Source organism: Trichogramma pretiosum, unplaced genomic scaffold, assembly GCF_000599845.2.
Source record: "Trichogramma pretiosum strain Unisexual culture from Peru unplaced genomic scaffold, Tpre_2.0 scaffold15, whole genome shotgun sequence".
Lineage (NCBI taxonomy): Eukaryota > Metazoa > Arthropoda > Insecta > Hymenoptera > Trichogrammatidae > Trichogramma > Trichogramma pretiosum.
The window spans coordinates 166,551-303,900 of record NW_019641686.1 but is presented as its reverse complement, the minus strand read 5'-3'; the positions used below and the strand labels follow the sequence as shown (position 1 = coordinate 303,900).

At 37.5% G+C, this 137,350-nt stretch overlaps 13 protein-coding genes across 20 annotated transcripts; 6 read left to right on the top strand and 7 right to left on the bottom strand.

The window, feature by feature from the left end:
* Positions 1-8,841: 8,841 nt before the first annotated feature.
* On the bottom strand, positions 8,842-9,688 carry LOC106650094 (putative protein TPRXL). 2 transcript variants are annotated; one of them, XM_014367882.2, is made up of 2 exons: positions 9,605-9,688; positions 8,842-9,511 (listed from the first exon to the last, which is right to left on the bottom strand). In XM_014367882.2, exons 1-2 carry the CDS (start codon positions 9,647-9,649, stop codon positions 9,002-9,004), a joined length of 555 nt encoding a protein of 184 aa, XP_014223368.1. In that variant the 5' UTR covers positions 9,650-9,688; the 3' UTR covers positions 8,842-9,001. The 2 variants fall into 2 exon arrangements, with proteins under 2 accessions (XP_014223368.1, XP_014223369.1); XM_014367883.1 differs by having other exon boundaries at positions 9,608-9,672.
* Positions 9,689-16,362: 6,674 nt separating this feature from the next.
* On the bottom strand, positions 16,363-26,470 carry LOC106650185 (hornerin-like). 5 transcript variants are annotated; one of them, XM_023461202.1, is made up of 11 exons: positions 26,346-26,470; positions 26,168-26,210; positions 25,086-25,232; positions 24,668-24,763; positions 22,202-24,412; positions 21,222-22,003; positions 21,021-21,152; positions 20,777-20,944; positions 20,502-20,697; positions 17,691-20,314; positions 16,363-16,754 (listed from the first exon to the last, which is right to left on the bottom strand). In XM_023461202.1, the coding sequence occupies exons 1-11, from the start codon at positions 26,442-26,444 to the stop codon at positions 16,743-16,745; spliced, it is 6,510 nt and encodes a 2,169-aa protein (XP_023316970.1). In that variant the 5' UTR covers positions 26,445-26,470; the 3' UTR covers positions 16,363-16,742. The 5 variants fall into 5 exon arrangements, with proteins under 5 accessions (XP_023316970.1, XP_023316971.1, XP_023316972.1 ...); XM_023461203.1 differs by having other exon boundaries at positions 21,222-22,831; positions 23,030-24,412; XM_023461204.1 differs by having other exon boundaries at positions 21,222-23,029; positions 23,240-24,412.
* Positions 26,471-44,337: 17,867 nt separating this feature from the next.
* Positions 44,338-48,010, bottom strand: LOC106649930 (proteoglycan 4-like). Its single transcript, XM_014367660.2, has 9 exons — positions 47,828-48,010; positions 47,505-47,615; positions 47,355-47,435; positions 46,470-47,108; positions 45,057-46,253; positions 44,946-44,981; positions 44,794-44,856; positions 44,410-44,626; positions 44,338-44,348 (listed from the first exon to the last, which is right to left on the bottom strand). Exons 1-9 carry the CDS (start codon positions 47,903-47,905, stop codon positions 44,338-44,340), a joined length of 2,433 nt encoding a protein of 810 aa, XP_014223146.2. The 5' UTR covers positions 47,906-48,010.
* A 1,124-nt stretch (positions 48,011-49,134) lies between these two features.
* LOC106650211 (14 kDa phosphohistidine phosphatase-like) lies at positions 49,135-107,671 on the bottom strand. Its single transcript, XM_014368122.2, has 4 exons — positions 107,552-107,671; positions 107,053-107,223; positions 50,337-50,467; positions 49,135-49,286 (listed from the first exon to the last, which is right to left on the bottom strand). The coding sequence occupies exons 1-4, from the start codon at positions 107,592-107,594 to the stop codon at positions 49,194-49,196; spliced, it is 438 nt and encodes a 145-aa protein (XP_014223608.1). The 5' UTR covers positions 107,595-107,671; the 3' UTR covers positions 49,135-49,193.
* LOC106650208 (beta-arrestin-1-like) lies at positions 59,513-106,962 on the top strand. Of its 2 annotated transcripts, none has more exons than XM_014368119.2 (11): positions 59,513-59,531; positions 72,317-72,674; positions 76,691-76,744; positions 77,281-77,416; positions 77,590-77,742; positions 85,710-85,857; positions 90,320-90,604; positions 92,008-92,174; positions 102,865-103,152; positions 104,057-104,421; positions 105,379-106,962. In XM_014368119.2, the coding sequence occupies exons 2-11, from the start codon at positions 72,466-72,468 to the stop codon at positions 105,632-105,634; spliced, it is 2,061 nt and encodes a 686-aa protein (XP_014223605.1). In that variant the 5' UTR covers positions 59,513-59,531; positions 72,317-72,465; the 3' UTR covers positions 105,635-106,962. The 2 variants fall into 2 exon arrangements, with proteins under 2 accessions (XP_014223605.1, XP_014223604.1); XM_014368118.2 differs by lacking the exon at positions 59,513-59,531 and adding an exon at positions 62,496-62,920.
* A 12-nt stretch (positions 107,672-107,683) lies between the features above and the next one.
* On the top strand, positions 107,684-109,230 carry LOC106650210 (mitochondrial mRNA pseudouridine synthase Trub2). The gene is made up of 4 exons (XM_014368121.2): positions 107,684-108,142; positions 108,232-108,640; positions 108,720-108,856; positions 108,922-109,230. Exons 1-4 carry the CDS (start codon positions 108,004-108,006, stop codon positions 109,203-109,205), a joined length of 969 nt encoding a protein of 322 aa, XP_014223607.1. The 5' UTR covers positions 107,684-108,003; the 3' UTR covers positions 109,206-109,230.
* Positions 109,231-109,327: 97 nt separating this feature from the next.
* LOC106650156 (ribonuclease 3) lies at positions 109,328-115,109 on the bottom strand. Its single transcript, XM_014368019.2, has 8 exons — positions 114,459-115,109; positions 113,356-114,341; positions 112,872-113,283; positions 112,438-112,795; positions 111,948-112,365; positions 110,707-111,868; positions 110,307-110,629; positions 109,328-110,226 (listed from the first exon to the last, which is right to left on the bottom strand). The coding sequence occupies exons 2-8, from the start codon at positions 114,315-114,317 to the stop codon at positions 109,572-109,574; spliced, it is 4,290 nt and encodes a 1,429-aa protein (XP_014223505.1). The 5' UTR covers positions 114,318-114,341; positions 114,459-115,109; the 3' UTR covers positions 109,328-109,571.
* A 141-nt stretch (positions 115,110-115,250) lies between these two features.
* On the top strand, positions 115,251-116,529 carry LOC106650159 (membrane magnesium transporter 1-B). The gene is made up of 3 exons (XM_014368024.2): positions 115,251-115,466; positions 115,611-115,663; positions 116,078-116,529. The coding sequence occupies exons 1-3, from the start codon at positions 115,385-115,387 to the stop codon at positions 116,285-116,287; spliced, it is 345 nt and encodes a 114-aa protein (XP_014223510.1). The 5' UTR covers positions 115,251-115,384; the 3' UTR covers positions 116,288-116,529.
* Positions 116,530-116,597: 68 nt separating this feature from the next.
* Positions 116,598-117,981, bottom strand: LOC106650158 (proteasome subunit alpha type-7-1). The gene is made up of 5 exons (XM_014368023.1): positions 117,883-117,981; positions 117,401-117,641; positions 117,181-117,314; positions 116,929-117,111; positions 116,598-116,853 (listed from the first exon to the last, which is right to left on the bottom strand). The coding sequence occupies exons 1-5, from the start codon at positions 117,979-117,981 to the stop codon at positions 116,764-116,766; spliced, it is 747 nt and encodes a 248-aa protein (XP_014223509.1). The 3' UTR covers positions 116,598-116,763.
* Positions 117,982-119,524: 1,543 nt separating this feature from the next.
* LOC106650157 (glutathione hydrolase 1 proenzyme-like) lies at positions 119,525-124,509 on the top strand. The gene is made up of 10 exons (XM_014368020.2): positions 119,525-119,752; positions 121,639-121,771; positions 121,855-121,979; positions 122,119-122,258; positions 122,339-122,571; positions 122,654-122,820; positions 122,919-123,142; positions 123,227-123,422; positions 123,487-123,799; positions 123,869-124,509. The coding sequence occupies exons 1-10, from the start codon at positions 119,745-119,747 to the stop codon at positions 124,055-124,057; spliced, it is 1,728 nt and encodes a 575-aa protein (XP_014223506.1). The 5' UTR covers positions 119,525-119,744; the 3' UTR covers positions 124,058-124,509.
* Positions 124,510-124,611: 102 nt separating this feature from the next.
* LOC106650042 (eukaryotic translation initiation factor 3 subunit H-like) lies at positions 124,612-126,528 on the top strand. The gene is made up of 2 exons (XM_014367822.2): positions 124,612-125,272; positions 125,398-126,528. Exons 1-2 carry the CDS (start codon positions 125,013-125,015, stop codon positions 126,146-126,148), a joined length of 1,011 nt encoding a protein of 336 aa, XP_014223308.2. The 5' UTR covers positions 124,612-125,012; the 3' UTR covers positions 126,149-126,528.
* Positions 126,529-127,062: 534 nt separating this feature from the next.
* LOC106650069 (60S ribosomal protein L37a) lies at positions 127,063-127,927 on the top strand. Its single transcript, XM_014367853.1, has 3 exons — positions 127,063-127,126; positions 127,542-127,670; positions 127,748-127,927. Exons 1-3 carry the CDS (start codon positions 127,124-127,126, stop codon positions 127,892-127,894), a joined length of 279 nt encoding a protein of 92 aa, XP_014223339.1. The 5' UTR covers positions 127,063-127,123; the 3' UTR covers positions 127,895-127,927.
* Positions 127,928-130,560: 2,633 nt separating this feature from the next.
* On the bottom strand, positions 130,561-135,376 carry LOC106649982 (DNA repair protein complementing XP-G cells-like). Of its 2 annotated transcripts, none has more exons than XM_014367729.2 (9): positions 135,168-135,376; positions 134,861-134,965; positions 134,613-134,788; positions 134,055-134,486; positions 133,766-133,982; positions 132,313-133,703; positions 131,926-132,238; positions 131,613-131,849; positions 130,561-131,550 (listed from the first exon to the last, which is right to left on the bottom strand). In XM_014367729.2, exons 2-9 carry the CDS (start codon positions 134,946-134,948, stop codon positions 130,679-130,681), a joined length of 3,726 nt encoding a protein of 1,241 aa, XP_014223215.1. In that variant the 5' UTR covers positions 134,949-134,965; positions 135,168-135,376; the 3' UTR covers positions 130,561-130,678. The 2 variants fall into 2 exon arrangements, with proteins under 2 accessions (XP_014223215.1, XP_014223216.1); XM_014367730.2 differs by having other exon boundaries at positions 135,257-135,376.
* Between the last annotated feature and the right edge of the window lie 1,974 nt (positions 135,377-137,350).

Genomic DNA, 137,350 nt, shown 5'->3' with positions numbered 1-137,350 from the left:
GAAAATGTCGTCCGAAGCCCGATCTTTTCTTCGTGCTCATCGAGCAGTAATGGCAAGGTTTCTCTCTCTCTCTCAGCTTGCGCGCGTTCTGCGTTTAAATACGCATCGCGTGCACACACATGCACACATCCATCATTCTAAATATATAGGTATATACATTTTGCATGCGTGTGTGAGTGTGCGTACGCGCTGCAAGGCCAATGGCGCCGCCGGGCAATTGTGCGCACTGCCGTGTGCGCAAAGTTGACTCTCCAAAGTCTGCCTTGCAAAATTAGAGTAAAGCGCGCTCGAGCCGAGTCGCATATTCCCGAAAAGAAATTAAATTAGGTCGAATATACGTGTACGCATAAAGGCGTGCGCGTGCTCACGAACACGAGAATTGGATGCGAATTTACGGAAATTAGGGCTGGCGACATCATTTAATTTGTAGTACCGTCTGCTAATGTAAAATACATATAAGGACGATCCGTTTGTATAGATACCGTGCGCAGCGGTGAATGCGGAAGGGAGGTGTGCTGAGTATGTATGTGCGCCCGTGTACTATTCATTGTACAGTGTGTGAGCATATGGTGTTGTATATGCGCTTGTGTGCGAAATAAAATAGACATTATGCTGCACTCGCGCATTATCATGAAAATGTATCTCTTTTAACACTTCTCAGTCCATTATACGAAGAACTCGAAGTAAACTCGAGACTGGATCGTTGTGGCTGATGGGCGCGCGCGCGCGTGCCATTCAAGAGAAATCAACCCGACGAATTTGATTAGTTAAAAAATTCAATCGAGGCTTTCACTTTTTTTACTTTTTCATTTCATAATTTCACACGTCAAAGAGTATCATATCTACTTAATTTGAATTTCATTTACACACTGAATGGTCACAGTACACGATAGTGGCAAAATATTAAAAATAATGTCTGTATGATAATTTAACACAAAACTAACATATTTTAATCAATTGAAAACTTTAATTTCAATTACTTTTATTTTTTGTTCAGTAATTACAAATAAAAGTACACAACTATGTGCTTGCGCCATACCTTGTCTGAAGATAGCATTATCGACACTCAATTAGGAGTTAGCTGCTGGGAGCCAAATTACGATAGAATACCGAAAATGTTCAAATCAAAAATGTGCACCAATCACGTGACGCAATCAGTAAGAAACAACCTAGAAACTAGAGAGTTTGACACGTGAAAAAATTTCTTTTTAACCAGAAATTTTTCATCGTTGATCTTATCCATGATACGAATTGCCATTTTTTACAGGTGTACTCTTTTCAACCTGTATTTATTAATTCATAAGTCTTATAATGCGTCGCGCTCAAGTGGGTTTCCTATGAAACGATTAATTAATACACAATATATAAATATATGTTAATCTGTCAAAACCACAAGGTAATATTCAGGCCTCTAAACGTATATTAACTACATTAAGATATCTGTCTTAGCGAGCTATTCATACAACCACAATTCAACTCGCTAATTAAATCGTTTACCGAGTTAATCGCTATTACACGGATTTGCGCAAATAATTTTCAGCATTTTGTTTGCCTTTTGCTCTCAAAATACGCATTATGTCTTGATTGCAATTTTTTACTCCAATCTTCATTACACGCAATGTTGACTCTTGGCGTGCATGCGAAAAACAACGGACCACGCGATTTGGCGGTATAAAAAAAAAAAACACTCATGCACACAAACACACACAAACAACGACCTCGAGCTTGACTAATAAATATAAAAGCTGTGCATAGCGTGCGCCGGACGCTTTGCTTTTTTTCCTTTAATGAAACTTATCTATGCGCGTTACGATACACGGCGCACTGCTACTAAGAGAAAAAAAAGTTCGCATTTAACGATTATGGCACTTTAAGCATTTATCAAGAATTAAGACTTAATTGTAGGAAGCAACTATATAGCTCGTCGAAGACGCCAAGGAGAATCTGCTCTGGCGCGAGCATATTGAAAAGAGAGAGCTATGCACTGAGCACTGAGAAAAATCGACGACTTAAAGTGTTACATAAATTTATAATACGAAAAAAATAACATACCCACATACACGGGCTCGTGTTATTATAAACTATTATTCGTTGCGTGTATACGATCTTCGTTTGTATAGGAGTTTGCTCGGGCGCGCGCGACCGAGCGCGAGTTTAAACGGGGGAAAAAAGGAAACGCCACGAGTTTCCACTTTCGTTGAATGCTAGCTCGAGCCCATTATATACACGGACCACTTCATGGGATTATCATTTTACGTAAGAGCCTCTAACTCTTTTCATGTTTATTCGCGACGCAATGATGATGAATGGGTTTTCTTTTCTCAATATCAATCCATTTTGCAGTATTTCGTGGCATTATGGAATTATGCGCGCCTTTATGTAATCATTTTAATAAATCTAGACGAGCAAATTATTTTTTAACTGCAGTTTCGGAATTCGTATCATGTTCCTCGTTAACACGCCAAAAGACAATTGCAAATGAATTCTAATTTGCGTATAAATTCCAAGGTTCAATTAGGATTAAGCTGAAGCGCGTCTATGCAATTGTAAGGTAAAAAATAAAACACTTAATTTTCTCATTGAATCCAGTCGAAGCAGCGTCGGTATGATATAAGCGTGCTCTCGATCTGCCGGAGACATTGCAGGAAAAACCTCGTTCTTAACTATTTTCTCATAAACGTATTTTTACGTACGTGTATATGAGTGCGCGATGCGAGTGAGTAACAGCAAAAGCACAGCTGAGCGTGTCGAATGCATATTCATATGCTTAAGGATACACGTATATACAGTGCACAGAGGTGAGCTCGAGTCGAGTCTGATCTTAGATTAAGGTAAACGCCGGTTAAGTTAACGGCTAAGAAGCTCGAGTGCAGCTCGGCGCTCTGTGTATGCACTTTACACACAAGCCTTTTTTGCCTCGTGCGAGCATTTAAGCAGCGCGCCTTATAAGCCGCGAGTGCATGCGGCCCTAGTTTACTATTACCACGCGCGTGACGCACTTTGACCGCGCGCGAGACCAATGTATAGAGAGCAGGTGAAAAGTAGCTCGTTCCAGCTCGATTGTGCGCTGTAAACGTGACATTAGTCACGTGCGCATATCATTTATCGGTATCGATCTTTTTGCATTAGATTTCGAGGCTCTGGATTGTATCAATTAAATGCATTAAATTAGCAATTAAATTCATGATATAATTGTTTCAATACGATAAGAGATGTTCATTAATTGATAATCTTCAAAAAATCTCCCCCTCAAACATATATTAATGGTTTTCATTGAATTTTCTTTGTAATTAGCTTACAGTATTACAGTATTGCTGGTATTAGTATTTAAAGTATTACTAAATCAAATGAGACAAAAACTGATACAAATATTATCATGATTAAGTTGATGTTTTTATTTTCCAAGACGTGCGCAATTCCAGCTTGATGCTGCTACCCATTGAGCATTTTCGCATTGTCTTGTTTTTTTTTCGCGCAAAATACTCATAATCTTGCACAACTCATGCTTCGGCGCGTCGCTCCCGCGTGCAAGCCTAATTAAAAATATAACACGGCAACTTAATTGCTTATCTAGCTTGAAACGAATGCGTTAAATACATACAATATAAGCGCAGAAGAGCAGTTACGAAATGACAAAAACTTTTCATTCTTCCGGCTTATAGCGTACTGCGCGATGACAATCGTGCATGTCAAATGATTATACACTTCTTATTGTACTCGTGGCATGAAATTCGTAGAAATCGATTTCTTTGAAAAAAAGCTGGAAAATCTTATCCATGTTGGGTTTGTTTTGATAAAAAATTTGATATTTAATAGATCGATTAATTTTATGAAATCGATTAAATTATTTCAACAACTTCCAGTTGTCGTTAGAGTTTGATAGAGTGGACAGAAATGAAATTTTTGCGACTACAGCAATCATTAATTGAAACCAATTTTTTGAAATATTTTATTATTATCATTTACCTTATCTTCAGTTTACATTGTTGGGTGAATTATTACATTCAGGCTCAACGCAATCATCTTTCTATGACTTTAATTTGAAATTCTGCGTTTAATTCGTCACTGCCTTCGGAAACTATTCAGACACACCGCTTAGCTTAGCAAAACACCATTTAAAAATGAAAAAATATTTTAAAAGTCAAAAAATAAAGTTGCAGATAGAACATTTCTTCATCCAGCGCTGGCATTGATTGGAGGTGGATGAGCTCTAAACAATTACAATCACCAATTAGAAAATAAGTAGGTGGCACGAGTACTCTAATTTTTTTTTATAATAAAGTTTTGATGTCAAAAGTTCTTGAACGCTTCATTTATCTTACTTACTCTTGAGATTTAACAATTACATCAATTTAAATTTTAAAATACTCGATGCATTAAATCGTAATGTAAATTAGTGGTGCTCCTCGAGTTTCCCTGAAATAATTTAAAGAATTAGAGAAAACAGTTAAGGCGCTTTTATTTGCACTCTTGCACACGCGTATGTACAATAGTTTGAGCACACATACATAGAAACATTACGCATCGAACGCACTCTCACACAAGCTGACTTACTGCCTCGTGCATTTATACACTCATTTTGTTCCCGAGAATTATTCAAGTAGATAAGTGCTGCCGGTTAAACTGCAGCTTGCGTGTATTTTTTTCTCCTCTCTCCTTAATCCACCTTATAGGCTTGTAGCAAGGTGCTTCGCGCGCGTGCACGCACTAGCCCTCGAAATTTATGCGCGCAAAGAAATTTTCTACTACACAGACACGCAGACGCACACAAGCACGAGAGCCGCGCGTAAAGTATAAGTAACCGCAGCTCCGGAGATCAGCACCTCGATCTTTTGGCGCGCAAGTCGACGGCTATGCTAATCGCGTGCTTATGCTAACTGCTCATTAGGATTGAAATGCATTACATTTTTCGTTGCTACACACGCTCGTGAAAATTGGGCAAGGAATCACCTTGCCCCACATAATATCGCTTGACTATATCGCACCGGATGCGACATTATGTGCCTCTGACTCGGAGATCTACTTTAAGGATCTCGTTGCGATTACTTTTTTCCTGGTTTCGAGTAATTTTTCATTTCATAGATTTATAATACGACTTTTCTGGGGTGAGGGGTGAATTTATTCAAAATATATTTCATAATCATACGAGCGAGGTGTTACTAGGAGATATTATAGCTATATTTTCTTTTCATTATAAGACTACAAGGGTAAAGCGCACACACGAAGCAGTTTGCAATGGTCTATTAACTTTCGTTTCGTTATAAATTTTATAGTCACTTTAGGCGTTCGTTAAAGATTATTGTATTTTTTATATTACGTATAATATATATTATGCAGTTTCGTACATAATAGCTTGAAAGAAACTCATTTCCTACGAGTTCCGTAAATTGCGTTATTATAACAAGAAGATATAATAATGTGATGCGAGTTAAAAAAAATAATCAAACTTACAAGTATTTAAAAAACCTTATCGAAACTTATGAAATTTAAAATTCAATGAAATGTATGAACAGATTGCTTTAAAAAATTTTCTGAATCACAACATTGTCATCATGACATGCATTTGATAAGTTTACTTAAGAATGAGTTTCATTTTGTATATAATTATTTTATAATTTTTCAAAGCATTGCTATCTATTGACCTACTTTCTATCAAATCTTGCATAATGGCCAACTAAATGTTATTAAACAATCCAAAAAATCAACTCTAAAACATGCTAGAAATATAGATAAATATCGATTAAAGTTACATATTATGTGGATTTAATAGGCTTCACGAGTAGCTTGAATCGACTGTTCTTATACAATGATACCCTAGTCGTATACTTTTTAAGGTGTTTGTGTGATCATAATTATCACAGTAGTCTGATATACGCGGATACGATCTAAAATGTTATGATTATTACACTTCATTTCTAAATTTTTTCTTAAAAAGTCTGTTATCATGTATTTTTTAACACATTAATTAAATGATGAAAACTTTAGTTTTCTCATCAACAGTATTTTTATTACTTTCCTAACACAATTGAAAAAATTATAGCAATTTATCGTTCAACTTTCGACAAATTTTTATATGATTCTGTTTTAAAATATAAATTTTCAAATTAATTTTTTCCGAAATTAATTCGAAAACTCAACGTTAAAATTTTTAGGGTATACATAAGGCAATTCATTCAGAATATCCACCCGAAGTTTCACACCAGTACTACAACACGTTCGATACATTACCCAACAACCTTCAGATGACATTTTTTTGTTGGTTACTTGGCCAGAATTAGCTTTATTTTTTGAATTGTATGATGTTATTAACCTACTTATGTAAATCTACATATTGACATACACACAGACAATAAAGTTAATGGCTTGTTTTGGCTGCTGAATGGACGCTTTCTTCAAATAATTGAATGGGATATGAGGGAAAGTTTTGTTGTTTACTTCTATTGAATGTTTGACAAGAAGCGTGCATAAATTATTATCCAAAGATTAAACAAAAATTATTTTCTCTAATTTTGTTAAGGCATTTTAATTGATCAAAAAACCAGCTCAATTTTGAGACATTGGGCATGCTTCTAAGTTGAAATATCAAAATTTTTTCGTATTTTTTACATGATCTCTACTATAAATAATTGTTTATGATTAAATTACCAACCTTGAAAAGTTTATTTCGTTGGTTATTACTTATGGAAATGTATCAAATGTTCAAATGTATCACCTTTATTTTCATCTATTTTTGAAATGGCTTCGACATTTGTATAGTAAATGAATCAGTAATACATAAATCAGCGGTACAATATATTTTTGATTAAGGTAAGTCTGCTCTTAAATCGTAAATGTGCGCTAAACGCTAAATTTCACCCTCAGGGTATATTTACTGGAACCTTGAGATCTTTTTTACTTTAAAAAGTATGAGCGTTTCAAAAAGGCATACTCGCTTCGGTTTCGAACTGCGGAAATTCACGCGATAAGCGGCCGCGTGAGTACAGAGCAAGGGAAAGGTCGGCCGTATCTACATAATATAACGACAACGCACGCTCGGCGCGCGTCTGTACGGGTGTGTGTGGGTGTAGGAGTAGTAGATGAAAATTATTAGCAAATTCTCCTTGGGATCGCGTTCCAGCTAAGAGCCTCCATTACCGGCAATTTGCATTGATATAAGTGAGGCACCTCGGCAGAAAAGCGATCCAGGTAACACTTTGTTATTTGGCACCCTGTAATATTCAGCACGATTCTTGTACTTGAGCTGCGGTTCATTTACGTATCGACGTTCTTGAAAATAGTGTCAAAAATTAACTTGAGTTATTCTGCTCAATTTATATTATGAATATTTAAATACTCAATTTTGTCGTCTTATCAAGTCGTTGTTCAGAAAAATTCTCACATTCATTTATCGTCCATTTATAATTCTTGATCCCAATTAAGGCTAATTAGAATAATACCAATATGTGGCAGCTCAATTTTCTTAGAGAGATTTAAAGTACAGGTATGTCCTTTTTAGTAAAAAAAAAACGCTTTAATAAATTCACAATTTCGATTTTGTATAAACTAGTCGTAATAAGAAATTAATATAAGCGATCAATTACAACTTTATGGGCGATAAAAGCGTGCTTTTATCTGGATTTACGGTTGTATCTTAATATATATGATATTAATTAAAAATGCAGTAGATTTATAAAAGGTCTATTATAGATTTTCTTGATTCAGTTGATTCTTTTTAAAAAAGGACTCTTCGCTTTTCTAAACTTTTAAGCTATGAGCTAATGTTAGGCCTTTGATAAACTCATTATTTTGAAATTAGTAGTTATTGTTTATCACAGAAATTCTGATGAAATTTAAGCTTACTGTAATTGTAAGCAGGTGTTTTTTTCATTCCCGAGCAATGCCAAAAATCCCCCTCCTTTCGGACCACTTTACGCTCGGCTCTTTAGTTGCCTATATGAAAGCTGTTGGTCTAGAGTTTATGTAAAATAGACGAGTCCAAGTTGAAAGTGAGAGAGTGAGAGCGCCCCATGACACATGGAGCAATACCCTCGGACAAGGGAATTAGCAGAATATTATTATACGCGGGAAAATATCGGATCGACGCGCGTATAAGCATACACACACACATTATATCTCATAATACACAGACATATTAGATCTTACTTAGCGCGATAAGCGAAACTTGCATAATGCGACTTAATCGCTTTTCTCGTTGGACTCGCGCGCGATACATATTTTTCGAGTTGCGTTAAGGGGTCTGTCCTGATCTGACCAGTATATAAGCTTGGTCTTTGGCGGATAGGTACATATACTCGCGTACACATGAAAACCTTATCTATGTGACGAATCTTGCACCATTAGCTCGACGACGGTACGACCCCCTCGGTTCGCGCGCCCGCTCCATTTCCTTCTTTTTCACCCGTTACTGCATTCGCTCTCTCTCTCTCTCTCTCTTTTCTCGCTCGCTCTATCTCACTCTCTCTTGTGTATGCGTATGCTCGCGCTAAGCGGATTTCGTGCGTTGTGAATTGGTACGCGGCCTCGTATATGTGTGTGTGTGTACGTTTGCCATACGTCCGTGTAACGAGCAATATGCACCGTACACTCACTCTCACACACAGACACAGACATTGTTATCATAAATGTGATCTATCCGCTGAGCGCTTTAGATCGTTTGTGCGATTCCAATCGTTTACAGTGTCTACGTGTGTGTACGTGCAGTTTGGCTTGCTTAAAAGCTACGTAGTGCTAAATGCAGGGGGAAAACTCGAAGATCTATGCGCCTTGCATACTCGCCATATTGTACGCCGCTACTCGCCGCTGCTTATAATTTGCTTGGATTGAGATGATTAAACGCCTATGTAAGATGTATTATTTATTCATGTCCCTGAATTAATAAGGATTCGAGATTTATATTGCATACCGACTATAAAATACATGTCTTCAAAAAGAGAGAAATAAACAATATTGTGATCGTCAACAAACAAACTATATTGATCGCATTTGATTTTTCGAGCAAACACTACCACAATTTTTGAACAAACGCGGAAAATCTCTCAAATGCTCTGAACGGTGCTAGTATGTATATGACTAAGCAGTTCGACTCGACGCCAAAAGACGACCACGTACAGTTCTCGTTGATAATTGGCGTGCGTCTTTTCGCACCTAGTTCTTGAAACGAACCGCTGGGCGATCCATTCGACGATCCACTTGATGATTTACTGGACGAGCTATTGGACGATTTACTCGGAGCTTTGGTCGAGGAGCTGGGACCACTTGATTGGCTCATTTGCTGTCTACTCGGAGAACTATTTGTTGAGGGGCTGGATTGGCTTTCTTGCGGGCGTCTTGAAAAACCAACGGGCTCAATTACTTTTGTAGTAGAGCTCGATGACGGAGTTACGCTGGATAGCTGACTGATGGGCGCCGTCGAAGTCGTTTCGATGGGAATTACAGTCACGGGAATCACTTGCGGCCTCTCAATTTGAGTGGATGGCCCAGACGTCGATTGAGCCTTGACCGATTCGGTAATCTTCCGATATGAAAACAATAGATAAATCAAAATAACATCAATTAGAATTTAAATAGTTAGAGAAAGCTTTGTGGAGTTTCGTAAAATTATTACCACGATCAAAATTAGGCCAAATGTTATGACAATCCAACTATTCATTTTGAAAAAATTAATGTTATACAAAGTTGCTAACACAACTAGAACTGAGTATGGGTAAATAGTCTTTTTTGACTTTGACAGCGACTTATTAGCGTTCACCTTGAATGATAAACAAGCTCAATTAACCCGACGCAATTAAAAAAGTCGTGAAAGTGTTTTCCTTGTCAAATATTTATATATATAGAGTATTATATATTTTTTTTACTTCAAGTTACAACTTGTTCTGCTATTGATTAAGGGAAATTAATTCTAATGAATTAGTCGATGAAAGCTAGAAATAATTAGCCAAAAAAATTTGAACAATCCTCAAGTTCATTCAAGTTTGGATAATTGGTTCATGAACAATGTTACTTGAGCCATTAGGTGAAATAATTTGAATGCTCGGAATATTCGCAGGTGTCAACAAATTAGTGTATACTAGAGAGTAAATCGTTTACAAGAGCTAGTTGCAAAGCGATAAGTTTAACACTGGATAAAGCCAGCGCGCATATAAGTCGCGTGGCCTCGAGAAAGTTAGACCATATATAGCCGGTAATATAAGATGTCGTCTCGAGACTAAGAGTTTCTCTCTTCTCTTCTTGAAGTAGCTCTTGAAAGTCAAAGCTTCTCTGCTACTGCTTCTGTTCCACTGCTGCTGCTGCATGCTGCTTATAGTTGCGCTGCTGTTGTTGCTGCAGTGTCTCGGTCATTAGCATAGAAGCAGCGGTAAACTCGGCTAGCTTACCGAGCTAACAGCGTGTAAAATAACCGCTAAGTTGCCAAGACAATACTCCGCGACACTCCAAGGCTCGCTCGCTCCTCCGAGCTTCTAGACTTCCTTGCGCGCGTCTCGTATTCGCGTATAAACACACGCGCACGCACATCCACACAGCCATATATACATACGTGTATGTGTAAAGCTAGGTTTATAAGGCCAAGAAATGTACCGGGTATAACCCTTGTGCCTTAGTGCATTGCATTGTCTTCTTCGCGACTTCCGCTTTTTCGAGCGTCGCATATATATAGGCATAAAGCCCAGGCAGAACAACTCGGCTTCTTACGTCAGCGGACGCGCGATGACAAAGATACTCTTTATATACGTCAGGAGACCGTATAAACCCTCCGCGTGGCGAGTAATTTTCGGCCTTTTTTGTCACTTTCATGCAGCAATATAATTAGCAGTAGCGAGCGCTACAAGAGCGCTCGAGAGTAATCTTTATTGCAACATTTTACACCGGCACACGCAAAAAAAAAAGAAAAAGAAAACGCTCGCCGATTTCGTTTTAATTGCGTCGTTTATATACGCGACAGTTGCTCGCGAGGGCGTGCGTATGTAATGTATGTAAGCGTCTTGCAGCATTATACCCAAGCTTCGCTGAGCAAAGACAATTGCCCCCGGGTGGCTATATACAGCGGCAGGTGTGAAAAAAAGTCGTAGATAAGCTGCTCGGGTGTTTTTCAGGAGCATAATAAATAGACACGACTGCATTAACCGGGCAGGCATTTACTTGTAAAAGGAGAACGGGTCTCGAGTCGTAATTGCGTTTGCCAGCGCGAGCCAGACTCGAACTGTTTCAAGAACTGCGAAATTGTACAACGAGGACGGGAGAGGGTCCGCAGTCAACAACTTGCAACCATTGACACAGTGAAAGAGAAAATCGTCGTATCGAGAAAAATTATCGCGGCAAAAAATGTCGAGAAACCTCGCGAGCTGTAGGCCAGGGCAGCATTGCAAAATCAGACTGCACTTACTGTACAATACTTGTTCGTAGCGGCGAGTGTAATTTACCATGTCATTTTCGTCAAAAAACGTACCCTCGCGCTACGTGGAACGAGGCAAAAATATACAATAAATGAGAGTCATTTAGTCAAGAGCGGAAAAGCGCGGTAAAAACGAGGCGACTTATAAGCAATTGGTCTGCGTATATGTTATATATTTGTGGGTGTATGCGTCGGTTCGTGAGCGAGCAAGCGAGCAGCAGCAATCATCAAACGAACTCTGACTTTATATCCTTGCGTGGATGTATGCACGTGTGTTAGTGTTGGTGTGTGTTGTGCACGTCTGTGTGCGTACAAACATACGACCCCCTTCAGAATTACACACGCGATCCTCTTGTTAAGTGCGTTATACTCCGTTAAAACCGACGTAATGTTACGCCGCAACGACACAGGCACACACGGTACACACACACTCACACACACACACACGTTCGCACGCAGAAAAAAATAGGCGACTCATTACGCCTGCACATACGTCGCAAAAGCCCGATCAAGATAACGAACAAACGTGCCATTGCACGACAAAGACGACGTGGTCGATCACGACGATTGCCATTTCACGTATATTACCTGTACCCTACACGTATTATACGAATGTGTGTAACACACGTGCGGTATTTGCTTTGGATTGCTCCGGCCGCGCGGCAGATTGGTCGGCAACCGACGTATATGTTAAAGGAAAATCAGCTGTACATAACTAGCCGCTACGAATAACAAATTCGACGAAGACGGCCGACGCAGATAGCTACGCACTCGCCGCTGCCCTATTATTTTATTGCGTACGCGTACTCCAGTTAACTCCATATACATCTAATTTATTTGCGTATGTATAAGTTACGCACCCAAACGACGTTATTACGAATGCATGTATAAAAGTATTAAAAAGAAATCATCATAATTTCTTTTCTTTTTTTTGCATGTGGCGCATTGTTATACGTCGGTTTGCATGCAGTAACGAGGCTGTAACTGCGCGTGTATACAAGTACCTGTGACACTGTTCCACTGGACACATTGTGAGCTCTTCTTTCTCTCTCTCTCTCTCTCTCTCTTTTGCACAGAAATATTTCGATATGGACATGTAGTGCGCACGTAAAAGCGCGCGCTTATACAATGATGGCAATAATAAACAAGAAAATAATAATAAACGCAGCGAGAGCTCGTCGACGCATCAACATAAACTACATATAGGTACATGTGTATATACATAAAATATAATGAGGTGGATTGCGTAAATTCGTTGGTGAATCGGCGTCACGAAACGCCGCGCTGCAGCTATTTATGCGAGAGACAAGAGGAGACCCATCTGTTAAGCTCGTTATACTTTGTATTATTAAAACGCTGTGATTCTCCAGGCTGTGTATATGTATGCCCGAATTTGTGCGTGTATGTGTGTATTTGCTCATTTATAAATTGTACATAATAATAGGGCCCGAAGAGGAAGCAGCGTGCGGTTACCTAAAAAGCGTTAAACGCGCTCGCGCAGCTCGACGAGAACTCGCACACATACACACGCGCCTCTACGGCTTTTTCTCCGTACGTAAAAAATCGAAATGAGCTTATGTGTATCTTACCGTTACAGGTGCCCTTTCGTAATCGTTTCCGGACTAACGTCGAATGAAATTCGACTTGCACGGAGACGATTTTTCAAAAGGCTCGCTTGACATTTTTTACCTTGTGGCGCAAGTCGTCTTGAATTCTATAGGGTTGCACGCCGGGTGATTCCTTTTTTTTTGTTTTAATCTAACAAATTAATATAGTTTTCACGCCGCAAAGCAACGAGTATTGTCAATTTTATTCGAAAAATTTTCTATGCGAACGGTAAAGTATTCGTCTTTTCATAAAAAGAAGTACATCCAAAGAAAGGTATTTGTTTCTTTTATTTATAATGTCTTATATAGGTGCCTGCAACGAGCTAACTGTGTGCACATGCGGTACTCTCGTCACCTCCAAGCGTTACCTTATTTATCCTAAAAAAAAGTTCTAATTCTTCACATCATCTCATTCAAGAGGCTCTTTGTTGCAGGTTGTATATAATAATAGCTGCGCAGTACCTTTCACGCCACCGGTAGACAGCCTCACGCTTCTCCTCTCTCCTTTTTTTAGCGCGCGGCGCGTAAAGAAGAGCGCAATTAAACCAATTATGTGCCGCGCGCAGCGTGGGGGAAAATGCCTTAAAAACTTCGGAGCGGCGCGGCTACGTTACGTAAGGTAATTGGTTATAGAAACCGAAGAAGCGCGAGGATTTCCTAAAACGATAATTAACGAGTTATTAAGCGCGCTCTTGTGGTTCGACGCCCGCGCGAGAGCCTTCGTTATATTGTATTATTATAATGCGTATAATACGACGATACGATGACGATGATGACGCTTTCTCACACGCTTATACGTGTGTGCGATAGTCCTGCAATGAAGGATGTCGAGTGAAATTTTATGCAAGCACACACGGGCGCGCGCCAACGAGCTCCAGTATAATATGAAACGCTCTTAAAGGCGATTTTTTGCCCGGGAGATTGTGCAAGTGTCATAATATTAAGAACGAATGTGCATTTCTTGCCTCATATTTTCGTGCTCGCTCGCTTGCAAAGTCACACACAGGCCATATAGAGCTCGTTATGAGAAAGCAGCGTGTATAGTCTTCACTTTGCAAGATATATAGACGAGCGATGCTCGCGCTTCTTTCCTGGCAACGCGTGCATTCGAACAAGTGGTGATTTCATATGAAAATTTCATTTACACGCAGTGCTGCGTACGCCTTAAATAAAAGAAGAAACAAGAAGAAGAGGTAGATCGGCTGCGTTGCAATAAAAGCAGATAACATTCAATTTTTTTCTTTTCGTTGAGTATGAGTGATAGCGTTATAATGTTACAGGTGGTTCTCACCCTGCACGCCAGCCAACAACAATGATGAAGACGTTCACCATCATCTGGATTTGTGCGCAATGCTTATCTAAGCCAACACAATATAGATCGCATCGTTCTAATTTGATGAATTCCATATCTATCACATTTTGAATTCCATGAATATATTTTTCGTACCAACACTGCAATCTCGGCGCGTAATTGCATTGGGTTTGGATCCAGTCCAAAAGCGACTCGTCTATTTCGGTCCAGTCGTAGATATTTTTAACGTTCGATCCCAGCTGGAAAAATTCTCAGTTCCAATCCGCGTCTATATATGCGTACGCCCGATGAATATTCGTGCGTTGCTTCGCTCGCGCGCGCGATCGCATTATATGAGTGAATATATGCGTTGCGTGAGATATCTCGCGCATTATAAGCCAGCAGACATAAAGTGTAAGTACAAGAGCAGGATGCAATTACACATACACGTGCGCAGCAGACGCACGCACGAGCGTTAGCTTTACTTACATAGCTTATCGCGCGCGGGCGAAAGGCGCCGCTTCTACAACGACGGAAGTGCACGTGCGAAATTTTCCTTACGTTATACACACACACACACACGTATATACCTGTATATATAAATATCAGAAGCATCTCTTCATTCCCCTTCCTTTTAGATATAACATAACGCTCGCTCGCGCGGATTTTAGTCGAACAAATGGATTTCAGCGCGCGCGCCTCATGCGCCTTGCACGGTGCGCCATGAGCCTCGAGGAGATCGATATCGAAGATACAAAAGTGTGCATGCAACTATCTCGAGTGTCAGTTCTACTTAATGCTTAAAATTTATGAGGATAGGAAAGAAGGCAGAAAAAGGGCTCGTCTCTTGTTCTTACCTTGTGAAGTGTTTATGCTCGCAAGGACGCACGAGTTTTGTATTTATCATGTACGCTGTGGGAGACGATTCTCATTATATGGTCGAATGTGCAGCAGCTTCTGCCTAGACATTATCGCAAATTCGAATTAAATGAGAGAGGTGAGATTGGCTGCGAGCTCTTATCGCGAATGCGCGCCACTATTTAAACTTTGTTATTTATAGAACCTTTATTTTTAATTCTTGGGAAAAAAGCTTATATTTATACTGTTCGTTGCGGCATCGTACACTTTCTTCCTGCAATCACTTTTCATTCGAACTAATTATTATATAAACTACTTTGTTGCATTTATTTTTTCAATAACACGCTATTCACTTGGGAGATTTATGAGCATTGAAATGTAAGATATTTTTGAGTACAGAGATTCATATAGAGATTAATACTTTGTTCTTGGACCCAATTAATAGTATATTTTTTGATGGGTGCAGTTATTGCTTTTTAACAAAACCGGAATTTAAAACGAGTAATGAGTTTTGTTGATTATTTTTTCTCACGAAGGCCTTTAGCCTTTAGAATTAGCACGAAAGTTGCGTATTTTAAGTTGGAGTACAATAATCGCATTAATGCTTAGGTTTTCGTAAAAGGCACGCTGCGGAAAAAAGATGTGTTTTCACCTTATGTATGAATTATTTTTCATTTCGGTCGACAATGCGAAAATGATTCAATTGAGATAGATACGAACGCAAGCGTATATGAACGTTGAAATTTAAAGCGTGTGCAGAATCTCGTAACGCGCAGAAGGTAAAAATAATCGCTTACAGCTGCTGATAAAAAGAAACTAATGTACTTTCAGCGCTGGCGCGAGCAAAGCTTTATTATGAATTGCATAGAGAACGAGCGAGCGAGCAAGAAAGAGAGTGAGAGAGCATCGAGCGGCGGAGGCGCTAAAAGGTTGCAAGAGCTCTTTTATAATAACAATAACGATCGCGCGCGCGCAGTCACGGTAATTAGCGTTATGAATCGGAAGAAGCCGTGCGCACGATTACCAGTTTGGATAAGCGTGGATATACCGTGAAAGCGGCTATTATCCAAGTTTTTCAATCTTGCCCAACGCTTCATTTAAAACTTTCGTGTGTGAATCGTGCAAAAGTACTTCCCGGCAGTAATCGTTGTAAATTGTTAATTTTTAAAAATGATCCGTGTGACCAATCAATAAAACGCAAAAAAAGAGTCGACAAGATTATGAACTTCATGGTTTATTTAATATTACAATCGTGGTTTGCAACATCTTGGCCAGAAGTATCATTGCGAGTGCATATACATTGCCTTGGTATGTGTGTGATATATCTTGAGGCTCGACCATTGCTAGCAATACACGACGATCTCGAGAATCGTGATTGTCAGTTTGCAGCGAGATCGAAGAAGAGGGAGAGAGAAGGAGGAAAGCATGGCTGTCTCGTGTCTTTCCATTGGTCGACGTATAAATGATAATCACAGGTTTTCTCGATTCCCATGCACCACGTTTTATAGGTTTCACCATCCCAATGCCATGCAGTTATTTATCAATTCGTTTTCTTAGATCCTATTTATGACTTATGACTGAGTGTTTTTTTTTTAAATCATCCAACGATCTACAAAGATAAAAAGGTTAATGAGAGTATATTTTTATAAATATTATGCGTGAGATATTATTTTTCAAAATTTTATTTTCCGAATAACGATGGGTACATATTTTATGTTTTAATTGAAAAACATCGACTCAAACTTTATGTCTACACAGGATCAGCTTAAGCAATATATTTAAATTTAACGGCGATTCGTTTGAAACCGGCTTGTAGTTGCTTCCCCACTCCTTTCAAAGTTTCCACTGCTCCTTCAGATTTTTTTACAAATGTTTTACCACCCTTGGTTGCTAATTTACCAGTACCCTCTACTCCCTTTACGCTCTCCTTTATTATATTTTCGGGTATTTGGTAGCTTAATTTTATTACTCTCAAGGGTAATTTCACAGGTTGGATGAATGGGAATAAAGATGCTTTAATCGGTAATGTGATGGATTCTTTAACAAATTTCAATGAATACTTGAAAGGCAATTGAACCGCTTTATAAGCGTAATAATACACACAATTATTGGTTATTCTGAGATCAAACCATTTACATCCAGTTACTACTTTCTTAATTGTTGCAGCAGTTCCCTTTTCCACCTCGTTAAAAGTTTTTACTTTGGCAGCATTGCTAAATAATTGAAAGTAATTAGTGAATGTATGTTTTATTACACCAAACATTCTACTCGTAGCGTTTGTGAAAATTTTGATAAATCCAGTCGATACATTGATCATAGCGTGAAAACTTTCCGAAAAGCTGCGCTGGACCACGCCAGCTATTCCTTGCATTTGCTCACCATTCTCACCTTGTACAGCAGCGGACGATCCTTTTATGATATGAACAGCACGATTTATTTGAAATTTTGCGTTTTTAAAGGCCAATTTCGTATCATTTACAGCGCCAATTATCACATCGCTTTCTTCGGAGGCCGAATTAATAAAAGTTTCAGTGGCATTACTTACCAATGAATGTGAATGCCCTCCAACTCTTGAGCCACCGACTGTTCCACCTGAGCTTGCTCCGCCGCTGGAAGCTCCTGCCGTCAAACCACTTTTGCCTCCGACACCCTGACTAGAGCTCGTTTTAGCGGAACCTGCTGATTTTCCTGAAGCAGCGCTGCTGCTGCCGCCGCCGCCACTGCTATTGCTAGATCTTCTTACAATAGAACTGCCTTGTGCTTTGCCTCTTGCAGAACCGTTGCTACCAGGTGATCCAGAACCACCTCCAGACGCGCCTCCACTGCTCGCACCTTTCACTGCAGAACCACTTTGAGATTTTTCATTCGCAGAGCTTCTGTTGCTGGATGAACCTGCACTTCCGGATGCACTTCCACCACTACTCGATGACGACCCACCATGATTCGATCTCCTTCCAATTTTTAAAGAAGCTGAAGCTTGAACATTTACACCACTAGCCTCTGCAAGTTTATGTTCTGTTTTTACAGCTAATTTGGCACCTTTTTCTGTTGCACCATACACCGTATCATTTACAGCATTTTTTATGTGCTTTGATCCTCGCGACACAATATGTTTAGTTTCAGAAACCGATTGTTTAACTGCATCTCGTGTATCCACCAAAATCTTTTTTGTTACTGCTCCCGTTCGTCTGAACAAATCAACAGTAACTTTGTATGAATTTTTCACGCTGCGTTTAATTAAACGAGAGAATATCAGTAATCTAGATTTTGATATTAATTTATGGGATACGTTCACGTTGCCGTCGATTTCTACCTCAACAGATACATCAATTTTCCCGGAGAACAAACTGCGGATATCAGCATACATGTCTGTGAAAATTTTCCAAAACTCTGAATTTACTTGTACGACAGCATGTCTGGTTTGAGACAAAGAGTCAGAAAATACAAAGTATATTCTCTCTGTAATATGCTTCATTAATTTATAATATGCTACAATAACTGCGCTGGTTGAAGATGTTGTTTCGATGGTAGCCTCGTTGACTACTCCAGTTACTTCAGAACCAACTTTGTTCACCGATTTAGTGGTTGCAACCGTTGTTTTAAACACTACTTTGTTGACATAATTGACAATTTTTCCTACTACTTCAACAGGCCAACTCGTGATTTTAACTGATGCGTCAACTAATTTACGAACAGAATATCTCGTTTCCTTGAACGATTGTTCAGCGTCTGTTACTCTGTGACCCGTCAACCGCCCATAAAATTCTTTCCACATTTCTGTAGTAGTAGCAAGAATGGTAGTAGTCTCAAATTTAAATTGTTCTACAGTACTCTTATAATTTGATCTAAAATGTATCATTACTAATTCTGCTTCGGCTGTTAATGTTTCGTAAGTTGATTTTATATTTGATTTCATGTTCGTAAAGACTTTTTTATATCTTCGCAGCGAATGTGGAACACTATTCGCTGAAAGCGATGTAACATACTCAAAAAGCCTAAAAATCTTTCCTATTGTTGATTTAGACGAGTATAAGTGTCTTCCTACTCCACCATTCAATTCAAGCTCTAAAGATGCATCTACACTTGATCCTGTAATTATGCTACTTGAAGTAACGGTAGCCACCTTGATGATATGATTCATTTCTGATATACTTTCGACCACCGCATCTCTGGTATCAACAAGAGCTTTGGTTAATACTTTTACATTTAAAGTTGCTGAATGCCAAAAAACTTTAGTCCATCCGACTGTTACTTCGTTAATAGTATACAATGCCTTATCTCCAATACTTATAGTTCCCTTCATCAATTTTAAAGTTGCTTGCCAATAATCAGATGTATACTCAATAGTTTTATGGTAAGACAGTTTTATTACTTCAGTCGTCTCTTTTATTGGCCAAAAAAATAGTCTTATAATTTTTCCAACAGCTGTTTCAGTTTCGGCGGCATTTTCTGTAGACACGCCTATAGATTCGGCTGCAGCAGTTTTAATTTCTGAAACTATAGAAGAAGTTTTACTAACCAATTGGTTTGTTCCACTTGCAACTCCGTTCACTGCCTGTGCGGCAGCACCTTCGGTTGTAGCTGATCCTTTATGGAATATTCTCGATACGACCCGCTTAGTTCTCACACTGATTTCTTCTATCATTTCAACCGTTTCGCGAATCGATTGACTCACAGTAATTTTAGTTTCTAGGTATGAATCGTATACAAATTTATTCGAGCCAGAAATGGAATCTGAAATCAAATTATAAATCCTATTTCGCCAATCAAGCAAAGCAATCTTAATTTTATAAGTTGCTGAAGCAGCATTTTCTTCAATTTCAGCCACTTGAGTTTTTGTAGAAATATCTTCAACTAAACGCCTTGTAAAAAGTTTAGTATCGTCCCATAAAACCACAAAGATTTGCAATGAATTATGAATGACATGTTTAAACATAGCTACTGTCTCTAAAGTTGCATCTTTTATAATGCTTTCCGATTCGTGTAGTGCAGATTTGGTTTCAGTAATCGAATTTTTAACTGCTTCGTTCACAGCAGAAACTGATTTTGACGTTAACTCTCCTGTTTTGGATAATGCTTTTTTTGTTTCCGATTTGGTTTGCTCTACTATTTGTTGTGTTCCTTGAATTGCATTTTTAACAGTCTCTTTGGTTTCAGGAACAAGACCTCCTAAGCAATAGAATAATGAGTTACCCTAAATATGCCAGCCTCAAAATAAGATAAATTTAATTTATTTCAAAAGAAGTAATTAAAAAAATCAATTATACTTGAAAATTAACGAAAAAATTAATCAACAATTAAATTATCCAATAATTTAAATAAAAGTTAGTAAGAAAAAATAAATGTTTATAAGTACCCTTTTCAAGATTGTTTGTTGGATTATTACATCTAGATTTCTTATCCATATTTACTTTTAGAGAGATTGATAAAAATGTTCTAGTGGCATTCACGTTTCCAATTTCTTGAATAAATGTCCAGTCTTCGCATGGCACATTGAGTTCTTTGAAATCAAAACCAACTTTTAATAACATTGGCGCAATTAAAGATGAACCCTTACATGGAACAACATATGATAAAATTATATTTAATTTAAGTTAGTAAAAATAAATAAAAATGTATGCTGATACGTACAGGTTTCAGATGACAATTTTCTTGACCAGTTAGCAATATTTTTCTTAAAACTATAGAGTCCAAATTATTATTTTTTGATGTGGATTTGTCTTTTCCAAAAGTATCGCATATTGAGTGCTTTGATATGAATCGTTTACTACCATGATTATCTATCCAATAATTTCTCACCTATGTAAAACATTCACAAATAAATTTATTTTTATTTCTGTAAAAAATAAATTTAGATAAAAATTCTAATATTTACCCAAAGTTTAGTGCTTGATTCTAATATTTCTACTCTCGCTTTAGGCACTTGCCCCTTGACAATAATTAGTTCGTTTTCTGTTCCACTAATTTTCAAGGCAACAATATTTGCCTGATAACTATAATTTTTCTTCTACAAAAAAAACAAAAATTGAATGAAGTTACAGCAACAATGTAGATAATAGAAAACATCAACTCTTACGGAAATTTTTACAGAAGTGGAATGAGATGTGTGGCCTTGATGACGATTATGGCTAGTATGTACCGAATGACTAGTTGAACTACTTCCTTGGTGATGAGAACGGGACTCCCCTGATTTATGTCTATGCTGCTGTTTGCCGGCGTGTAAGTGATGCTCACTAGATTCGTGGCCCGAATGACTACCGGAATGATGTAAACCACTGTGGTGTAGGCTAGAGTGTCCAGATTTATGCCCGTGTTGTCCAATATGTGAATTATGTCCCCTTGATTGATGGCCCGAGTGACTACTGCTTTTATGATGCCTACTATGGTGAGCACCCGAATGTCCAAAATGATGACTAGATTTACTTTCATGATGGCTAGAACTAGATTCACTCGATGCATGACCATGGTGTCGTTTACCCGAATGCTGTCCGCTGGATTCATGCTTAGATTCGTGACTGGAACGATGTTTTCCACTATTTCCTTGATGTGATCCACCTAGATGGATACCAGAATGTCCTGTAAGTCCGATCGAACTGCTACCTTGATGACTAGAGCTAGATTCTCCAGATCTGTGACCATGGTGTCCTATGCCAACATGTGAGTGGTGTTTGCTCGATTTGTGTCCCGAATGGCTACTGGATTTATGGTGACTGTTGTGATGAGAACCAGAGTGTCCAGAATGGCTTCCATGACCACTTGAACTGCTTCCCCCCAGATGTAAACCACCTAAATTTATACCCGACTCTCCACTCGAACTGCCAGCGTGATGACTGGAGCTAGATTCTCCAGATCTGTGACCATGGTGTTTGCTCGATTTGTGTCCCGAATGGCTACTGGATTTATGGTGACTGCTTTGGTGAGTACCAGAGTGTCCGGATTGGCTACCATGACCACTTGAACTGCTTCCCCCCAGATGTAAACCTCCTAAATTTATACCCGACTCTCCACTCGAACTGCCAGCCTGATGACTGGAGCTAGATTCTCCAGATCTGTGACCATGGTGTCCTATGCCGACATGTGAATGGTGTTTGCTCGATTTGTGTCCCGAATGGCTACTTGATTTATGGTGACTGTTGTGGTGAGAACCAGAGTGTCCGGAGTGGCTACCATGACCATTTGAACTGCTTCCTCCCAGATGTAAACCTCCTACATTAATACCAGAATTTTTACTGGAACTGCCACCGTGTTGACTAGAGCTAGATTCTCCAGATCTGTGACCATGGTGTCCTATGCCAACATGTGAATGGTGTTTGCTCGATTTGTGTCCCGAATGGCTACTGGATTTATGATGACTGCTGTGATGCGAACCAGAGTGTCCAGAATGGCTTCCATGACCACTTGAACTACTTCCTCCCAGATGTAAACCTCCTACATTAATACCAGAATTTTTACTGGAACTGCCACCGTGTTGACTAGAGCTAGATTCTCCAGATCTGTGACCATGGTGTCCTATGCCAACATGTGAATGGTGTTTGCTCGATTTGTGTCCCGAATGGCTACTGGATTTATGGTGACTGCTTTGGTGAGTACCAGAGTGTCCGGAGTGGCTACCATGACCATTTGAAGTGCTTCCTCCCAGATGTAAACCTCCTATATTGATACCAGAATGTTCACTGGAACTGCCACCATGATGACTAGAGCTAGATTCTCCAGATTTGTGACCATGGTGTTTGCTCGATTTGTGGCCTGAATGGCTACTTGATTTATGGTGACTGTTGTGGTGAGAACCAGAGTGTCCGGAGTGGCTACCATGACCACTTGAACTGCTACCTCCCAAATTTAAACCTCCTATATTGATACCAGAATGTTCACTGGAACTGCCACCATGATGACTAGAGCTAGATTCTCCAGATCTGTGGCCATGGTGTCCTATGCCAACATGTGAATGGTGGTGTCCCGAATGGCTACTGGATTTATGATGACTGCTGTGGTGAGAACCAGAGTGTCCGGAGTGGCTACCATGACCATTTGAAGTGCTTCCTCCCAGATGTAAACCTCCTATATTGATACCAGAATGTTCACTGGAACTGCCACCATGATGACTAGAGCTAGATTCTCCAGATTTGTGACCATGGTGTTTGCTCGATTTGTGGCCGGAATGACTACCTGATTTATGATGACTGTGGTGGTGAGAACCAGAGTGTCCGGAGTGGCTACCATGACCATTTGAACTGCTCCCTTCCAGATGTAAACCTCCTAAATGGATACCAGACTTTCCATTCGAACTGCCATCATGATGACTGGAGCTAGATTCTCCAGATCTGTGGCCATGGTGTCGTATACCAACATGTGTATGGTGTCCGCTTGATTTGTGTCCCGAATGGCTACGAAATTTGTGATTACTACTATGATGAGTACTGGAGTGGCTGCTGTGTTGATTTGAACTATTTTCTTGATGTTGTGAACTTGATCCACCCGTTTTATGCCCCGATTTACTACCTGAATGATGGTTATTGCTACCTCCCAAATGTAAACCTCCTATACTGATACCAGATTGTCCACCTGAACTACTACTATGATGATTAGAGCTAGATTCTCCAGATCTGTGACCATGATGTTCTATGCCAATACTAGTGTGGTGACGACTCGATTCATGTCCGGAATGCTCGTTAGAACTCGTTCGGTGGTTAGTATTCTCACTTGCATTTGCTTCTCCTTTTTGTGCTTCATGTTTATGCAGTTTTGTGGATTTATGATGCTTTGTTATTTTGTATTTGTGGTGTTTCGTTACATGAACTTTATGGTCATGATGTTTATGTTTGCGATACTTATGCTTGTGGTATTTTCCAACGCGATACTTGTGTTTGTGTATTTTTTTAACGTGTACCTTATGCTTATGATTTTTTTTCGAATGACCTTCATGTTTTTGTTTGTTACTCATTCCATGTTTTACGGATCTAGATCCTTTGTTTTGATTTGAGCCACTGGCAGCTTCTGAACCAGTAGAGCCTCCAGACTCACTAGCTTCTAAAGAACTACCAGATCCTCTTGCGCCACCAACATTTTCAGAACCACTTCTTGCACTACCTTCACCTTCTGACCATCGGACACCTCCAGATCTTCTAGCAGATCCTGTTTTCCTACGACCACCACGTCCTCTATATCCATAACGGTAATTATAATGTTTGTTGCCACTACCGTTCCATCCATTGTATCGATATCTGTATCCAGGATATTTGTATCCATAGCGATATGATCTCGATCCTCCTGAAAAAATGTAAATGTTCTGTACTTCATTTTTTAGCTCCATATACACTTGAAGTATGCATTTTTAGTACATAAGTATTGCATCATAATAGAGCGACGGGCCAATCTTTAAAATTAACCTAGCATCAACTGCTTGTTAGATAGCTATTGTGCATAATAATAAATATCAATGAATGAGTAAGAGTTTAAAAATAATTAAATTACATAAATAGAGAAATTCGTCCAAAGCCAATTTTTGTACCAAACTATACGTACCCTTTCTAGATTGTTGTCTTGCAGCCCCATTAGATCTTGAGTTAGAGTATCTATACTCAGGTGATCCGTAGCGATAGTGGTACGATTTGGCAACTCCTAAGCATTAATTCAAAAGTATTCATGTTACGTTTGATAGAGTATGAAAAGCTAAGTATATATCAATTCATTTTTTATTATTAAAACAAAACAATTAAAATGATCAAATTCACAATTAATATTTTACTTGCAAAGGTGGAATTTAACAAAATAAATATCATTAAGGTTGTATACTTTCGTTGTATTTTCATTAGCCGGATATGTGCTACCGCACCTCTTGATAATCATCATTATTAAAAAAACCTTATTTACTTTAAATTTATCGAAAATTGTCTTAACAAGTCTCTAAAACAATCGAAGTTAGATTTGTCGAATAAAATACCTTTTCTAGATTGCTTTGATCCACTTGCGCCTCTGGATCCTTCACTTACGACACCACTGGATCCAGAGTTTGAATTCGAAATTCCATAAGAATCCTGCTGACCAAATCCAGGCGATCCGTAGTGATAATGGTACGTTTTTCCATCACCTTAAAATGTATTTTAAATTTCATAGCTTTCAATAAATGATATTAAGAAATTCGATAATGTATTAAGTTTTTATCATAAAAAATAACATTTATTAAATAATACGGCAATGGACGCGGTACCTCCTTGCATCAACCTGTGTTGATACAAGTTGTTTTTTAAATCGCGAAAGCTAGATGCTACTTTGGCATCCTCTTGGAAAACTCACGATTTTATATATATTTTTATCTTAATCAAGAGTCAAACACATCAAACGATGATAATTCAACCCTTTACTTAACTCAAATTTTATTAAATAAATTGTACACAAACGAAAAAGTTAGGAATCGGACTGGACTCGAACCAGTGCCACACGCCTATAGCCGGCGCGTACTCTACCATCTGAGCTACCGAGTCCTCTTTCCAAACTCATCGTTATTTGTGTACAAGAGCAGATGTTATTATTTTTGACTCTAATTATTTAATTTTTATATTTTTTTTATTTTTTTTTTTTTTTTTTTTTTTTTTTTTTTTTTATTTTTTTTTGATATTATCGTTTGATGTGTTTAACTCTTGATTAAGATAAAAATATATATAAAATCGTGAGTTTTCCAAGAAGATGCCAAAGTAGCATCTAGCTTTCGCGATTTAAAAAACAACTTGTATCAACACAGGTTGATGCAAGGAGGTACCGCGTCCATTGCCGTATTATTTAATAAATAAAACTGGGGCGCGAAAATAAACTAGCAATTTACGGGTAAGGATTGCTTAGAATACAAAAAATAACATTGTTTGGAATTATTTTAATCAATTTTTCTTTGATTTTGCAATCATAAAATATATTTGAATGGCATGAATAAAATTCATGGACATCTGGAACTATTATCAGACTCGTTATTTTTTTTTTTTTTCATAAAAAGCTTTTTCAAAATTAAAATTAATGTATGTGTATACTTACCTAAGTTTCCCTTCCCATTGGATGAAGTTGAATAGCTTACCTCCTGTACATTGAGTAATCACAATATGGCATACCGAGCGCATCAGTATGATCAACGTTTAACAAATTCATGAAGATTAAGTAAATTTAGAAAAAAAATATTTTCGATAATTAGCACGAAGAAATGCAAAAAAATTACCTGCTTATAAGCATATGTGTGTCCTGTAAATAAGTACAAAATCATGCACAAATTTAGCACTAACAAAGGCGTCCGCACAGTCGCCATGGTGTTTAGCATACTGAACAATTCGCCGAACTAATGAACTTATTGAAATGTACACATATACTGTACATTTTTAATACAAGCAAGAACTTATCATTTTTATGATTCTCGTGTCCTCGTAGGAATAATTATTAGATCATTCGTTTTTATTCTAATGTTAAAACATTTCAGATAAAATAATTTTCATTTTTTTTTGTAAGCAAACGACAATGATAATTTGTTGCACGATCATTACAAGTTTTTCATCGAGAACTTCCTTCAGCAATTTTTAATCAAACGAAAAACTGTGCAATTTTCAAAAGACATCATGCACCCCCAAAATTATACACCTCAGGTACATGTTTAGAAATTTCGTTCATTGACGTACTGTATTCGTAGAAAGGATCGAAAAATGTTTTGATGTGTGTAATTTTGTTCGATTCTTTCCCACTATACATAAATATATACGTAGATCTCTCCATTCAAGTTTGATCTGCTGCATCTCAAAAGCAAAAAGAGCAATGAAGACCCAAGTGGTCCTAAGAACTATACGACGATACACGCGAAATAACCCCACCCGCCGGTTGCATTGCCTTGCAAAAGGACCTTTGCGCGCTCGATATAGCTTTTATAAGCAAGTCCTCGTGTCAGGCACTTTTTTTGAGCGCTCCTCGAATAAAAATTAGGCTTTTTACAAACGACGGCGAATGACATATAATTTTAATAATCAATCGTATGAACGTCGTTTAATTTTATATATAATGACTGATGCTAAGCACAAAAATCCCTCCTCCGCCTATATCTGTACGTGCCTGGCGAACCAAGCCATGAGAACCGATGGAGCGAAACGAGCATTGAATGCATAGTTGTGGTTTTCTTCATTACAGTGTTTGACGTTAAAGGCAATACGCCACAAGAATTTAAACATTGCAGTTTTAATTCAAGTCTTTCACACATCTATATTTTACTATATTTTATCTATATTTTATCTATATTTTAATCGCTATTGAAAAGCATAGCTTGGCATTACCCAGATTTTTCAGATGATAGAAACGTTTTCATCGTATTTAATTACCAGTTCACAAATCAGAAACTGAAATTTACCCTAAATTAAAATGTTTGAATGAAATATAAAAAATCTACACATTTTTTAAGGATAAACAATAAAAACCCTTTATTCGTCGCATGAATCTTACACTTGTTTTTGAACATTTGAACAACTTTAAGTCATTTTTAATAACCTTTGACTCGTAATAGGCTCACGCATAAGTTCAAGTTCTAAAAATTTGTATATATTTTTAGATTAAAATTCTTCGTTCGCATTACGTAATCACAATTTAAAAAATATCAGTATTTTAGTCAAGCAATAACTTTTTTTCATTTTCCCTGTTTCCATTATTCAACTACATAAAAATTTGAATTTAAAAAAGTATTTACTTTCGATTGAATGTAGAAGGAAATAGGCTCTAAAAGTATTTTTTCTCTAATTTGTTACGATAATTATCAAAATTAGTAAACATTATAAAATGTGTATCTATATAGCTTTGAACTTAAAACTTATTAGCTTATTACTCAAATTGCTTCTACTAGCTTTTTTCTAAGTGTAAGCATCCTACGGACGATTTTAACTTTTTACAAATTTAATTAAATATATTAGAAGAAGGGTACAGAATAAGAATTACTCTGAACGTTATGAAGCACCCCATACAAAATATAACTTGAATTGAACAATATATACTATCATTAATCTTAATTATTTGTAACATTTAAACAAATGGATTTCATGAATAATTAAATAAACATTACAATGATTGCATTCCCCAGTTTAATGCAAGGGTAATTTGCATTGAAAATTCTTTGTCTATCGCGACAATGTCCTGCTTTAACAATCCAGTCCTTATTCGTATTTTCCGCATTCGAGAGTAAAAAAAATGTTTTTCAACGCTCAACTTCCTGCGAACCCCCCGCAATATATAATAAAAATAAATGCATTGTCATCCCAGCGTCGAGCGGTCACCATGCTGCTGCTCAAGGTATAAATGGCAAAACAATTACGGCAGCGATTTTATCATAATACACAAGTCCTACCAGGTTTTTTCACCCACACATACACGCGCACGTACGTATGCGCACGCGAAAATACATAAGTCCACAATGTGGTACCTAATAGATAATTCTGCCTCCCCTACGCGAAATACACCGGAAGAACAACCGGCACGTCCGGTGAGGCTCATTAACGCCTGCGTATGGATTTTTCCCGACACACTGACGTCGGCGCTTAATTTCATTTGACGCGCTTACGCGTGCATATTATACACGTAAGTTTTTTATCGTTATAATTTTTTTTTTATAAGTAGACAAACGAATGACAGAACTAATGTTGATTTTTCCCGTCTTTGTGAATGTATTGTACGTGACAACCAGATTAAATGTTATAACTAATAGAGAGTTAAATTTACTCACGTTTGTCAAGGTGTCAACAATTTTTTTTACTTCTACATGAAACTGAATTTCAAGAATTTATGGTAAAAAAAATTTTGCCATAAAGAACGTTAGTTGGTGAAATGGTTGAATTTTAGCTCATCAATGTGGTAAAATAATTGACAAATAAACTTTTTGTGACTTACAATATCGTATAAGACAGTGATAATAATTACTAGCATTAAAAAGTTTTGTCTGGTTGATAAAAAACTTGAACTAGTATAAAAATGTTTTACTCTTGCCAATCTTAATTCATTGTGATAAATCTCGAATTTCTCTCTTGAGTAAAAAGAGCTGTGAACTGCTTTTATTTCAGACATTCGATAACCAACTTAATCGTTCGTTTTAGCGCGTGAAACAGCATTTTTTACGTTCCCAATAAATTAAATTTACTTAAATAGATAAATACAGCCAGATAGAATTACGCATTGAAAGCCGTATACTAAGTAACATAATAGCGTGAATGTTAATCGCTCGGCCGATGAAAACTTTTTTGATTTGTCATCGAGCATTTATTCACATCCTACAGGAGTTGATATAATAAAAAAACAAAAGAATCCGACAATTAGCGATAGTGTTCAGGCTTACATTATGCTAAAAAAATAGATTAGTTTATAATAGTTTCTGTATTGTAGCCGCTTTCTGAAAAAGGCAGTCTCGGTAATTGTCATCAAATCGACCTTTGTGTGTCGTCGTATATAGCCCTCGAAGAACCGGATACGACAACATCCCATAAGTGGTAATTTTTTTCTTGAGAATCACGCTAAAATCGAAATATTCCCCTTTTGCGGAATAAAAGAGGCGAATATATCTATTATAAAACGATTTCTGGTTTTGAACGCGGCATTTAAGTAAAAAGAACTATAGATCGAGGTTGTCCCGCTGGTTTCGGCGCAAGAGTCCTTATACCGCGTCTTTGTAACAATTTCTCCTCGTAATTCTGTCCAATTTTCAAAGAGTTCAATTTTTATCAGCATCCTTGGCATAATTATCATTTTCGAAATAAAAGACAAAGTGGCAAGAAGACGTTTTGAGGCTGAGCTGTCGCGGCAACATAAGCGCGGTTTATGAATGGATTCCTAAGGATCTTTAAAATGTTGACCGAAGTCAATCGGCCTGTAAGAAACTCGTACAATTCCTGGTACATTTTCAGAAATTAGCGCTCGACACAGCTCCTGCAGTGAAATAGCCGTGTAGCGTCGAAAAGACCACGCGGCTATGCACGTATACACTACGACAGATGGTCAGGTGCTGCTGCTCTCTGGGCGCTGCGCTTTTTTGTTGTTGCGTTCGAGCGCTAATTGATGCTCCACGCTCTGTTATATAGCTACCAACTCGCGAGTGTATATGTACGTATATATATGATATATAATGCAATGCTTCCTGAATGCAATCGTGTGTGGATGGTTGGGCAGGCGCACGTCGAGCGCTCTTATATGGATTTTGCCCGCTGCACGATTCTATCTCTCCTTGATCTGCGTTTGTGCGTGCGCTGCGATCGCGTCAGGCACCGAAGCATTGTTATATGCGTATCATGAAGTAGCCGGCGAACGAGTCAATGGACTTTTGCCGTGCGCAAAATAGCGCGTTTACTGATGTGTGCGTCGCGCGCTCCACTGCAACTTTATTGAATGTTTTCTTTTTTCGCATTAATGTACTCGAATGAACGTGTCGGTGTAGAAGGTTTTATTATCCTCTCTCGATATTGATTTTATTTAAAATTTCGATTTGCATGTATTCCATTGTCGAGTGCGCACGTTTCGTATGCAATTATTGCGACGATGCTTTTATCGATTTGTTTCTCATACTACAGCAAATATTGTGTTGCACAACATATAGTTACAAAAGTTAATGACGATCGGATATAAAAATCGAGCGATTTTCGTAATGTCGGATAAATAGTCCAACAAGAGTGTATCAAGCAGGATAATTGAATTTCTGAAAGGCCCGCGTATCGAGTATAATGCGGCCGTGTATGAAATATATAAAGACAAGACATCGCCACAGCACACAGTCCTTATTCCTACATTACTCGGATATTAATGGTTCGATCAATCGAATACCGCAATGATGGCTCGTCTATTGTTCGATTCGTTATACCACGTCTCTTTTTTTTTGCTTCCTTTATATGCCTCGTAACGGCGATCGCGGCATATACCATGTCATTCTAGCCATTAATACACGAGTACGGAAGATTGCGTTTTGTCGTAATTCTATTGATAATTAGCGTCACGATTCGAATCAATATCGTTTTCTCGATACACAATATTACTCGTGAAAATAAAATAATTGCACGATGTACATGTAAGTGTATGTGCGAGGCTAAATTAACGATGGGAAAAATCTTTCCTAAAATAAACACGATATTGTATTATGCGAGGCCTAGTAATTATATATCTTAGTCATGTGCATATTATAATACAGTTCACACAATGCGTACCGCCGCACAAATAATGTCCCCCCTCGAGAGCGATGTCGTGTACTCTTGCGGTGGTGGTTAATATACATTTTTTCACTCGAAAAGCATAATGTGCGACCTTTTCTCCGGCTTTCTGCGGCTGCATAAACCAACAAAGTTTTTAAATGCCGTCGACCTATCGCATCAATCAGCTCGCATATATATAATACGATATTTCGCAAAAAGTCATACCTAATTGTTATTTAATTATCCATCGTAATGCCGTTCAGTGGACACATCTTGCGGTTTTACACGCATTTGCCACGAATCAATATTAAATTTTCCTCTATTTATGCCGCGTATATACGTTGATACAATAATGCATGGCTAGCCGACCGTGACCGTGAAGCGCGCGCTCGCTTATTTACGCACAACAGAGCTCTCGAGCCGCGCGAGCGCACCGCACATTAGCCTTTTTATTTTGCTTCGTCCATTTTTTTCAACCCAACACTTTATGAGCGTATTCATTTGAAGCATATGAAAGGTATAGCTTAAAGATTCTGATCTCATTAAGTCCAATGCTTTAATTTATTTCGTAGGTTGCTTTTTTTTGCTCGAAAGAGTCTTTGAAATACTTTGCGCTCGAATGTGCATACGCTACGCAGGGTACGCGCGTGACGTGATTAATGCTTAGGAATTTGTTTTACCAGAAGCCAGCTCCTTTTCTCGATCATACGTGGATAACGATTACTTAATTGTTCCGGTGTACGGTTCATTAAATAAAATGTTTTGAAAAAGTGACAGATACTTACTACCTGAAAATTTGAGGGTTTAAAATGTGTATATTTTTGTTTGTTTCAGGTCGCAGGCAGCGCTTCGGCTTTCATCTCGAGGATACGCGCACTCGCGATGATGAATTTATCCAGCGTAATACTTTAATAGCTGCGCATATGCGTATAGATACGCACGCATAAATCCAGCTTGTACTGCATTCCGTTTAAGAAAAAAAAGGATCGAGCGAGAGAGAAAGAGAAATTCATATCAGCTACGAGGAGCACCTTAATAAAGTAGTATAGAAGCGGTCAAGTTAACGAAAAATTAGCATAATTCGCGAGCATTTCGCACACTTTCGAACGTATATGTGAAAGAGACAAACGCGAAGCGCGATAATAATAAATAAATCGACGTAAGACCCTTGCAGAGAAAGAAAGAAAGAGAGAGAGAGAGAGACATATAATACACACATAATTCTGAGCTGCTGTTGCCATACGCCACAAACACATAGTATATTATCACTGAGCGATGATAAAAATTTAATTGACTTTCGGTGTTCCTCTCTCCGGTCGCTAAATGCTGCCGCGTGCGCGCTCGCTCTTATTATCCTCCGGGATGCAGTCCGTGATGTATATACGCAGCCCCAACGTGTCGTCGAGCCGAAGCAACGAAAAAATAAATAAATAAAAACAAGAAAAAGTAAAAATAAACAAATGGAATCCGAACGTAATGCGTGTGTAATATGCATGGACGACGGGCCGATCGAAAATATTTCACGTGTGATCGGCATCAATCTTTTTTCCGCCGCGACGAGAAACGCGCACGAGCTCATTAATGCACTATAACACGCGGTAATAAATGACGGGTGAAAATAATGATTAACGAGTGCTATGCGCTTCGCCGACCATCGCTTTGCTACCGTACGTGGAGCAACTCGCGAGCTGGATGCATCGCAGCGAAAATAATCCCTGTGTGCGAATAAGCGCGTATACTCCATACATACGTACGAGATTATATATACGCTTTGAAGGATTCTGGAGGACAACTATACGATGTCGTCGTCGTCGTTGCAGACGCGAAAAGTGGATGGATTAATCACCGGCGCTGATGCGCGTGCACGTATGAACGGAAGCTGATAGCAATATGATATAGCATCGTCGACATTACCTGCAAGCGTGTTTCATAGTTGCCCGTGCGCAAATAGTTTTGGTCGGAAATTCCTCTTCTTTTCCATTTTTTCTTCTCTATTCTTTTTTTCTCTTTGCATCTTATTAGACTCGCACATGCCCGATTCAAGATCGATTATTACGGGCTTCATAACAAAAAGATATTACATGTGCTCGTTCATTGTCGCGAGAAAAGTTTCATCAATCAAGCCATAAATATATTACACTATCTATACAGGTATATAATATATAGAACAGGGCATATACACGAGCCAAGTGTGTATAATATGGGTGATCATGGCGGTCCTCATCTCCATCAATATTATATTGTGCGAAGTAGTAACGGTTCTTTGAAGCCAATCATCAATCGATGCACACAACGTATCATCCATAAATCGTCGAAAAAATATATGCGCGTGCCGAACAATACAGCCGAAAATTTCACACCTAAATGTTATTATATACGCGTGTATGCGAGAACGTGTAACCCCGTAGGATCGATACATATATATATATACTTTAGCTCATTATCTCTCGCATGTTCGCGCGACTTTATTACGAGCTGCTCGTGCAAATTGTACACGTATTATATACGTATATGTATGAGCACCAAGGTTAACTCTCCAACGAATGCACACGCGTATACATGCGCGCGTGCATGTATTAGCCGTGGATGGAGTTGGCGCGGGGGGGAGGTGGCGGGGCAGTGATCGATGTGCAGCGCTTATCGCTCGACACGGCAGTCCTCCCGGCCGAGAGAGCGAGATAAATAGAGAACGAGATGGAGCTCATTAACGCGACATGGAATGCTCATATTATCCACCAACGATATTTTTATTAAACACCCGCCAGCAGCGGATGAGAAAATGAGTGCAGCAGCAAATTTACGCCGTGGCTCAAGAGCACCACACGTGTGCTGCCCGATGCTGCTGCTGCACATGATGATGATGATGATGATGACGACGACGTCGATGATGCCTCAAGAATCTGAGTGCAAGCGCTCATAAACGCGCGTCTCAGCGTCCACTGTACGGGACAAATGAGCCAAACTCGGTATACGAGCGCACCACACGATTGCCACTGCAATGTTATTCGAGCTTGAACGTTTCCCACTACTTCATGCGTTTTTAATGCGCGAGATCTATCCTTTCAATTCGTCTTTCTATTTACCTCTTTTAAGCGTGTATAATACCCTCCATTATTAATTAATTAATTAATTTCTTTTTTGATGAATTTTATATACGAACCAAAAGAAGCGCTTAATACTGCTTTAAACAAGTTTTTTAGATGATAATTGACGCGTTTGAAAGTTTGGTTACCTTCCAAAAGTATCAGTCACAAGCCCAATAATTTCTATAGGGTGGCAGTTGATTCAATCAAAGATTATTTTTAGCGTCGTTAGATCACGTACTAACTTTTTCTCTCTCGTAAAATATAACCAAAAAACTGGTCGTTATCAATTACGTATTACGTAAAATTAGCTGATTCGCGATTTTTTTAGCTCTTTGGGCAAAAATAAAAGATAAAGAAACGAGAAAGAACGACACGCTTTTTTTTCCTCGTCACCAATTCCTTTGTTATCTTACTCGAGCCGCAACGGACAAAGTACAATAAAATTGATAGCGGTTCGATTTTATAGCTCACGTCGCGGGAATAAAAAAACGTTTAAAACGTTTATAATATACTCGCCAAAAGTAGGGAACAAATTTCGGCCGATTAAAATGTCGCGTTATATACGTGGCTGTGCGTGCTCAGGGGGACACGGTTATCCTCTTAGAGGCGCTCAGATAAGACCTCCTAAATAGAGTCATGATTAGCTGGGCGAGCGAGTGTCACGCGAGCCAAAGCGAAGAGAAAAATAAGGAAGAAGAAGAGGAGAAGGAGGAGGAACGCGCGTCAAGAGGCGCGAGGAGACGAAAGAAGCGAAATGCCTGTCTCTTTGTTAAGATAAGCCAAGTGCCTGTACTAATTGTGGTGTCCGGTCGTGGAAAAGATACCCTGGCTCGCAACCAAACCTCAAATGTGAAAGAGGCATTTTTTTCTTGTTTCCCTTCATTCTTCTTTCTTTTTCGTTCGTTGCCTGGGCCAGTTCGGTAAGAGAGGCTATAAAAAAGCGAATGAAATATACGAGCCTGACGTGGATTATTTAGTAGGCGCTTAAAAAAGTTTGCACCAAAGACGACGACATCGGGCATTTGTCTCCGATTTGTTAGTCGCTTGTTTTTATTTGCTCGACGTTCGTGAATATTTCAAAAGGTCATTTAATGCTGAAACGAGGAAAAATGTTTTTTTAAGCGTTTCTGTATATCCGTATGGCATATTCTTTGAAGGAATGAAGTGTTATGTTATAATGACGATAGCGATTAGAGACGCGACAAGTTCAATGAAAAAATTATTCATATACCCGCGAGCGTACCCAATGGGTACTACCCATATCCGTGTACGATTAAGGTCTTTAGCTTGAAAAAGAAGTCAAGACGGAAAAAAGGCCCAGTGACAACAATGAGTCATTCTCCGCGACTTGATAAATGACAACTATTAAAGTTAAATACTGATAATAAATAATGCGCATGCTTTATGCCGCACTGAGTGTTTAGAATGAAAAAAATGGATATCATTCGTGAGATTGTCCGCAACAGAACTTTTTCTTCGATAACCTTAAGTGTAAAATGAAAATGTTTCACCGATGATAATACGGACGACGAGATTGATCAAGCAGCTGCACGATGATATGCAAGTGAATCAAAAATACGTCGTATGCCGTTCAATACGGATTATAAAATTATACATATAATTCTCACAGCACGAATGTAAATAATTGAAATTGAAATATTACGCGTCCAGCCGCGCCATTTTACACTCGAATTAAAAAGCACTTTTAACAGGAAACAAGTACAAGAGTTCTCCAAACACTCGACGATAACCCCTTTACACATGTACCTATGTGGAATACTTGACTCTCTCTTTCTCTGCGCGCACAGGCACTCGAGGCGCGTATAGAGTCACGCGATGAAGGGGAGCGATCCGTTGCGCACTTAACACCGCCGCAACTCGTTCATTTGATTTTTACGTGATTATAGCAGCTCGCTCGCTCGCTGAATGCCTCCCCCCAGATCCATCGTCGACGATGGAGGAGATGAAAAAAAAGTCAAGCGACAGTAAGCTTTACGACTAGTTATGACCGATGTTTTACAACGAAGCGACAGAGGGTTTGCTGTATGCTGCGGGGCAGTTGACCACCGGCAATGATAATATTGCTTATTATATCCTCGAATCACTTTTGCGAGATGATCGAATCGATGAATATTCGAATTTTTGAGAACGAATTATGGACGGTATAGGTAATTTTTTTTCTGCATTTCGTAAAAAAAGTAAGATCGATTTAGACCAAAGTAAAAATAAGTTCATTCAATTTTTCTTAGTCAGTGAAGTTTAAAAATGGCATGTCTAACGACCAATTTTCGACTTTGAAAAGAAATGCATCTTTGTATTTGTTCTTTGAATTTCATTTTAAGTCTGCAGTGTACTTTTGGAGAAATTATTATTTCTTTTTTTTTTCGTCTATGCTTAGACGATGAACGCCGTATCCGTTGCATTACACGCCTCGCATGTTATGTGCAAATCAATGATCCTAGACCACTAGAAACCTGCTCCGATTCTCAATGGATAATAGCTCACTAGCCGCACAAAATTTTGATGTGTATACGTGCGGCAGCAACGACGAAAGGTGCCAACTTGCCACCTCACAATGACGTCTATTATATTTCTAGACCAAATATACCACAGGTAATTTCAATTTTCGCTTCGTCCAAACCGATATTATGGCTTAAATATATTTATGATTTTTATTTTTTTTTCGCAAACTTTTTATAAAAAGGCCAGGGCTTTCGGAAACAGAACAAGTTTTTTGGACAATTTTGTCGTCGGACAAACCATACAAAGTATCCTGCGCTCTCGGGGCTAGGAACGAAGGAACTGCTCTAATACAATAGCCTCTCATACATATGCTCGCCTTTTCTATTATAATACACGAAGGACTGGCTATAATGAGTGCCTCCGCCGCCACATACACAGGTGCCACGCGCTCGCGCTGACAGCACGCAATTTAGCGATTTCGTCACGTAACAGATTTCTTGGTCGTTTTCAATATTATAATATGTGTATATATCGAGGAGGAATCGCGCAACGAATTGTTGGTGACATATGCCTCCGACTTTTATTTTTTTATTTTATGTATGTTGCAGTCTTCTTTGTTTGTGCAGCGCGTCGTTGAAAATTTCGAACGAATGCAACAATAAATGGCTTTGCAACTGCTGCTTGCAGACACTTTGCGAAAAGCGCGCGCTTCGATGAATGACCTAAGACGAATACGCAAATGCGATCAGCAGATACAATTTCGATATGTTCTTTTGTCGTACACGAGAATAGTTGGTGAGTTTTTCCCTGCTCGTTGCGAAACTTAACCTTTTGCGTCATTTCGGAAGCAAGATGACGGCTACGACGGCTCGAAAATATGCTTCTTTTCTCGGACGTGGAAGGAAAAGTAATGTAAATTTCAATGACGATGTGTACACGCGCGCACATACACACACACAGATGCCTTGGTGGAAAGCTGGTTCACGTTCAAGATAAAAGAAGGGAATAGGAGGAGAGAATATGAGATAATATACGTTTCATCCGTCGACACGTTGAAAGTAGGCTTTATCCCCTCTGGAGAAAAACGCTCGCGACAAATTATGGAAATCTATTCATCGAGGCGTCTTCGTCTTTGCGCTTTTATCACTTTTTCTCCTTACCTTTTCTCTTCCCTTTGCAACAAAGCTCGGCCCTTTCACGGCAATAAAATGAAATATATATGAGCTAGTATATTCAAATCTCGTATCAAATATCTCACTCTGGCACGCGTGTGCCACGCTTTCTCTTTATCTCTCTCCTCTCTCTCTCTCTCTGGGTGTAAAAATGGTCTCAGGCCATGAATATCGTGTGGCTAGGTGTTGACCAAAGCTCTGCGGACGACGACTCACCGGTTGGCACGGGCAGATCTTTTTGACTGGCTGAATCAAACGGCAGCTGACGGCCAATCCCGTATATGTATACGTAATGCCGAACGAATGCACAACAAGTGCGAAAAGTCCCCAGTTCTCAAGAGACATATAGCAAATTTCAAATCCATGTATTATATTATCGTGTAAATATATAAGTCTGGATATACAGAGCTGCGATGAAATTTCGATTTTTCTTCAAGGTTCTAACGATACGATTCGAGGTTTAATCGTAGATAGAATTAAAAGGTTGTAATAAGTTGTAACGGTATAAGGAAACATTGATGCATTCCGTATATCCATGCGAACAGCGATGGCGAGACAAGACGCGCGGGTGCCTCTGAATATAGACCGTTTCTCACTCGTATAATATACCCCCACACAGTGTATATGCTCTGAAAATGTCGTAAATCCTTACGGTGTATTGTCGGCAGCAACTACAATAGAAAGTGCTGAATCGTTTCTTGCCTCTCGGTGCGTCGCGTCGTGTGTATCTCTCTCTCGGCTTATATTCGTGTATATTATACGCGACAGTAGATTGTCGTAAATCTGTGCTGCTAAAATCGTCAATAGCCGGTCTGTAAGTATTGTCACGCGACGCATCGAAAATTTGGGTCGAGGAAGATTATATCATACCGAAAAAGGCTTAAATGGTATCGATGTACAGCAAACAAAAGCCTCGGCTCCATAAAGATGATGATTTTGTGATTTAAAAAATAAAAAGTTCAATAATGCATGAGGCATCCGTGCTATGATCGCGCAAGCGATACACACTCACCTAACCGAATCACTGCTGCTAAAGAAGATCGTAAAAATTATTTTTCCCGCATTGATACGAGATTGCGCTTGACGTTAATTACGGAATTAATGAAATTTACGCGAAACAGTAGATCGTAAACTTAAGCCAACTTCTTTTTTTTCATTTCGTGCATCGTTGCTAATGCCACGTTTGTTTTTTCTCGTCATAAAAATAAGGGAGAGAAAAGCAAGCTGTCGTTAATTATAACTCAATATTATGTGTCTAATTTCGCGTGTTACGAAATAGTGGTAATATGTATACCAAAAAAATTGCTCTAATAATGGCTCGTGTTTGCCTTTCAACGATCGAACTTTACAAAGCATCGAAAACGATGATCGATAGTTGAAAATAGTTCAACTCTCCAAGCTCAGTAAATATTGTATCGACGCACATTATAATTGGCTTATAAAAAGAAGCCTCGAAACTCGATTTCTTTTGTTACGCGAAACAACTCAAACCTACTACGCTTTGGCACAATGGGCACTTTTATCAATTTGTGCGGGCGAGCATTAAAGTCCGACAAGTGTCTCTATAAATTATGGCATGGATGAGTGTAGGCGGCAAAGGCAGCCACGTGCGACTGCTGTTGTGCGTGTTCTGCCTCTTGGCTCCTGATGCTGCAATGTCGTCGTTATAATGAATTTCGCGATGTTCACTTCTGTTTTTCGATGCGCTTGATTAATGATGTAATCGATATAATTTCAGCTAAAGGTAAGGAGCTTCTCGAAAATCCCAAAAGCTGGCTGTTTATCGTGGGTCACGAATGCGATGCTCGTTTGTCATTGTGTATACACGCTTACGTGATTTTTTATTTATCGCCGCTCGATCCCTAATAGAAGCGTCATTAGGCATCATTACTTGTTTAAACGATGAAGAAAATCGATATGGCCGAGCTGCGAAATCATATCGGAAGGATCTCGTCGCGTATACGGCTCCCCCCTTCAAGAGAGCAGCGAGAGCGAGCGAAGCAAAAAGCGTATACGCGTGGGGCCTCCCCGTGTAGCACAAGAGCCAAGTACGGCCGAACCCCGAGCGAAATTTCGAACTACGTCGGGCTAAAGTGTTCTTATTACCGGGCGTAAGTGTTTCGCATGAGGCAGCGATTCCGCAGAGCTCGCACGTGTAGGCCGCCGTATTTATGTACATTAGTCGCAGTCAAAGGGCAAGCGCATGTTGCGGTGTATGAGTCGCGACACGTTTCTCATGGCTCTCGAGAGTACGCGTAGACCGCAGCAGCTAGTACAGCTCGCATATTACAGCCGATTCGAGTACACAGCCCAAAGTCTGCTGCTACTCGCTCTTGTGTATGTGACAAAAGTACACTTGAAAAGTTGAGTTTTTCTTCTTCGTTGAGCTTTACGAGGGATGCATGGGATATGCATCGTCAAGTGTCGAATGTTACACGGCAACTATATAATGCGTATTCAATATTGGGGTGCTGGTCATGCCTCTCTCGCGAGGTCAAAAAATTAATCGTAAATTTCCAACCACCGACGAGCTCGAGGCTCCAAACCCAATTAACCGATCGTGTCGCATCTATCCGCTCGTACGATTACTAGCGCGGTGGTTACAATGCGCGTAAATACGTGCGACAAGCGCGCGTTAAATAGCAATATAAATCGAGGCTGTTGCTGCTGCTGTTGCTGCTGCTGCTGCGTGGCGGGTCATCCGTGTGATGAGGCCTCTTTGCCTACATGCATCATAATCGATATACATAGATCGGAATCGCTTCATTAGTTTCGCGCGTAACACTGCACGTTTCGATGGATAATTATTATATACGGCGCATAAATTTCGAAGCCCGTTAATTAAGCGAGCTACGCTTAAATTGGTCGTTCGCTCGCGAAATTCCAAAACTAGTAGGCGAGCGGCATGTCTGACAATTGCACGGCACATCCCCGCGCGTGTGAGAGCGTGCATCATTCATGCCTCTGGGCAAAATATTATTCCATCGTGAAATATGATTGCGAGATTATAATATATATTCGTTCTCTCGCTCTCTAACTCATACAGTTCGATTCCCAACGGAAGGATATGCTCCAATAGCGTGTGATTTTCTGATTAGAGCTTGCAAAGCGTGGGGTGAGAGGCTTTTGGCAGTTATAGCAGCTATTCTCTCTTTCTCTCTCCTCTCTCATTCACTTTCTCTCTCTCTCTCTCTCTCTCTCTCTCACTCTGCCAAAGCTTACGTGCGTATAGCTAATATACATATAGCCGTTGCTATTCTGCGCGGACTTGATTTGCACGCCATTGCTATGCATGGACTGGGATTCGCGACCGAGCAGAGCCACCGCCAGCAGCACTGCGCCTTCTCCTCTTCTGCTGCCTCTCGCGTTCATTCTCTTCGTTCTGCTCTTCTTTTGCTCTCTCTCTCTCTCTCTCTCTCTTGTCGCCTTGCCCAGCTGGGCGACATCATTCGCCATGATGGCGCTCCAAAATCGTTTTCCTCGGGCTGCTGTTGCGACTGTGAGGAGGTTTTTATCGCGAGAACAGTTCCAAGAGACATGTCCGTATTTACAAAAAAGCCCTCAACTTCGCTACGTCACGAGAGTAGCGAGCCCCGCGTGGATTATTCCCACTCGGCGCAATTTTTCCTTTTCTTTTCTCATCCTCCCTTCCTGATTGACCACACTGTAAACAAAAGCGATAAATATTCGGCAAACGATATTATCGCTAATCAAGCCACGATTTGATCAGCGCGTGTGCACGTATAAGATGGTAATTTGTCGTCAGCCCCTAAATTCGTCGTGTTGAGAAGTCGAGTACGTACGGGATATCGGAATAGACGTATCCATATGCATACATACGTATCAGTCGGCCAACATTTATTCCCTACCACGCATATATATGTATATTATTAACGGTAAACACGAGGGGTGTACTAATGCACACATGTATATATACGCAGCCGCGTGTGTACGTGCGCATTTATTGCGCACGAGGGTAGAGAAGCGGGGATGAAAGACCGCCCGTGGCTTAGATTTGCTCGACGCGTACATGTACACAGAGGCAAACAAACTTGGACGTAGAAAACAATTGGCCACACCGACTCTCGCAGCTCCAGCTCTAAATCGTATAATTGTATTCATCTATATTGTTATGTATATGTATATTTATCGTGGAGCTCCGCGTGCACCCTTCGCCACCGCGACGACGATATCTATATACATATATGTATGTTGTCGTATACGCACTACAAGTTGGAGTGGATGGCACTTAACTACCGTGCGTCGGTGCACCGCACTCGTATACACGAGTTCCAGTCTATGTGTATATACTTGTGCGCTCGACAACACGAATATGTATTGGTGTATGCGCGCGTAACGGATGGAACCGCGAGTTTTATTGGTTTGCGTGAGAACGCGAGGCCAGCAAACGAGACAGAAGTCGACCATGCATTCACCGTACGTGGCAAGAGATTCGAAAGAGAGGCGAAAACAGTCGAATTTTGACATTTGGACTTTGAGCGATACGAAGATTCTCTCTTATAAAACGACACGCATATTGTCGTTTGGGGTTAAAAGTGATATAAATTTCATCCCTCTAATACCCCTTTCAAATTCCATGTGCGCATTCGAAAGTTGATAAACTTTTTAGACTTTCATCGACATACAGTTCAGATCGCCAATAAAATAATCACTCGAGTTTGTTGCTCACTTGAGCGTGTCACCATCGTCCTACTCGCAAGGGGTGGGAACCTGGTGACTCTTGCGCTGTGCAAGTTATATAAAATGCTTGAATTTTGACAGGCTTTTAAATGAACCGCTGCTGCTCGCGCGTCGAGTAGCTTTTTATACGCTTTTCTCGCGTCGTAGCGGTGGTGCGTCCCTTCGGGGTGAGGAAACGTGTTGCTTAATCAAGTGCTCCGTGTCGCCGCGGCTACCACTTGTAGTATCACTTGGTTGCTTACGTAAGAGGCTTAATCGAGCGCCATGAGAAACTTATAACTTTTCGAGATCCTTTTTAATTAAAAATTGCGCTCGAATTTTCACTTTTAATCGAATAACCAACCGTACACGTCAGTCGAGTACGTATTTTGATATGTTTGTAGGTAATTGTTTAGCGTTTGCTCATTTTTACGGCCTCGTTTCGTGAGAAAGTACAAGAATACTTAAAAATCTTGTGAACGTCAACCTTTATCTCCTTACTTTGTATGAAAAATTACGATACTTATCGATGATTTTTGTTGAGTATTCCGTTGCTCGGATATTTCCCAAAAAAATTCCACTAAGTTGAACGTGAATTGTGGTTCCGGGCACGCGTAATTTATCCCGAGTCACAGGGCAGATTTAACCATGGGGAAAGAAAGAAAAAAAAACGAAAAAATCGCGCTTATATATCGATGAAAAACGAAATGACAAAACTTGGCTTGATTCATGCATGCGTACGTAGCAGCGTATAGACACAAAGATTAGCAAATTTATCCGTCACATGTCTCGCAGGCGCTCTAACTCTCTTTCTGCTCTTTGGCCAGTGCCAATGCACGTGCAGGAAAAGCCCGATATACGAAGCTACGGACCGACCAGATTTATTACTCCGGATCCGCAAATACGGTAAAACTTCTCCGTTTCCGGCCTGACGACGGCAAACTTTTTTATCCGTCTCTCTTTTTCTCTTGCTTACTCGATTCCTCGCGATATATACAAGGGGCGCGCCTTTATACTACCTTACATACGCGTATAAACGAATGTTCTATCCACCCACTTGCCATTTCAATGAGACATACCAAACAGAAAAAAATTGTTTCTTCTCCTTCTTGAAGCTAAAAAATTATAAAAAATCAAAAAATTATCGATTGGTTTATCTCGTTTTACAATAAAAATTGTGGAACATAGAATAAACGAATGACAAATGGTGAAGTTAAAATCTATCATAAAACATTTATCAAATGAATTACATTCAGAGTACTTTTTTGGTGATTTCAACGAGCAGTAGGCTCAAAAACTTTAAATATTATTTTTGAAAGGAAATCATGGATAGCTTTTATAATATTTTAAACTCGCTTTAAAATCTTAATAAGATTTGGCTATTTTCGTAGAATCGCACAGCACCTTGTCAAAACGTCTAGTAACTTTATCCGGATTTTTCCCCTAAACTCAAAGACGTACCACAAAGTAGTTTCTGTAAAGAATCTCACGTTGGAAGAGGTACATTTTTTTGTAAGTTTCTATTTACTTATAAAATCTTTAAAATAGAAATATTCACATTGTTTTCGCTCAGTGAAGAAGATGAAAAAACCCTTCCAGGGCATAACTTGGTCCCATTTGAATTATTGTGCGTCTATTAAATGAAATTACGCTGTGATATTAGTTATTCAACGACATACTGATGTAATATTTACCTGTTGGAGTTTTCTTTATGTTACTAATTAAAGTTTTTTTATAGTGTAACCTTGGTCCCACTCCAATTTTTTTTGATACCACTCCAAACTTTTTACCGTAATTTTTATAAGCAGCATTACAATGGGCATGTGTACTCATTCTCCTCGAAAATTTTTTGAAGAAATTAGACAATTTTTTACGAGTCTTCCCAAGCCTACTACGCTCCCGTGGATTTACCTATTACGAGACGATAAAAATGTAACATTTAAAATTATTTAATGAAATAAATACATCATTATTAGGTGGGCTACAAATTTCACTTGGAAATCCCTATTTCGAGAAAATGAAATTAAGCATTGAAAATTATCTATCAACATTTTGAATCGATAATATAAAAAAAGTACCTCTGCTGCCGCAGGTGCCAACGGATGTTCTCGTCGAAACGACATTGGATATTGTCTGTTTTTCTATTTCGAGACGATAAAAATAAAATATTTAAAATTTTCTATCGAAATATCTGATTAATAAAATCAAAAAAGTTACAAGTGGTACGTACATCAACAATTTGACCACGAGGTTCAGATGCAATTTGCTGTTTCGAGACAATGAAAATAAGACATTGACAATTATATGTTGCAATTTTTGATTAATATAATGAAAAAGGTACCCGAAAATTATGCGGTATCGGACGATTAGGAGTGCTAGATCCTTCCCAGTAATGTGAGCTATAAGTATGATTCCTAGGTTCCGAATATGTACGCTTATCAAAAGGCATCGTAACATAACGCTCTGGCGTGCTTGCTGGAGGAGACAGCGGCATCGTAACATAACGCTCTGGCGGGCTTGCTGGAGGAGACAGCGGCATGCTACCGCCGGGTACGAGGGGTGCTGGTTCGGATGGCCATACATAGACATCGCGGAAGCTACCGCTGTTTACGGTGGATGTTCGTCGGGCCCGACGCCGTTCAGTGACATTGACGAAGCCCGAATCAGAATACGGCAATGGTGTGCCGGCTACATCAAAAGATACCATTTCTTCGCGGTAAGAAAGCCGTTTAGGTGAACGACGCTCGAATGAGTAAGGTTGGAATCTCTCGGATGACGAACGTTTCTTCCGTGACCCGGTTGTTGTCTCCCATAGGTCCATGTATCCCTCGGATGATCTCGATGAATTCATCAGGTTATATTCCGATGGACTTGTTGGTGGATTTAATCTCGGTGGAATCGGCGGTTTAATTGGTGAACATTTAGGTGAATGTTGACATTCCGATGGAGGCGGGCATTTTGTCGGTGAAGGTGGACATGCTGGTTTAGGTTTCGGTGGACATGGTTGAGGTTTCGGTGGAAGTTTCGGTGGACATGGCGATGAAGGTGGGCATGGTTTAGATTTCGGTGGACATGGCGGTGAAGCTGGACATGGTTTAGATTTCGGTGGACATGGCGGTGAAGGTGGACATGCTGGTTTAGGTTTCGGTGGAAGTTTCGGTGGACATGGCGGTGAAGGTGGACATGCTGGTTTAGGTTTCGGTGGACACGGTTGAGGTTTCGGTGGAAGTTTCGGCGGACATGGCGATGAAGGTGGACATGGTTTAGATTTCGGTGGACATGGCGGTGAAGGTGGACATGGTTTAGATTTCGGTGGACATGGCGGTGAAGGTGGACATGGCTTAGATTTTGGTGGACATGGCGGTGAAGGTTGACATGGCGGTGAACTTTGCGATGTGCTTGGCTTTGGGCTTTTTGGTGATTCTTTTCTATTGCCGTAAAATCTTTTTGAATTTATCAAAAATCCATTACTTTTAGTTGTTATTGGTCGGCAACTGCATCCATATCGAATGTGGCTCTTCAATATTTTAACATTTTTCTGTACCAGATAAGGACATTTTTTATATAAAAAAATACATTTATCAAAAAATATTTTAGCGCTATGATAATGTTAAAGTTATTTTTTTATTTTTAAACTAAATTTTTCATAACAATAATTAAAATAAGTATTTGAATTAAACGATTCTCATGAGAAAATACAACATAATAGTGATAGAAATGATCATTTTTTATCGTTGTTATTTTTATTTGCTACGTTCTTGGCGGAAATGTCCGGTTTCCTGTCGCTAGAATTTTTAGAATCCGCCACCCCTACTCTATTTGATTTTATTTTTTCAATACTTTCTTTCACATTTTTCCAAACCTTTTGTGGGATACCGCTCTCAACCGCTTTATCTTTCAACTTTTCTGCATACTTTCGCAGCTCTTCTAACCTTCGCTTGAGCTCCATTCGTTCTATTTGTTTTTGTAATTCTTCCCATCTGCGTTTTAATTCTAATTTTTCAGCTCGTTTTTTTAAATCGTCAAGTTTTTTTTTCACTTCAAACCCTTCAGTTTTGGATTTCGTAACTTCAGAAATTTCGTTAATCTTCTCTTTTAATTTACCCGATAAATTACTTTTTTCACTGTATTTGACATAATAAAACATCTCCAACAATTGATGACATGCACGAACGGTAAATACTTGATTGAAATTGATACATAAAATCGACATCGATGTTTTAGTGAATCTCAATGTCGAAAAAGCCTCTGTATAATTGATGAATTCTTCATTACTGTGAGGGTATCTTGTCAAAGTGTCTAAGCCATCAATTTCCAATAATTTGACTTCTTGCGGCAGGACCTTTTGATACATCCTCGAAAACTGATTGTCATCATCCACATAATCCGCAGCCTGCGGACAGACGGATAGCTGATGTGAAGGAATTCTGGTGTTCTCTTCCGTATAAGTATAAGCACGATAAATAGCTCATTGAGTTTTCCCTTGCACGCGTTGAATTTTTTCTTACATTTGTAAAATCATTAATACATTGGAAATTAACAAAATTTTACAAAGTTTTCCCACATGAGAATCGTTAATTTCAAAGCGTGGCACTGAGCCCTTGGATTTATATACAAATACATATTTCGATTCAATTACCTGCAATAAATCAGCAGAACAACTATTTCGAAGTATTGAATCAATCTTGATTGTCCGTTCAAAATGTGACACCAACTGCAACTTTGGTTAAGAGATGGTTGGAATTTCAAGCGTAAGCATTACAATTCAAAGTTCAAGTTTTTATCTCACTTTTGATGATTTAAATGTTTCGGCAGCGCTAAAGTCGTGAATACTTGAAACTATGCCATATCTACTCCAAATACCTTTGAAACATTTCGTCTTGTCACCCAATTCAATAACCTGTAAAATAAAATATAAAAAATATAATAGAAAATATAGCCAAATATTTTGTCAGTATAATATGTGTTAAGCATTCACTTATCAATTTAAGTCAGATTTTAAAATTCGGACATGTTTCATAAATAATTTGAACGAAAAATTAAGTGAAATGCATCAATTCGCCCAATATAAAAATTAAGAATATTTGATCGACACAGTTTCCTTATACTTACTTTGTTGTTGTGGCAAAGTGCATGGCAATTTCGGCGATTTAAATTTTTCACAACTAATTTGGATACTCGAGAAAGCATGTTCCTATAATTTCCTCAAACTTTTTATTATTTACAAACTTTTGCCAACAAAAACTCAGATGCCGTTGCCGACTCAGATTAGACAGGTTGGGTCTGCTTATGCCATCATTTGTTTATAAATAACGATGTACTAATGATTTTCATTCGTTTTCGACTTACACACATACGTGATAGGATTAGTTGTGTATTCTGATGAGTGAAGTTGATCGAGTGGGATTTTTTACGAATATTCGAAATTCAAAGCATACGAAATGCCATCTCTGGGAGATCGCGCATGTAAAGAAGATTGAAATAAAATCTTATCGAAAATATAGAAATTCAGAGATGACCGTAGATAAAGTAGATTACGATGTCGATAATTTATCTGAACTTACCTTGTAATAATACTCGATAAAGGGTAGAGTTGTATCAGTTCAGTAATTCAATATTTTAAATAAAATTTTAGCTATTCAATTGTTTAAATAAATGTTTAACTAAAATAATTATTGATGGTTTTTATCCGACGATAATTAGTATTTTTCTATAATGCAATCATGAGTGATTTTATCATTCTACCATTCAAATTTGTTATTGAAAATTATGTCAACTCGCATTTATTTAAAATTATTTTTTTATAGTAAACATTGACATGATTTATTTTCCGAATAATTTTCTACAAATTAAACTCATTGTTATTTAAAATTAAAAAAAAAAATCGTTGGGATTTTTCACTGAAACCCAATTTTCAAAAATGCTATGCAGTCACTTTGCTTTTTTCCGATAATCCATAATTTATTCTTAAACCTAGTATTTCAGAAAAAATTCTGATTTGACCAACCGTTAGTAAAGTAGACCACCGTATCTGATGCTTTTACTCCAAATTGAAATCATTCTAATACTCTACAAAGTAATGCAGCGGTTTGTTAATTGAAATAATTATTTAATATTAACAGTCTTGTAGATTTACTTGAAAATTAAATTTTCAACAAAACTGCATGTGATCTAAAACCCAGACCTTCTGCAACAATTTTTCAGGTATTCCTGAATGAAAAAAATGTCTTTATTTTTTCTTTTAATCTCGTGAGTCTAAACAGCCGTAAACCTTCCACTTTGGCACTACGACTTTTCAAGGCATATAACTATTTTGGTTATGTATGCGCAGAATTTTTTTAAGGATAATATAACTGAAACTAGTAAAAAATGAAAATTATGACATAAGTAATTGTTTAAAAATTTTATCGATAAAAATGTATGTTATTAATCTTTATTTTATTGATGAAAATATACATATATAATAATACATGAAATTTTAATATCCTTCATCTGACCAAGTGATTGTATAATCTGAATATTTTTTCTTGAGTAAATTCGTACTTATTTCATGATCAGCTTTTCCGAATCCCTGTGAAATTGAAAAATTTTCATTAAAAATATATTTTATTTGATCTAAAACGGTTCAACTTTATTTCTGCATTAGCGAGAAAATGTAAACACATCGAAGTACGGGATCTGTCAATGCTCTCCTGTATACTACTGTTATTATTGACATATGTACGAGGCACCCCCTACTTCTCGAAATTTGCGTTTTCTCGCTATTGCAGAATTAAAATTGCCACTTAAAAATCGCACGGGTAAATCCAGCAAAAGTGGACAGCTGGATCAGAAAAAGATATTTTTTTGTTGCGGCAAAATAATTTTGCAAAATTTAGCAACCGAATATAGCCCATAATTTCGTTGTATCAGCATAATGCCCTTTTCTGATACAGCTGTACACTTAGCTGAATTTACTCGTAAGATATTTTCCGTGTAAATCAATATTCATAAGAAGTAAGCAGTAATGGATAATTTTTACACCATTCTCTTCGAAAGGATATCCACAATAGGCAAAACCAATTTTACCACGCAATTTTCAAACATAAATTGGTTTAAATCGGTGTTTTTATAAAAATTGGAAAAATTTAAAAATTCGAATTTAAAAACATATTTACTGAGTACTTTAGACCATTACAAAAAATTGCTCTTGGTAAATTTCTTTAAATTGAATAAATTCTACGTTAAAAACGATTCAAAGTAAAAAAAACCGCTAATTTTGCAATTTTCAATAGCGTATATTTACATAAAAAAACAATATTTTCAATAGTGCTATCATTTTTTTTTGATCTTTGAACATCTCTCTATCAAATAACAATGTTTTTTTTCTGGATTCTTAATGATAAGGCAATTTTATCACGCTATTATGGATGTCCTTACGAAGGAAATGGCGTAAAAGTTATCTGGAATGATGGAATATAACATAATATATTACTCTATTTTTCCGACGTTTGCGAGGATATCGCGTCGATTATTATAATTTTGTTTCGTTTCAATATTGAAGCAAAAAAAGTGTTCGTTATCTGCGATCTTTATCTTTTTTATTAATTATTATTGTATTTTAATAAATTTAATTTAGTACCTGAGAATATCCGTAAACCTTGATTTTCTTAGTTTCGGCATCATGTTGAATTCGTCCTCCTCCAACGCATTTAGCTTTCAAATTGGTACTAATTTTTTTTAAAGCAATCTCTACTTCATCGAGAATGTCAGCTGCAATATTAAAAATGAAAATTAAAAACATGATCAAAAACGGTTTCTAGCATAATTCTTAATCAACTTTATCGATGTAGGATTGATATGCAATGTGCATAAGTTTATGATACAGATTGCAAGACTATACATTTTCGCTTATTTTCTATCAATTTGAATATTATAGCTTGACGAATGTTGATCGATTCGTTTGAAAACAACATTTGGACAACCGTAGTTTAGGATTCAGAAAGTTCCTCAAACTTCAACCACAATTAAACGAACTTGTGAAACTGTTTGCTATAAGACTATCGATTAGTTATTGTATTTACTGATACCTAATAGCATTTGCTAATTAAAAATAAGAGGGCGGGAAATATAATTCCATCGAATTAATGCAGTGTCTCGGTGTGTTCACGCGATATAAATAACGTGTGCTCTCATAATTAAACGCCTGGCGTTTACACGTGTGCGCGCGAAGCCAGATTTGAGCAAAATGATTCAGAACTAAGAGGATCCCTCCGGCAACGGGTACGATTGTTTGAGCAATTCAAGTGCAGCTACAGCTGTGTGCGCACTAAGTACTTTTGGTAAAAGATAAGAGTTTACCTTTACGGGTGTTACATAAATAGCATTAAAGAGACAACAGACTTACAAATATGTGTCATTATTTGTACAAAAAATCACTTTCTCAGCCAGTAAAAATAGGTACATATCAAGTTGACAAGCGATTAAATAATTGAAAATACTATCACGGACGTCGTTGTTTGTTTAAATATTTTGTCTTTTACTCAGGGGACGTATCAGTTAGAATTTTCATATGAACAGATGAAGCTTGACGAGGCATGCATAAATAATGTAATATGAACTTATACGCAGACACCAGGCTGCAACTGTGTCTTTTATTTTTAGATTATTACACGAATATGTGACACACACTGCATTCCTGGAGGGCAATATAACATTTCAAAGTCAAAAATTTATGTCAAGCAGTATTAAGTATACGAGCTCGAGCTTTTCTTTTTCTTATACGTACTGGCGCTCTTTGAAGATATCCAAAGAATATCGTATGGGGGGATACTATATTTTTACCTTCAGTTTTTAAGCTCTTGTGCAAATTATACTGTTATTTAATATCTCATTTTGAACCGTTCTATTCATATTTACAAAAAAATAAACTATAGTAATAAACTATGATAAACTATTATACTTGATATTTCTCGGACACTAAAATAGCAAATTGTTTTATTGATCGATACGAACTCAAATTCATGATTGTTTTGCGCTCGTATTTGTATTTAATATTATTCATATCATTTATTTAGCAACAAATTCAACAAGATGAACTTGAAATGCTGTAAGCTCACATAAATACGAATATCAATTAGCAAGCGGATCATGATGCTCGAGTTGCATCAATAAAATCTCTGAATTAAAATACCCTGAATAGCCTTTATTGAAAAAATTATAATATTCACGGGCTGCAATGAGGTTTAGCGATATATCAATTTTATATCTCCATTTTTTTGCACTCTCTGGCAACAATTCGTCAAAAATGTGATATTGACGCCTTTTAGGTACTCTTATACTCTTTTATGAGAAAACAAAGATTTTATAAGCACAAGTAGTTAAAATAATCTCGCAATTGTTTCACGTAAATTTCACCGTTGGTTATCAATTTCGATAAAAAAAATTAAAATACACTTATTGCAAGCTGTTTTGTTGACTATCCAGATGCGCAGTTTTAAAATTAATTTTTGACTGAGCAATCGCTCACATTTTAATCTTTTATAATCTTTCATCGCCGTAGTTTTCAGTTTAACGTAAAGCGAAAGCTAACAAATTGCGGCTATTTTTAGAAAGCGAAACAATGGTATATTATAAACAAATCCAATGCGACTAACGAGTTTATGCAGCTTGTAAACGCAAGACACAATCATAAGTTAGAGCAAAGGTAGACGGTAGAGGGATGAAAACAAAAAGCAGTCGTAATCTTAGTTGAGCGCACGAGAGCGACGGGCATAGATTAATTGGTACCTTAATTAATTTTGTTCCATCGTCGTCGAGCAACGTCGTAGAAGTCGCAAGTCGCTTTGCCTCGCGTATATATATAATATATATAAATACATTATATACCTGTGCCCGTACCTCAGCGGCTATATATAGAAGCTATGTACATACCGAAGCTGATATATACACGTATACGCACGTATACATACATACATAAGGCTCGTTAAGGGTGTTAAATATATACCACGGTACATGTGCAATGTGCATGTGTGTAGATAAAGTTATGATGTTTGTACATCATAATTTCTCATTTTACGTATCTGGATGTATTTTAATTAATTTTTTTATGGAAAACAACTTCGATCAACGAGTTCAGTGGTGTTATGAAAAACTGATAAAAAAGTCGAATATTTTGCTTGATTAAACGTGGAAGCTGCTTTCACACTTTTCAAGATTGTCAAACATAACATGAATGGATATTTTTTTCTTATTTTTTAAAGGAAATAAATTGAGAAAAATTGCTGTAAACAGTGCTGTTTATAATGCAATAAAATCCAGTAATACAATAAAAGAAAATTATTTTGTATTCATTATAAATGGTTCATTCTCCCCTTGCACAATGCTTTCGCATCTAATTATAATAATCGACTCGATAAACTTCTCATAAAGTCAATCTAGCCGGCATTTTTAAATTCGTACACATGCTATAAATTCAAGTGTTGATAATTTTTTCCATCCGAACGAAATTTCTTAACGAAAGAAATCGTTATAGCAAGAACATCGCATACTATTCTTGGCTTTTTTTTTATTTTTTTATTATTACCTGCTCGCTTGGCCACATCAAGATGAATTAGGTTGACCAGTCAATGTCACAGGACAACAATCAATTACCAAGTTAAGCGACACATTATTAGCACACGCACACACACGTAGCTGGAGGATGCGCAACATTAACGTTCGCGTTTCGGCGATTAATTAACTGATCTGCCCTGTATGCGTAGTATTGATCCAAAGTTCATAATATTGTACACGTATATTTCCAGAACGATGATATTATTCATGCTTATGTATAATTGCAAGCGAATGCTCGGAGATTATATGTGGAAAATGAATTTAGCTTTGTGCGTTACGTCAAAGACTAATGTGTGAATACTCGATTTCGGCTGTTGCTTTGAAAGTCGACTTTTAAATAATCTTTATCAGTGCAATTCTCATTTTATATATAAACATTAAAAACTCTAATAGTTAATTTTCAAATTTAATGTTGATTAGTAGTTTTGATTAATCTCAATTATCAGTTCAGATTTTCAGTCATTTACAGATTTTGTTATTAAAAATAGCAATTAAATAATGAAGTGATGCTAACGAACATAGTGAAAAGAAATAGAAATGGTAAAATACTAGAAAAAACTTTACGATACTCAGACAGCAATAACTTATTTAAAAAATGATCTTTTTAGTCTGACCACAAGACGTATTAAATTTTCAAGCATTTTAGAAATTTATTGCTATTATAACTTATTCATTTCTTTGATAGAAAAAGTATGAAGAGCTCCACAAGTCACAAACAACAATTTTAAAACAGCAAACGGTTTTTCGTGTGGGTAGATAATATTGCCATTCACAAATCAGATGAAAGAGTCGAACGTGAATCGAGGATCAGAAATCGCAAACGATTGAACGTTTCCGAGTGAACGTGCATGTACAAGATAGACCCAATAGAGATTTATTATATTATACCATCTATATATAGGTGAAAATATAGGTAGTACCCGAGCTCTGGATCTTTCTTTAATCCCACAGTAAAGCTTTTATGTTACGCATGACAGGTAGGTAGTCAAATTTAAACACAGTATATTTTTTGCATAAAAGAGATATAATTTAATTTTAAATGTCTGCAAAAATCTTGGCAAAGCCTTTGGGATTTCTCCTTTGCTTATTCTTTTTTTCTCAAACATCGTAATTAAATTTAATTTAATTAAAAACGAATTAGGCCACGATAGAACGTCTGATGAGCATAAAGTCTCTTTGAGAGATGAAAACAAAAACAATAAAATGAAAGTATTATAGATTAGCGTATAAAGAACTAGCCTTAAGATATCGATATGATCGTTAAGAACGGAGAAAGTCGATATACCCCGCGTGAGTAGTGCTCAACAATAGTTTGAGATGTTCATTGACATATTATCTGAGATCGTAACATTTCTCAACAAAGAAACAGCACTTTTGCCTATTAGATGCCGGGCACGAGGAACTCGAATAGTAGATAAAACGGAAAACCCTTAAAAACGAGATAAAAACGTCGAGTGGTATCAAAACGGACATGCACAAAAAAGCCCCTAATTACAACTGTTCAAGTATGCACGTCATAAAGAATGAAAAAATGTCCTTTTTTTTATATGGTGCGCGTTATAACACTTTTGCAGGATCGAAGGGAAAATATTTTCATTTGCTACTATTGTGAGCTTTCAAACGGAATTACGCAACTCCGAGCTATATATGGCTATGTAGCTTATATATAATAAACATAGCTGGCTGTCGGCAAGCGAGTGGTTTATAATGACCTTCGAAATAACACCCTCGCGCGCGACTCGAGCTTACACGTCTCAAAATTGTACATGGCGATAGGACGAGGAAAATTTATTATACATCCGCGTAAATCACTCGTAATTCTATATAATACGCATCACGCCTCTAATTGACACTGATGCACGTGACGATTGTTCTTGACGCGAGAATCTCTACAGTAAACTAAGTTTCCTATGTACATTGGCGCGCATGTGTAGCACGTATATTCGTGTACAAAATGTACCACAGAGTGAATCAAGTGATATATGCTCTTTAATTATGCCATAGAAATTATTCATTGCGCTATTCGCTGTTCTATATCGGCCAAGCGTCAAATCCTAATTTTTCCTACGCCACGCCACGTGTCGTACATAGCAATCAAGTGCCATACATTTTTCATAACATTCAGTTTTTCTTACTATCTTAATCGGGAAATATTTAACATCGATAAACAACTTTACAGCAGAGCTACTTTTAACGTGTGAGACGCGTACTATGGTTAACGTAAAAAAAGATGCTGGATATAAGGCGGGAGCTATTATAGATTTCTATATTTACTTATCATTACATCTTTTCCCTTTTGCAAAGTGTTAACCTATAGTTAGCTGCATTATAAGTCCTTCATGAAACCCGAGAAAGGTATGAGTGTGCATTGCCGCGCATTCGGCCGATAGAATAACAATTGAGGGAACTATTTACATTGGTCGGTAAATAATTTCCACTAGCTGAATAGCACCTTCTCTGACGAGCGCCAATTAAAACGTCGTCTGCTAGAACAGGATAAAATTGTACTTAAAAAAGCACCAAAAAATCCATTATTCGTCTGACTCGAGCAAGGCTCTATAGCAGGACCAAAAAGCTGTTTCAACGACTCTGCACGCCGATACATAATTCGTCCAACGGGCGAAGCTTTTAAAATGACTGAAGTATTCATAGCGGCAGCAAAATAATCGATAATCTAGACTCTTGTTTGTGCTGGCTATGCTGTATACCATATATACCGAGCCACAGACCAAATTTTCCAATTTCACTCGAGCGCGCGGGCACGGGACAAATCGATTTTTTCGCAAGTACGAATGCAAAAATAACGCGAGCGCACTTCCATCGCTCGTATCCTAAAAAAATGCTATTTTCTTCGGTTAGCTACGCGCGACCGTAAAATTTTTCCCTTTTCTGCATTTCGGATCCGTTTTACACCGAATGCGGACAAAGATACACAGTCGGTAAATGTATACCTGGTATAGTGCATCCAATCATGAAAAAAAGGAAAAAAATTGATTACAAAAAATGCCTTATGCCGTAAAGGCATGCTGATGCTCTTCATCTTTTTTAATACACGCGCTTTATTTTAATGAAAATGGAGCTCTACCTTCAGCCTGTTTGTCTAGATCCTTTGTCAATACCTTATTCTTTCCTCTCTCTTTCTCATTGTTAAACCAAGCGCGATTCTTTCATTTGTGATGCCTGCCTGTTGACTCTTCTTGTATATTTTATTTGCGTTGACGTTCTGTTTTAGAGCTTTTGCTGCTACACGGATGCATCAAATGCCTTTACAAATAGACAGCCTAGATCGGATATCACGTATTTGTTTAGAGCTTGAAATCGAACGACATAGCTTTTTTCTCAAAAATTTCAACCAATTCAGTCACGGCTAAAAAGTAATTTTTTCTTAATTAAATATCGCGCATACCTTTTTTAACGTACAAGATACATATCGCCATAGTACGAGTATTGGATTAACACTTCTCACCCACGGCAATAAAATTGGCGAAAAAGAATCCGAATAAGTATAAAATTTCAAGTGAAAAGCTGAAAATGTAGAAAACTTCTTTCTAATAAAAAAAAAGAGTAAATTCAATTTTCGTAGTTCGAAAAAAATTGAGCCAGTTTGAAAGTTTAATCCCGTGAAAATACTCGAAGATTAAGCTTTTACGAATGTTTAGTATACTCGATGTGTCGTTGAGGGTCGGCAAATGCAAAATAATTTTCCTCGATCGAGGGAAAAGGGATGTGTTCGTACTTGATTGACTCTTGAAAAATGTATTATACTTTGTATATATACACACACACGTGTATAAGAGAGTAGTGTGTTATATATGCTGTGAGTAAGTGAGAGAGAGAGAGAGAGAGAGAGAGAGAGAGAGAGAGAAAGAGAGACAGAGCAAGTGTGTAGTCGAGCATGATGCAAATTTTATCATGACAACATCGTCCCGCATTTTCTTCAGAAGAAAATGTAATATTCTTTTGTGTTTCAATCGATATGCTACACACAATGCTCAAGTTGTGTAAAATGCTCGGAGTAGGAAGATTGCATCGCTCGCATTCAATTCTCGAGATACAATACGAAACAGTAAGCTGAAATTCTAATCATCAGTGCACGCGTACATGTTGTACACAAAAAGAAAAAATGCCCCCTACAACCACACACGCACGTTGTGCGGTCTTTCAGAAAGACTTGTTCATTTCCTCATATAATATAATATCGACGCGTGTATGTATGTGCGGATCACGTCAAACTAAGCGCGCTATAAACCGCAAACGTCAGGGTTATTCTTGTACTTTGCTGCGCGTACAGAGGACCAATGCCTGAAAGAGGAAAATGTCGATTTATAGTGCGTATACGTGTTAAGCCGACAATAACAGCTGAGCGTGCGGAATAGAACTCTCGATGAGAAATTCCACTTTCGTGTCACAAGCGCGCCGCACAGTTAGACAAAAAGACACGCGGCTACTAGTCGCCAGCTTTATATATTACACATTGTTTTCCATTCTATTTGTACACAATACATGTAAAAGAGAAAAAAAGAGCTTACTTTTCTTATGAAAAAGAAAATCTTACAAGAGTAAACATGCACACCCCTACTTTTTTACGCTCGCGAGCTTTTTTTATTGCATTTCTTTTTTATGGAAACTTCTAGCGAACGATGATTCACCGAGTTATACATCAATTTTACAGCATTTATTGATTTCAATAAATTAATTACTACCTATGCCTGACCTAATTTCATCCACAACTTTAAGTAGATTTAACTCGAAAGCATACTTAAAAAACTGTACAGCAGCGTGAAATTAAAAATAAATAAATAAATATGAAAATTCTGTTCGTTAAATATGGCATTAAATATATGCAAATTTACCGTGTTTACAAAATGGAAATTTCCAATTAATCGCGACGTGATTCTCTTTTTTCTCACTCAGCACGTACCCTGTTTATTGAAAATAAAAACATATTACTTTTATTTCAAGGTAAATCTTGCTAACTGCATATGTAGCCAACGATTTATAGCTGAACAAACGCATAAAAAATATTTGATACACAGACATTGTGATTGCAAATCGTAGCGACAATCCATCATCGAATAATTCATTCACATTCCAATCGCGTGTTTCACGCATGATATAGCTTATATGTGCGGAACGAAATCTCATTACACTTGTTCTCCCAAGTCGACCATATATAGACATTTCTTCTTACAGGGCTTTAATGTCACATATATACTCATATCTTTATTCGTGTCTGCTGCCAAGATTTTTTAATTAAGATTTGCAACTCATGTGCCTAACAGATGTTGCCTTTTCAAGTTTTTAAAATAATTTTTTAATGGAAATGAAACGGAAAATACACTGCTTATATTTCAAAAGAAACTTTTATCTCGAAGTAAGCAACGTCTTGAGGAACACTGAGGAGGAGTATCACGTGAAAGCTCTCATTGTACATTTAGCACAAGCTATAAACTTTTTGAATCAATCTTATAAATGAAATTAATGCCGCAAATGATGGTTTTTTAACACCAGAAAAATTATTTTACATAACATATCACAACAATATTTCTTAATAAATCATCTTTTTATGAACAACTAATGAAAGCGTATACTCTTATTGACACTCTCGCTAAAAATTTAAGAGATGATAAAGTTTGTCTTCGAGACGAGCGAGTGGTAAATGAATCTTCCAGGAACAATTACAGTGCAGTCATAACAAGCGTATATTTTATAATAAAAATTTCTAGAACTTAACGACACACATACTCAATAAAAATATAATGGCGCACTGCTCACACGTACACTTGTACTCACTCTCCTCACCTTCTCCGTGACGTCTTCCGGCGCGGCATGCAAAAGCGTCGAAGCAAATTTTAATATAGATCTAAATTAGCTATTAAGCTCAAAAGTTTACAAGATTAATTTCCCAGTGGAATCATGGAAATATAAGCTTATTTCTTTCGGTGAGCGTATTATATAATTTATCTGCGCGAGGTCACTATAGATACTTTCTTCGGCCAACTTAGGTGCGTACGTATATGTATTTTAATTAACGAGCTGGATGAACTTGCGCGAAACCATTAGAGAGCTTAATATAATTACAGAAGAAAACTTGGACTTTAGCCACGCTTCCTGCATAGATGTATGTGTCATTTTGCATACATGTGAGCAATCTAGTGCATCGGGAAGACAGGGACAAAAGTATCGAAAGTAACATGGGTAAAGCTCAATTAGTATTGTTCAGGTAATTTAACTTTTCAACGATTAGAATGTAATTTAGCCTTGAATCGATATGAATGTGCAGTTTTGATAAATTTATTTTTAAAAGTTCTAAGGCAATTGCAGACTATGAAAATAAAATTTACACCATCTAAGTCTTTTTATAAAATCAATGCTTAATCTTTGACGCATCTCCCATCATAATTTTTATTTCCTTAATTATTCTCCATGAAAACTTGTGCAGCTCCAAGTGATAAATGCATTTTTCCATTTGACAATGCCTGCAAAAACGATGATCGACGAGTCAATATCATTATCAGTAGCTTGAGATCTCGCTCTTTGTACATTTGTAACGAGAAAAAAAGAAAAAATTGCAGTAGCGAGGTTCATTTTTCTTCTTTTCTCAGAAAAATTTCCAACGCATGCAATTACGATGAAAAATGTAAAATACATAAATACTGTACTTTTACTACGTGACATTAGGTATATTGTATTTTTTATTACTTCAACTTATTACTAAAAAAATTGTGTTTCTATAGTGCACAAACTAAAATTATTTCAAGAATATTAAATAAAAATTTGATAGAGAAAACATATCATCTCATTTAACTTGAAGTGTAACTCAAAAAAAATTAAAAGTACATATGTGATCCATTGCTCGAGTAACAGTATTCATGTATACCTCTTACAAAGTTCTAAAACTCTCGTCAAACGAACATTAACTACCAGTGCTTCTTGAGTGTCATTGAAATTCCACGGCAAGATCAGCCAATTTTTCACTTTGCTTTATGGATTATGTGTAAGAACTTTTTAGCATCTTTCACATGGTGCATAAATTAACAAAATAACTTAATCCGTCAAAAAAAAATTAATTTTCTACATATTACTGCATAACTACCAAATAGATAGTAAACTGACCTACGCATGAACTACTTACTGAAAATTCATAAAATGATTATGCATGGGATAATATGCCATTAATAACAAAGGCTAAAATTTTTTAAAACCTTTATTTTTTCGATACATAGAAAAAATAATGATAAATCAAAAAATTTGAACTTCAGAGGAACGCATCCATATTTTTTAAATCAGAATATAAAATAATAATTCATAACTTTATTGAAAGTCCTCATTTTTACTGGAATTATCGGAACATTTGGGTGGTTTTTTTTCACTCACACAAATCGTTCAGCTTGTTTCAAATGTTTATTGATTTTAAACGGGTTGCACGAAGTAGTTGTTGTACAAAAAGATACCAAGTTCTATACTATTTATATATTTTTCAAGATAATCTTGATATAAATATTTGTAATAGTGTATAAATAACTTATCTAATAAAACGAAGATTTTAAAAAGAAAGTTGAATGAGTAGTATCGTTATAATCTTATTTCATTACGATCTAAGTAATAAAATAGTTTTACTCATGATAGCAGCAAGCCTATTGATGGTAATATTAACAACTGAGGTTAGCATAAAGATTAAAGTTTTCAAATAGGTCTTTAAAAAAAATTTTATGCTACAAAAATAATATGCGATCGTTCAAAGAAATATTTAGCATCATGAAAAACCTATCCAAAAATCGTTAACTTTACGTTTAAATACAATTTGAAAAGCGAACAATATGAAGACTAGTGAATATTTTAAACTCAAAAATTCAAAAACTTCAATTTAAGAAAAAGAATTGTGATTGACCGCGTTAAAAAGTTTGATCTTGGAGAAAGATGTGCGTAAACATTTTCATTATGGCTTTTTATGTGTTCAAGCAGAACAGAGCAGCAGAAGCAGACTTGGTCGGGACAAAAAGATGAAACTCTTGCCGTCAAGTCAGCCTGCAATCTTCATAAACGTGCATTCAATCATGTAAGCTCGACTGCGTGAAAAGTTGTCGGAAAAGTTTAGCCACGTTAACTTAGCTTAATCATAAAATTTTACATACCAAGCGGCGACGCGGGGTTGGAACTTTCTTTGCACGCGCGCGTATATAACTAAACACACGCCGCCAGGAACACTGTACACAGGCGCGCGCGTATAATGAAATTAGACCTTTCGCGCACAGTCTCATATACACGCGTACGCAGTCGTCGTTCGCCAGAGCGTACATTCGAAAGAATATAATTACGTTGGAAGTAACGAGCGCGATAATTGCATAGGCGATTTCTAATTAACACTCGTTCGAGGCTACATGCCGCTGCGGAGCTGTACTCGCGCCGCGTACAGTCGATAAGGCGAATTATGATTTGCGTCAGCTTGCACACGATTAGTCGAGCTGCGAGGCAGTAGTAGTGCGGCATATATACACGCGGGCTACATACGACTGTTTAGTGCATCGATATAAAATTTATCGAGTATCAACTCGCGCGAGCTTTTCGTTTCGTATTAGGTATGAAGCGTGTTGCGATTTTTTACGCTCATAGCTCTCCGCGCTCGAGCCATCCGGATGTTTTCCGGTATCAAAATACTCGGCATAACTCGAATAATCCAATCGCAGTATATCTATAAGAGACGCGAGAGGGTACATAACACATGTAGTATGAAAATATTTTGCGAACGTGTGCGCATTTTTGCGTGTAAGTATTCCGATGGCATTCGGCGTTGCCAGTTTCTTATCTAAGCGTATATATATTATGAGGGAGCGAGAAGCGCTCGATTTTTATGCGTTTACTTTCAGCGATCGTTGGGAACTGCGCGCCACGAAGCATTGTGAAAAAAAAGCTCGCGAGGCAGAAAATTATTCTAAGCTTCTTCGGGACGTTGGCTTCGCCCGTGCAAGTGTATTACAAGACTAGAGTGCGCGCTGCGCTCGGGGTACATGCAAATCGCCGACTGGAAACGTGCTACAAGCTCGTGGAGGGTTTAGCGCGAGCGAGTTGCGCGCTGCTTTAGGTACGGCGCGCTCGCGTTATACCTATATCCAAGCGTGTGCACGGCACTGCGAGTGAGAAGGAAGAGAGGCGCCGAGAGAGTTCAGTTCACGGCTAGCCGCGAGAGTCGACGGTCGCCTGGCCGATCGTAGACCTTTATCACTCGCAGTGCTCTGTGCTACGTGCTCTGTGCTGTGCGCAATATTCTATAAGTGGCGTGCGGTGCGCAACTGTTGCTTCTCTCTCTCTAGCTCTTATATACGTCCCTCTGTGAGCAGACTCGGCGATTATTATTCCAATATATATCTATATGTATTTGTATTTTATCGCCGATGGCTAAGTGCGCGAGATTGTAATCGAATGTTCAGCTTCGCAGTTTCGCCTTTAACGATTTTTCAATAGCACACAAGACAATCGCTTGCCTCCGATAGAAAGAACGAGTTGGAAAATTTATATTAATGTAATGCATATCTCTGTGCAGTGTAAGGACGACATTAGTCAGGGATGAAGTAAAGCACGTAGGATGATAAAATTTCGATTGTACTCATACAGGTAATTTCCCTTTGATTAAAACAAATTTCTCTCGAGTTTATTACTCTTGGAATGTTTCAAAATTGCCCTTCTTTTAACTTCCCATGATTATTTGAAAAATGGATTAAAAATTAATGCATGAAATTTATTTGACTTAGACAATAACTGAAAATTTAATCAAATCAGAAAATTTCAAAATTTTCAAGATTCTATTTGTTCTATTAAAATTTAGAAGGGTGAAAACCAAATAAAAATTATTTCGATAAAGATTGAAAATAAAAATGAATGATATTCCGTTTATTTACGTGCAAACGGAACGTTCATGTGTACATAAGCATGTAATTTCATCAACACAATCATAAAGCATATGCCGGCTTTAAATAGATGATAAAAAATTTATAAGCCAGTCGTTCATAGAAAATATTGCTTGATATTCTCTCAATAAAAATGCTAATCTATAATAACACATCTGTCATAAAAAGTTCGAAGAGGCAGAGCACAGCAGTCTAAATATTACTTGTATCGCGTAATGGCATTATTATCAAAAATTCGATAAAAGTTCAATTTATCAACGAACTAGTCGCAATTTCGCTCAACCGACACAGAGTTGCGCGTTTTGCGATCTTATACTTGGGTACTTAAACTCGAATTTTCTCAATAAACGGCTCTCGAAACATTGTCAAGAGCTTTCTATCTTGAGTCCGACAAATTTATGAAATTATTTTGCAAATCGTCGACTCTCTGGAGCGATTTGGCGCACAAAGCGCAGTTATATGAGTAATATACATAATCATCCTTAAGCGTTAAGTGTCAGCCGTTGGCCAAATAACCTTCTTGTGGTCTTGCTATGTATATATAGTGAGCGCGTACACGTGTGTGCGTGTATTTGCGACGATCTCAAGAGGAGAAGCTCGAGAGAGATAACCTCGAGAATACTTTCATAAAATAAAAACTGCTCTTTTCGTGCCGCACCGCTTCGAGCCTTCGAGTTGACAATTTCGCTTCATACTTTCTAACGCTCGCATTTCCGTCTCTGTCTCTCTTTCTTTCCTTTCTACGAGAGCGAGTCCTTACAACGTTAACGCATGCCAGATAAGGAAAACGAGAAAGGGGGTAGGGGCTTACTTTGTCACAAGTTGAATTTGCGTACTTGAAAATGTTGAGCTCTCTTTTGTTAGATAAAGAGTCGTGTGCCGAGAAAAGACACAAAAAACTTGCTTACTTCTTTCTTTTTACTACTCTTGGCTTATAAAGTTTAGCTGAAAATATCGCTTGAGAGGTCCTTCGACACCGGATCGAGAATTGATCTACGTATTTTTTCAAAACAAACATCAAAATTCAGATGCTATAACAATATGTCACTTTCCCTCCAAATTGCGCATTGATTTGTATTATTAAATTAAATATTTTCAACTGTCGCTCTTCGCATATTATAAGTCATAAATTCGTTGAAAATAATAACTGAAAATTTCTTGGTTAACGAGGGTAATGCAATAAAGTTAAAAATAACAATTTTCATGATTTAATTTTCTCGTTCCAAATAGTTGAACAATGATTAATCTATTTTTAAAATGAAATAAGCGAATTTTGAAACTCCCGCTCCATACAGTTTGACAATTTTTCCAAGCGCAACAGAGTATCGTATACTGTATTTTACCTCATTTGCATGGGTACATTGTTGTTTAGACATAGATAAATTATAAACTTTATCTCTTTTCTCCCTCCACTCTGCATGCGACAAAGTTTTTTCCTCAAAACACTCGCTCCTATTTTTTTTCTAGTCTTCTTATATGCACTCTCTACTTTTTGCTTTAATTTGTTTATTGTAGCTTATCGCGAACTAGAGCATTTTGCTGGAAAGCAGTAAAAAGGACAATTTTTTACAAACTTTATTATTTAATATCGTGTCAAATTTTTTTGGTGTCGTAGAATATTTTCGAAAAGTTTTTTTTTAAATTCACTCTAAACGAAATACGAATATAAGAAAAAAAGGACCCTGGTACATGTTTATATTTATGTGTAAATGCGGCTCACCTGCAAGCATCACATAATTCACAGCGTCCAAATACTTGCTCTTAAGCTTTTCACGCTCTCCACCAACTCTCCTACGTCCCTGCGCCGCTCTTGTGTATTCACATAATATAATAACTCAATCGTCAAAGGCTTCCTTTTTTACCCGCACTGCTCGTAAAAAACCAATCTTATATGAACACATAAACAAGGCATTTCTCTCGATGACTCTCATACGTCCTTTTTTTATTCTCTTCAGCACTGCGCTTTACTTTTTTCATCTTGTTATATATTTCGTCAAACAAATCGTGCCCCCGAAAAGCCAGGCTAAAAAAAAATAGCACCGCTCGAGAAGTATAGCATCGTACCGTGTGTCCACCGATGGCGTAATCGCATATAGTTATCTCTTTTAAAACGAGAAGTATTAAAAATATGCAAATTAGTTTTCATTTCGTGGTGTACGACGAAAAAGTGCAGACAAAGAGGAAATTAAAAAAAATGAAGAGAATACCACATCGCTGAATTACGTATCGGGTGATAATGCAATCGTTAAGCGAGAATATAATGAGATGAAAAATTCAAAGGATGAACAATTTGCTTCCATATTCTATACAATACTTGAAGCGTTAAGAGCGTAAAGAAATTCTTGCATAGTATCATCTTTACACTTCTTTTTTTCTCGTCGAAGACGCTGAATTTTTATTTTAAAAATGATTTCTCGGCGATTCACCTAAAAAAAGGTTTTCCTATTTTTCATTGCTTTTTAAAGCAGTTTCGGTAGTTTTATCCAAGTTTGAACGTGAACAACGAAAGTCGGATAATTATAATTCGGTTAAATTTTCATTTCGATGCGAAGCATAAATGAACGGTTTATGAAATACCTACCGTCAAAGCAATTAATACCGTCACTCAATATATCTATATATCAATTTTCATGCTTTCCAAACTACTCGAACGTATTGCTCGGACGTATAAAATAAATTATTTTACGCAAATTCATTTGTATAATTATTTTTCGCAATTTTTCTAAAGAAACTCAAGGTCGTTTAAATGCCATTCATTTTATCGTTAGTATCATCGAGCATTGCGGTTACACAAAACTCGTACGCGCGATAAATTTAAACCCAAGACCAGCATCAGCAAAGTTAAACGATGTATAAACTATTTAGTAAATATCTCACTCCGCGACGAGCTACGAGTAATCGATCACGCGTAGCAGAACATTTTCTTAGCTCGCCGCGCGTTGATATATTATGAATTACCGAGCGGCGGGCTATGTGCTTCGAGCCACTGGGCTTTCATGCATATACTATATTAACTGTATAAAGTCGCCGAAAATCGAGCCACAAGTTCTTGCGGTCAGTCGAAAGAGAAAGTCCGTGACAGCGTAAAGGTTAGCGCGTAAATTCATTCGCGCGCCAACTTTCGTGGAAAGTATAAGCTAGAGTTTGCTCGTGCCACGTATTTATATATACTTGCGCGCATATACATGCATTTTGTGCTGCTGCTGCTGCTGCTGCTGCTGCTACTCGTGGCAAGGTATAACTTTGTTCTTTAGATTCAGCTTGCGGACCGGCTGCGCGCGCTGTCGCATAAACATTGCAAAATCATGAAAAATGAAGCAAGTTTTTCTATATACCATAGCAGCCAGCAGATTTGTGGATGAAAAAGTCTCTTTTATGTTATATTAGATCGTCGTACTTTCTCTCTATTTGGCACGCGAAAAAATCTTTAGCTAATGCACTGGCGTGCGCGAGTACCCTCGCTGCAGCACAGCTATATATGGGTCGTGACAATATCTCCATGTACATAATCCTGTATATACGTATACAAAAGCTCATTTATCATTTGGAGCTTACGAATCCGAGCGAACATTAGTTTGTTTTCTTGTTTTAGAGTTCTATAGCTCTCTTTCTCGCTCTCTCTCTCTCTACATAGCGAAAATAGAGAAACTTTCAATATCGCAAGCTCAGTCGCGCACTCCTCTGACGTTCCTGCTGTATTACATAACGCGTACGCGCGCAAGTGTGTGAGCTTTTCACGTGTATATTGTATATAAATATGTGCATCTCGTACACCTCCTATTCGGTGCTGCATTATGTAGACGCCAACTTTTTAAAAAATTCATTCGCGCACGCTTGCGCGCGTCTAATATTACACGGCCGGGCTGCTGATGCTGCTCCTCGCTTGATGGAGTTTAGTGTATATCATCGCGCGTCCTGAAAACTTTTCAAAAATACCTGCCTCACATAGGTATGGAATTCATTCATATGGATTATCATTCATAATTAAATTTCCGAATGCAGTGGGTACGATCTTTAAAAATTTTCACCTGACTTCCCTTTTGTATGAGAGTGTGCAAGCAATTAATTAACATTTCAACGCTTGATTAATTTTTTTTTATTTTTTTTATTTTGGTAATCAACTTGAAACGAAAAAAAATATTAATACGGCTCTAAATGCTCATTAGTTAACTTAACAGTCGAATGAATTAGTATCACCATCTAAATATTGGTATCGCTGAAAGTTGCGACTGCGTTCGAATAAAATTGATTTCAGTTTTCATTCGAAAGCATCCATGTGTACTTTCGCGTTGTGCGTATAGGAACATTGATTAGCAATGATATTTTTCCTTTTTTTAGTGGACTCTTCGTTAGATAAATGTTATCGTTCAATTATTTCTCGAAAATTTAATGAAAACAAAATACGGGCTTGTCAAAATTGTCGACTGGTTGTTTACGCAGGGCGAATAATAGACAACAGTTTTTATCTGAAGTTTGATTTTTTCATACGGGATGAGAGCATGGTTGGATTAAAACATTCTTCAATCACTTTGGAATTTGTCACTTTTGTAGGTCTCTCGATAAAAGCTCGATAAAAAGAGACCAAACGAGTTTATTGGAACTTCAAAAAAGCCCTTGTAAAATCGTTTTCACAAATTTCCATTGTAATAACTGCAATGAAGGAGGACACAATAATGAACTGTTATTCATAAAGATGAACGAAAAAACAAAATGAAACTCCGAACGAAAAAGAGAAGCAAAGGAAAACGAGGAAACAAACGCTCGGAAAGCACATTCTGAAAAATCGTAAAAAGGCATTAGATGGTCTCGAGCGTTTCGCGCGTGACAACAACGTAACAAAAAACGACTACGACAACGACGGCGAGGACCATTGGTCCTAATAACAGAGTAAGCTCCCTCACTTCTTACCTCTTGTCGCTCTTCTCTCTCTGTTCGTCTTGTATTTATGTGCAATAGAAAGTTGCGCGAAAAACGAGATAGTACAAAAAACAAACGAAACGAAAAAATAAAATAAATTACACTTGTTATCTGTGCACTGTGACGAGAGCGAACGAGAGAAAGAGAAGTTGAAAAGTTTCCAGCGATGAGCATTATACAGTGTAACTAGAAATTACTTGCTCACGGCCGTAAAATGATTTACCTGCTCGCGCGCACGTGTACAAAAGCGACCCGCACGTTAAATACTCGGTTTTCAATTTCAGTCGAAATGAGAAACGTACGTAGCGAAAGATTCTTTGAGTGCACGCATGAATGCAGATGGGCAAACGAAACGCCATATGTTAAGATTGTGATAGCTGATAAAAGATCTCGGGTCTGTGCGCGGCAAAATGTTCTCTCGCCGAGCTTTATCAAGGCGAAAGTAATCAAACGTATACGCGTGCACACAGCGGAACGCGAGAGAAGCGAAATTCTATTTTACCCTATTCTCGACGAAATCACGAGTCGTTGGCTACAGTAAAAATATTTGCTCTGCGCGGGACTAATAATCCGCTGGTAACAAGGCTCATTCGAAGCTTGTATTTTCTAATCTCTTTACGCGAGTACCGTAGCACCACTAAAACTGGAGCAATCTCTAGTTTTTCTTTCTTCGCTACAATCGAAAGTCAAATCCTCTCGTGGGAGGAATCGTGCTAGGAAAAAAATTACCGTCCGATGAAAATAAAGTCGCGCGCGTGTCTAAAGTCTCGGGAAAAAAGTTTTTCGCCCACAATTTTACCCCGTCGCTTTCTGCGACTCTCAAATCCCCATAGCTTTGACACACGTTACGGCCAAGATTGAAGGCGCAAAAAAACTTGCGAAACCGATGGCGTACCCCCGCGTCCATACGTAGCTATACTAAATAATCCGCCAGAGTATTGATTTTTCGAAAAAGCATGCCTCGCAACGCAATGCACTCTTCGGATTGTGGTCCATCTTTGAACTGCACGCGCGTGTCTGTGTACCCCTTTGTGCCTATATACTCTAGGTTATATGTAAAACAAATAAAGGAGCCTTAAAAAAATGCACAAGCTCGATTGGTCCCGGCCACAAAGTACGATTTATGGCGGTGGTCAGAGAGTAAAAAAGTTTAATACTCATTATTATAAGAGTATGAAAAAGTGTATACGTGATGAAAATCACGGAAGCTATGCTGTGCACTGTTTAAGGCTTTTGGTTCGCACAACTAAATGTAAGTGTATTATACATCGCGTGTTTAATACAATCTAATATACATATATATTATATAAAAGAAAAATCATACGAATCATAAAACCAAAACATTTGTAAGGAATAAAAAACTATAAAGAGTGGATTATTGTCGCTATATTATTCTTCGATTAATCTAAATGGAGCAATTTTTTCGAGGAGAATATAATCGCTAGGAGTAAGCCCAATAGTATTTAAAGAGTTTCAACATTCATTTTCGTATTTTGACATTTAAAAAATTTGGATTTTTACCGCAAATTTTAATTCTTTACTTTTCCCGAATTTAATTAATTTCAACCTTCCAGTCATGTTCTCAGTTCAAAGTTCAAATTGAATGACATAATTGTAAAAAGTATTATCTTTTACGTGTTCACTCTGAACCTTTTTACCGACAAAAAAAATAAAATTCATATGTTACATTTGTTTGTGTGTTTTTTTTGTTGTTGTTGAACTTAAATTATGTCGAAAAAAGATATCCGTAAACTTTTGAATGAACTGTCCTCGCGCGCTGGAATGAAAAATTCATTATTTTATAATGAGGCAATGGAAAAAAAGAACCATAAGAACATTTTCAAAGGACTAAACATCTATATACGGTCAAAAATATGTTAAAATCAGTGGCTTTTCCCACTATTATACAGTTAGAGAAAAATACGAGAACGAGCGGCACTAATGGTTTTATACGACTGCAGGCGTAAAATTGTCGAGAATCCTCTCGTTCCTTTGTTTTTTAATGGTCTTTTGTGACGAGCGCCGTCATCATCGTTACGTGTATACATTTATATATACAATATATACATGTACACGTCGCCGACAGACGCCCACACATGCTCATGGGTAATTCGTAACCAGACTACTCGGTCCCGTTGTTCTTTTCGAAAAAAAGTCACAGAAAAAGAGAATAATTAACATCCAAGAGAGACCGCAGAAGATTTTAATGACTCCCTGTGTTGCATTAACAAAATCAAAGCAGCCCCTGTGATTTGCCAAGAGCCGCGTCTGCCTTTCAATCAGCAAAAGTGACATCTTCGAAAATCGAAAGCTCTTTTAATTTTCCAAGAATCTGGCCTACTATGCACGCATAGTATATGCTTCTGACAAAGAGTGCCGACACTAAAGCACACGTGTTTATTTTTGTGTCACGTGAGTTGAGTACGTTCGTATTGTCACAAATACACATCATACCAGTTGTATGTGTATGGGTTAGTGCGTCCAAGTGGTGTAAAGAGCGATGGAGGGTCGACGAAAGAAATCACTGTATACGTAAAGGCAGAAAATTGTATGGTCGAAAAATAGCTCGACGAAGAATGCGTAAGCACATAGCGCAAGTATATATGCGTATACATAGATATACAATGGTGCGCGATGTCAGGAAAGAAAGCTTTTTTCATCCTGTTCCTATGTACACTTTTCCTTTTTATTTCTCTTTCTCTCTGCCTCCCTTACTCTCTATCTCGCTTTCTCTCTCTCTCTTTTTACCTCTCTCACTTTTTTCATACAACCATGAAGCAGCCTCTGAATTTTTTACCATGAACATCTTTTTTTCCTTTTATACACTTTTACTTCATTAGCGCAAGTGAACTTATAATACCGATGTTCTCGCATTTTGCCGGTACTACTTTCCGAACAATGAGAAATATGCTAAAGTTCTGCTTCTTTTCATTTTTCTCTTTCCCCTTTTTTTGTATGCCTTTTTTTTGTGTCCTACAGACGCAGCTGTTCTCAAAGTATATAGTGTACATTATGTTGTTTTTATGCGTCTCAGGTCAGTAGAAATGTTCGGAGCCTCGGCGTCATATGTATAAATGAAAGCAATTAATTATAACTGTCAAGAGCACAATTGAAATGGAGTGAGAGAGAAAGAGAGACCGAGTGAGGAAACACGAAGGGTTCCGGGATAAACAGCAACTTTTCACGTTAAAGTAAAATAAATTGGAGAATTATTTGCGCTTCTTCGACTCTCTCACCACGCACACGGCATGTCTCAGAAAAATATGGAGAGGAAAAATCCGCGCTACACGCATGTAGTGCCTTTATAGTCATAACAATGATTTATCATGAAATCAATTAATCGTTCTCGTACAGCAACAAGAGTATATGATACAAAATGCACGTACGATATTCTTATTAACAATTTTTTTCATTAAACTATAAAATTCAAGCGAATAAAGGAAAAAAGTATGAATTTTTTTTCTATTGTTCTTTTTTAGGATACGAAACGCAATGGAATATAAGTGCATACTCGCTAGCGCAAACGTATTCAGTTTTTTCTACCGGTCGTATACAATTTCATATTTACTGCATTCTTTACTCTTCACTATACGACTACTTGAAGCGAGTGTAAATTTTTGACATTTAAATTCCATAAATAATACTATCATGTGCATTACTTTATTGCGCTATTATTTTTTTTTTTTTTTTTTAGACTCTAGAATAATATCATTTTCTTATTACAAGCATAAGCTGTAAAAATCTAATAATAATTCGCGACGATATATTTTCGTAATTTTAACAAAAAGAAAAAGTTAACCAGAGCAAAAAGAAGATTCGATGTGAAAAGCGCATTAAGTTTCAACGGCAAAAAAACTTGACTGAGTAAAAGTTTTACAAAAATTACCTGTTTACCGCGAAACTTACAGTGTATAATGCTGTTAGCTTTTTCTTTACAGAACTCCTATTTACTTTATTTCTCTTTTGCATATGCGTATTATACAGAGTAAAACAAGAGACGGGGAGGGGGGGGGGGGAAGAGAAAAAATCATTAATGCCAAATGAAAATTGTTTCCCTCGCAGACGAGTTTTCTCAAATCTAGGTATAACGATAAAAAATTCAAAGATATAAATTACAACTTTTTACAGGTCGAACAAGTTTGATATACAACGGCTAACATATAACGCGCATGTTTCATGTTTATAGCTACGTCGCGGGGCTGCCACAGCGACATCGTAGCCATAAAAGTCATCGTGAAGAATTCATTAAAACAGCAGCGAGGTGATCCCTCCCACCTACCCACCTCCTCTTTACGTCCATATACGAGTACGTGAAAATTGAGATACACAGACAAGATGACCGATAAAACAAGTCAGCAGCAGCGTCAAATGGACGAATCATCGGATAAATCGGTAATAGAAGTTGGTCCGCCTAACACCAGTTCCGTAACTTGTTCGTCGGCCACTGCAACTTCGACACCCAACAGATCTGCGGTCAGCAGGAAAAATAGCAGTGGTGGCTTTTTATGCAAAAAAGGCATGCAAACATCATCTGCCTCAGATAGGTATGTGTATTTTCACAATAATTAAATTTGTTTTTCAAAATTCGCCAATTTATATAATATCATATAGTTCCTTTAAAATATAAAACAAAAACTGTCTTAGTTTAAATATAAAGTAATAAAACTGAGGAAGTGCTTTATGCTCTTATGAACTTTTCTGTTTCTCTCTGAATTCGTGCATGGAACTAAATGCGAAATAAGCATCCCATTCAATAGAACCGGTAAGGCATAGTAAATTTCAAGACGGTTTCGAACTTGCTTAATCACTAAAGTCGCGCACATATATATATTCAGTAAAATTATTAGGTGACTTTGTTTATAGATATACACGAGCAATCCTGGATATCGATTTGGCCGTAGAGTGTCTAGTATAGTGCGAGCACTGGCCGAGGGTAGTACAGTATACGAGGTTTATTCTCGTGATGCGATAACAGCGCTGGAAGTATAGCGCGCGTACCAGCGACTTGGAGATAAGTAAGAGAGAGAAAGAGCCCTCCCCCTGCTATTCTGGCCTCGTGGCAGCTCGAAACAATACATATATCATGTGCGCGGAGCGAGGCAAACGAGGCGACCATCTGCAAAGATCTTTATTATTCTATATTCATCGCGGCCGCACTGCGTACGTAATATTCTGGTGCTGCGCGGGCACGGCGCAAGGTGATGATAAATCATCGACGGAACCTTTGAGCGTCTTACCCGCGGCTACCGGCCTACTGCAGATTTCATTACAAATGTATGTATGTGTATATTATGTATATACATTATACATAATAAAACGTGTGCGGCACGCGCTCTAAATTTTAACGCGGCAATTCTCGCGTTCGAGCCATGTAAGGCGATTATGAAGATTTGCGCTGCCAAGCGAATGCGTATATAAAGCTCAATTATAAAGCGAGTGCGCAGGCCCGTATAACGACAAACACGCGGAAAGAGACACTGCACACGCAATGGCGACGGTGATCGTCGATGCCTTTGCGGCTGCTGCTTTTAAGAGCAGCTCAAGTGATCGATATTGATTTTTTCCTCCCGAGATTAGCAGTTTAACTCCTGCGGTCTGTGTATGCGGTTCGAAGAAATTACAAAGAGCGCTCGAATCGCTCGTTTAATCTGTGCGTGCTCCTCTGTTACGCTGTACGACAGTTGAAGCTTTTTAGTTTCATATAAGCGCGCCTGGCAGGCAGGCCGCGAAATTGAGATTTATAGTGAGCCACGTCGAGTTGTTTTTACACTCGTGGCTCGATAAAAGAAATGAATCATAATTTGTCTTGAATTTAAGTATACGTCTTCTGAATCTCGGTCGAAAGTATCGAGCTTGAAAAGTAAATGATCAATTTTCATTGTACAGACGCGCGCGTGAATACCCCACTGAATGAATGGAATATTTGCTTTTGACGATTGTACAAAAAAGGTCACGTAGATACGTGCATAATAAAACGACTTTTGTGCAGTCGCTTCTTCATACAGTTGATTAAAATCAAGCCATGCTGCCTCATCTTACAGTTTAATTTGTTAAGTACGTTCGACGGAAGTCACCATGTAATTTCATGACATTATATAACCCCCGAGCCAGAGCACACTGGATTATACCTACAGAGATCTTCCAAGAAACTATAGTTATTTTCTACATCTTTATTTCCTTATGTGGACTTGAATTTTCCTTGGTAGTTTGGTGCACTGTATTTTGCCAAATGTAACAGTGAACATATAGTAATCCACTAATGATACTTTCATTCAGTTAAAAAATGTGAAATTAACAAAAATTTATACTTTCTATTTAGTCTCAGTAATATTTTGTCAAAACATATTTGATTTATTCAATTTGTATTCATTAAAATTCCAAAACCTTATAAAACATTCTTCGAATAAATAAAAGAATTTAGTGAGAGTCCGATTTTTTTCAATTTTAGTATTGAACAAAAGTTGAAGGCATTATAAGAATCATTTTAGAATCGATCGTCTACATATAACTTGACGTGCATTTTGATTTGTTAGGTTTCAGTAAAAAATGTCAATACATTCACAATACATTCAAATATTTGCACGCGAAGCAACGCATTTCCTGATTCGAAACGACGTTATATTTGAGTAACACTTTCATTCGACTTTTTTCCAATCCAGTAGTTGATTTTTGAAACAATTGCCCGGCAGAGTTAACCCGACTTCTCAATACCACTTGCATTCCTCTGGAAGGGAAAAAAAACGTAGACACCTATAGCGATCGCGAGTATAACTTTCACGTCTCATCTAGCCCACGTAGTGCGACCTCGAGAGATCCTGTGCATCATGTATATACACGCTGGAATCGCTAAATACACTCTACACGTATTACGTATAATCGATTTTTCCTTTCTGCAACGCAAACTCGACGTGCATCGCTGCATACATAGCTCCGTACACCCCGCTAGACGCGCACACAAGGAATATTCATGGGCACAGTGCAAAATTCAGCGGCGTACTGCACTCGCCTGCCTTATCTCCGGGAAGATCTTTCCTTGCGTGACTTAGCTATACCGCCATTGCCAGCGCGGCAATATATAAATATATACGTACATACAGCACACGTACTGGCTCAAGAATGAGAACTTAATGAAAAGTTTCAGTGCTGATCTTGATAAGTTGCGCGACATGCCGTATAATTTTGACGAAATACTGTATACGCGAGTGAGTGTGTGGAAGCATTGCGCGAACGGCCGACAACTGGCCTGGTCGGCCCAGTCAATGGCTTGTACTGCAATTTTCTCGCTGCCGTATACGACGTTAATGTAAGTGCGGGTAATAATGACAAAGCTTTTGACCAGCGTTGCATTCTCTAGATAAAATGCCGCTAATTTATTAATGCCGCGACTCGTTAAGCTTTCCAAAGTCATTGATGCTAATTAGCTCGAAGGTATCATTTACTTTAATGGATTTGCGTAATTTTGACCTCAACGAAAAAATATTCAAGTCCACGAATACTAATACATATAGGGATTAAACTATAACCTAGTTGAATTTGAAAAAAAGTCATGTCAATGCGCAAAAAAAAATCAAAATATTGAAGGTAACGTTAAATAAGTTCATCAGTAATGCTCTTAATTGATAATACGGGAGAAAAAATATTAAATCTTTAAAAAATTCAAGTCGATGAATTTATGTGTGTGAAATAAAATTTTCAGATAATCAACCAATTTCAGAGTAATCATTTGGATTAATTACTGTCTAGAAAATGAAGTTATTTTTATTCGAAAAATAAATTTCACGTTTATCCAATTTAGCCACACAACAAATTTGCTTGTCAAAATAGAGAATCAGCTTCCACGATAACATGACTACAGAGTGCCAAATTTGCACAAAAGACGTTTCCTTACTATGCAAAAGTTCAAGAGTAATTTAAAAAACTTTACGTAACATTAAATTGATTGGAAAACACAAAACTAAATAAAATTATAGGAGAATTTTAAAAAAGTGAAATATAGCTATAACTTATAATGAAGCAAATTAGCATCATTATGGGCCCACGAAGAATATTTATAAACACGCATATATAACTGTCCAACCCTACAACATCCTTAGTGTAAAAAAATACCCAACAAGTTGTGAATCGACCTTCGACCCTCTCTCGAGCAAAATAATATACAGGTATCGCACAATGCTGAACTTTCATTCCTTCTAATTGAACTTCGTAGACCAGAACTTGCACGTGTTATTTTTTTTTCTTTCAATTTTTTCACCTTTGCATTTTATAACAACCTAAGAAGTGAGATAAAAAATAAAGTTAGGTTGCGAACTGTCAATAACGTCTTGGAATTAACTTTGTAATGACTTTCCTTGATACTTATTACCGACTCAGAAATCGAAATAGCAAATGTTATAATTCTTTTTATTAAGAAAAAAAAGTTAAATTTTTAACTATCAAGATATTTTAAATGCTTATTTAATAATCTATAATTCAAGTTTCTCTCAAACTATCTTAAATATTTCAATTTCAAGAACTACAACTCCCACTAATAATTTACACCATACTTTTTTTGTTATTCAAGGCTAAGCATGAAAAGACCAAGTGAGCCCGAGACTGGATACATTTATAGTCAAAGGTAAGAATTCATCCTAAAGTTATATTTACATCCATACTGGTAAACATCCATACTTGTATTTATACTCCCATAGTTGTAAATTTCAGTGAACGTACAGTTGCAAACAAATAACGTAAAATTAAAGTTGATCTTGGTTTAATATATTATGTATAAGTAAAGTTTAGTATGCCCTTTTCAGGATAAAATTTCAAAGAATGATGACTTACTAAAGTCAAAGCAAAGCATAAAAAAGTCTTCATCTGTAAATCTTCTCAATTAAGACAAGCAAATAGATTGTTTTCCCTCTAAAAAGTCGATAATGAACTACCCTTTGATTACGAGTTTCGACGCGCACTTAAACCTTCCCGCAAGACTCTTTTGGACTTTCGTTATTATTTTTGAAATTCTGCAATTTATGCTTTTATGATACTATCGATTCATCCCTTGCTTTTACCAATGAACAATGTTAAAATATAATACAATTTCACGCCACACTGTGTAAGCGAAAATAATGTTATACCTGGCTGTAATATAGTTTTAATTAACCTCAAAAACAGGGCCTTTAAAAAGTCATCGCAGAACGGCAAGCTTACCTTGTATTTAGCCAATCGGGATCTCATTGTCACTGCCGGGAAAATCGATAAACTTCAAGGAGTTCTTTTAATTGATCCAGAAATTCTTCAAGACAAAAAGGTACGACAGTAATACAACACACCATATCTTATCAACTCGGATTCTTTTTCTCATTTAAAACCTGAAGTTTGTATTTTTATTATAAATGTATCGGGTTTACGTAATGTCAGAGAAAGAGATGGAGAGATACAAAAGATTAAAATGAAAATACACCTTTTCATTGTGATGTCAAGGTTTACGGACAAGTGACGCTGACTTTCCGCTACGGCCGAGAAGACGAAGAAGTGATGGGATTGAAATTTTTCAACGAAGCTATAATGGCGCTGGCTCAACTTTATCCACCTTATTATTCGTCGGATCGTCAAGAGCCCACGACGGCGTTCCAAGTAAGTTAGCTGGTTGCGATAAATAACGATGTAGTAATTTTCATTGATATTCAGCTGTCTAAAATTTAATTAGCCTCTGATTCGATTTACAGATAATAAAAGTGTAATAAATTGTGTTCAGCTTGTTAGAAAAAATGTATTTTAAATTTGCAAGGAATCGTCAGTTTTAGAAGAATTAACTGTAGTGAGAGGACTGTTGTTGAAAAAAAAGCATAGGGGAAAAATGATCGATCCATCGAAGCTAATGCACGATAACACCATTTATCAGCGTCTTATTTGTAAAATCATTAATCTTCGCAACATTCATAGCCTACACACGGTTACAGAAAAAACAGAACAAGGCGTGAAAAGCCTATCGTTATAATACTCAAGCAGCTCGTATATAATATACTTTTTATTCTAATAAGACGGGCTGCATAATTCATCACGCGATGCATTAAGAAAAATACTGTTTTACGCTTAAAATAGGCTGAAATTCTCTCTGAAACTTTGGATTATAATTTTTGCAACAGACTTGCGCTCGCGAAATTTCGAGAGACTGAAGAAAAAGTAGTTTGAGCTTCCTCGGTGGTGAAAAAACTTGCGACGGCCACGCTACATATAAGTATATACTACGAGGAGGCGCGTAGCCGAGCCGGATTAACGAGAAACTGCTCCTATCTGCTCGCACTCGTGCTTCGTTCTGCGAGCCCACAACGTAAAGAGTCGCGTTGAAAAACTTTGATCTTTGCCTATTATATTCGCGAGCCATGGCGGTGCTCGCTCGCGACTAAGTATAAGCCCATAGCATCAAAGACCAACTGTATGCACATAACGTGCGTGCATGTGTGTGTGTGTGTGTGTGCGAGTGTGAACGCCAAATCAAAATACACATGGAAATTGCGCCTCCATTAAAAGCTCGTGCCTAATTATAGTGTTAACGTTAATATAAGCAATTCGGTGCAGTAGCGTGGATGGAGGCGCGCGGGCCGTCGCGGCGCACACGCATCAGCAAGCTCAACTTTATGTATACGTAGTAGTACACATGGGCGATTGGCGCGTCTAGGCGTAAACTCAAAGGCGCTCTTTGAGTCAATCATGCCGTCACAAGTTAGTCGTGTATATGTGCGCCAGTCCCTATACATATATAGGTACATATGCCTGTGCAGTGTGAGGCATACTCTATATATGTATATGCAACTGAGGCTGGAGAGAAAGAGCAAAGTTGCAGCGCAGTATTTGACCAGGGCTTAAGGGATGCGCGTCAATACACGCTCCGCTAGCGATCGCACTGCCAGTCCATTAATTGTCAATACATATGCATATATGCTTAACTTAAAGCTAGTCGTATACCTCGTGCGCTGATACATTGCACGCCCAGGTGCTATTCATGAAATGTATATAGAGGAAGGGAAAAAGAAACAAGAAAATTCTCAGATTATCTCTTAGAAAAGTTCCGTCCGTTCACGAGTATAATCGGAAATCAACTGTCGAACGCACTTATGCTATATATATGTGTATATATTCGCGGCAACTAGGCTACGAGGGAAACATTTTCTATTAAATAATTCGCTTTCGAGCTATTTCCCCAAAGCCCTAACGAAATACACGTAGTATATACACATCGATGTCGGAGAATTACATAAGCTTCGCTGCACAATATTCGATCCTTGGCGTGTTTATATTGATCGAAAGATAAGTGAGAGCTTTTACCAATTGTCAATTCGCTTTCCAATAAATATTCGATATCCTCCCTACCTTTCACTTTGTTCTCAAACGCATGGACTTTTTTGTTCTCTGGAAATGTTGCATAACGGAGCTAAAATTAATTCAAGCCGTAGCACACTTATTGCGAGTGCATGAACTTCATTGGATTCGCTCGACTCGCGCGAAATCTTAGCTACAACTTGGGATGCGCAGTTATCTGTACAAGGTAATGCGAGTAAGGCATTGCTTTCTGCCGATGCTATTGAATAACATTCCATGGCTAGGTACATACAAAGAGCGCGCGGCGGCATTATACGTATATCATACGCATGCCAGCTGCGAAATGATCAACAATACGCGCATTGGCAGAAGCGCAACCGATCAAAGCGAGAAACTATCCGAGCGTAAAGCTCGAGATTATTCCTGCGACGAATACGAATATCATGTATATAAACTTGACTAAAAACATAAATGCTGCCATTATTGATTTGTGCGAGGGATTTAGAATGCGCGACGTTTTTAGTATTCTAGGACAGGAAACACGCCGCGCGGGTTTACATCGCCAAAGCATAGCTCGCAGCGAAATCCTTCTTTTTTCTTCTATTTTTTCCCCCGACATCCTTTTCCTCTGACTAGGGATGAAAATCAATTAAAAAATTAATTACCTGCAGCATTTTTACAAAAAGCCATTGGGAAAGAATTGAATTACACGCGCGACTCGGGTCTTTTGAGCGCCTCTCGCACGCGCAATATTTAATTATAAAATATTTTTCATTGGTCGGTACCTACGCTTTTTACACGGGCGAGTCGCGCGAATCCGACCTTCGATTTTCGAGCCAGCGCGTGCGTAACACTCGAAACATTTCCTCGAGGCGTATATAAGCTGTGCATGCAAACGCATCAACTGCACTCGATTGCAAAGATATACAGACACACAAACATATCTCGGAAAATTCATGGAAGATTGCGTACAATACAAATGAGCGAGTAGCGGAGATTCGACGCACACATACTATATACGCACATATGCATACACTAAGATATATACACGTATGTCCCACTGGATTGTCACCGCGTTGCTGCAACTAAGCCCTGGAGGCTCTTTCATCTTCTTCCTCTAATTCTCCCAGTCACTCCCTCCCGTTCTATATACATATCTCTCTCTCTCTCTCTTCCTCTCGCGCGCGGAGCACACAGTAGCTGATCTCGCAAACAGTCCGCTTGAATTCTCGACGCGAACGCATTTGACTTGGGCATCAAAGGTCAACGATGCGCGCCTCAACGATACTTTGAGCAAAGTCCTAAAGCTCTCTCGTCCATTTGTTTGTACGTTTATATGCTTAGGTGTATTCGGGTTTCGAGTTACAGGCGACTGCGATGCATATCCTTTGCATGCAGAGGGAGAGGGAGCGGGTCTGGCACTCAGGCACAAACAGAAGCCGTTCTATTTTGGACGTCACAAAGTACGAAGTTAACTTGCGAGGAGCAGCGCGACCTTGACCTTGACCTTACGTATACGCGCTTTAAGTATTGCGATATGCCTGTTATCGGTCCAGAATGAAACGAATTTATTTAGTAGAATTCGCTGCACCGGTTCGGTTCCCTGCATATGTGTCAAGAACGCATCGAAAAAAAATAGTGAGGGAGAAACAGAGAGAGACAAAGAGAGAGAGAGAGAAGAAAAAAAACGAGTTTTGCATTTCTTTAAAGAAACATATGAGGCAATGCGTGACTGAAAGAGAGGGAACCAAATCGAGTCTCCAAGGAAGTTCCGAAGCGAGAGGAAAGAGGTAGAGGCGTAGTATCTTCAATAATTCATGAACTTTCTCCGATACACCTGCACATGTACCCCCAGCGTGGATCAAGATGTATGTTCGCAAAAAGACAAGAAATACTTCCTTTCTCTTGCTCCCTCTCTCCCTATTTCTCTTCCACGCTCGCTCTCTGTTTCTTGTACTGTCATGTATATATTGCGATGAAGTATTGAATCGTAATCTTACATGTATTATTTACCTCTTGAAATGAAAATGATTCGTCGACAGGGTAAAAAACTTGGAAAATTTTAAATCAAATTCACTTGACTAAAATTTCACGAATAAAACCTTTGCTTTCAAAATTCGTACTTTAAAAAAGTACTTTTATTTTGCACACTCCAGTTTGGTTATTTCCTAAAATTATTCACGTTGAATAACTCGGAAAGGCAAATTTTTCAAAGGCTTTTTTCGCTACTACTTTTGTATAAAACTTCAACTGCAAAATTCGTTTGCATGAAAAAACGGTATTCAAGCACTGACGCTTTTAGCTGATTATATCTTGAACGATCAAACTCAAAGTGTGTGAAAACAGATGTATTTTAAGTGGCCTTTGTACGCTTAATACGACTGCAATTTTTATAATCGTTTTCAATTGAAAACGATTATAAAAAAAACTATTTCAATTCACAAATTGCAAGTGTGGTTTTCATAATAAATGAACTTTTTATGTTCAATTATTTAAAAAAACAAATCCGTAGTGAAAATCACAAAGTTGTTGTACTTTTTCTACACGTGTGCCTAATAGAATATTGAAAACGCGAAAGAAAAATGTATTTCTTTCGCTCGTACATATATAATAGACTCCGTTGTATATCAAGCTGCCACAAAAGTAAGAAAAAAAAAGCAAACAAATGCACGAGCGTACAAGGAAGACGATATAAATAAGAAAAAAGGAAATCAAGAAAGGCATCGCAGGAAAACTCTTACTAGTGCAGCAGCAGCAGCAGCAGGCTGTGCTCAGCAAACTTGTGCTGCAAAGTGTAAAAAAGCTCAGAGTCTTATAACTCTGCCAGCTACCACCTGTAGTTTCCACTTTAGAATGCAACAGCTACACGTACAGTGTGGTAGATATACAGACACCCACCCACACGTAGTATACACAACAACACTTGGAGCCTAGCGGTACATCGAGCTAGTAGAGAGTCACATCGAGCATTCGGTTAGAAACAAACGAAAAAAAGGAAAGAGAAAAAATAAAGCGATTGTCACTGGCAATAACTTCGAGTATTGTGTGTCCTTTTTTCGCAAGCTCCACGATTTCGAGAGCCTTTTTCACCTCCTCGTAGGAGAACTTTTAATGCCGACTGAATAATGGACGGACAGCTCGAGCGAGTGAAATAACATTTTTAAAGCCCCGACGGAGCTCAAAAGTTTTTGCCGCGTGGATACACACACACACACTTCTCGATCCTTTTTTGCGTCTAGCCAATAGATTTCATTTTTATCTTGGATTATCGGAAGAAACTCGGAATTTCATGTGTAACTTGAGAATTATCATTACTCTAATAAGCCCCTTAAAAAGTACATTCATGACTTGGCAGCGAAGTAAAAAAATATCCACTTAAAATAGTTATGTGTATTGGAGAAAGGTCTTGGAATTTTCATCGTTAAAAGTATAATGCAAGGTTTCATTCGAGCTATTGATCTAGAAAAAAAGGAAAGAATCATCTTTATCAGAATTGTGTAAGTTTCTACGATTGTGTAAGTAAAAAAAATCGGTATACATTGCAACCTTCATCTTTTACTCCGAAAACAAAATAAAATCGTATTTAGTAAAGATTCACGGTGGCACTTGAGAATAGATCTGAAGGAATGATACGAGAACTTTTTTTAACAAAGAATATAGAAATAACTTTCGATGAAAATTATGAGTCGAGATTTATTTTCATTTTTCAATATTTTTTTATACATCTTTATATCTTAATATTTTTTAAAAGTACAAAAAACCAAAAGTTATTTTCAGACAATGTTTGTATACAGCACGTTAATGCTCTGTCGCGTGCGCGTGTATCACGATGAATTTTCATTTTAAACGCCTCACGCAAAGTTAAATTACGCATGTGTACCTCGTGCGATTATTGCACTTTAAATTCGTTTCAAAAGCTTATGTCGCAATTGGCGATGCGTGGGCTTGTAAAATTAAACCGGTGATGGAAAATACAAGCGCATGAACGCGCCGGGCTTGTTTAACGCCCCGGCGTATATAATACTCATGGATCGATCGAGGCTAAGTTCGATGTCTATTTTATACGCATCATTTCGTCATTTAATCGAGAAATAACTTTATTATTATAGAAATAGCCATCCAGTCGTTGCGAATACGGTCGTATTTGAAAATTACGTACACGCGCCAGATGTAATGATCATCAGCTGCGTGGGAATATGCTATTTAACGTATCGGATATTTAGAATTTAAAATTCAGAAAGTAAAATCATTCGATTGATGGACCGCGCGAATAGGATTATTATCCAATCTAAAATTTATCGTGAGCTTTTATTCATTAAAATAACGTAGAATTTGTATCTATTAAAACATTCGTTAAATTAACAAGGAGACCACCCCAGCTCCGGGTCATGGATTTGTTCCAACATTTTTTTGGGGTCTCCTGGTACCCAATACTGAAGCTCTCTGTGCTCAGTTTGATTTCATGGGCCTTAGGGCCCATTTTTCAGAGGATTTTCCACATTATAAAAAAATTGTTGTTTTTTTCTGTATCGATATAGAAGTACTGAAACGAAAAAGTGCAACGATAAAAAGTTTTAAAAGTTTTCAAAGAATCTGCTTGAATTTTTTCAGAATTTTTGGGACCATCTACCACTCTCTTCGAGAAGTCCTAAAATCTATAAAAAAGCCTCAAATTTGGGCCTCTTGAATTAAGTAATAAATGGTCCCAAAAATTCTGAAAAAATTCAAGCAGATTCTTTGAAAACTTTTAAAACTTTTTATCGTTGCACTTTTTCGTTTCAGTACTTCTATATCGATACAAAAAATAACAACAATTTTTTTATAATGTGGAAAATCCTCTACAAAATGGGCCCTAAGGTCGATGAGATCAAACTAAGCACAGGGAGCTTCAGTATTGGGTACCAGGAGACCCCAAAAAAATTTTAGAGCAAATCCATGACCCGGAGCTGGGGTGGTCTCCTCGTAAGTATAACTAATTCCTGATTAATGTTTCAAATAATTTGATTAAATGTATAATTTTTTTACAAAAATAGTTTTGTTTAAAAATATTCCTAATTTTGTTTCATTTTGTAAAATAGTTATAAATTACTTCAAAATTATTGCAAACATAAGAATCGAGTTTATCAGTTTATTTTCAAAAAAATGGGAAATTCCTCATTAATGAGTTTCATTATAAAGTGTCAACACCTTGTCTCGCGTTTTCACATTGTCACATAGGTATCTGGTATTCGCGTGATATACTTCGTACTTCTCATTTTTTAAATAACTATTAAAATTTTCACGTTCAAAATACTTCAAATGAAGCAGAAAAGTCACTTTTAAAGAGAACCTTTTTGAAAAACCCTTTCAAAGTGTATATGAAAAATAGGCCGAAACAACTCATCTTATTTACGAGACGGGCTGTACGCACTTTTTTATCATGCACAAGATTCACATATTAATGTGTTTTTCATTCATGTATACGATTAAAATACTATTGCATACTTTGCTCGCATGATACAAGAGTATTTGCGATTAAACTATACTTTGAATATCAGGTCGATTCAGAAATTAAAATCAAATAAAATATTAGCTTTATGAAGTACGAGTCAAGCAGTGGCGTTAATAAAATATTACTGAATTTATGAGCGGGAAGTTTGAACAACTAAATTATTCACGAACTTGGCTATGCGATTAGGTACGTTGAGGCGACTAACCTGATTATTTAGTAAGTTCAACTTAAAATTACCTTGTTACAATACGTATAGAAAATTTATTCTATACTGACGAGATTAGCGTAATAAATAAAATCATAAAGTTACCAGAAAATATAACGATGGTCGCCTAGACTCATCGATAATAACAACCTACACGCATTTATATCCATGTAATTATATAAAGCGGCGACGAGCAGAGCCAAAATTGCATTAACGCGTATTGTTAGCATGTGTTTTTCCACGTGCATTTGGCCGGCTGCCAGTGTTATCGTCGCCGCGAGCTTTGCTTATTAGCTCGTTGCTCGGTGCTTAATTAGACGCGCGCGCGAAAATTAAAGTATTATTCCGACCAAGATAAATCGTCGTCGTCGTCGTTGAGTGTTCTATATGCATACTTCCCTCTTTCTTCGTTAATCACTCAGCCTGGTACGAGAATATATGCAATATATTATGCATATATGCGCGATCAAAGCCGCTAAATAAACTTGTCAAACCTTATTAAGCATCAAGGCTCTCGCGTATCATCTTTTGTCACGCGAAAGCCGAGAGAGAAAAATGATATTCGATGCTATTTATATTTTGCAGGAAGTTCTAATGAAACGATTCCATCCAAACGCGCATCCGTTTACCATATCGGTGTCGCCGTACGCACCGCCTTCCGTTCAACTGATCCCTGCCAAAGAGTACAACGGCGCGCCAATTGGTACGAGATACGACGTGCGGATCTACGCTGGTGAGTATGATATACATCGCAGGTACATGTTATTATACTCGGGCAGTGTCCGAGCTATGTGCAAGTGCAGCAGGTCATCATCAAGGCCCGCTGTTTTCGAGCTTCAAAGTAGTGACCTTATGTACCTATACCATGGATACTAAGCCATGTAGGTCATAACGAGCTTGGAATGATAATGCAAAGGGATACATTTCGTATGACGCGGCGCATTTCAAACTTCTGCGCTGTATTGCATTTCAGTAAATTCTCCATGAAATATGTGTTTAATTAAGTAGATCAAGCCCGACGGGTGTGTACACGTGCACAGACACGGTCACACATACATCGATATGTATATGTAGGCACAAACTACATTTACCTTATACCTACGTAAGCGTATGCGTGCATTATATGAGCCTGTGTCGGCGTAATGTACAATTTAATGCACATCTCGCGGACTAGATTATATGGACATTTCACTCAAGCTTCTAACCGGAGTATAGTCCACTCCGAAGCGCACGAGATGGATTTCAATTAAAAAACTTACTGTGGCATATTGCTAACAAGAAAATGAAAAAAAAGAACGCGAGTACGGATTGTGAGCTAAAACGAGATTGAAAATAACTTGGGAGCGCGGGAGCTGGCGCGATTTAAAGAAGAAAAATAGCGTCAACAAGCTGTTTCATACGAGATAGGGCAACGAATTGCCCTATAATATTTTATATATATAATTTTTAAAATATCACAAACTTATACATTGATGGGCTATTTCGTGCGAATTTAACGGGCTCGTAGCTACGGGGAATTACAACTTGGCTCCAGCAGTGGCATCATAAACTTAACTATCCGCGAAGTAACAACGAAGTTTGATGAACATCTTTACGAGAAGTCGGTAGGGTGGGAGAACGCAGTGACTTATACCACGTCGTGTATCGAATAAAACTTTAGTTCAAGAGTGCCACGAGCATTTGCTACACAAATTTCAGTTTGTTGGAAGAACAGTTCAATTACGTACGTTGCTTTTGATATCAGTCCGTTGCGTACATGTACATTTGATGATAAATGTTAAGAACTACGCGCGTTTACCTATGCGCGTATTTACGTATATTTTGCTCGAAGGTGAAACACTATATGATTTCATTTTCAAAAAGCATATCCTCTCTACAGAGCGAGTTTGAAAAATTCTCGAAAATATATATTCAAATTTCTCGGCAATTTTGATCTTTCCCAATGCCAGATATTTTGATGCGAATATGGTTTTTTGTAAAATCGATATTCACACGAGCAGAAAAGTAAAGAAACATTCGCCGAACTTGGTAGCCGCGCGCCAGCTTTTTTGCCAGTTCAATTGCAATTCGGTTTCGGTATTAATATCCACGTATTTTTAGGCATTTGAAAATGAAAGATATAAAATGTAAATATTAAAACGCGCACATACCTCATGAGGCGCGTGTACGACGCAGCCGAGCGTCCGACCATCGCGATGCCTATTCTACTTGTGTTTCAAAGGCATTGGTTTCGCTCTCGCAAAAATTTAGATTAAAAGAGCAAGTGCTTATTGAACTTCCGGCGAGCGAACCTTACGAAAAAAGGCAAACAATTTGAAAAGCGAATATCTATACAGGCGCGGACCGATCGTAATGTATCGAACGAGCTAATAAAAGGAGCTGCCAAAAAAACAAAGGCCACGCGCGCGTGCAGCATTTACACATAGTGAACGCGAAACTTTTATGCATTACAATATACTCCAATGAAGCAGTATTGAGCTGTGTGTGCTTAAAAAAACTCTCAATTTTCGCCTGTGCACAACACCGGTCGATGCGCATTTTCATCTTCTTGTTCTTTGTTTTTATCGAGAAATTGATAAATCGAACTGTAGGCTAGGTCTGTCAAACGTCAAAGCGAGCTGGCGTGCGAGTATCCAAACTTTCTGAGCACATTCTCGTTCGCGCGAATAAATACATAAATATGAACGCAGGCGGGCGTACGCGATACATATTATATAATAGCATAAAAGGAAGTAGTTATGTGGGGTCGGCAACGCGGTCAAACGTCGGTACGCGTGCCGTGATCGATAAAGACATAATTATTACACGCAAGTGTTTCATACGTCCATCGTACACACACTGCACGTATGCACATGTTGCTGTAGATGTATAGTATATGAGGCGACGGCGAGTCGAGCCTTCGTGACTGTACACCTCCTGTGTGCACATGTGCATCGAACTATTGACTGCGATGTGCACTTTCCGTGCGCAATAATAAACGTGTAGCGCGGACTAATGAGAATTTTAATTAAATTAACTTCGAAATGTGCCGCGTTATTTATAATGCAAATATTTAAACTCGTAATAAATGCTATTTGAACGAACGCCATGGGCTTGTAATTTTGTCGCCTGAGCTATTTCATTTGTGCATCGGTGGTACTGCAGAAAGGAAATCAAACACATACGAGGTGAAGTACTTTATATGCACTGCGGAACAACTTTTCAATAGCAAAACCCAAAGTGTAACAAGATTTTAAAAAGACATATTTATTTGGAACTTTAGAATTCGGATTTTATGATTTTTATAATTTTATAATTAAATAAAATTTAATTATATGATTTTATAATTAAATGAAAGCATCATTGAAATTAAAAATTATTATAAAATTTCATGTAAATTTTACGTAATAAAAAATGAGATATTTTCTTCAAAGTAAAATCCAAAAAGACGCATAATACATGTTCATTGTTGGAGATATTTGACATAAGAAACGTTCCAGGAGTGATATTGAAGAGGCTCATTGCTTTTGTTGCACCCTCGTATAATAAGAAGTATTCGTATGCGCTTCGCAGTACATATTCATTGATGGAAATTTCTCCATGAATAGGGGCGAACGGATCGCCTTTTAAAAGGGCTTGAATTTTAATCAGAAAAGCGAGATTTGCACTGCATGTGCCATCGCGCTGTATTATTTGCAATTTGTTTTATGTATAAACTATTATGAACGTGTTACAAAGAAATATCTGTATCGATGCTTTGTAATATACGACTGTAATAACCCCCATACAGGAATCGAGCTATAAAATCAAATTTTCCTGGCCAAACACTTTATTGAAAATTGAATTCAATCAACTTTGCGCCGCCAGCACAAGAGCGCGAACGCGAATGCAGCTCGAGTGAAAAATTCGCACGCAAAGCTCAATAAAATTTCGAATCAAGCCGCGGTCCGCTCCCGTTACACACAAGTTCTTATTTTATCCAATGAGCGCGGCAACAGATGAGAGCACGAGCTGAACGATTTTATGAAAATTTCAACGGACTTTGCAGAGCGTCGGCGATGGACGCGCGCCCGCCCGCGATATAATTTATTTTTCTATAATGGATATAATCCACGCGCGCAGGAATTGCGGTGTATATATAGCTGACGGCGATAGCGACGGGCTACTAAAAATTTCAGTTCATTAAATATAACTGCTGTTGGCATAGTAGCAACTTTCACAATGACCGAGGATAACCCTTCGACGACCCGTGTAAAATGCGCTCGACCGCGGCTCACATCACGTGTTATTTGTATTTTCGTTTTCTGCGCCGCATTATTACTTTTGTGCAGTACATGTTTTATGTATGTTTGTCCGTGTGTATGTGTGTATACGCGGCTAAAGGTATAACGAAGCGTCCCGTAAAACTTTACGACCGCTTGCGTTGTGTGTGTGTGTGGGGCAAGTTTGTTTCTTTTTATTTTCTTCGGACGTAAAGAGGGGTGGAATTATACTGGATAATACGCGTCTTTTAATTTTTCTCTTTCGTAATGTAGCAGCTACATTTTCTTTTCTTCTATGTATTGATTACAAGATTATTTGATCCATATTCCCATTTTTCAATATTTATATTATCGTAAATTCTGACAAGTTTTGTTTATCGCAAGAGCCTACGCATTCTTTTCCCAAATAAGTAAAAAAATATTGTAACCCAATTATCTTGATATAATTTTTAAAAGAAAAATGCTCGCATTAGTCTTTTTTTTTTCTAGTATTATACTTAAGCTCTCGAGATTTATTTATACGGCAAGGTTGCACAAACTCTCAAACATCTAGCCGTAAACTCTTGCACATTATAATTCAACGTTGAGCGCTTGCACACATGCACTAGCGCAAGGTGGAATATCTTTTTTTATAACGCGTGGGCATTTAATATACAAACTGCCGACGAAACATGATCTATGCGATGGCCATATTTTTTCTATTTTTTTTTCTTTTTTTTTACCAATGAAAACTGATCGAGTATCCTTGAACAATGATTCTCGTCTATCCCACCTACGTGTGTCAGAGGCCAGTGCTGAAAAGGGATACACGATGAATAATGCATTGTATGTATGACTCAAGAGAGCGATGAGGAGCGTAAAAAAATTCAATGAAATTCATACTGTATGGCATATATTTATGCTAGTTTTTTTTCTCTATTATTTCCGTTGTCGCTGTTGTCTCGCCATTACTAGCGGAAAAGCCGAACGAAAAATTGACGCGAAAAATGCAGGTCATACGGATGGGTATAAGGATCATTCAAGGAGCAAACAATGTGCCCCGCAACGTCGTTTACGGCAAAGCTTCGAAGCTGTTGCCGGGCGCAACAACGACTACGACGCCGGCTACGGGAACGACGAGTCGCTCACCCCTGCAGTATTTCCGTACGAGAAGCAAAGACAACAACGAAAGCAGCAACGTTAGCGACGAGCATGACGACGAGATTAAGCTCGACGATGCCGACGACGACGACGAGGATGGTAAGTTTCTTTTTTATTTAAAAAATCGACAATTTAAAACTTCGATGCATGCGCGGGTTATTTCGGTTGCTATATTTCATATTCAATGAAAGTAGTAGCACGACGAACGAAATTCATTTGATCCTGTGCTGGCATTGAATTTTTTTATATATATACGTAAATTCTTATTAGACGGTGACTGTATCAATATCTGGTCAAAATCCAATACCCGGCGACTTTTATTCAAGTTGAATAAATTAACATTCGAATACATACTGTAATTATCGAAGTGGCATAGTTGATTGTCGTATTTTTAGTCTTGCAAATAAAATAAATAAAATAATAAAAATATAACGTATTTAGTAGTGACCGGATATTGGCCCGAATCGATTTTTCTTAAGATCATTTACTGGACACTTTTTAATTTAGCTTTATGACATTTGATCTTTTTTTAAATTAACTCTCGATAAATTCTGTAAACTTTGTGAGTAATCCTCGAGTTATTATTATTAAAGTATAATGTTATAAGTATTTGTCTGAATTTTATTAGAAAATGGCGAGATACTGAAAGATCCATTTTTAACTGGAAACTTATTGGTACAATAACCCTAAGTGTACGTAGTAAGGAATTTTCAAAATTATTTTGCCGGAACTAGATGATAAAATAACGTGAGCCAATACAACGTTAAAGTTAATATTAAGAATAAATTATCAATAATCGAGGCTCGATACAATCAAATATTAGAAATATTTTTTACTCTTGAATATAGAATAAAAAATAAACGAATCGCGAAATTTAATTCCTCGCACGCATTTTATACATCTGACACATGAAAAAGCAGAGTCACGTAAAGACTATTACTTCTTATTTATCAATCGGTCGATTCGACGAGCTCTCGTTTTTATACATCTATAATATATACGGCTTCTCGATAAATTAACTCAAGTGCACTTGGGCTGAAAATACTAGTATTGCGATTCAAAAAGACTCACTTGGAATTGGTCCGTTTTTGAAGAATAAAAACGAAATTTCTATACAAAGAGAGAAGTAGGCCGTTCGCTTGGCTTTTAAACGCTAATTTTCCCTGGAGAATCAATGATAGATAGTAAATGCAATATATATAAGTTGAATAAAAGAAGCGGAAGAAAGCGAGAAAGCGAGAAGCGTCGGGGCTGGGGTATCGAGAGGAAACACGGGAAGGCCTGGACTTGGTGTACAACTCTTGCCGGTGAAACTCGCTGCCCTAACGTATATCGAGCGGCGGGAAAACGTGCAATAATCCCTCGGGTCCTGCTGCTATCCTCGCTCGTTATACGATATACCGGCGCGCCATTTATTTTACAAGATATAATATATAGATGTGGAGATGGATACATATATACCTCGATTGAGCTGTGAAACGTTGTGTGTCTATGTGCTACAGCGGAGCCGCCGATACCGCAAGCAGAGGTGGAAAAGCAATTCCTACTGAGCGACGGCCGAGTCAAGCTCGAAGCGAGCCTCGATCGGGCGGTCTATGCACACGGGGAGCCAATCACTGTGCGCGTCAACGTCACGAATAACAGCGGAAGATCCGTTAAAAGGATCATGGTAAGTATGATAAGCCTAGGCAGGCCTGGACTGCCGCGCTGATTTATATCGTTGCTCTACCTCACGTAATACAGCTGACTTGCAATAATGCATTTGGGCCCCCGACGCGCGACAAAAAAAAGAAAACGCAAATAATGCAAAAACACGTACACGCGAGTGTCTTTTTGTTTTCTTGGCTACTGCGTATAATATACGAGCGCTGGCTAATGCCCGCTGACCCACGTGCGTAGAAACTTTTCGCGATAACCCGATTGTTTGCTTTACTTTATCTCTGCCAAGTGAGCAGCAACAACTGTACGCTATATCGCGCGTACGGCATGCATTTCGCGTTTCAGTGGATTTGACATTTTTGCTATGTATAAAAATTCGTTATACGCATACGCGTGCGTGCCGAGGATTAATTTTTCCTGCAAAACCTTTTAACTTTCGAATTTTTCTGCGTATTGCTCGCGCAATCGGTTATAGGTATCTGTCAATATTTTTGTCGAGCCGTCGCGATCATCGTGATTTCGCAATTTTTCGCCTAAAAAGCCCCTTCGGAATCGGCCGTGAATGTTCGTTCTGTATAACAACAACAACAACAACAAATTGAGGATTTCAAGCCTCCATTCATAAGCTCCCCGCATCAATATGTTATTAAACTTTTTTTATGTAGATACTGTCAGAATTGAACTGATGAAGGATTAACTCGTGCGCAGCTACGGTTGTTAATAAATATCAAAAATTAAAAAGTATATATTCATTAGATGACGAATGTTTTTGCTCTTTTTCATTCTTTTATTTTTCTCTCTCTCTCTCTCTCTCTTTTAACAATTAATGACCACGCTGAAATAAACCTAGTTTTAGTACAAAAAGTTGAGCTGCCCGGCTTTAGAGGAGTTTATATAAACCCTTTTCCGACTGATTACAAAGCTCTTCTCCTGCGACGAAACGAAATAAATCTGGCCTACGCCACAAAGTGGAAACCAAAGTTATTTGTGAAAATACCTGAAGCATTCTGCTTTTCTCTGACATTTTGTCTAAATTTATATCATCAGTTGTAGTATAGCAGAAGCAAATTTCATCTTTTGTGGTCAAGCCGCGAATCATCAAATTTTTCCTACTATTTGAAACGTGCACCATGGACGGGAGACAGAATTACTGCCGCCCCCGCTATTCGAGATTGAAGAAATCAAAGTACATACGCGTACGTTTTGTGAAAGATTCTGCAAGATATCGCATTTCTTCTCAAATAATATACCAGTGCATAAAGTTCGAAGCAGTTATCTTGGCGGAAAAATAATATTTTGCAGATGAACGTATTTTTTTTTCTTTGAGTTTCTTCTTTTTTTTTTAATTCAAAGATGTATGTCGAGAGCGATGATGTAACCCTATATATAAGGAGTGATGTTTGTGCGTGTGCATTTAAAAACTTTTAACAACGCGCCAAATGCGCGTAGAGGTTTTGTATTTCCAACATGTTAGTTTCGTAATATTTTTCAACAAAGTACCTTTGGAACGTGACACATTGTTATTGGTTTATCTATACGCGTTTTGTCGCTCTTTCTAAGTGAAATCCCATGAAATATGTAGCTTTTTGCCATGGTATTGTTTTCCACGGCATATAAATTTGCAGTCTCGGCGTGGCAAATTCAGTCTATCTTTACACGTTGAAGATGAATTTACTGAGAGTAGCGCTGCTTTTCGCACTGATCGCGTGCACTTTTGCTTGGGGCTTCGATTTGTTCGACGACGGTGAGTTTTTGAATAAAACGTTTTTTACTGAAGCTTGGATCACTAGTTGGCTACAATTGTTAATTCTTTTTTAGATAATGATGTAGTCGAAGTTCAGCAGACAAAATTAGATGAATTGAAAAATAAATTGGATACGCTTTCAGAGATGGTTAAGAATTGTAAAGCACAAGGAAGATTATAAACCGATTATTCTGCCATTTTTTAAACAATTTACACTGGGAGTGGATTTTTTTTTTAATGTCATCAATGATGTAAAAAAAGTCTAACGCGTTCATTATCAACAATTTAAATGTATTCCATCTACGTAATAAAAATAAATTTTCATTAAAAAAAATCAAAAAGTAAACGATTATTAGTGCACACTTTCATCTTCACGAGTAAAAAGAAAAGTTAATTAAAACAGATACTCAAAGCTTTGTGTAAGCTTTTTGTTTGTATCGAAGAGCTATAGTATACGTAGGTAATGTACGTATACATATGGGTAAAGCCACGTCAACCGTAAAATTTCAAAGTTCGAGACAAAATCTAAGTTCTTGTAGAGTATACCGAACAATAATTGACAAAAATTTAGCTGTTTGGATCCATTCCTCAGGTATGTACAGAGGCTCAAAGTTAGATTTCCTTTATATAAATTTTACCCTTTTTTGAGAGGTGTCTTAAGAAAAATATTCGAACAATAATTTATTTGATTCTTAACTGATCACTAGAGACATTTTGGTAGAGTTTGAAGGGTGAAAACATAAGGAAAATTTATGAAAATGAAGGAGAAATTATATTTTTGCATCTCTCAAATGCCATAAAATTGTGCATACTAATCAGCTGAAAACGAAATTTGGTTAAAACTTATATTTTGATTTTCATAAGAACATATTGCAACATTATAATAATGAATTTTAAGTTATGAATGTGAATTTTGATAAAAAATAAGAATTTCTGATTAAATTTTACACAAAAATTTATTGTTCAGATATATTTTCGAGTCACCTACAGAAAAGCAGGATATTATGTATAAAATAAAAATATCACTTTGAGCCTTTTTACGTCCATGAAGATTGAACCTAAAGGACAAAAATTTTGGGAATTTTCTTTTTTCAATGTATTGTTATATTTAGTTATAGTTTCGATTTTAGGCATTTTTCGGTTTATGTGTCTTTGCCCATATAGATGTTAGTGAATATCTATGTGTGTATGTGTGTTTGCGTCAGTGCAAGAGATGCTTGCAAGCGAAAAGTTTACGGTTCCCGAGGTATATCACAGGGGTACACTGCTTGAGCTTGGCAATAAGGAGCGCTTATACCTACGGGTAGCAGTGAGTGCACCTCTCTCTTGCATACTCGGCGACATGTAAATGAGCCGCCTTCGCGTTTTCTCTAGCAACGCAAGCCAATCTCAGTTCCCCTCCCCCGAACCAATCCCTTGGGGCTCTCCATTACACTTACGACGATAGTGGGTCAATGGCACCCGAGACGTTGTTGCCTCGACGCCAACAAATTAACGAATCGAGACCTGCTCTGTAACCCGCACATGCACACACCCTCACCTCTCGTTTCCTTCATTCATTCACGTTCGCGTGTACTACTTATTCATCCATTTTTCCACGTGCGAAAGATGAAAAAGCACATTATACGACACAATGGGGAAAATTCCCAGCTAATTTTAATCACCCTAGCTTTGTGGAATGGCAGCGCGACGGCTCGAGAACTTAATTGAATATAGAATCACGAAAATATTATTTTTTATTTTGCAACTTGTCTGCGTTAAATGTAAAAAATTTTGCGCCATCTATTACAATATTTTCAAACATTTATAACCTTCACGAAGTCATGGTAAACGACGTATCCTCGAGAATTTTCAATCCACTAGGCTGTCGCATACCTTTAGAAAAAAATTAAAAACTGTCTGCCAAGAGTAAATTTTTTTCTGCGAAATCTCTCGAATATTACCATCCAAAACGATGTGAAGTGTAACCGAGGCTTAATATCTAAGGCAAGGTAAATGAAATCTAAATATTAAACCTCAGTTCTCTCTCTATTATCATTCACTAAATTATGTAGGACACCGGTATACATTATGTCTACAGCAGTTTTTGTTGTGAAATTAGAATTCCGACGTTAAATATTACATCGTGAAGTTTTCAATTACGCTTCACCAAGTTGAAAATGTAATTAATTTCCTCATTTATCAACGTGGTGTATCGTTATTATTATTTTTTTATCGAGTGTCATCGCAAAAATAGACTGTTTAGATGTTTAAACAGTCTAGTTTGAAGAAAAATTAATTCCTTGTCAAAATATCATCGGAACATTCATTTAATTATGACTATATTAAAAAAAACTTTTAACATATCTCATGAATACCACGGATTTATCATCACGTATAACTTACAAAAAAAAACAATTTTTAAATTTATTTCCATTATTTTAATGCGTTCCAAGCACTTGGGGAAAAAAATAAGTAAATTCAACCTAAGTAGAGTATGCAACTTATATACCTATAGCAGCTTGCGTGTGGTCTAGTCGATTGCAGCAGGCGTGCAGTCGTTTGCATAATAGCTGCACACTACAGCTCGCAAAGGGATACATTGCGCGCAGCACATAGAGAGCGGCAGAGTCTGAGCTTCCGAGCTGGAGAGCATCGAGATTGCATTATTCATGGATTATAAATTTCAAGTGCACGCGTGAGAAATTGCCGATTTTGTTTATTCTTGGATTACGTATAAAAATTTCAATTATTAACTTTGTAATGCTTCGGGTTGAGACTGAGAGTGGCATAAGAAGCGTAACAACAAAATTTTGCATGTGGTAAATCTAGGATCACGAGAAAGATCGAAACGGAGCTCCCGCGAGAAATAAATAAAAATGACGCTACATGCGAGCTAGCTGCGTTGACTGCGTTGGCTGTGCACTGCCACCGCGGAAAAGTAAAGCCCCGAGACAGAGCTTGCGATCATTTGTCAAGAAATCGTATATATATATAATATAATATGGCAGTTGAGCCTCGGAGCTATATAGGTATATGCATGGAAGCTTCGCAGCGCGTTGCAAAGTGAGAACGATGAATCATGGACACGTGCCTGGCGCAGGCCAGCAGGAAAACTAATAAACTTTTGATAAAAAATTACGATTGATGACACTTTTCGTTATTTTGCATTACGTACACAGACGACAGAGAAGAAGAGAACGAATAATCGAGCGCGAGTCGGGTTTCGAACGACGCAAGTATAGCTATGTAGGGGATAATCGGTATCGCGAGAGTAATTAAAATCATTCCGAATGCCCGTAAGTGCATGTCTGTGTGTGTGTGTCACTGCGCCATACTGAAAACAGAGAGCTATATACAGGCGTTGAGGATATAAGCTGTGCACTCGTACACTCTCACACAGACACACACAATCAGACAAACACAGACACTAGATTCAATACAATAATCAAATAGACATCAGACATTTCCTCTGGTATGTGTATGCGGATGTAGAGGAAGAGCCGGCAGCGAGGGGTGCACCGGGTGAACGCGACCGAGTGGCAGGAGAAACAGCAACGAATTAACGTTGCGTGTGGTTGCTGCTTGCGCGCATATCTGTGCATACGGCCACATACAGGCGACTCGCACTCGCACACCTGCAAATGTATACGAACGCAAATTGGCTTGAGCAGCAACGCCGCTAGCAGATACAGAGAGCGAGGTAAGAGCGAATCACCGCGCATAGACTAGCATACGTGCGGCTCGCGTATATACAGACATAGACGAGCCTCTGCCAATAGCCAGCTATAATCCCTGATTCGGGATCGGTTCATTAAAGTTAGTTGTACACGAGGCGCACGTGCAACAATACGCGCTAGCCAGCCGACATAGAGGAGGCTAAAGTGAGAGAGAGAGATTAGATTATTGGCCGGACTATTGACGCGTGATTTTGTGCTGTGCCGCCAACTGCACACGAGAGTGGCCTCCTGTAGCAGTTAGAAAGCATCTATATAGGAGAGGCTCGGCGCATGCATAATCCAGTACTGGAGGCTAGTGCTGCTCGCCGAGCTTGCTCGTTGCCGCCAGCTGCTTTTTCCTCGATATCTAATACGTCCTGTAATAACGAGGAAAATTCGGCGAGGCCGTTAGATGCTGTATATATCTTCGCACACGATACCAACACTCGATATCCCTTACAAATTGCACTAACCAAAGTCGCATAGCACACATATATATATTCAATATATAAAGCTTTATCAAGAGAGAATTGCGCGCTGCTGTTGCTTACACGTATCATGTTTGCGTGTAAAATTGCTTTGACTAAAAGTCCATTAGGGAATTTAATTATCCTTTTCTAAAAAAATTATGACCTGAATATGGTTGTTACGACTAAGACCCCCGCTAATAGCAACTATCGCTTGACGTTTTCACGAATACCTTGTTCAGATCAGTCAAAACCACAATATTTTACACTTCTTTTCGGGCATGCTTGCCTGATATTGCTGAATATGTGTGGCACAAGTAAGCTCTCTACTGCTAGCAACTCTCTTTTCTACGTATCCATGTGCACCTAAATTTTGATACACTTTCTCCTTAATTATGTTTGCCTGATTATAGTAGTACGAGAAAAATCAAAACTTCGAAACTTTTATATTCCAATCTTTCGACTCTTAAAACACACTTTTCCTAATCCGCCATCTGCAAATAGGTAAAAGGCGAAATTTTATGAATTATTGTGTATCGAGGATCCTCGGATTTAGACACGCTTTAAGTATCTTTAATAGCGGATTCGGGAAAGTGAAAGGTAACTTAGAAAAATAGTAGAATTTGGCTACAGTAAAAATTCTAAACCTCAATGTCGTTGGCATGCGGCAAAAGTCATGCAAACGTCCGTTTTTTCGATAACAATTCCAAAGCCATTTTCGAGTTAAAAAATTTGGAATTTCCACAGAGGTTTCAAAGAGCCTTGAATTGTTTCCGATTTTTTGGATTCTTGGGGGCTTCTTATAAAACGTAAGTAAAAAATGTTTAATTTAAAAATTTTTTTCTCGCTACGCTATGATCTTTACGACTTACGACAACGTCTTGTCATTATCTCGAAAAGTTACCTGTACAAAAATATTCAAGACGTTTTTAAAAGAGGATATAACAAGCTCATCCAAACCGAGTATTTAAAAAGTTTGAGCTTCGAGTGACTTGATATTTGCAGCCAATAAACTAGACATAAAGAGCGACGTTCTGTGGTTCCAAACGTTAGTGGACTCGAGTAGATTAGCCGTTGAAATTCGTATACATACGCGCACTTTAACGAGGGAATTTGCAAATGTCCAACTCTGGATCGAGATAATAATTAAGCGTGCAACTGAAATATGAATTACGTGCACCCTGTTTATTACTTATCGAGTACAACGACGAGAGGTGTGAATCGCACTGCTGCTGTTGCTCTGGCAGCAATATTATGCACCTAACAAGGGCTATATCTTCATATAGCGCGTACCCTCTATATCGCACGTACAAATACACGTACACCCGAGATCATCGCAATTCCACACTACCGGTATAAGGTATATATTGCCTTGTATGTTGTGGTATACGAGGAGGAGGAGGAGGAGGCGATGTATAGGGAGGTACGGGGGTGGTGCGAGAGCTTTCGAGAAGTACAAGCTTATAACGGCTCGCTCGACGCGCTTCTTGATGAAGTTGCCCGCAAGCTCTCGGCTGTGCGCGTAAATACAAACAATAGTTAGATCTAAGTGAGACGACAGTGTACAAAGTGTGAGAGAGATAGATATCGACGCATAACTGCGCAGCTTATGCACGTGCAGTGTAGTGCGTGGTAATTTTTGCCCCTTGACTGATCGATGGCCTTTGACGTTATATCCGACTCGATGTACTCGAAAGCGATCCGAGTATGTCTGCATTGCTTCAGGGACGTACGCTCTGTGCGTCGCTTTATCAACTACCCGTAAATTCGGAGACGTATGCTTGTACCGGCACGATTACGATATCCGTGGTCCCGCGATTTTATGCAAAATTCCGATGGATGGCGCTCAATCTCGATCGTTTGGAGTGTTTAAATACTTTTTGCATTCATTGTAATGTGAAAACTTTCAATTTATATAACAATAAAGTTAGAGTAAAAAAAAAGGATTTATGCCTAATTTAGTATATTTCCCTTATCTGTATCTTTTTTCTGATCAAAATTCCTTAAGTTTTTATCTATAATTGTATTTTTTAACATCTACGATAATTTTCAATTATTGAATTTCGAACACGATGCGTTTGAACGATCATTGTTTGTCCGTTAAACAACTTTTAGCTGGCAGTAAATTGTATAGCTTTTTGTCAGTGCTTTTTGATATAGTTGACGGGTAATTAGTTTATGAAAAAATGAGTGCACAATCCTTTGTTATATACTAAATTGAAAAAAAATTTTCCATTTTTTACTCATTTGAAAAGTTAGTAGCTACTAATGAAGTCGCGATTAAGTTTCTGGAAGATGTGAGTTTAATTCTGTCACGTAGTTCTATAATGAATAAATCAATGAAATTAAAAAAAAAGTTCTGAATTTTTTATTTTTTTATTTTTTTTAAATATGTGTGTGGTTTTTTTTAGTGGGGGGGCTTCGCCCCCCCAACCCCCCAGCGGGGGCTTCGCCCCCTGCTCCCCCAGCAGGGGCTGCGCCCCTGCACCCGCTCCTCGCCCTGACCTCGCTCCACACGCCGGCACCTACCCGACGACCGCACTCACTCGGGGAGCATCCAATACACCCTTTGTGCTGACCACATTACCTGCTTATAAGTTGTGTTTTCTGCATCACACAGGTCACGAGTTGAGTCGACAACACTTGTAGTCGACTTTTTTCACGTTTAGATACTTAGTTACGTCGAGCTGGGTCGAAATTTTGCATAAACTCGCGGGACCACGGATATCGTAATCTCCCCCTTGTACCCGATCACGTGCCTACGCAGCATACATTGCGCAGAAAGTGAAAGAAATATTTTTAAAAGCCCGAAGAGCAATTACTATAAACAAAAGGCGCGATATATGTTAATGGCCGTCCACGACTCGAACGCACGGACTCGTGCTTTTTTTGTCGCAGCCAATATACGAAATGAAAAGCCATTCGTATTCACGGCGCGTAACGCCGGGCACACGCGAGTTACGATCGCGCGAGTATCGTCCCGCGACTGCCCGATCATCGTGTACGTCCCATCGGTCATTTTACCACGCGCGTCTCTTCTTTCTTTCTCTCTCTCTCTCTCGTTTTTGCACAACTCTTTTATTTTTTTATTATTATTTTTTTTTTTTTTAATCCAACACGCGAGATGTGCATGCATGCGATAGCGAGTCTCGAGCCACGCGCGCGAGTCGCATATCGCAGGTGAAAAATGACGAAGTAGAGTAGCGGGCGATTGCAATGTTTTTTTATTGCCTATATACGTATGCAGCGTATATAGATGCGCTGACTGAATACGGCGACATACGTGCGCGTGCGATAGATAGCTCATAATTCAGCACTCGAGTTTTATATCGATGGATCGTTGCCTCTCTCCTACTACCTGGCATAAAGTCTGCGTATGCGCATGCATATACGCGCGTGCAGTATATGCTATACGCGGTATAAATCGTTCGCGCGCGATTGCGATAATTTAGTTTTATTGTTCAAGCTGTAAAGTATAATTCGTGTTCATAATACCGTGTTTTATAACTTCCGGAATTATATATACATGCAGGCGCGCAGTGCGTTAAGGTGAGCAGCGCCACAAGCGGCTGCCGCTGCTGCTCTCGGCTAACGTTATAATATGTATATGTGGATGAAAGGGGATTTTTGGCCAGACTAATACTCGAGGCCAGGCTTAAAGGATGAGAAGTTACTTCCCGGCGAATTCGAAATTTATGTTAATGGATAATACGCAGCGGACCGCAGGCTTTAGCATTAATTCCTGCAATTATAAGCGACAAAGACTGCGCTTTGTCGAGCGCGAAAAGACGACTCGATCTCTGTACGCGCAAAAACATATACGACAGATGCGCTTAAATAGAATTATAATTGACGGCTTTTCGACTTGGATCAAAGAAATTCATTTGCGCTTCTGCGTATTCGCGCACGAAATATTAACGGAGAGCTATACGCGATCGCGTGTACAAAAGTCATTTTAATTCGTGCAGCCCCAGCAGCTCCATAGTTCGAATGCTTTGGTAGAAAAAGGAGCTTTCGTACGGTCGGGCGTAACACGTGTAAATAAAAGTTTAAATAAATAATCGCATTTGCCGAGCGCGCAGCTCGCCTTGTATTATACATGTTTGCGCGGGCCAATATTTAATTCCATTATGCGCTCATGAGCGTTCAGAGTATACCCGGAGAGCGGAATATTTTTTCTAATTATCCTGGCCAAATATGCAGCGTACGGCAGTCTCGTTGTTGTGGCCACTCTTCGCGCAAACAACTAATTGAGCCACGCCGTACGGGATACAACGAGAGAGTCACTGTGCGTTTCGTTTCTCTCTCTCTCTCTCTTTCACTCGGGGTACATATTCATATTGCATTATCCGCAATCCGCTCAACGCAACATGTTTCGTCTCCATACAAAATTTAAGCTGTGCATTTAGCAGCCGCAACCGCACTCTGCGCGCATCGACTGCTGCCTACTGCTGCTGCTGCTGCTGCTACAGTTGCACTGCGTTTATACAGAAACTCATACTGCACAGAGTCTCGCAACGCAGAGTTGGCACGAGAGCTCGAGCTGCAACGAACGTGAGCGTACATGAATGCCGAGCACTTTTCTCTCTCCTCGCTCGGCCCGCGTATAAACATAAGGGGCCAATTCGTATGCAAAACAAGTTTCTGTATTATGTAGCACGAGTGTGTACGTCGTATATATAGACGCGTGCACTCGCGGCTGGACGCTCGCATCCTCGAATATATATATATACAGCACGTATCAGTATTTGTTGCTTTTCACGTTGTGTGTTTTTCTTTCTTTCGTTACAGGTCGACATTGTGCAACACGTGGACGTGTGCATGTTCAGCAACGGCGAATTCAAGAACATCGTCGCGCAGGTGTCGACGCGCGACGGCTGCCCCGTCGAGCCGGGCTTCAGCCTCGAGCGCAGCTACGTACTCAGGCCCGAGAAGGGCCAGACCAAGAACTGGATCGCCCTCGAGGACGACCCCGGTTATCCCAAGTGCGACCCGAATCTCGCCCCGACCGTCGTCTGCGCCGGCGACGCGCCCGAGGATCGCAACGTTTTCGCCATTTATGTCTCGTATTACGCAAAGGTCGGCCTCTATATATACACCCGTGTACGTTGCGCGTGCCATGCCGAGTGCACTTGGGCTAAAAACTTGCACACGTTAATTTAATTTTTATCGACGCAATTTCAGCCGAGGAATGAAAGATAAAACCTTCCTTTTTTCCCTACATTGCCTTTATTAATAGAGACGAGAGAGGAAAAGCTTCGAAACAATGCGCGCATGCATCGAATAAAAACAGAAGAAGAGCGAGGGAGATGAAAAAATAAAAAGTCCACGAGATTTAAATTCACCGTTAACGACGGAACAAAATGAAATTTCTTAACGTTCGATATAGCGTCGCTGTATGCGCTACTTCCAACGCGAAAGATTAGAATTACGTGATTGCTTTCCGAGTGCGCTTCCTCTCTCTCTCTCTCTCTCTCTCTCTCTCTCTCTCTCTCTCTCTCTCTCTTGGATCCCATCATCTACTCCCGCGCCCGATGAAATTGAATATAACAATTATGTTATCGAACTGAAACTGCCCACCTGCAATATATACATGTATTTTATATACATTTTCAGCCCGATGTAGCGTTCATTTAGATATCGTTGAACGCGAGCTTTTCTTTTGCCCTTGTACACTTTAAGCGTTCGGATGTACGATATGCGTACGCGCAAATGTGAAAAACGAGTACGCGTAATAGCCGGAGTTGTAATAATAAACTGTCTCGGGTTTTTGCGAGAGGGTAACGTCTCTCGAGCTGCAAGAAGGGCCCGAGCAGGCTTTGCCGTTTTTTCTTTTTTGCAGCGATCTATGGCATACGTTAGTCTGTAACGAGCGCTCATTAACATATGCAAAAAAGCTCTGGTCCGGCGTAATTTCTACTCTCTATCTCTCTTTCTTTCTACCCAAGCTGCACTAATTCGCTGCTCTAATTTTGCACCGCAGGTCAAAGTCCTGGCTTGTGTGAAAATCATGGGCGACTGGATCGGCAGCTTCGTTAGACTCAAGCTACCCTTCGTGCTGATGCACAGCAAGAGCGATCCGATCTACACGAGCAACTTGGCATCGGCGACGATGGTCGGAGCCCCGGGCGCTGGTGCAGCCACTGACCTGGCTGCCAGTCCACCGCACACTCCCTCGAAGCGCACCCTCGACAAGATCGAGACCGTCGACGAGCCCGAAGACGACGACAATTATCGCAGCCTGCCGTTCATCGACGACAAGGACGTCGACACGAGCGACGAGGACGACATGCAGTATCGCATCGACCCCGAGGACAAGAAGAGCGCCGAGAACGACGCGGCTTCGGGGTGGGTCTCTAGCTCTCTCTCTCTCTCTCTCTTTCATTTGCACCGAGATTTTGCTCGAAGCCTCGCAGAGCCCCGGCTCTTTTCGGTCCGAGTAATTTACGTTGGAATAATTTGGCGCGAGTCGTAGATTTCTGTCGCGTCGCGCGCGGCCGTAATGAAACGAGAACGGGACCGCCCGCAAGCTCTCTGTTTCGCGCGCGACTCTCCACGTAGTAATATAGTAAACAACGTTGCAAAGTGCCAAGCACGCCTCTTCTTTATTTCCCCCGCATAACTCGTTCTCTTCTTCGTTGGGAATTTAAAGCAAAGATTATTTGGCCTCGTATATTGCAATAGTTATGCGCACTCTCGAGCGAGTATAGCCGCGCGCGGATCGCCGTGTCGCGAAAAACTGAACGCGATAAGTGAACGCACTTCTACGAGCGATGTTATTTTTAGACGCTTTTATTGTACATCGGGGCCACGAGCTTGCAAAAAATGATAATGAAAATAGCTTTGCCAAAAACTTTGCGACGAACTCGGAGCGTCCTTTTCTACTTTTTTTTGTTCTTTTTTTTTTGTTAGTACGTCCGTGCGTCTGTTTAATTTAACAATTACTCGTGCGTCTAACTGGTTTATCCGAGCAGCAGCAGCAGCAGCAGCAGCCTCGGGCCGTCCGCAATGCAAATTGAATTTTTCCAAACAATTAGCACAGCATCAATGGCTCGGGGGAGATAGCAGAGGCTACACGTATAGAGCGCAGATATAGTGCAGTGCCCACCTGAATTTCCATATCGATCCGTTCTATTACACTAATGCAATAGTAATGATCGCGTATAAATCCATCTCTCTATCTCCCTCTCTCTCTCTCGTTCTCTTCTTCTCGAGCAGTGGAAGGGAACGAGAGGACAAGTCTAGCGAATAATATAATCGATACACACAATATTATCATCCCGCTGCGCACTTGGCTGTCCGCAGGCTAACGTTAATCAACACGCCGATACCCACGAGGCCGAAAATGACCGTAGTCAAATTGACGACGACGCCGAGCATCGAGACGCCAATCCCCATATCCTGCGCGCAGCAGCCGCTAACATCGACCATCCTCAATACGTCTTCCTCCAGCTCGCACTTGGGCCGCAAGGACACGGCCATATCGAGACGCGAGAGCATGTCGCGGGTCGACCTGATCGAGCGCTTCGACAGCAACGACGGCGACGAGAGGAGTACCTGAGACCCGCTTGGCGCCGCAGCAGCAACCACAACAGCGACATCGGGGACAACGACGACCGAGGCCATCGTCTACATCAGCGGCACGAGTCGCGGTGTCAAGGCGACCAAGCAGCAGCACCAGCTGGCGAAAAACCTCAATCTGCCGCTGCTGACCGGTAACTCGGCGGCTGCGGTGGCCACGGCGGCTGCTGCTGCCTCGGCTGCCCAGAACAGCTGCAAGCATCATCATCACCACGGCTTCAGCATACAACGGGCCTGGTGCTGCTTCAGACGCGCCTCGTAGTGCTCTATCTCCTAAGTCGTGTGCTGCCGTGCAGCATTATAAATGATAATAGTTGTCGCGCCACCACTCGGCGAACTGTAATTTATGTGTTAGCAGCGACGTTTATCGATATCAGTATATCATTTAAACTAATGATAATTAGACGAAAGAAAAGCGAAAAAATTACCCTACCCTCAAGGGTGAGTATCAAATTATAACTGTTGGTAGAAGTATTTATATATATTAGTATTGTAACAAGATTGATAAAGTATTATGTATCCATGTTGATTTTCCACAATACTTTGTTTGAGATAAAGTTCAAGAATAATAATTATCAAAAGCTGCTTGAAATAAAGAATATAAACAACAAAATGTAAACTATCAGTAGAGCTAACTGTCGTAAACTGGTGTGTCATTTCAATATTTAACAACGATTATGCATATGATACGTTTAATTGTTTTACGTATACAATCATTGTAAAATTGTAAATACCTTTATTTTTATGTGGGCAAAGCATTCATGGTCAGTTATCTTTTCCATTAACAGAAGATAATAATTCATAAATAAATACAGTTCCTTAAAACTGATTGAATACTTTGTTATTGTCAAAACTACATATCATCCAAGTAGAAGGTAAACATTTTGATACTGGATGACTATTAGATAATAGTAAAGTAATTGAATAAGTTTATATTTTTCACACTCTAAAATTTTTTTAAATAAAATTTTCAATATTTAAAAGTTATCATACTACTGCAGAAAACAATATCGATAGATAACAATTATAATTGATCAAAAGTGCACTAAACTCAGAATCATTTTTTGACAATTGGAAAAAATAATTACTGCCATTATGCGTTTGATTTACAACCTTCCCATGAATTTTAATAAAAACTAGGATTAAAATATATGAATGCTAAATTATTATACAACTGTATGTATATAGCCTAAGAAATGTGAAATGTAACTCTTTGGTAATCAATTACTTTAATTTTACTTCATGTCATAACTGTAAAATGTTTGTCAATTGTTCATTTATATGAATAAACAGTGTATCATTTGAAGAACAATCATACCGTTGATAATCAATAAAATTATTGTTGATAAATATTACTTATTTTGAGAAAACTTTTAATAAATTATGTTTTATTCTCACCATGATATTCACACCTGGCATATCCTCTGACAATATTTTTCTTTTCTTTTGTTTTCTTTTCTTGGACTTCAATGAGGATGTACTTGTAAACTCCACAAGGGTCAATGTCAACATCTTCAACAGTTTTTAAAACTTCAGACATTTTTAAACAGGTACTGTAATTACTTACAACTGGAAAAATCATATTATCCATTAATTAATTCATTACAAATTTATAGTCCAACTCTATTTATGCGTTGAAAAGATATTTAAAATAGTTTTAATTTGATTCTAAAAAATATTTCGTCGGTGACATACGGATTTTACATACATTTTTACAATCATATCAATTACTTGTAAATATAACCTATACGTCAAATCTATTTATAAACGTTATCTTGTAACAATTATTTGTTGATAATATTTTCAAATACAAATATTTTATTCCGTGAAATATCTAAAACAAATTTTAAACACAGATAATTACACTAGTAATTAGCTAGTTGATAAAAGTAATTACCTCGCCGAAAGTTAAGCCGGCAAATATTCAGCAAAGTTATCATGAGAAATACGGCCGCTTGCAAATTTTACGTGATATCAACATAGATCGCGCTGTTTTCAAAACACGACGTAGCAGACGACTCAACTTTCTATTTGCGTTATGGTGCCCGTGTCAACGAAATGTGATAATAGTTACTATTAAATAGTGAGACGATAGAGATTAAATATACTTATTTTATTATAAAAACTTATTTTTTTAATTCTTAATCAGTCATTTTGCACTTAATTTGAGACATTTCAAACAAACTCAAGTACCGGCTAGATAAGTATAAATACGTAAACAAAACGAAGACGCGTGCGCTGGTAGCGGACGTTTTTTCGACGACACTGTTCCATCCATGTGACGAACAATCGTGTAGTGTTTGACAGAAATATTAAGTTTTTTTATTTTAATATTTACTTTCAAATAAAATGAATCCATTTAGCTCACAGTTAGTCAAAGACGCAGCGTCGGTATGGAAAGTAATGAACGGAGTTTTTTCCATTTACAAACCTCCCGGTTTACATTTTGAACAAATGAAGGAAACAATTATGAGAAATATTTGTAGAGGTAAGGGATTAGTATACGTTTTGTTTTTAATTTAATTGTTATTTCCAGTTAATAAAATATTTTGTTTTGTAACTTGTGAATGATTTAAGATTTGAACCAACTAAAACCATATGAACGTCAAAAATATGTTGATATCAAGGGATCAACTCAAACAAAGATGTCTGTTGTAGTAAGAGATAGTTATGCAGATCATCCACTTATAGCTGGACCTCAGTATGTTCTTGAAGATTTGAAATTCACTTATGCTAATAAATTAAGTCAGGAAAGTTCAGGTGTCATAGTTTGCGGCATAAACCATGGTTCACAAATCATTCAACAACTTAGAGAGGCACGCCTCACAAAATTTTACAAAATAAGAGGTATTCTGGGACAAGCTAGAATTGGAAATTTTGCTACAGGAAAACTTACTCACAAAGCTACTTGGAAAAGAATAAGAAGGCATGGTATTGATGCAGTATGTGCCTATATGCAAGCAGATCACCAGAAGAAAATGTTTCAGTAAGTACCCTTATTTTTTTGTGGAGATTACCTTCAAGAAATGATAATAGAATTACTTTTTATTTTATCCTTTTTTTAGAATGGCTGGAGTAGATATTAGAACTCAAGAAGCATATGATCTGGCTACTCAAGGTATTATACGTACTGGAGATGCTAAAATTCCTATGATTTACTCTATCAAATGTGTTGACTTTCAACCACCAGAATTTACATTAGGTAAATACAAATAAATTTAATTTTAAGTAACTTATTTTTACTTATTATAATCCAACTTTTTATAGAAATGGTTTGTTTAACTGAAGATGATGATTACTTAAAATCAATTGTTGCTGAATTGGGTTATAAACTTCATAGTTTTGCTCATTGTAGTTATATGCAATGCACTCAGTTTGGCCTTTTTAATGTACGAGATGCATTATTAACAAAAAATTGGAATTTACAAGAAATATTGGACAGTATGTCATTGAATCGCCAACTCCTTTTAGAAAATCCTCATATGTTGGACCCACATGACCCCAAAAATGCACATCTTCAACTCAAGTCAGATGCTAATAACAATGCTTAAACGTGGAAAAATATGTATATATGTAAATAGAACTTTCACAATAATTGAAATTATTTGTTTCAAATAAATCATTTTTTATTACTGTAATAATAATAGTATTATTAAAACAATTCAATTGCTGCAATTATACATAAATTAGATTAATAATATCTGATAATTCAATTGAGCTGTGAGTGCGTATTAGCCTTCAAAAATTAATTAACAAAAAATCAAATAAAAATGCTCTCAAAAAATCTTTTATCACTCAGCCTGGCACTATATTTTGTCACAACCTGCAGAGTTGATACGCTTCATCAGCCTAGCCGAACAAAAACTGTCAGCTAAAAATATAAACAAGTTTTTGTACTAGGTCAACGAATCGCACAACTACTCGGCAACTTTAAGGTCATTATCAGCAGTGTTGGTATCGTTAGTTTTAAATTTTTTCGACGCTGGATTTTCACCATCTTCCTCGACGTTTGGGTCTATCTCCTCGATCGTTAACTTTTCTGTGGTTTGAGAAAGAGTACGTTTCGGTTTATAAGAATCGACGTAATCCTCGTCGGAACTGTCGTCGTCCGCGTAATTAATGTAATTAATCGGACTCGGACTTCTAGCTTTGCCAGTATCACTATCGCTACTGCTCTCAAGCAAGCGCCGATCGGCGCTGTCGTAACGATCACGAGACCGAGATGATCTCTCCCTTTCGTTGCGCTCGCGTGACCTGCTGCGTCTACTGCGTCGACTTCGATTCTCGTCACCTGAATTATTATTGCTACTGCCACCTTTGTTGCGGCTCGATGACTGCGCTGATTTGGGCGTACTTTGCGTCCAATTGTGCATCTTCATGCTCTTGGCGATGACGCGCTTTTGATGATCGAGCTGGGGAAATAAGGCTTGCGATCTCTCGAGTGCTTCTTTGGCGGCGTTCATTTCTGCTTCTTGAATACTGTGACCAGATGCCTTGGCCAAACGCTTTCCTTGGAAATATACAGCAACAGTATAAACACGTGTATTTGTAGGCCCTTTGCATTCGATGACTCTGTTAAATCAAAACCAAGAGTATAAGAAGTTGGTATGCATAGAAAAATAAACGAACTTTTCTCATCACAATATACGTACTTGTATAATGGAATATCAGGCTCGCCACCGTCCATACTTCTGAGCGTAAGACAGCACTGCTGCAACTTGCTTTTTGGATCGTTCCAGTCTTGATTCATAATGAAATCTTGCAATCTTGGGAAGAAGCACACATTGCAAAAAACGGCGCAGTATTTCAAACCTTTATCAACATAGAGAGCACCGAGAAAAGCTTCGAGTAAATCAGCTCGATCTTTGGTCTTGAGTTCGGCTTTGGGATTGCCGTAAACGGCGTATTGCGTCATACCAAGATCGTCGCAGACTACCGCTTGAGTTTTGTTATTTACCAGAGAGCTTCTCAATAACTGCAAAGAAAGTTTGACTGGATTAGTAATCGTGCATGAGGTTCGATTGTTAAATGAGGAGAAAATTGAAAACTCACCGACAGATGACCTTCGTGATGCTCTGGGAAATGCTTATAAAGATACTCAGACACAATGAGTTGCAGGACTGTATCGCCTAAAAATTCCATTCGCTGATTAGAACCAAGGGTCAAATTCGTGTAACCAATGCTTCTGTCGGTAAAGGCTCTAGCCAATAAACGAATATGAGTAAAATTGATTCCGATCGATTCTTCGAACTTGGTGAGCTTCTGCAAAAGCTCGTAATTGCCGATCCACTGACGATCACCAAGAGGCTCCTGTTCTTGCAAAGGATGTTTTGGATAATTGGCCCAAGTGTTAAGCATATCGTCCTCATTCTGGAACAGAGCTTCTCCGAAAATGCGATCGGCCACTTCAATGCCGCCATCCAAGAAAAGCGCACCCATCAGCGCTTCGAAACAATTAGCCATTGCATGCCTCAATTCCAAATCATGACACAGATCGCTGCCATGGGCATAAAGCATGAACTGATCCAAGTTAAGTTTCTTCGCCAGTACAGCTAGATGCTGATTTTGAACGATAGCCGCTCGATAAGTGGCCAAGCCACCTTCCTCAAGATCCGGAAACATGTGGAACAAGTGAATCGACGTGAGAAATTCTACAACGGCATCCCCAAGGAACTCGAGACGCTCATTGTGAGCGATAGAAGACTCGGTTTCTTTTTTGGCGCCGAAACGCGACATGATGTTGATAAGAGTGTTGATGCCACGCTTACGCGTATTCATGTAATGAATTCGGCGATCTCCGTACTCAGGCTGTCGAATGCCGCAATTGGTCAGAGAATTACGAGCGTGATCAGGATTAGTACCGAAATTCTCTCTGTAGCTCGGATGCGTTAAAGCCAGTTGTAATAAATATCTATTGTTGAATTTATAATTGAGAGTCTGCTCAAGAACGGCTAACGATTTGTGGAATCTCAAATGGCATACCAGCACTGGTATAAGCATAGCATGCTGAACGATATCGCACATGATACCGGTTCGGTAAAATCCGGCTGAGGATACGTCAACGGTCACATCGCGCTTCATTTTGCTCTGAGTACGAAGCTCTTGCAGCTTATTTTCTTTAGCTTCGAGCTTACGTTTATCTTCGAACGTAGGTTTCGGCATATTGGCAAGTAAATGGCGAAATTTGACGTATTCGCGCCACGCTTTTTGATAACTGAAAATCAAAGCATAAGTATCAGCACACATTTGAGATTAAACATAAAAAATTATTTTTGTTTTAAAACGAATCTTACTCCGTATTTCCGGCATAACTAAGTTGCGGTGGCCTTATACCGAAGTGTACAATTTCTGGATAGGCAACGACACCAACGGGTTGATTTACTTGTGTTCTGTCAAGCTGATCAACGCGCACACTGCATGGTTTCTTGCCTGGATAAGTAACAACCATACCCTTGACTTCGTCGGCAAAATCTTGCCACTCGTATTGGGGTTTTTCAATGAGCTTCGGCAACTCATCAGGATCAACAAGCAAAGTACTGCTTTTCATGAGGTAAGTCAATACCTCGTTCATCGATAAAATTTCTTGTCCATTGTCAGGCAAGTCTCGAACGAATCTTGGCATGAAATGAAACTGTTTACAGCCTGTTTTATCTTGAGCAGCATGCAAATCAAAATCAACCAACTCTAAGATTTCTTGGAATAGGTAATCATCTGAACAAATAAAAATAAATTTAAATTAAAATATCTATTGGTTTTATAACAATTTTTTCAAATATTACTTACGAAAATAATCAAGTTCACGAATTGTAAAGTTTTCTGGCATTTTTTCTGGAACATACATTATTGTATATTCTATGTTGAATCGAATCACTTTACAAGTAGGCAGTTTAATCAATGGAAAATGCGAGAACATAGAGAACCCCTCAAAAATAAACTCATGCTCATCGTGGTCTATAATTGTGGGAGTTTTGGTGAGGAAATTTGTAGGTGGACTAATTGTTATGCGGTAATGATGTAATTTGTCGGCATTGTTGGAATTTGGATCACATTTTTCCAAAGCATCTTCACCAGCATAAATACCATGTCTAATACCAGACCTACGCGATTTAGCACTGCATCGACACAATGGACCATCGTTCATCTGCAAAAAATATTTTGCCAAAAATTAGCTTGTTCTGATACTATAATAATAATTTTATGAAAAATTTTTCAAATACCTCTCCAGGATCATTGAACCACATTTCACTGTGCAACCTGTAAGGATGTTGTTTTTTAGTCATGAGTTCTTCCATAGCATTATCATCTTCATCTGGAGAATCTTCATCACTAGAAGATGAACTGCAAACTTCAGATTTGTGTTTACAAACACGACCCTTTGTTTTTCTGGCTGGTGGTTGATAAGGAGGAAGCTGTGCTCTGACCTTAGCAGCCCTATCAAGAATTGAATCTTTGAATCGTACACACAAAAAATTTAACTTTTCAGTTCCTTTGGTAATTTTGGGATTTTTTTCATCTCTGGCATAATATAAATCTGCAGGTGCGCTTCTAATCCAACTTCTTTGTTCAACAACATTTTCTAATTCATTTAACTTTTTTCTAATGTCATCGCTACTTAAACAATAATTTCGTCTGAAATAGAAAATAATTAGTTCATTATTATTCAGCTGCACTAATACAAAGTTATGTTTATTATTCACTTACCTATACTTTGCTAATAATAACTCTCTTTCACTAGGTTGTTTAGACTTAGATTGATTATTAGAACGATTTGTTTGAAAATGTGAATCTTGTGATCTAGAACGTTTTCTGGTTCGACTTTTTGATCTTCTGGTATTTTTACTTGCAGATCTATTTGTTCTGCTTGAATAACTGGTATATGATCTTATATCTCTACTTCTACTCCTTTGTTTGTAATGGTCCCTTGATATTCTTTGACCTCTGCTTCTACTTCTGCTTTGGCTTCTACTTCTATTTCGACTCCTGCTCCTGTGTCGACTTCTATTACTATACCTACTATCATTATGACTTCTATTCCTACTTCTACTTCTGTTTCTATTTCTGCTACTGCTTCTAGCAGAATAATTATCATACTTTCCCCTCGAGTTATGATTGACAAAACTATGACGGCTTTCAGGGCTTTTAGATCGCTGTCTACCATTGTTTAAAGCTCTATACTTTACGTCTGATGAATTTTTATTTAAAATAGTATTGTATTTACTATTTGCATTTTCAGATCTAGATGAATTGCCACCAACCCATTTGGATGTATCAGTTTTACTTCCTTCTTGATGAAAGTAATTTTGGTTCCAATTATAAAGACTATTTTGATTTTGCGCAAAATTCGATGGGTAATATGAATTGTTTTGAAATTGCGATTGTGCTGGAGTTTGACCATTATAAATTGGATAAGAAGCACCATCAGGATAAGATGTTGTTGTATTTGGTACTGGTGCTGAAGGATAGTATGACTGATTGGTATAATACCCATAATTGACATTTTGGGTATAGTTTGGTAGAGCTGGTGGAGGCTGTGAAAGAGAAGGTGGTGGTTGCGACAAAGATGGAGGTGGATAATTAAAAGTAGTTGGAAATGTTTGAGCTGCATCTTGGGCTTGGGGCTGCGCTGCAGGCCAATAATTATCATAATTTGAATTGAGCTCCATTGTGACAGTTTTAAAGTGTTTTTACTGAAAGAAAATTGCAAATAAATCAAGATTTTCAATAGTTTATAATTTTTTTCCAGTTTCAAATGTTTAATCTTTTAACTTAAATATCGTGAAATCCAAACCAATTGTTGTACTTACAAATACTATCTATTTTCCATCACTAGAATAATTTTAGCTAGCTCATCCAGTTCATCCTTGAAAATTTTGTTTAGATCAGCTTAACCTACTTAAATCTTCATAGACCAATCAAGTGATTCACACAACACCACTTTAACAGGTCTGGTTCTAAATTGTAGATTTCTTAGCTACAATTGGCGCATGCGTTTTTCATTTCCTTACAACAATTTAAATCAAGGTGTTTACGATGTGTGTTGTTTTTTCACTGTTGGAACAGTTAACATGTAAGATGAATTGGCACAACTTCTTTGAGGAACGACTCAGGAATTTTATCTTCTGACTGACGAGCGGAAAAATTACATGTCCTGACTTTAAAGGGTCTTTAAAAATAAAACTAAATTGACTTGAAACCACGTCACTTGGCAGCACTATCTACTGCTATTTTCTTTGAAAAATCTGAATTTTTTCAAACATCTATGTTTTTTAAACAAAGCATATTTTTCATTGTTCTCGTATGATATTATAGTTTATTAAACCGCATTGTAAAAACTTTATTTATAAAATAAATATATTTCATAATTTTAATAATCACAGAAAATAAATTTACTGAAATATATTTTAGTGTTAATGAAAATGATCTGAGTCTACACTCTACAAACACTCCTTATTTATAATTCTATAATCGTCAAAACGCAAAACTCCGAATTCTGGAATTGATTTGTGTCGTCATTGTATCCATAGATATTTTAATAACAAACCTAGGTGGCGCTTTTTATCGCCAATTGTGGTTATGTTATGGCTTTTTAGGATAAGAGGAAGAATTGAGTATTGACGTAGCTGTCGTAGCATAGGCAATAGTGCTTGTAGTCTGCGATTACTAGAAATTGTTGGTGGTTTTCATATTGAGTGAAAATTTAATTTATTTATTGTATCAACAAATAAATATCATGGCAGCTAAAGCTATTCATAAGATAATTACATTTCTTGGATTTCTTTCGCTTCTTCATGCAGCTTTTTCAGCAGTACAACGTATGATTTACTATCGATTTTGTTTATTAAAATATATGTTCTATATATAAATTTATTTCACCGGTTTTCATTTGATTTTTTGTAAATTTTGCATTGGTAATAGTTGATAAAAACATAAAAAGTAAAAAATTTTTATTTTTTCAGACCGCTCATATTTAAGGATAACAGAACAAGAATTTACAACATTACCAATTGATGTAAGTTTGTCTTTACTTAATATTATTTATTTTTTAACACTGCGTGTGCGAAACACGGGTTTTCTAACCTTAAAGCGTCAGAAAACCCTAGTTTCTCGCAAGCAGAGTTAAAAAATATCGTTTGCAACTAGTCCGCGAGGAAGTTGACTCATCCAGGAGTCTTTGCACCCTCGCTACGCTCGGGTGAAAACAACTTCTGGATGAGTCAACTGCTTCGCGCACTTGTTACAAAATATACTATATTTTTACAACAATTTTTGGAACGATCTTTCAGTTACTTGTATATGTGATTATTCATTAGCACAAGTGAGAAAAAATATTATAAGTTCATTACACGTCAAACTTATTAGTTGAATTGATTTTATAATAAAATGTCCCATCGTAGTTTTATCAAAAATATGTTTTGTTTTTTAGATAATCATACAAGGCGTTGCTAGTCTTTTTGCTGTAATGTACGGAGTTATGCACATTGCAGGCGATTTCAAAGAAATCAGAGCTGTTGTAGATTTAGAAAATAAATCTTGGGAAACATTCCGTAATTTACCATCATTTCAAATTTTCAATCACAGAGGTAAAGCTCTGTCACCAGAATACACGGTAGAAGAAGCAGATAGAAGAAGATAAATGGCACAGTTCAAATAAATGTTTAAAAAATATTAGCACATTACGTGGACTTCAAATAAATTTTAGCTAATTGTTACAAAGTAGGCTTTAAAGTTGATTGTCTAGAAGTGGAAAAATTAGATTTTTCACTGAATCACTTAGATAAGTGCAATGACATTTACTGTTAAATGTGAATTTCAGAGAATGTGTGTAAAAAATAATATATTCTGAAACATTCTTATAATAAATTTTTATAAGATTTATGAGTTATCATTTTTTTATTTTTCAATAATTGTAGTCAAAGTAAAATTTTCTGCATTTAAAGAACAGATTTTCCAGGAATTTTTGTTTCTTTATTAATAGAAAATCACTCTTAAAGTTTGCACCATTGTACAAAGCGGATTAGAAGTTTCAAGTCTTGTGATTTTAATCACCACACCTTCTTAAAGTAGAATTTGCAAAAATTAAAAATCTATTTGTTATTAACAATCATTTGATCACTTTTTCTGTTTCTTTTTCTCAGCTTCTGCTTCTTTCTCTTTTTCTATTTCATTCACGTATTCACCAATTGTGTCTGCATCCAACATCTAGAAGAATAAAAAATTTTAGATTATTAATTTTGTAAATGGAATAAGAAAAGCTTAATTTTTCTTTTTACTCACCTCCATGGTTTGTCCTCTGCGCATTACAGCAATTTCTAAATTTTTCTGGCCAGATTGGACAACCTCCAAGAGAGCTTTAATTGCCAGTTTGATTGTACCTCTAACAGTAGAGACTTCTTCTGGGGTATAGTACTTTTCTAAAAACTCTTTTACTGTTTTTGCATTACGACCAGTAGCATTAGCCTAAGAATATCAAGAAATATGTTTTATAAAAAAGTTTGAAATACATGGTGAAAGAATGTTTTTGTTTACCTTCCACTCATAGTAAATACCAGATGGTTCAGTCTGATATAAATGAGGAATTCCATCAATATCAAAACCAGCCAAGAGACATGAGATGCCAAAAGGTCTCCTACCATTACTTTGTGTATACTTTTGTTTCAAACCTATCAAATTGTCATTTAATTTAAATAACCAGTTTATTGTTGTATTATTAAATAGTTAAAAATAAAATAATTTAAATATTACTTACTTGCCATATACCTAGTGATGTACTCTAATGTAACAGGATCTTCCACAGTCAATTTATGACTTTGACACTCAATCTGTGCTCTATTAATCAACACTCTAGCATCTGCAGTAAGTCCAGCAAAGGCCATAACAACATGATCATCCAGAAGACATATTTTACGAACAGTTCTCTCCTCCTGCAGCTTAGCTACAGATTTTTTCTCAACACCTAGAACAACAACATCAGCTCCACGAACTCCAACCTAAGGCAGAAATTTATTAAAGTCTTAAAATTTGCACATTCATGTTGGCATGGAAATAATTAGAGAAAGAAATTGCGGTAAAGGTTGAATACTTTTGAGGTTGATTTATCGACAAAAATTTGAAGAAAAGCAAAGAAATGAATGAGAAAATTTAAGTTAGTGCAAACTTCAAAAATTTGCACTTTGTAAACACATATTTAAATCGTACTTGAAGAGGTTATACATGTTTTTGTAAACTTACCGCTGTTGAACCTTTGCGCACAGCTTCCTGGGCGTACTCAACCTGGAGCAAATGACCGTCCGGTGAAAATACTGTAATTGCTCTATCGTATCGTGCCATTTTCCAAGTAAAAAATAAACTTTAACGTAAAGTAGTAGATCGAAAATGACTTCGCCGTTTTTCCGGTACTATACAGCTTACACACAGACAACACGCACACTTGCGAATTCTCAGCACGCAAACTGAGGCGCTCTCGCGGCTCTTCTGGCTTCTATTCACATCCACAATAGTATACACGGCAAAATTGTCCAAGTGTATCCAACTTGACAAGCTCGATCACCATGCTGAAAGATTATCTTTGATACAAAATTATTTTTAATGTAAATTTGCAATACTGTAATTGTTTAATACTTGAATTGATGTACTTGGCGTTCAACATGAAAATAATTTTGTTTATACAATGACAGATTTCATGAGAGAAATATTACCGAAAAAAATGTGAAACTTGATGATAATGAATCATACGAGAATCGTTTAATTTTGCAAATTATGAAATTATTTATTGAGAAAAACAATTTAAAAAGGAAAATATTTGTAAATGAATCAAATAAATAATTAATTCACCATTTATTTCTAAGTTTTAAGATTTTACATATTTCTTTTATTATATTATAATTAGACTTCAAAGAAATTACTGAGACGATTTCCCAAAATTTTTTGAGGAGCCGATGTACAAAGCCCTTATTTTTTCTTATAATCCCGGTCGTATTAAAAAAAAATAAATACAAATTTCCTTGTAGTGTATGTTAAATTGACATTGAGATATATGCCATTGAAAAAATTGGAGCTTTCCAAAGTTATTTCAGGTTTGTTTAAAAATTTTTTCTTATAGTCGTTTTTTTTTCATACTGTGAAACAGTCTTTGAAATGACTTTATTTTTGACTTTATTTCAAAATTCACTCTATCAAATTACGCTAAAAGCAATTTTAAAAAATATAAATAAAAATAATAAAAAATATTCACACTATCTATGAAGCTTCATTAATTTTAGAATTCGTTAAAATCGTCATTTTTCTAATTGAAATTGATCTAACTTGATATGACCGGATAATTCAGTCTCTAATATAATATTCTTTACGATAAAGAGAAATATATATAAAAATTTTTTTTCTATAAATCGATTCTACGTGGTCAATAAAATAATATCTTATACGATGATAAAATAAGCTATAAAAATTTGATAAATTATGGTACATTGGACAAATTCATCGACCTAAGTTTACCACCATAAATTAGGCGTTCTTTAAAAAATAACCGATCCACACCAACAATCTGCTGGTGGCATTACCGCTTAGAACACCTACAATATGATAAATTTCTCGCGAATAATTTAAGAAATCATGAACTGTCCCCACCTTATCAAGCACTTGTTTTACACGAGAGATCTTGAAGCTGTTTGTACGCATATACAAGCGAGTGACAATAAACCGGGGTCTGAACGCGTTATCGAAATACATAATGCGAATATGTGTGCGTGTATGTTTAGCCATGTCGCGGCACACTCTATAAAAGTACTCACGTACACAGCTTCGAGCTATATACCAAAGTTAGCGAGATATCAGAGTCAATGTGCGCTGGCGCGCTTATAATCCCACTAAAGAGACGACTCACCGACAGTTTATATACAACTACTGTAGGCACATATAAAACTTCATAATCGAGTCTGCTTGTCGGTGTGGCTATACACATTACGAGCACGCACACGCTCATATAGTGTAGGCTGCAAAGCTTAACGTTTCAAAAGAGCGAAAGATCCTTTAGTCAAGATTACGCGCTTCTCCGCACCGCATCGCACTTGGCTTTCTTGCACTTGTTTGCAATCATGATCAGGTTCGTCTTCGTCCGTTCTTTCTCCGTTGAATATAAAACTGCCTTGTTGATTGAGTGTAATAATATTCAAAGAGTGAATATGCATATGTGTGTGTGTTGTGACTTTATATTGTAACCACCGTCTTACATACATAAATCATTTTTCTATTTAGATTCACGAGCGTCGATTGTGTGAAAAGTTTCAAGTTAAAGTTGCTACCATTTGATTTTTGTTTTTTCTTCTCTGTATTTAGCCTTGAAGTCATTTCGATCGCCAAACTGTCACTGCGTATTTTTGCGTATTTTTGCGGCTGGTTTGAGTTCATCGCGCGAAGCTCGAAAATATGTCCTCGCCAATGTTTTCTAATCTTTTTCAGTGTTAATAATTACTTTCGCGATTAAGATCAAATTTATTTTGAATATTCAGTGAGAAAAAGTTGAGTGCATTCAATCCCACTACACTGAAAAAAATCTTAGAGGTAAGTCCAACCAAAGTGGACAGCCGGATCAGAAAAAGATATTTTTCTGCCACAGCAAAATTATATTGGGTTATATTTCAATGCTAAATTTTGCTAAATTTTTTGCTGTGGCAGCAAAATATCTTTTTCTGATCCGGCTGTCCACTTTTGTTGGACTTGCCTCTAAGATTTTTTTCAGTGTAATGTCGTTAATTTGCACATATTTAATGATTGGATAATTTTTTATTCGATAGTAACAAAATATTCTTGATAAATTTTACTTTATTTCGTTGTCACACTTTAACCATCATTTATAAAAATCACGTGCGAAACCATAAATGCGGCGTAACATTTAATAATGATTGAATTACGCGCTGCAGCTTGTGAACACGAGAAGTCATAAATTGCAAAAAATATCGAGCTGTCCCGTTTTTCAACTGATAATTTTTAACAATAATACAACCGCTCTCGGAAACTATTTACAACAAAGAACAACTACGTCAATTCTGTCGTGAATCGCAACGGAAAAAAATTACTATCTCTTTTTTATCGAGGAAGTATTTCGCAAAGTCTCTTATAGCTGAAGTACATACAGCCAAGTGACATTTTGTGCAATAAAACTTCATTCGCGACTGTTTTAACAATTACAAGCATTTTGTCGTAAAAAGTTATTTGTCGGGCAACCATTTAGAAGAAAAAATAAAACAATTTAATAAATGTACTGATACTGAAACATGTAATTATTGCGCAATTGGCTGTTATGATAAGGATCACGATTTTCATCATCGTTTTCCATTTTTTTTATGACAGAAATGTGATCTCTAGAAATCGGCAATTAACGTGTGCGGTAGCATGGCAATTGATACACACAATAATCTAACCATTGTATAGTTATTGAGTGCTTAGAACTTGATGAATTGTTACAACTAATTGCCTTGACTTTTATCACGCAAACGTCGGAATCGCGATTAAAAGAATTCGATTGTCATCTCTTCATAATCTACACTTATTTTTTTTATCCGACAATTACTTTGATTCTTTTTTCCTCTGTATAACTGCAATCTAGTCTAGAATATCATTATTAGTTTATCACTGTACATTGCTTTATTGCCTTTACGATCGACGAGACTTATGCAGCGCTTATCGCTAAGGATGTTACAGTTCAAACGCTAAACTACTTGGCCAATACCGAAAATAAAATAAAAATGTTCGTGCGCGTCAATTAACATCGTCAATTTCAATTGTTCTAATAGTTAAGTTATACAATTATCAACATCCTCTCCTCCTTATCTCTTTCTGCCTGTCAACGAATTGAATTGACTTTCCGTCACGCGAAATCGACAAGCTGTATTTGGCCGAGACAAATAACAAACTGGCATCCGAACGCGCCCAATCGATCGCTTATTATTACATTTTTTATTATTACTTATTATTACATTTGTGTTTCAGAAAAAAATGGTGCGTAGGCATAGGCACACTCGTGGCTCTCGCCCTCATAGTAGCTTTAACTCTTGCCTTGACTCTTCGAAGCAACAAAGAAGGAAAATTCATCAGCGACGCGCCGCTGGGAGTTTTCCATAAGGTAAAGTTGAAACACGCGTACATAAAGTGTATAATGCGCGTTCAGAGTCGATGCATAAATTGTAAAATTACTTTGTCGCGCAGGCCGCAGTATCGACATTGGGAATGGAATGTGCTGAAATCGGCAGCGATATACTAAAACGTAATGGTTCGGCCGTCGACGCGGCCATCGCCGCACTCCTATGCGAAGGCATCGCGTCTCCTCACAGGTACATTGACCCATTTATTTCTATACGCGCACAGTACGATGTAATGTAGAGGCTGCAAGGCTCCAATGCCAATGACACTTTCCAAGAATAATGTACATATAAATATAATTAATCATCGCGTTGACACGATTTTTCACAGCATGGGTCTCGGTGGTGGATTTCTCATGACTATTTATGACGCCGAAAGTAACCAAGTTTCGTTTTTGGATGCTCGAGAAACTGCGCCGGCTGCGGCAAACGAGACGATGTTCAACGGCGATGGAAACAAATCCCTTTATGGTATTATACGCATTTTAATTCTCACGCGTGTCTGCAGATTTATGATAATAACATGAAATACTTTGTCATTTGACCCTAAGGTGGACTTGGTATAGCGATACCTGGTGAACTCAAGGGGTACTGGGAGGCTCATCAGAGATTCGGCAAACTCCCTTGGAAGGACCTGTTCCAGGGATCGATCAAGCTCTGTGAAACCGGCGCCGAAGTCAATCAGTATTTATTCAACAGTATTAGAGGAAAAGAGAAGTTCATTTTGAACGAGCCTACATTATCAGACGTTTTCATCGACCCAAAAACAAACAGAACGTGGACGGTGCGTATAGACGGCAATTTTGATCAATTTCACTCTCCACTGATCTTACAAGAGTTTAAAATAATACAAATTCTAAATCAAGGTTGGCAAACACATAAAACGACCAGTGCTGGCTAAAACTTTGCAACAGCTTGCCGAGAGCGATGACCCAGTGGGACTATTTTACAATGGAAGCATGGCGAAGGATCTAGTAGCTGAAATTCAGTCGTACGACGGAATCATCACCTTGGACGACATGAAAAATTACGAGTACGTATCAGAGACGTTAATGTCATTTTTTTTCTCTCGTTATCTGTCGCTCGCTCGACCGATCAGGGGCGCTTTCAACGATTTACGATTGTTTCAAGGGTAAAGTGGCGAGAGCCTCTCAAAGCCAAGCTCGGCAACGCGACGATTTACACGGCGCCACCACCCGGCTCGGGAGCGCTTTTAGGCTTCATAATCAACGTTATGGACGGATTTGGCAAAATTGACGACGTCGACTTGTTTTATCAGCGCCTCATAGAGACATTCAAGTGGGCCTACGCCAAGAGAACGGAGCTAGGGGATCAGGACTTTGTTCCGGCAGTGCGTAAGTGATTCGATTGTTTTATTTCATCCAAGTCGAAAATTTATTTGAAACGAAACTATAAATCATAATTCACTTATGAAATAGATGATCTTTTGGCCAACTTGTCGTCGGTCGAATTCGCTAATGAAATCAGATCACGTATTCAAGACAACACAACGAATCTTGATCCGGAATATTATGGAGCCGATTTCTCAAATAAAGAAACGCACGGAACTTCCCACGTGTCGATACTGGCCCCCGACGGTTCAGCTGTTTCCGTTACATCTACGATCAATCAAATGTAATTATTTTTTGCTCAATTTCAATTAAAATCTGAAAATGTATTACGATTATTTCAACGATAGTCTAGGTGCTAAAATCCGGTCCAAGTCAACTGGAATCATTTTTAACGACGAAATGGATGACTTTAGTTCTCCCAACATAACGAACGGTTTCGATTTGCCTCCTTCGCCGAGAAATTACATCAAACCTGGCAAAAGGCCGCTGAGCTCAATGACACCTGCCATTGTGATGGACGATAAAAATAAAGTTCAAATGGTTATTGGAGCTGCCGGGGGTAGCAAAATAACGACGGCAGTCGCGTCGATAATTCTGCACAATATGCGATACAACTTCGATATCAAAGAGGCCGTGGACGAGCCGAGACTTCATCATCAGGTACGACAAATTGTAATAATCATTTTCATCGATTGAGTTTAATTAAAATGTTTGTTCTGTAATGCGCAGCTCTTCCCGATGGCCATTCAAACGGAGAAAAACTTTTCGCCAACGATATTGGAATTTCTCAGAAGAATCGGCCATAGCATTACGACCTTTGAAGGCATCGGCACCGCTGTCACTGCTATCGAAAGGGACGGCGATAAAATACTAGCCAATTCAGATTATCGAAGGCAAGGAAAAATAGCTGGATTTTAGTGAATCTTTTTTTTTATGCAGAGCCATTTTAACGCTGTAAATAGGACTCTGCAACGTAGCGAAATAAACTTTTTACGCTGATCTCATCCGTTACTACTCAAGATGTGATTCGTTCAAATAGTATTTACATAATGTTCAGTTTTGCAGTTTGCTCGATAATGTGCTCAAATTGTGTGTAATATAAGTTTGAAGTGTATTAAAATTACAGTAATAATTTTAATGCTCAAACATGCCAAAAAGTAGAGTTTACGTGCGTCGAGTTTTGAATAGTTTTTCACTATTAACATTACTCTTCTCTGAATACCTGCATAATTATTATTAATATTATTTTTGATTTGTACGGTGAAAACGAAATAAAGTATGTACTATTATTTTTGTAAATATGCATAAATGACGTTTGTGAAGTATTAAAACCAATAAACGACAAACTGTTTTACAGTGAAAAAAAATGTTATTCGTACAATTTCGTTATAGTTTTTCGTGAATAGAATTATTGATTGACTATACGTAAAGGTATCCACTTTCTTCGAAATTATCATAGTTTAATTATTTTAGTGCACATATCGACTTCTATACAAGGAGAAACCGAATAGATCGCTCAAGTGCCGAATTACGATGAAAATATCATAAAAATGCCTTTGCGCACCTTATTGGAAAGCTATATTATTCCTACGAATGTATATTCGTAGGCTAAATGTTTAATTCCAATTAAAAACCGTCCCGTTCAATTTAAGCTAGTATTGCGCCCTGCAATCCTGCAGACTGCAATAGCCTCACACTGCAGTCGCCGTACCGCACCCTAAGCGGCATATTTGCAACGCGATCTGCGAATCTGCCACCATTATCATTCAGAGATTTGCTGCTGCAGTATCTGCAGCCCATATTTATCCTTGCACCCGGCATTGACGAAATAAAGTGATTCGACTATTAGAAAAAGTATTGGCTCGATCTAAAAATGTCGGGAAGAAATCAACAACGCCGAAGGCAGGAAATGGAACCTCGAATCGATTACGTTCAGTGTGACGGTTTGGTGGTTATGAAGATGGTTAAACATTGTCATGAGGAAAGCTCAAATAACATGGATGTAGCTCAAGGTGCTCTGCTTGGACTCAATGTTAATGGACGCCTTGAAATCACTAACTGTTTTCCCTTCTGTAAAAATGATGAACTTGATGAAGAAGACTATCAGCTCAGCATGATGCGTAGACTTCGCATGTAAGTTTCTTTTTTATTAGTTTCTTTATTTCAAATCCCTTAGGAATATTTCATCACATTTTTCAAAAAAATGGTGTAAATCATAGATAAATTTAAACTATTCTTGAAATTTTATAAACTTTCAGAGTCAATGTTGATCATTTTCATGTTGGGTGGTACCAGAGTGCAGATGTTGGTAATTTCTTGAGTTTACCCTTGCTGGAATCTCAATATCATTATCAGACTGCAATTGAAGAATCAGTTGTTATTATTTATGATACTGCCAAATCAGCTAGAGGTTTTCTTACTCTCAAAGCTTATCGTTTAACTCCTCAAGCTATTCAGATGTATAAGGATGGAGAATTCACTCCAGAAGCTTTGAAAAATTTAAAAGTTGGCTATGAGAATCTGTTTGTTGAACTACCAATTGTAGTTAAAAACAGTCCATTGACAAATATTGCCATGTCTGAGCTTGATGAAATGGTGCCAGAAGAACAAGGTACCAAATATTTGGATTTAGGGACAGCAAGTGTTTTGGAAAATCAATTGCGCTGTATGATGGATAGAGTTGACGAACTGAATCAAGAAGCTATCAAATTTAATCGCTATCAAAACATGGTCATTCGTCAACAGCAAGATAAAAATAGATTACTACAAAAAAGAGCTCAGGAAAATGCTGCTCGAGCTGCTAAAGATGAACCACCATTACCAGAAGAAGATATTAATAAATTGATAAGACCTATTCCTGTACCACTACGACTAAATCCTATGATCACTGCTGGTCAAATTAACACATACAGCCAACATATTTCTCAATTCTGTGCTCAAAGTTTGGCTAAATTGTATATAACTCAGAGTCTTCAAAATGCTAAAGAAAATGCTAAATCTACACGATAAATTTTTTTTTTCATTTTGCCTTTTTGGGTTATTCATGTAAATATTAATGATATATAATATCCAATTTGAAAAAAAATGAAATGTTTTTGAAATTTCAAAATTTTTTTCATTGGCCATGTTTTAGTTGGAGATTTGATAAATTGAAGCAAATCATAAAACAAAAGATGCATTTTCAATAAATATTCTACATTATTACTGATAAGTATAGCATTATATTAAATAAAATGATAATTGAAACAATTTTGTCATATAACTAAAATATAATAAACTTGTGTGAGGCAAAGCCTGAAATGCTGATTTAATAACTTGAACGTATAATTATATCATAAATGTATCACAGCAAAAATTAATTTTTAACAAAAAATAAAAAAACGAAATAAATTTTTTATCTATATATAAAGCGTGTTTTATATTCCTGTAACTCGGAACAATATTTTTTTAAAATAATGTGATTATCAGAAAGTAACTTTGAAGAACTCATTAATTTATCCAATAGCACTGGAAAATTAAATGCGTTATTAAATTCTCACTTTATATTAAATATTGAAAGAAGTAAGAAACAATTTTTAAAGTCATAAGTTGTCTTTGTTATTTATTCTCTACTTTTTACTTATTGATGAAACTAATGATAAATTTTTACAAAGAAGTTCTATTGGCTTTTCTAGTAATTATACAATCAATAGAAAATCGATGCGTAATTAGTTAAAACATTCTTTACGTGCGAATTTTCTTAAAAATTCAAAGTATATGCAACTAACAAATATTTGCAGTATTTATTATTACGGAAAAAATTGTATAAATAGTTTTTAACTTTGTTAATATTTACATTGGTTTTGGACTCAAAAGGCGATTATGAATTTAGTGCATTATTCTAAATTTCAACAATCAACCCTTTCCCATTGCTCACCCTAGTGTCCAACTGCTGAAGTAAGATCTTTTCTTTTATGTGCGCTACTCGCTCTGAACGTTACTAAAATGGTAAAAATTCTTAATAATTTCCTGTATTATGTTACAATTATTGCACAGTGCTATTTTCTTGAAATCAAGTCAACCGTTTGATTATGATAACAAGTATTTTATATTGTTTTAATTAACGTAAAAAGGGAGAGATATAATTTTCAAGTTTACGTTATATTTAGTGAGGTTATCCACGCTAGTTACCATACATGTGTCGTGCAGTGAATTAAATTTTATAAATAATTATAAATAATAATTGTAAAAGAAGCTGTAAAAACTCGTAACATAAAATTTATTGTTTGCTTTTATTAAGATTCGATAAATGAAGATAAGATTTCATTTCAATGATTTTTAAAATTTTTATATATTATTTACATATGCACCTTCATCAAATTTTGAATCAATCAAAAACTAATTCTATTTTTCAATAATTTAGGCAAAAAGAACAAAGAAGGTAGGCATCACTGGTAAATATGGTACCAGATATGGTGCCAGTTTACGTAAAATGGTGAAGAAAATGGAAATCACCCAACACAGCAAGTACACTTGCACTTTCTGCGGAAAGGTAAATTAATAAAAATGTTTATTGTGTTTGCTTTAAAAAATACAGATTATAATATTGTTCTTTTTCTTAATTTGCAGGAGTCTATGAAAAGAAGTGTTGTTGGCATTTGGTCGTGCAAAAGGTGTAAGCGAGTGGTGGCAGGAGGAGCTTGGGTATTTGCTACCACAACAGCTGCATCTGTAAGATCAGCAGTGCGCAGATTACGTGAAGTGAAAGACCAATAAATAATACAATAAACAGTACCTTTTTATCACTTATCTGTTTGTCATCTATTTGTCATAATTCCCTATACATACCTAGAATAAGTTTTATAAACTAAACTCATGATTTCAGATAATTCACATTTTTTACTTACAGTTATTTATTAGTTTTTATTTGGTTCTTAAATTTCACAATTTTTACTTCCAATGACTACATGGATTGAAAATCGTAATAGGAAATAAATGAATAATTTAATCTTTTTAAATCCATTCTTTGAATTCAAGTTCAACTTAGTTTGTTTTATCATTGAGATTCATATTGAAAGCAAAGTTGACAATAAATAACAATGAATTAATTTCAAGTTAATATTATGGAAAAAGTAGAAAACGTTAAATTTTTTAGTTTAAGAAAATATCACCCAAAATTGTATATTGTAAACACTTGGTTGACAAACTGTTTTGTTAATTCTATTACGTTTTCTCCACTATTTTAATTGTTTTTGCCGAGCTTTTATCCTATTAATACGGAACAATTATCACATACCTTGGAGTATTGTACATAAAAACCGATATATTGAATTACATTTACGTACGTACGTTTACATTTTAGTACATACACAATAATATTAGATTAGATGTGTATAAAATATATATGATTTGTCTTGAGTTGGTGCATGCAACCTCCATGATTCATTTTCATTGACAATGGCGCCAAGCTACATCGTTCATGTAACTGGTATAATTTTTATTGCACCGATTTAATGTACTAATAAAAATATATAGCACAAGCTAAACATGGTTGAGCTTGCTCTTCTTATACTTGCAAAGATTTCCAGTGTGGACTTTTATTATGAACAATTCGTGTATGTCTTATATGCATCAAAAATCTATCGTAGCCGAAGATTAAGCTAAAAGGTAATATTTGCCGTTCTCTGAACAAGTACTCTAGGTCACACATTCATTTCAATATGGTCAGCGCTATATAAGCCTCGATGAACGCACGACTCACTGAATTTTGGATACTTCCTGAGACATTCTGCGCTCCTAATACTGAACATTGGCACAAAATCACCACGTGCTTCGATAGTGTCTTTGTGACGCAAGCGCTGCTTGATTGAGGGAATATTTTTGTGAAGTGGGACAAAAAAATGTCGAATAGATTCATCTACGCCGGTATATGAAGGGCTTTGACAACTCATCGTCATCGCTTAGATCGTATGGCACACGATGATTTATTGTATCTATTATTACAAACTCGAAAGAAGTACCTAATATTGTGAGAGCGAAATTGATAAAAATTATTATTACAGTGCTAATATATATGTATGATAACGATGTTATCGATTTGCTTTTCTTTCTGTTGTGATTCTTCTGTACTTTAAACTTAAAACATTTTTCGGTACTCATATTTGTCACACTATTGTATGTAGGATCATTCGATTTAGAGTACATACCGTTGACAAAAAAAAACACGTTTTAAATTGTATGGCACTGACTTGGTTCAACTAATACGATCTAGGAAACAAGACATTTTAAATGGTGAATAATTTAGACGTTACGTTAAACTATCAGAAGTAAATGTATAATTAAGAAGTTTAATAGCTCTTTTGACGCAGTAACTGTATACGAAAAAAAACTAAACACAGCACGCCTTAAGATGCGTTGACAACTGTTACTTTCGAAACGTGTTGCTTAAATCATTAGGGAAACAAAAATTTCGAAGAAGTTAATATTTGAATATCAGTAAGTAATTAAATGCCTTACATTCATGACCCACTAAATTGACACGCGATGAGAAGGTGAAATATGACCAGTCATAATTTAGGAGCTCGCAGTGATTTTTTTGAATCGTCGCGCACTAGGATCACAGAAAGATACAGAAGGTAATTGAAACTTTCAAAATGACAGAATTCAATCGAAGCAGTATTCTTATTGATACAACCCGTACCACTTGCACATGTTTCAAATATTGTGTAATCGTCAACTTTTTAAACATATTGGTTTCCCATAATAGTTTACGGTAAATGAAACGTTTATTAAAAATAATACGAATTCGTAAAAAATGAGAATAATGTAAGAATTACAACTTAAGCGCGAAGCCGTGCTTTGATACTGACAGCTCTACGAAGCACGTGTTGATTGTGTATCTAGTATTAGGGGTGCAGCAAGTCCTAGGAAGTATCCAAAATTCAAAGCGTGTTGCTTACGTCAACAGCATTTAATCACAATGCGTGATAAATTTACCGAAACAATTCAATCCCGGCCTAGGGTACTATTTCGTACGTTTTTACCGATGTACTATTCTTCGCCAACAAAAATATTTTGAAGCTCATATGATTTTGATTGATTTTGATTGCGTCAAAGTCTACACGAATAATCACCTGCGAAGAAATAACAAAGAGTGCATTAACTTCGTTCTTTCGATTTAAAACGTTGAAGCAACCGATCAACTTTTCCGGAATGGGCTTGATTCATAAAAGTCGCCAAAAAAATGCTGCTGGGTACAGCGTCCATGTTTTTTTCTTACAATTACAGTAACAAGAATGTGCAAATTTTACAAGTATAATTCTTTCCGTTTAATAAAAATTATTTATTACTGAAAGATTTGAATTAGTATGAGAAGTAAAATGGGATCAGGAGCATGATTGAGTTGAAAGTAATGAAACGTTTTTAAAAAATTGTGTTCGATTTATTCACTTCGTGCAATTACTCAACATTTTTACGAAAACTGTATCTTACAAAATAACTATCGTAACAAAGTAACAAAATAACAAAATAATCAGAAACGCTCATGCAAAATTATTGTGTTCACTCGTCGCTGCTACTCTCCGAGAGTTCAGCATCTTTTTTAACCTTTCTCACAGCCCTTTTTCTCAAAGTTGCTTTACTAGGACTGATTTTCGATTTGCGAAATATCTCGATGGCCTTCAGTTTTACCTTTAAGGCGTTAGCCTTGTCTCGTTCACGTTGTGGTATGTAATCATCGACCTCCCCCTTCAATGGTCTCCTTCGCCTGATTTGTTCCATATGTTCCTGTAATTTTTTCTCCGGATCTTCTTCGTCCAATTTTGCTTTTTTGACTCGTACAGTAACTGTCGTTTCATTTTCTGACTGGCTGGACACTTTCCCATCTTCAACCTCGTGATATTTTTCTTTGGCCTCGAGATCAAGCACAACTTCTTCCGCTTGATCTAATTCGTCTTTTGTACTTTTACGTTTTTTGGCAGTTGTTTTTCTGACTCTTTTTGGTTTTTCCACACCCGTTGTGGAAATTTCTTCGGTCGATTCAACAGTTTTTTCTTGTGATTTTGAAGAAGTTTTTTTTGTTCTTTTTGGTTTTTCTTTGACACTCGATGCAGAAGCTTCGTCATCGGATTCTTCCCCTTTACCGTGTAATTTGTGTACAGCATTCTGAACTCTCTTGCTTAGAGCAGCCTCGATTGATTTTGGAACAGTCTTAACTTTAAAATAAGAGCTGATACCCTTTTGACTTTTCCCCTCGGCCATTTTTTTCAAAACTGGATTCATAATTTCCTCAAATTTCAGTTTGGTCCAGCCAAATTTTTGTTTTACATAATCAGCAAGTAGAACTAGATTCGGTTTGCCCCATGAAAATTCGTCTCTTGACTCATCTATTGTTGGGCATAAATATGCCTGCACAACAGCTTGACTTGGAAATCCTAAAAGAATAGCATTAGATTACACGAATACTTAATGATGCATTTTTCTTTTAAATCATTACCTTTTTCGATTTGGATGTTTTTCAACTTATTTCTCAAAGTCGATTTTGTTGGCGCGCTCAATCTCCCAGCTCTAAACCATGCACAAAATGATCGTAAACCTCGCAAAATATCTTCTCCTTCTGTAGGAAAAGAAGCCAGAATTTCTAAACCAGTTACTGGACCCACTCCAGCTAGCCCATTTGTGTAATCACTGCCGACCAGGAGTGCCAACAAAATCATTTCTTTTCTCGTGAGCTCTGAAAGAAAAGAAACAAAAGTTAAAAGTTGAATTTTATGTTAATGAAATGGAAAACATTTGAATTTTTGACTTACTAAAGTGATGTTCTATATCATCAGAGAGAAACTGCAGAACTCGCTTATTATTATCGAAAAAGTTTTTGTACACGCAATGTGAGCCAAATAGCCACACATCAGAATCGTCCGTTATCGTTCCGTCAACTAGTTTTATTTGTTCTAAATAAGCGCATTGAGCTTCGGCTTCCATTGGAGCTACGATGTATGGTAAGCCAAATAGACGTAAAAGTTCTTGTGCCTCGCTTCTCATCTGTTCTGTAATGTCAACTGCTTGTCTTTCAAGCTTTCCAAGATTATTTTGTAATTTTTGTCGTTCGCTCTCTAGTTGCTCCTTAAAAATTTTAATTTCAGTTATTGCTAATGAAAAACACAAATGTATTATTTAAAAAAATATTTTTAATCAACCTTCATTATTTCGAGTTCTGCTTCATCTGTTGGTAAAACCAATGCTGGTTTCTCAACTCTCCTTTCCTTGTACAAATCAGAAAGTAACATTTCATCTGAAAAATCGTTTAGAAAATCTTCCGAATCATTAATCAAATTGCCAGTATCTGATTCTACGATTTTTTCATTAACAGACGAAACATTTTCTTTTTCAATTTCTGACGTGATATTTTTGGAAATTACTTCTTCAGTTTGCGTAACTTCTTCCATATCAACGTTTCTATATTGTTCTGAAGTGATATTTTTGGAAATTATTTCTTCAGTTTGCATGTCTTCTTTCATATCAACGTTTGCAAATTGTTCAGTTACCAGGGATTCTTTTTTCTCTATACTTGCTGACATTTTTGAGTCTGCAATAACATTTTTTGATTCAATACTGTCAATATTTTTTACCTTTGGAGTAACTTTTTCTACATTATATGAAGATTCAGCAACCACAATATCTTTTTTCTCTTCATGCAGAGTATCTTCATTTTCTTTAACTTCAATAAATGTTTCATCTTCTTCTGATTCTTCATTGATTGTTGTCAATGGAAATTCCTTTTTTGGAGAAATTAAGTCTTTTGATTCTTGAATTAAATTTAATACTGTCTTAGATTCACTTTTAAATGCAGAATCATTTGAAGATTTAATGTCACTAAAAACATCTGCAAAAATATCATCCTCCAAATTGTCTTCAGCTTTAATCACAATTTGAAAACTATCTTTTTGGGTGTTTTTATCAGAAAATAATTCTGGTATCGGAACATTATGAATTTCAATAAAATCATCAGAATCAGAATCAGAAGTGTGGATAACAACTTCTTTTTTGCTCACTTCAGGTTCCATTGGAATTTCGACAAAGTCATCAGATTCTGAATTTGAGTCAATAACAGTTGCAGACTCTGAGTGATCTGAAATTTCTTCTTTAAGATTGGAAGATTCAGGAAGAGATGGATCTGGAACTCTTTTACTTTTTTTATTTTTCTGAGTAAATAAATTTTTTTTAACGTTCTTTTTTCTTTTCTTCATTGAACTATTAGAACTGTTTTCATCAGATGGTTTTTTATTCCTTTTGCTTTGCTCAACAATTTTTAAAATTTGATCTTTGGACAAATTACTATTTTCTAACATGTAAGCCAAAGCTGGATTCATAACTGACTTAGGAATTATGCTTCGAGGAAAAAGTTGAGATTCATCATGAGTAGTTTCAACAAATTCACCTTCTGAAATCCATTCCTCATCATCAGAATGAACTTCATTAGTTGTGGAAGGCTCATTATTTTCAATGGTTGCATTTTTTTTACATTCAGAGATATCAGAAGCATTTGAGCTATTAGATTTATCATTGGTTTGCACTAATTGATTAGTATCTGCAATAATAAAATTTAATAAAAATTTAAATATTTATAATAAAATTTTTTCATCATTATACCTTTGATGTAAACGACTCGAGTTGTACTGTCAGAAGCTATTCTGAATGCTGTATCTTGTTGAGTTGTACTGATTCCTTGATCTGTAAGAAGTCTATCTAGCTCCTCAAGAGTTAATGATTTTCCTCCCATCTCTTTTTCAGCAATTTCTAATGATTCCTGCACAGTTCTTCTTTTCAGCAATCGTCCAACTTGAAATCCAGAATAATTGTCTGAACCCTAAAAATAATTTATGATAATTATTATTTTATAAAATATTTAAATTTTGTTGAATAATTGGTCAAGTCTTACAGCTGGTAATTCATGCATTCTGCCCCAAGAACTTTGTTTTCTCGTTTCTTTTAAATCAGTTAATATATCATATCTTACATCAGCTGGTAAATTTCTAAATTCTTCAGTAGTAATATCAACTGAATGTATGTTACCAGCCCATTTTGTTTGCTTACGAGGACTGGGTTCATCATCAGAATCTATGTAATCATCTGAATCTTTTGGTTGAATGGGAATAGGTATATCTGGTAATTTATATAAATCTGGTTGTTGAGAAGAACTTGCAAGAGAAGAATTTTTAAATACTGATTGTGAACTACTTGCATCATTATTATCGACATCTTTTTCAATAGCTCCTTGGATTGCTGTATGCTTTATCAAATTGTTAATTAAATCATTCTTTAATTTTTGTGCTTTACTAGCAGCAATAGATTTTAGTTTTCTGCGGTTAGCCTAAAAGTAGCAAACAAAAAATAAAATTGTAATTTTGTATGTACCAATAAGAAATTATCTATTTTATGATAAAATAATAAAAAAAAAATTATTCAAGATGATAATATTAAAATATAAGAAACTTACAATGGTATTCTTCTTCAACAATGGAACACCACCGTCGAAAACAAACACAGGTTTAATTTTGAAGTATAGCAATTTGCAAATCCTGTTGAATAAACCAATGAGATGGGCATTGGGAAGCATGCTTCCTCGTCTGTCTTGATACCCTTGAATAACTTGATGTATCCATATTGAAACATCTACAAATATAATTGGTATGAGTATTTTTAATTTTTTAAAATTGATTATATCAAAATAAAAATATACATCACCAACAGCTAGGACTTTTCCTTCCAATGTTTCCAGTGGTACAGGCTTTCCCGTTGCATCCAGCAACTTCCATAATCCAAGTACCCCCATATTTTATTGATATCCAACTAAAAAGTCAATTTTTTATGAGTTACACAATATTTTGTAAATACTTAGAAACAAAACGTGTTGTTGTTTTTGCATTACAACCATGATACTATTTTGATCTTTTATCAGAAATTGTCTTTACATTGAAACAAATTTGTCGACACACTCCAATCATTCATAATCTATCAAATTTTTAAATAATCAAGTAAAAATATTATTAACCTATAACAATTGTTTTGGACAGAACATCACAAATATTGAATGACAACTCGTCTAAATCAAGCAGACATTCGTATTCCCGATGTACTGACCTCACTGATCATCGAACGAATTATCATCGACGAAAATCGAATTTGCCCGAGAAAAAACAACAAGACTGTGCCGGTACAAGAAAAATCGTGAAAGCGAGGCACTTTGACATCGAGGCATTGTATTGTGCATGGCAATCAGCTGGAGCTTGGACCGCGAGGAGCATAAACAAACACTGGAGGGCGCGCGAAATCGCGCCAAGGCGCGTAATTTTATATCCTATACTGGAGCGAATGCATCTACGCGATGCGTGTGTAAGTATTGTGTGTGTGTGCGTGCGTTTACGAAGGATTTTTCATCATACGCGTGAGAAGAATATACGAGACCTGCCGCGTATACAACGTCGCGTAAGGCAAGCCAATGAAATACGTATCCGCTGCATATGGCCGCATATATAACGCGAAAAGTCTCATTGTTTACATTGGCGTTGGCTTGTTGGTGCTGTGTGTCCGCCGCGGACTTTGCGCTTGTTTTTCGCGATTCCGCGAGATAAGAAAATTAAGCGATATTTGATTTCAGTCAGAAACGCACCAACTGCTGTTCATAGCTGTAATTTTTTTGCCTTAAAAGCGCGTAAATAACGCGCGGCCCCCTTAGGTTTATTAAATCAGAGCACTCGCGCATACTCGCAGTATTCACCGCAGGTAATCAGGGGAAATCTGAAAGTCGACAGCGGCGGTGGATAATCAAGTGCTCGAGTCAAGACGCTGCACTCTGTATACATTAATAAGTACATTACTTAAAAGCGAAGCGTGTATATGTTGTGCAGCGACAGCGAAGACGGAATATGATTTACGGGGCGTTACTATCGGCGTGAGAAATCTCGAGAAAAATTGCTCCGCCGACAAATCGACTCCTTATTATAAATGTGATATACTTTAAGAGATTTTTTCACACGGGACTGTTTCTTCTCATTCTCGAGTTTTTATAATACGGTAAAGTGTAACTTTTTACGGCTTTGAACGATGTAATTACGCAGATTTTAAATGACATTTGTGTCATGTTCCGAAGAATTCCCGATCGTTTTTGAATCGGGAAAATTCTCAAATTAGAGTAAAGCCTCTAGCTTTACCTTTCTCTCCTCTACTCTCATCGTTTATTATTCGAGCATCACGAAAAAATGGTTCACGAATTATTTATCGTCCGATCGCGCGATTTAATCAATAATAAAATTCATGAAATAAAAAAACGTGACACTGCAAGCTTTGCAAGTGTTCGATATACTGCTCGCAGAAAAACTCGCGAATTTTCGCTTCTTTCGATCTATGTTCCTCTCGGTTTCGTGAGCTCAGCTATCTACTAAAAGATATCTTCCTTCTCTTCCAAGTTGGCATTTCTGTTGGCGCTGCCGTTGCTGACTGGCACGCAGAGCTCGGCTCTGTACGTATACATCGCTCGCGTTTTTCCCACAATATTTTTCTCTCGTCGCTGCGGCGGCAGCTCAACGTCCGCAATAAATGTATTACGGGCCAACCAATATAATTGAATCGTAAGCGCGGTATAACGCCTGTGCATGTGATAGTGTGCGCAGTGCACATACCGCAGTACACGCACACACACTGCGCGCAAACATTCGTACCCTTAATTGGCCGTAAAAACAGGAGGCAGCTAAGCGCGAATTTATTATCTACGCACACACGCACATGCGGGACTGTAAAAACACGCGCGAGGACCGATTAAAAAAATATAAAACACGCAGCGGCGGCGAATAGACTTGGCGATTGACTCGATGATGACGTCGGGTCCGCATAGCTGCAAATTATTTTGCTAATTATTCGGGCCAATTCTCGACACAATAATCCATGCAATGATAGAACAAGAAGACTGCATTTAAGTGACCGAGAGAGAAAGAGAGAGAGAGAGAGAGAGAGATGGAAAAAAGTGCGGAATTATGTTGTAGAGGGGAATGCAACATACACACAAGAAGCGCCTTATACATATTTTTTATACATAATATATATATAGCGTACATACCACCTATCCGTCTCTCTTTCTCTCTCGCTCACTTACTCTCTCGTGCAATGAAGAGCGTGGGAAAATAAAAGTGTGATTATATTCATATCGAGCTCAGCGCACCGCCGCGCCACACATATAAT

What these genes read in the sequence shown, in the direction of transcription:
- LOC106650094 (XM_014367882.2), bottom strand. Translation starts at nt 9,649, where the DNA reads ATGAATAGTTGGATTGTCATAACATTTGGCCTAATTTTGATCGTG. An exon ending in TTGGCCTAATTTTGATCGTG is followed by an intron (nt 9,512 to 9,604) that starts GTAATAATTTTA and finishes TCATATCGGAAG; the next exon opens with ATTACCGAATCGGTCAAGGC.
- LOC106650185 (XM_023461201.1), bottom strand. Translation starts at nt 26,444, where the DNA reads ATGCTAAACACCATGGCGACTGTGCGGACGCCTTTGTTAGTGCTAAAT. An exon ending in ATCAAAGCAATCTAGAAAAG is followed by an intron (nt 24,764 to 25,085) that starts GTATTTTATTCG and finishes ATTAATGCTTAG; the next exon opens with GAGTTGCCAAATCGTACCAC. An exon ending in CCACTTCTGTAAAAATTTCC is followed by an intron (nt 21,153 to 21,221) that starts GTAAGAGTTGAT and finishes TTTTTTTTGTAG; the next exon opens with AAGAAAAATTATAGTTATCA.
- LOC106649930 (XM_014367660.2), bottom strand. Translation starts at nt 47,905, where the DNA reads ATGCTTTCTCGAGTATCCAAATTAGTTGTGAAAAATTTAAATCGCCGA. An exon ending in CGATACCGCATAATTTTCGG is followed by an intron (nt 44,982 to 45,056) that starts GTACCTTTTTCA and finishes GTCTCGAAACAG; the next exon opens with CAAATTGCATCTGAACCTCG. An exon ending in TGGCACCTGCGGCAGCAGAG is followed by an intron (nt 44,627 to 44,793) that starts GTACTTTTTTTA and finishes GTCTCGTAATAG; the next exon opens with GTAAATCCACGGGAGCGTAG.
- LOC106650208 (XM_014368119.2), top strand. Translation starts at nt 72,466, where the DNA reads ATGACCGATAAAACAAGTCAGCAGCAGCGTCAAATGGACGAATCATCG. An exon ending in GGATACATTTATAGTCAAAG is followed by an intron (nt 76,745 to 77,280) that starts GTAAGAATTCAT and finishes CCTCAAAAACAG; the next exon opens with GGCCTTTAAAAAGTCATCGC. An exon ending in GAGAACGACGCGGCTTCGGG is followed by an intron (nt 104,422 to 105,378) that starts GTGGGTCTCTAG and finishes GGCTGTCCGCAG; the next exon opens with GCTAACGTTAATCAACACGC.
- LOC106650211 (XM_014368122.2), bottom strand. Translation starts at nt 107,594, where the DNA reads ATGATAACTTTGCTGAATATTTGCCGGCTTAACTTTCGGCGAG. An exon ending in CCGGCTTAACTTTCGGCGAG is followed by an intron (nt 107,224 to 107,551) that starts GTAATTACTTTT and finishes TGATTTTTCCAG; the next exon opens with TTGTAAGTAATTACAGTACC. An exon ending in TGCCAGGTGTGAATATCATG is followed by an intron (nt 50,468 to 107,052) that starts GTGAGAATAAAA and finishes TTAATATTGCAG; the next exon opens with CTGACATTCTCGATGAAGTA.
- LOC106650210 (XM_014368121.2), top strand. Translation starts at nt 108,004, where the DNA reads ATGAATCCATTTAGCTCACAGTTAGTCAAAGACGCAGCGTCGGTATGG. An exon ending in TATGAGAAATATTTGTAGAG is followed by an intron (nt 108,143 to 108,231) that starts GTAAGGGATTAG and finishes GAATGATTTAAG; the next exon opens with ATTTGAACCAACTAAAACCA. An exon ending in ACCACCAGAATTTACATTAG is followed by an intron (nt 108,857 to 108,921) that starts GTAAATACAAAT and finishes AACTTTTTATAG; the next exon opens with AAATGGTTTGTTTAACTGAA.
- LOC106650156 (XM_014368019.2), bottom strand. Translation starts at nt 114,317, where the DNA reads ATGGAGCTCAATTCAAATTATGATAATTATTGGCCTGCAGCGCAGCCC. An exon ending in TTATTATTAGCAAAGTATAG is followed by an intron (nt 113,284 to 113,355) that starts GTAAGTGAATAA and finishes TTTCTATTTCAG; the next exon opens with ACGAAATTATTGTTTAAGTA. An exon ending in ATCACGAAGGTCATCTGTCG is followed by an intron (nt 110,630 to 110,706) that starts GTGAGTTTTCAA and finishes CTTTCTTTGCAG; the next exon opens with TTATTGAGAAGCTCTCTGGT.
- LOC106650159 (XM_014368024.2), top strand. Translation starts at nt 115,385, where the DNA reads ATGGCAGCTAAAGCTATTCATAAGATAATTACATTTCTTGGATTTCTT. An exon ending in AGCTTTTTCAGCAGTACAAC is followed by an intron (nt 115,467 to 115,610) that starts GTATGATTTACT and finishes TTATTTTTTCAG; the next exon opens with ACCGCTCATATTTAAGGATA. An exon ending in TTACAACATTACCAATTGAT is followed by an intron (nt 115,664 to 116,077) that starts GTAAGTTTGTCT and finishes TTTGTTTTTTAG; the next exon opens with ATAATCATACAAGGCGTTGC.
- LOC106650158 (XM_014368023.1), bottom strand. Translation starts at nt 117,981, where the DNA reads ATGGCACGATACGATAGAGCAATTACAGTATTTTCACCGGACGGTCAT. An exon ending in TGCGCAAAGGTTCAACAGCG is followed by an intron (nt 117,642 to 117,882) that starts GTAAGTTTACAA and finishes TTTCTGCCTTAG; the next exon opens with GTTGGAGTTCGTGGAGCTGA. An exon ending in GCAGAGGACAAACCATGGAG is followed by an intron (nt 116,854 to 116,928) that starts GTGAGTAAAAAG and finishes TTATTCTTCTAG; the next exon opens with ATGTTGGATGCAGACACAAT.
- LOC106650157 (XM_014368020.2), top strand. An exon ending in AAACAAACAGAACGTGGACG is followed by an intron (nt 122,572 to 122,653) that starts GTGCGTATAGAC and finishes TTCTAAATCAAG; the next exon opens with GTTGGCAAACACATAAAACG. An exon ending in ACATCTACGATCAATCAAAT is followed by an intron (nt 123,423 to 123,486) that starts GTAATTATTTTT and finishes TTTCAACGATAG; the next exon opens with TCTAGGTGCTAAAATCCGGT.
- LOC106650042 (XM_014367822.2), top strand. Translation starts at nt 125,013, where the DNA reads ATGTCGGGAAGAAATCAACAACGCCGAAGGCAGGAAATGGAACCTCGA. An exon ending in ATGATGCGTAGACTTCGCAT is followed by an intron (nt 125,273 to 125,397) that starts GTAAGTTTCTTT and finishes ATAAACTTTCAG; the next exon opens with AGTCAATGTTGATCATTTTC.
- LOC106650069 (XM_014367853.1), top strand. An exon ending in CTTGCACTTTCTGCGGAAAG is followed by an intron (nt 127,671 to 127,747) that starts GTAAATTAATAA and finishes CTTAATTTGCAG; the next exon opens with GAGTCTATGAAAAGAAGTGT.
- LOC106649982 (XM_014367729.2), bottom strand. Translation starts at nt 134,948, where the DNA reads ATGGGGGTACTTGGATTATGGAAGTTGCTGGATGCAACGGGAAAGCCT. An exon ending in TGATATAGAACATCACTTTA is followed by an intron (nt 131,850 to 131,925) that starts GTAAGTCAAAAA and finishes CTTTTCTTTCAG; the next exon opens with AGCTCACGAGAAAAGAAATG. An exon ending in AAACATCCAAATCGAAAAAG is followed by an intron (nt 131,551 to 131,612) that starts GTAATGATTTAA and finishes CTATTCTTTTAG; the next exon opens with GATTTCCAAGTCAAGCTGTT.